The 144,179-nt window shown below is 34.5% G+C and overlaps 1 protein-coding gene and 1 long non-coding RNA gene across 5 annotated transcripts in view; both read right to left on the bottom strand.

Annotated features, from left to right (window-relative positions):
- LOC124094600 (uncharacterized) overlaps nucleotides 1-13,682 on the bottom strand; it is a 14,003-nt gene extending 321 nt beyond the window's left edge. Inside the window, exons 1-2 of the long non-coding RNA XR_006852288.2 lie at nucleotides 13,314-13,682; nucleotides 536-674 (exon numbers count right to left, since the gene is read on the bottom strand). This is a non-coding gene — a long non-coding RNA (uncharacterized LOC124094600). The remainder of the gene's footprint in view (nucleotides 1-535; nucleotides 675-13,313) is intronic.
- A 34,438-nt stretch (nucleotides 13,683-48,120) lies between these two features.
- On the bottom strand, nucleotides 48,121-135,060 carry Ube2e3 (ubiquitin conjugating enzyme E2 E3). Of its 4 annotated transcripts, none has more exons than XM_046447524.2 (6): nucleotides 134,934-135,060; nucleotides 133,258-133,476; nucleotides 131,461-131,511; nucleotides 54,035-54,167; nucleotides 50,196-50,343; nucleotides 48,121-48,757 (listed from the first exon to the last, which is right to left on the bottom strand). In XM_046447524.2, the coding sequence occupies exons 2-6, from the start codon at nucleotides 133,449-133,451 to the stop codon at nucleotides 48,660-48,662; spliced, it is 624 nt and encodes a 207-aa protein (XP_046303480.1). In that variant the 5' UTR covers nucleotides 133,452-133,476; nucleotides 134,934-135,060; the 3' UTR covers nucleotides 48,121-48,659. The 4 variants fall into 4 exon arrangements, with proteins under 4 accessions (XP_046303480.1, XP_046303478.1, XP_046303479.1 ...); XM_046447522.2 differs by lacking the exon at nucleotides 134,934-135,060 and adding an exon at nucleotides 134,504-134,841; XM_046447523.2 differs by lacking the exon at nucleotides 134,934-135,060 and adding an exon at nucleotides 134,093-134,246.
- Between the last annotated feature and the right edge of the window lie 9,119 nt (nucleotides 135,061-144,179).

Below are 144,179 nucleotides of genomic sequence, written 5' to 3'. Positions count from 1 at the left end.
CATAGAAGAGACATTAATTCCACCTCAAGTTTAAAACTCCTAATGGAGAAAATAATAAATAAAAGCCAACGGATACCTGCTATGTAATAAGGCACAAATTAAGTTTTAATTGCATCTCGGGGTTAAAAGAAGACTTTTTAAATTAAACAAAAAGAAAGAGGAGAAACACCTTTTAAAAGCCAAGCAGTCAATAAAATGTTAGTTATTCTCTCCAGCCATCATTTGGCTTTTAAAATTCTGATAACCTTCCCTAAAAAAAAAAAAAAAAAAAAAAAAAAAAAAAAAAAAGAAAGAAAAAAAAAAGCATTTCCTCTAGTCTAGACAACATAACCCGCTTCCATCTTAGATAGGGCACTTGGGAATGGGGATCTGTCTCATTTCACTCACACCATATATGATTCCACATAAACCAGGACAGTATGTCCCTCCACACCCCAAACAGGGATCCCTGTGAGGCAGTACTTCCTACTATGAGCCAAGGCCTTCAGCAAATTCTGTGTGAAAATACATTTGTTCCTGTTTTCTTTTCACTTACCTTGAAAAGTCTCATCCCCATGACACTGATGGTGGCTTTGGGTGTTGGCTCAAGAGAAAGCAAGCAGCAGAAGGAGGTGGTTTCCTGTGGAGCAGGCAACTTCAGACACCAAGTCCAGGTCCTCCCGTAAACACTAAAACTGAGAAGTCAACACCAGGGTAACATCAGGAAGCTAAGTGTTTCATTATACCTACGCACTGAGTAGTGAAGCATTCTGACCACTGAATTTTCTTTAGAGTTCTGCTTTTTTTTTTTTTTAATATGTTTTCAACTTAAAAAGTCTTTTATAAAAGCCTTTTATAACAGACTGTATTTTTGAAGAAAAAAAAAGCAAGCATTCTTTAAGATATATTTATTGCCTGGGAACCATTATTTGCACCCCTGATAACAGAATGGATTCTTCATTAAAAGGGCTAGAGTGTAATATGAGTATTTCTTGGTAGGGGCCCTTCAAATATACTGTGGTTCTTGCTATATAGCTAGCATCTGCCATACCAACAAGGAAAATGTGCCAGAAATAGGTGTGAACATTTTTTGGCTTTAACCTGTGTTTATGAACTAAATGAAGAAAAAGAAAGAATTCTCATTTGGCTTATTCAGATTAGAAAGATATGTTGAGCTTATAATTCCTAAAGCTCCTCCAATTCTTAAATTCTATGTGCTAAATTTGGAGCACCTGTGTTTTTATTTTCCTAGAACCACACTGAAAATCTAAACAAATAACTTTACCCTTTAGTCTCTTGTTTAATGAACTTGGTTTATTCCTGATAAAATATGGGAGGATGTGACATAGACTATGGTTTTCTGGATTGGTTTGGTGTCAGAACTAGAAGTCTGAGTGCATGTCTGTTAGAGAAAATTCATGTTATTCCCTTATGAACAATATATGTGGAGAATATGACCAAAAACATAATTAGTTCTATACTTAAGGTACATTATAGGTGAAATAAATTTTACCTAGTCAAACTTAGGACAAATCTGTTCCCATTTCAGTTCATTAGATTGGAAATTTACATACAAAGTTTGAAAATATTAAATTATAAATAAACATTTGAAATGATATCTGTTCATACACTAGAGACTGTTTGTAGCTATGTTTTACCTAGTCAAATCAATTTTCTTGAACTTATGTGTCTAAATAGAATGTGGTCATACATTTTAGTGTACCTATAGTCTTATTTTGATTGGTCCCATAAGAAGGAAGAGAATTTGATTATCATCACTTTGCAATTTCTTTGCAAAACCTCTTTATTTCCTTAGGAAGAAATAACCATGGACAGCTCTTAATAAAAATTTCATTTCTTTACATGAAAACTTTAAACCTTGAAGTGTTCTTCAAAGTTTAAGCTTTAGTTATTCATTTGAATTTAAGTAAAACTTGCTCACTGATCAGTTAAACTAAATTATACTGAAAACAAATAATAATGCATTTTAAAAAACAGTTGAGTATCTTGCTCTCACCTACAATCGAATCTTAACTAAAAAGATGGTATGAATATCTGCTACTGTGTCTTTCTATATAGAAATATAATGATAAAGATCTTATTTTAATTCAGGAAACTTATTAACCACAAATTACATGTAAAAACATGAACCACTCCTATATGAAAGACCCAACTGAGTTTGAAATAGAGAAGGTGTTTTTTAGTTTGTTTGTTTTTGCTGTTCTCTGTCAACCTTTATGACTCACTCACTGTGGTTTATCTGGTGTCTTTACACACTATTTAGAGACAACCTCAGCAAGAAAAAAAAATGGATTTAACTTGTCAGAGCAAAAAAAATCAAGGAAACATTATAGCAGTGACATGTATAAAACAAAAGAGATCATTTGAAGTGAGACAGATAAGGACTCAAATCAAATTAAACAAGTTAATTATCCTAAGCCACAAGGTCTTCATCTGTAAAATAATGCTTGCCCCAGGATTGTTTTTAGCCAGCACATGGAGGTATTACCATGCTGGTTAGTGAAGAGTGAAGTATTTCCATACATTCGTAAAGAGCTGCTCCCCAAAACACCAGTCCCCTTGTCCCATTTTATATCAGGATCCTCCAGTCCTCATCAAATTCAGTAACCCCTCAACAATTGGAGAAGCTTCTGAAATTCTCCTTCAATGCTACATTCTGATTGGTCAGTGCCCTTGTCCTACTAGTATTAAATATTTTTAATATCTCCATATCTGTCTTATGAAGTATTTTAAGAATTTAGTGAGATAATGATACCTAGCATTTAATAAGCATTGTGCTCAGTATTATAAATTGTCTAATGTGCCCAATCTCACAAGGCTGGGTGTGTCTTCTGTGGCTTATCAGGAAAATCCCTCATTTGATAAGGTCATAGAACCCTTTCTTCCCCCATTAATTTCTTCCTTTCTAAGGTCATTGGCAATGCTGACTACACGTCATTAGTATATACGTGTTCAGCAATCTTAAAAAGCAAGAAAATAAAAACCATTTCTAAACTAGATCAAAATGTGTTCATTAGCACACTGAGATTGAATTTCAAGATGACTTTTTAAATTTTCATGTCAATCTGTTTAATTAATGGAAGTCTGTACATTGTTTCTGTTTGCATGTTTGTATCATTTATTGACGGATATAATCATTGTTAACAACACATAATTTGAAAGGAGAAAAAGATGTATGGCTCAGTTTATAAAGTATTAACCCAAATGTTTAAGGCAAAGAAAGGTTTAGTTCTCAAAAGACAGCATAAAATAAATTCTCTTTCTCCAAGTTGATGGTTTAAGAAAATAGCTAATTCAGAAATACAAAAATCTAGAATATACATATACATATATATATATATATATATATATATATATATATATATATTTAACTTTGAAAAGTAATTTCAAAGCAAATATATATAAAAAGTAATTAAGCAAATAGATGAACTGCACAGACATTTGCTTCTTTCCCAGATTGACTGCTATTCTCTGTTAGTATGGAATGATGATGAGAGTGTACATCCCAATGCATTTCTACTCATAACTGGCCTGTGTGTGAGAGATTAGAAGCACTTCTGTTCCCTCACTATTCCTGCTGGCTTGATGGGGCATAATTAGTGTAGAATATTAGGTAAGACCGAGAGCAGGTAGCTTGCCAATCAGATTTACTATCGAAACCCATGGGTGTTGCCACTTTCAGCCATTTCTGACTGTACTGCTAGGAATTAAATCAGGGCATTAGCTGAGCACTCTTTGGCTATGGAAACCTAGTAGGTCATCAGTTTATGCCCCCACCCTCTAGACAAGTGGCAGGTGGAGCACACTAGCTACTGCTAATGCCATGAGCTGGAGGCTCTGGCTAGTAGATGAGAGTTTACAGGGTTTTGTTTTTTTTAATTCATCAGGCCATATGCTGCCAGGCTCTCATGCAAATAGATGAAATTGCAAATAATAAAAAAGAACCAACTGTTTTAGCGGTTGGCTGTTTTTTCTCATCATTGCCATCTATGTGAGAGGCCAGTTAATGAAAGAGGGGTCTTGGACTCCCAGTGACATCAACCTAGAGGGATAGATACTTCAAAATCCAGGCTTCATTCAAACCTCTGCCCTAGGGTAACTTGGTGCCAAGCATCTATTTGGCTGGAAAGTAGGGAAGCCTGGCCTTCCAGCTGGCCTGGAGATTGGGCAAGCTTCTCGAAAGCTCCCTGCAGCTGAGGCCCATTGTCCACTGATGTGAGAACAGAGAAAGGTTAAGTTTCGTTTAGGTTGGGTTAAGTTGGGGCTCATGGGTTTATCAGCTTCAGACACACTTTGAATGAGCAGCTTTAGAAATAGAAAGGATTAGTCAATGCTGTTTTCTATTTTAAAACCATAAGAACATTAGCATTTATAGGCTTTTTGAAAAGCACTAACTCTTTAATATCAAAGACTGTAGGAAATTGTCTCCAAGCAGATTTTAAACTCTTCCCCAGAATACTTACATTTAAAATTAAAATGTTGCTAAACTTTTGTATAATTTCTGCTATTGCTCTATTCATAATTATTAAGTTTCCAGTCAGTACAAATGGAGAATTTCACACCCTTGATAGAATTCACACATTTATTTCCCATTTTAAGGCAATAAACCTCCAACCAAAAAATGAAGTAGACCGACTCTGAATTCATGTCTATGTGCATATATTTTAAATAATTCTGTTTTTGAAATGTTGTGCTAACGTTCATTTGCACCTCTCTCAGGTCACTTTGAAACCATAATTTGCACCTTTTTAAAGACAATTCAAAACCAGTTGTACACAATTAATATGCAATGTATTGCAGTTCAAGAATTGTAAAAATAAACATATCACAGAAATGTATATAGCTACATGTGTGATACTGGGAGAAGTCTGTGATGAGTCTCTCATTCAACTCTTGCTGCACAGCAAGGGTGTACTGAAGAGTATTTGGCCCACAGGAGCCAAGGCACAACAAACATCTTACAGGCAACCAGAAGCAAATTCTTTCCCTCTAGTTTTCCTACCACATCACTAAAACTGGTGTTCTTACTGTCTTACTGGCTTTTCTTTGCCCTTTAGTTAACTGTAACCTAACCTAACCTAACTATAAAACACAAATGGGCTTAGCTCTACTATTCAGGAATGGTTCCTGGATCTGCTAGGGAACAAATCACAATAAAAGGCTGCAAAGTTTGCCTCCAGCAGACCATGATAGACACACTTCATGCAGCTTCTCGGTGAAATAAAAAAAAAAATGGTAAGTTCATAGAGGAAATTAACATTTTTGGAAAAACTAGCTCATGTTACATATAAACAATAAAGACAACAAATGATAATATGCACTTGAATTTTTCAAGAGAATGCTATTAGAAAGTCCTGGAACAGGGAATAACGGGCTCTATAGTCACTAATATTCATGATCCTGTATTCCAAATCAATTTGATTTTTTTTTCCCTAATGCCAAAGTGTTGACTTCACTGGGAGCAAGATCTATTGGTGAAACTCACTGTGTAATGTCTTCAAGAAAAGGGCTATCTTCCTAACAAATTTAAAACTGGGAAAGTTACGCCTAGATCAACCTTAACTTGAATATGTATGTTGAAGCAAGAAATGACTTAGTTCACAAAAGGTAAATGCCAAGACCTGAAGACATTTCCATGTTATAGGAAAGCATGCATGTAAGGTATGGAAGAATAATATTCTACTCTCTCAGTAGGAAATTTAAAGATATATTACTTTTCACAATGAATTTTAAAATTTAAAATTTATATTTAATGGTGATAAACTCTTCTATCATAGGAAAATGATGCAAATAATAAAAATATAAGATATTTACAAGATATAAAATTAGATATAAAATAAGATATAAAATTACTTAGGCATTATTATGTACTCAAGTATGAAAACCAATCATAAATTTTCAGAACAAAATTATTAATTAGATTTAAGTGATAAAAAGAGCAAGTACCTAAAGAACTTATTGATGAAAATTCTACGATTAATTAGGTGAAGTACTGACATCATAAAAAAGTATAGATGGTTCTCATACATAGGAAGCAAATATTTAATAATTTCCTCTATTCTGTCTTTAGCACTAGAATTATTGCTTTAATTTTTTAATTTAAATTTGTTTTTTGTTGATCATTAAAAACATAAAAATTATATATACTAATGGGGTAATGTGATATTTTAATACATGTATCCATTGTATAATGTTTAAATCAGGTTAAACCATCTTCTCAAACATTTATCATTTCTTTATGGTGAAAACTTTCAAAATCCTTTCTCCTGGCCTTTTGAAATGTACAATACATTACTGTTATCTGCAGCACACCAGAACTTCTTACTCATATCTAACTGTAACTTAATGCCAATTAATTAGCCTTTCCTCCTCCTTCCCTCCCTCCTGATCTCCCCAGCCTCTAGTAACCACCATTCTACACCCAACTTCTATGAGATCAACTTTTGTAGATTCCATATATGATGAGGTCATGCAGCAATACTTATCTTTCTGTGCCTGGCTTTCTTCACATAACAACCTCAAGTTCCATCCACGCTGTTGCAAATGGTAGGACTTCATTATTTTTTTTTTATGGATAAATAGTTCCCTGTTGTGTATATATAATACCCTGTTGTATTTCCTTTATCCATACACCAGTTGATGGATACTTGGGTTGTTTGCATCTCTTGGTTTTAATGAACAGTGCTGCAACAGACATGGAAGTGCAGATGTGTCTTCAACAGGCTGATTTCATTTCCTTTGAGTATATGCCTAATATTGATATTGCTGGATCTTATGATAGTTCTATTTTTAATTTTTTAAGGAAACTCCATATTTTTTCTCTATTGATTCATTTACGTATATGGTAGATTCAACCTACTGGACTCCTAGTGAAGTTATTTCAAAGAATAAAGAGGCTGCCTTCAGGAGATAGCTGAATTCCTTCCTTCCCTTCTTCCTTCCCTCTCTCCCCCAACAAATATTCATTAAACTCCCCATTATGTGCCAGTCACTCACTGTTCTAGGCACTAGTCACCTATCTGTGATCAAGACAGACTCCGATCTCGTAGAACATCAAACCCTTAACCAGGAAAATAAATAAATTAACACGATAGAGGCTATGATAAGAGATATAAGAATAAGTGAATAGGCAAATATAAGAATAACTGGCTCACAGGAGCAGAGGCATTTTAGATATCTGAATGTGATACTTTTTCCGGTGTGGAAAGCACAGTATAATTTACTTAGGAAATACTCCTAGACACACAAAATCTTTTCAGAACTACATAAAGCACTAGAAATCATTCAGTGTCACTGCTCCCTTTAAATGATAAAGCTGAAGTGGATTGACTGGCTTACCCCATGTCCCATGGCCAACTGAACAATTAGCAAAATGTGGATGTGTAACCAATGTGATTCTGCAATCTGTATTTGGGGTAAAATTGGGAGTTCATAACCAACTTGAATCTAATGTAAGAAATATGATATGTCAAGAGCTTTATAATGTTTTGAACAACCAATTAAAAAAAATTAAAAAAAAGTAAAGGAGAGAGCGTTATTGTATGTATTCACTAATAGTCCATGACCCTAATACCTGTATTTAAATGGCAGAGCTAAAGCTGATTATCAATCCAGTTACAAAGGGAAGAAGCTATGTAAATAATGGTCTTCATCTTATTAGATGGTTTCATCACTCTTACATGGCATATGGACCTGGTTTTGATATCAAATTCTAACTCTCATTCCTTTATAATAATAATTAATTTTTAAGAATGATCTAAGAAGTTAACATTGCTTGGATACTACATACATATGCAAATGCACAGAAAACATTAGCATCAAAATGTTCTCCTGAACTCTGTAAGAAGTATCATCATAATATTTAAAATCTACAGGACTAGATCATATCTTAAAGTTTATTTAATTAACAATACAAGAGTGACAAAACCACTGAACATCTATAAAGCATGTTATCACTATTTCCATAATCCAATTTGATCTTCAAATAGAGTGGTATAATGTAGAAAAGATTTTCTAATTCTTTTGGAGGTAAGAAACAAATTCAGAGAGGACTTCCCTAAAGTCACACAGCTAGCAAACATCAAAGAGAAATAAAACCCAGGCTTCTCATCCCAATCTTTATGCATTTTTACTAAAACACCTACCTCTCCATAAACATGTATAACAGGGTCCCTGGGTACTTCACATAGTGCCAAGATCCAGGGAAGCTATGAAGGAAGAAACAAGTCCTTTGCCTATTACAAGTTCATAGTAAAAATTTATCACTCATTCACATGTGTGTGCATACACACACAGGTCAGTTTACTTGAAGAATGAAAGAAATAATCTCCCCCAGCAGTCAGGTCTTTCAGCACATTATCTCATTTACAAACATCTCTCTCCTAAAGATATCCCATTAGAACATTCTGAGGCTTCTATCTGGCTAACTTGTCTTCTTGCTTTCTAAGAATACACCAAAGAAGAATACATCAAAGAAGCACATGGGAGTAGTTATAACAGATTAATTTGCATCCACCATTAAAAACCTAAATGCAGTATATTTAAAGGACCATGTACAAACAAAGGCAATATGAGACAGAGAAGTGCCCCAGGCATCAAAACAACTGGAAATTTGTCCTACTCTGCTAAAGAAACCCACTACTGAGAGATAGATTATCCTATCCATCTGGATAGATTATCCCATATAGCCAATGTTGCTATTATGTGAATCCAGCTCAGTATAACATTCCTAAATACAGAGAAGTTTGCCTTGGGATAACCAACTCCTTGCTCAGGGACTTGTATATGAAGCTCTAACACAGCCCATTAAATCAGGTGGTTCAGAGGCATTTCACAATTCTGACTTCTAGAACAAGCATAGATAATTAAAAAGGCTGACAGACCCCATTATTTTTACACTCAAGTGCATCACATTGAATTAACAGACAAAGGCCACATGATGTGTGACATTTTTTTTTCCACTGATAATCATTTATGTGGTGCCACTTTTGCTACCATATTCTTCTTGTCCATGGGCTAGACTCCAATATACAGTCACTAAGCAGTCATTCAATCAGCTCTCAGTATTTTATTTGTTTTTCTCTAACTGGGAAAGCTATTTTGAGACATTCTCACTGATGGTAATGTGATATGGTGGGAAAGAAGCTTAAATGTAAATACGATATTAGTAGAAAGAGAGAAAAAATATATAACTGATATTACTTGAGTCTAGGGTTGTCCAATGTATTGAGAAAAAAATATGACCTTGAATTTTTTTTTTGTAGCCACACAGGTCAGACACTGCTGTTTAATGACTAAAACCCATCACACATATCTCAAGACAAGAGTCTAGGATACACACACATGATTACACATAATTTCCCATAAGGGTGGACATTTGCAGTGTTCAAATCTACAGACACTGAAGGAGCTAGAAAGTTCCATTTAGTGGTTGGTCACTAAAAGCCCATTGTCCTTGACTGACAGCTCTTTGGAGGAACTAAAGCCTTAGAAGAGAAGGCTGCCCTCACTGTAGACCCTTCCATCCATACCTGAGCCAAAGAAGGATACACCAAATGCATTTGGGGCAAATAGCAAGGAACTGTTTGCAGGGAACAAAGAAGTATAATCTGGTCCTATCTAAGTAAACTCCCTCCACAAACACCCTGCCTTGCCCCCAGGCCCTGTCTCTGGAGGGGACTAGCCCCCCCAGGCTTGGCCATTCCTGAAACCCTCATGGCAGTCATTCTAAAACAGAGAAGGTTAGACCTTCCTCCAGACCAGCTGGGCCAGCCTTTCTGAGATGGGTCTGTGAAGTCCACATCTCAGCCCTGGACTGGACAATGATTAGGTTCAGGAATCCTGAACAGTTTCCTTTGCCTCTTCTCACCCAAGAAGGGGGAGGGAGTGAGGTTACTGCTATTGTTGAGCTGAAAGTTTTTTTTGTTTGTTTTTTGTTTTTTTAAGCAATCCTGCAATGGGCTACTTCATCCAGGAATCTACAAAGCTAAGAAAACACATACACACACATGAACATACATGCACACACACACATACACAGGCCCTCAGAGCTCAAGGATCCACAAGTCCAGCAGGTTGTAGGAGCTAGGACCTGAAGACCATCAGCATCTGGAAGGGATACTAGGTTCCCAGGGACAGCCATGGCAGCTCTTTGCCCATAGAAGTGAGGAGGTGTAAGCTGCTAGTCACAGGCGGCTGTGCTGCTTCCCAGAAGACCTACAGGGCTATGGAGGCACAGGGAAATTGGGCCAGGGTGTAGGATACAGAGGTGATAGGTGCCAGCACCTTCCCAGGTAGACTACAGTGGGCACCATGTGGTCCAGGAAGAAGATGAGGAAGTTACATCCAGGCAATAAAAGGATCAGGCCCCAGGAAAGTGTAGATGAGGCCCAGAAAGACATAGATGGTTTCCATGTCAATCTGGTAGGCTCTGAGACAATGCTCCACGTAAGCGTCACTCCAGCAATACTGGAGGCCCATGTCTCAGGGCATCTTCAGGGCTGGCAAAAGCCTTCTTCTGCAGCCTCACTGGCCTGTGATAACTACCACCTTGTCCATCTTGATGACCAGCAGTGTGATGCAGAGAAGGAAGGCTGGGAGAGACTGTCCATTCACCGTTGCCAGGCTAGGGGAGGCATCATGGCCAGCTGGCGGGAGCTCCAACTTGGGACAGCATGACTATGGGTATGAACATCCCCAATATCACCTTGATTTTAAGGTCAGAAAAATAATTTTTTATGTTACCTTCATATTTTCATAAATGGTATTTTTGACCCTAATGAATATGGTCATAAAACACAACTATCCTTTGAGAAATAAAGGAAAATATTCCTACCTGATTTCTCTCTACTTTCTAATTATTTGATTTGCTGTTTTATAAATTCTCAATTTCATATATAGAAAAAATCACGCTTATAATGTCTACTATCAGTAATGTTATAATTAGTATAATTGTATATACATTGTGGTTTTCATTACTGAAATAATGATTGAAAAGTGACAGCTTAGATTAAGTAATTCATAAACATGAGATCTGACTGCAATACAATGAAACCTAGGGACAAACATACTAGAACCTGCATATGCAAATATTTGCTGCCATCACAAAATTGTTTTAGAAGGAGTCATAAAGCAAATGCTATTGGCATTTGGAATTTAAAGAGAGAATTTCAATTTATAAATGAATAAAAATTATCCTTACTTCATTGTTAAATGGTCTTTCCTTCCTTCAATATATTCTTCTTTCCATCTTTTTTTTTGACCCAAAATAGTATGTCCAGAAATTGACCATTTGATTAATTTACCATACATGACTCCAGATAAATCTGGAAATCTACCTTTAAATTTTTTGGAAATTCGCCATCAGTGAAATAGTCACCTACCACATGACTCACCTGTAATGCAACACCTTTACCTACAGAACTCAAAATAGAGAAGAGTATCATCCTTTAAACACTGTACATTAACTAGTGTGTAATACAAGTATTAATTCATTTCATGAGAGGACATTTCTGTGGCTACGTAGAAAAGGTATGTCCCAAATATGGTCTGTCTACATTACAACAAAAGAATTTAGTTTTGAAAATACCATCCAACTTTTTAGATTAATTAGCCCTCTATGTCTGCTACAAAGCTTTCACCTACAGATCCTATCTCCACCTTGAAAATTGTTCTCCCAAACCCCTAGAGCTCCACTTACTTATCCAGCTACCTTATACCTAATGACAAAGAAAATTAAATCCTAGATTTATCAATTACCTTATTTCAAAACACTCTATTCAGAAAAAAGAATAACATCCCACTATTATGTTGATATATTTGAAACAGCAAATTGAAATTTTCTGATGGTGTTGTGGGATCTTTGTGAGGTGGACTTTTTCCAAGACACCGCTCTAGGCTCTATGTCTTACTGATTAACTCTGTCATTTAATGCAGGCTGCAGGCTTCTCCCTGTCAGCTCAGGTTTGTGTGCAGATAAGTCATGTGCTTAAAGTGCACTGAAAACCACCCTAACAGATGTCCATAAAACTTAAGATATGGATGTCAATTTTAAAGCATCTCAGAGATGAAATCGTTCGCTGAGGCAGTCTTGAGGGCCTAGTAAGCAAACAAAAATGTCTTATGACTGTCACAGGCTGCCTGGGATACACAGAATTGACTTCCAAATTCTTTCAAACCTGTGAGTGGAGATATCCCTATGTAAAGAATTGACTTCACAAGAGGACAGAAACCACTTGACATAGTCATTCAAAAAGGGACACCTAAGAAGGCCACCAGTTGACCAACATTACCCTTATGGACTTAAGACACAATGGTGTCTTTAGCAAAAACTGCAGAGGATGACAGGAAAGGAACTGGGATATGAAGGTGCCTCAGGTGAGCCTCACATCCTCAAAGTCTTATGGGGACCTTCCATGACAGTAGACACAACTCTGTAGGTATGGATGTGAGCATCCTTTTCTCCCCAAATAACATTCTCTATTAATTTGAAGCAAGATTACTGATACAGATTACCTGATAACTCCTGTCTTATCATATCTAAGGTCTAATAAATTTGATGTGGTAGGAAAATTTGGTGAATCACATTATCCCCCAATTGGTACTTATTAACTTGTTGACATTCACTATCATTTTAGAATTCAAATATTATGTCCTGAAATGTTATAATTACTTGGAGACTATGTTTTATCTCCACATGCCTGGTGTAAGAAACTCTGGTCTCCAATTGCTATACCACCGATGGCATCCCATCCTGTCACCGCTTTTAGTCTAGTATCTAGACCCTTCTCTTTCTTCCCAACTTTGAATTTGTATTAACATATTTAATCAACTACTAGTCCTCCCTGTGGAGCATCAACCATATTTCCAAATGTTTCCTCATCCTGTTTTTGAGGAATCATTTCCAACTGGCTTCCAAAACTTCATATCCTGAATCAGATTTCAGATTACATCCATTTCCCTCTTTAACCTGCCTAAATTGCCTTTCTTCCCTCTTATGAAAACTTAATGAGGCCAGGCACGGTGGTGCATGCCTGTAATCCCAGCAGCTTTGTAGGCTGAGGCAGAAAGATTGCAAGTTCAAAGCCAGCCTCAGCAACAGTGAGATGCGAAGCAACTCAGTGAGACCCTGTCTCTAAATAAAAATACAAAATAGAGCTAGGGGTGTGTCAAGTGTCAGTGGTCAAGTGTCCTGAGTTCAATCCCTAGTACCAGAAAAAAAAAAAAAAAAAAAAACATCAAAACTTAATGATCCCTATTTATTTCTTCCATAAAGCATTCCATGGTTCTTCTAGCCCAATGTTTTTCAAACTTACTTTGCATCACTCTGGTATGTTGTTGAAATGCAGTTTCTGATTCAGGAGATCTGGATGGGACCTGAAATAAGCATGATACCCACGTTATTGGTCCTTAGATGCACTTTGAGTAACAAGATTCTAGCCTACCATAGTTTCTACTTCCTCTAAATCATCTAGGACAGGCACTATGCATGATTTATTCATGTTTATATCTTCAGTGATCCACAGAGTGCTTGACACATCAAAACACTCAACAAATGTTTGGTGGATAAATGATTAAATTAATAAATGTGTCACATTCACCCTGGCACTTAGAAAATTCTATTTAAAATAGAATATTTTTATATGTACTTTTTTCTTTAACTGAAATCTAGTTGAGGGCAGGTATCAAATTCTATACTTGTCTCTTTAAAGAGTTATATGTGTCCACTGTGTCCTCAGAAAACAGGCACTTGGTATAAATTCTGATTGAACAGTTACATAAAAGGGTTTATTGAATAAGTCACTGGAAGAGGAAGGGTATCATGTTTAGCTTACACATCAGGTACTAGAAGATAAGAGTCATTAACAAGCTGGCATACTTGTAGATAGAAAGCCCCAAGTCCTGCAAAGGCACACAGAGGGCAGAAATATTAAAATCAGTAACCAGGAAAATAGGCCTTTTGTAGACACAGGCGCACTCTAATGAGAAAAGTGCTTCAGTTCGTTGAAATGCCAAGCCAGTGGTTGATATGCTTGGGAATAAAACCAAGCATTATTACAGGGGTAGGCAGATGGCACATTTTTTTTTCTTAATTCAAAGCTTCACTTTTGTAAATAACAATGGAAATTGAACAACTGGCACATACCAAGTTTTGCAGACTATATTAAGAGTTTTCAAAAATGAATTTCCTCAAGAATTTCTGCCTTTGGAGTATTTGACTATATACTGATTTGCAGTATTATTTATTCAATATTTCACACCTGCATTATCTTCTCAACCAGACTATAGCCAGAGATAGGGACTTTGTCTATATGAGATGGTGGGCACATGGCGATGTTTTTTAAATAAGCATAATATTTAGAAGAACCTGGATGACCCACAATTACAGACATGGATCTGCTATTAAGCAGAGAAGGATGGCCAATAAAAAGGTGAGGTGTATAATGAGTGGATTCCCAGACTAAAGAGGGAAACTCCACATACAGTGGATATGTATTTGTATTTCATTCTCTCTTTCTCTTTCTTTTGCTATCTCTTTCTTTCTCATAACCATAACAGATAAACTAGCCTTGAATTCTGCCAATGACTGGATCATTGAAAATATCACGTCATGTAAATAGATGAAAACCATGGTGCCCCTGAAGCTTTCAGAATCACTTCATCAAACATTGACTTTGCTATCAGATTACAAGTAAGCCAGATGCAAATAATTTATCATTAGGGGAAATAAGCTATTATCTTCTGACTACATTGTATTTGTCAGAGAAGTAACGTATTGATTCTCAGAAAGACAGGTATATATATATATATATATATATATATATATATATATACACACACACACACACACATACATAACACATATATGGGTTCATACCTGTGTGGTTCAAAGTGAACCTATGATACATCTGGTTCATGTTTTAATCTATTACCTATTATATATTTACTTAGACAATTATACTTTGATTCTGTTCAAAAGAATGATTTTTGCAGGAACATAGGAGCTTCTTATGCACAAAGTATTTAAAATAGAACAAAATTAGCAATCTGTAACTGAAAATTATACATAACATTTAGCTTCATTTAAAATTAGAGCACTAGAAGCAGCAGATTTCCATGGCATTTTCATTATGCAGAGAGGTAAACAACAAATAAATAAGCCATACATGAATATGAAATTAACAGCGCGATAATTGCTTTACTCCTACAGTGTGTGTAATATTAAATCCTCAAATAAACACTTACTTAACCTCATTCTCACATATGCCTATTGCTTTTATCAAAAACAGTGTACCTGGAACACTCAAGCTAAGACAACTTCCAAAGGAGGCACAAAGTCTAAGGAAATCACTGCCATTTCCTGAAAATTCAGAGTGACTTCTTTACAAGTTTTAGTATTAGCAGTATGTCTTGAGAGCCAGGGGACACGAGAGGAAATCTGGAAACCAAGAAAACATGCATTTCACATGTGATCGTTTTGCACATTATATCATATTTAACTCCTCTGCTCATTCTTGAAGAGCCTCCTCATCTAGCTCCTCAGCACAGCCATTCCAGGGGACTGCTACCTTCCTACATAATTTCTGCTGACTTGTTTACCACGTTTATGCAGGAAACAAATTCCTGCTGAATTGTTCCTTTTCTGCAGAAGGCAGATATTCTTTTCGTATTTTTCTTATGGCTCCAAACAATGGCTACCTTCTTTCTGTTTTAGGCTCTGGGGCCCAAGTTTGCCCTGAATTTAACCCCAAGTAATGGTTTCTCTATCTTACTCACAGTCTGAAACTGACTCATTTATGAAGAGGCTGCCAGTATGACTGGAGTTTTCCAGTAGGTAAGGGTTCAAAGGTCAGTAATAATGTCATCTCCATCTTTAGGAGTACACCAATGGTAGAATTCAGTTATTTGGAGATAACCTGTCAAAACTGTATCATCATTTCCTGCTATATTCTCAACGGTAAGGTTTTAGAAGGGATGTACGATTTGTGTATGGGAGAAAACATCTTTCCTTGGAGGAGACATCAACCACTTCATCAGAAGTCAGTGACCACAGAATGGAATCATTCAATTAAAAAATTTTAAAATAGAAATAAAATAATTATGAGGTCCAAAGGAAGGAAAACTTCATCAACCCAAGTAAGCACCTTTAAAATTATCAAGTCTTATTGTCTTTCTGATGAAATTGCTATGTCTTTTTTGATCTCAACTTAAATTTGACTCAATGGGTAAATTTAAGCCTGAGGCTTTTATGCCATTATCAGAGGCTCTGTCAGTGAGTGCTTTAACCTAATTACATTTGATGCAGCAAATCAACAAAACCACTGCTGGTTATGACCTCTGCCAAGAGCACTAGTGAGCTAGACAAATGGAGCTTAAGATGTTATTAGTTGTTCTGTTGCAAAGTTCCAGATACAGCCCGACAGGAGGCTGCTGCCTGACTTGGGCGTGCACCCTCCAGATGGCATTCTGCATTGGCTTGTGGCAAAGCTCACAGGGATACTGGCACATTTTCTCCGTCAAAATGAAAGTTTTCCAATTACAAGGAGATAATGTGAGGAGATGCAAACTTAATCTCTTGAACAAAAGGTTGCAAGCTGTGTAATAGCCATTTCAGGGGAGAGATTTCACTATAGTTCAATTGATTTAAACGTTGCAGATCACAAAATGGGCTATCTTTCCTAATAAAACCAAGAAATCAGTTGCAGTTGATTCTATTTTCTGGGACAGTTTTGCAATGGGATGCTTCTTTTAACTTGGTTTTCTTCCACTGAACTGAAGTCAGTGATTATTTTTTCCTAAAGTGTGAACAGATACAAAGAAGCTATTTTCCTTTTAGTTAAAATAGAAAATGCCTTAAATGAAGACTTCGGGTGTAGTATTTGGATGTCAGAGCACAGAGTTTCATTAGGACATGTGAAATGGTAAGAAAGCCCTTTTACCATCAAAACTTGTAACACAATGTCACTAAAATGCTAGTACTCATTTTCTAACTCAGGAAATCCTAGTACAAATGAGGTGGACAGCTATCAATAGCTATGGAAATGAGGTGACTTGCCTCAACACTTCTCCCAAAATAACTGACTCATCAGAGCAAGACAGCAGGTATTTCATTGTAAGGTTACTTCTCAGGAAGCTATGCATTTGCCACTTGACATGAACATGTGACAAATCAGGAAAGCCACTGTATATCCATTTCTAAAAAGCCAACAGGGACACTGAGTAAGATGAGAATGTGTGCGTGCCAGCTCTGAGCAGAATGTTTTACAGAATAACTATAACCATAGCCCTTACTAAAATGCATAAAATAGCATTTTAGCAGAGTTTAAATGTGGAAATGATCTACAGTTCTAATATAAGCAAAGATCTTTCAATATTAGTACTAAGTGCCTTCCTTTTGTGATTTAAGGAAAATTAACTGATCCAAAATTTCTAGGCACAGATTCAGAATTTTAAGAGACACAATGTATAGTTCCAACAGTTAATTATGGTAATTCACATACAGAAAAAAAAATAATTCTACATCAAATTCCAAAACATTTAAAAAATGTATTAAAGCTGTTTAGATGAAGATCAATGTTGCAGATTTGTGCAAAACACTGAATTGCAGTTGATGGAGTAAAAACCAGAGATAACAGATGCCTTTTGTCGTTTCCATAGGAAGTAGCTAGGAAACTGTCCTTTCTTTACTGAAAATTCAGTCAGCTAAGTAAAGCAGGATTATAAATTCTAAGTAGTCACAACTGCAACATTGTAAGATCTGTAAATCCATCAGAAATATAAGCAAGCCCTTCAAATCACTCAGAAAACCTAACAGATTCCTACTGAAGACTTACCATTTTCAAGCAATGAACATTTTTAAAAAGTCTCAACATCAACATAAAGTGGTCTATAACAGCTGCTGTAAAGCTCAACATCAATTTTATGTTGGCTCAACTACTAAACAGCAATCACAATGACATCCCTTAGGAGGCATTTAAGGGCCCAAGCGAATAGCAATTTAAAAACTGAGCAGGAAATCAAAACTAATTCCTCCTCTGTTTACGAAAACACTTCTCCCTGTGTTCTTGTACCACCACCTAGTGGTTATATAGCTCTCAATCTGACCATCAGTAGAAACCAGATACAGAAGAGGGAAGGAAGAGAGGGAGGAAGAGGGAAGAACAGAAGGAAGAGAGAGAGAGAGAGAGAGAGAGAGAGAGAGAGAGAGAGAGAGAGAGAGAGAGGGGAGAGAGGGGGGGAGGGAGGGAGGGAGGGGAGAGAGAGAGAGAGAGAGGGAGGGATGGACAGAGGGGAAAATAAAACAAAACAAAAACACAAACAATTTCCAGGTCTTAAGACCTATGCAATAAAACTCAATACTATGTTATTGATTTTGAAACTAAACATTATTTAAAGTTATTTTGCTTTGTGCATTTACAAGGACATGGAGATTCTATAGTTGATACAAAAATACCTGTTTTAAAATTTGTGGTTGAATTTCTAGGGATTTATTCTACTCCGTAGAACCTATATATATATATATATATATATATATATATATATATGTTGCTAGTGTGTGAACTGATATGAGTACAAGATTCTACCATTATCTGAAATAGCTTCAATGTTATCAGTTGAGTTGCTTTCATAAGTTAGGGGACATCCATAAAATAAAGAATGAAGTCCATCTTCATATCTTGTTATGGAACAATGCCTAAAATATTCAGTTAAATGCTGGTGTGGGGGTGGGATAAAGAACAATGTGTTTTGTTCTTTATCATTTGTATTAAAATATCTTTCTTTTATATGCGTACAGTATTTCTCTGGAAGAGACAAGACGCTGGAAACATTGCCTCCACTGAGGAGAACAGGATGATTGGAAGCCAGGTGGGAAGGGCATTTTGTAGTTTAAGTCACGTGAATGTATTATCTCCTCAAAGCCAAATAAATTAAATCTAAAAGTAGCTCCTGACTCAATAAACCATTACCGGTGGCTTTTTCAAATTCACAAAACCTCCCCTGATGTTTTCCATTTGAAGAAAAACTTGTCATATTTAATGTGAATGTGAATTTATTGTAAATATGAAAGACATTGAAGCTTTGCTTTTTTGCTATGAAGAGACATATAATAGTCCAAAGAGAAAAAAAAAATGGTTTGTAAAAGGCATGAAGGTAAAGTGAAGAAATTCTAAAACCACTTACACTATCACATGCTCTGCAGACCTGGGTGGGGAAAGACCCTTGTCAGGAAAGACATAGTGTCTTATGCCCTCATGCTCTGGGCTGAACTGCTCAGAACTGCAGGAAAGGACACTGGAAACAGCACTAGTTGCTAAGATAATCAAATACCTTAAAGTGGAAAAGTTGAGACTATTAGAAAATGAAAAGAAGTAGGAAGGTAGAAAGGGTGGCTTCAATGGAGGAGGAATGAGATCAAGACCATCTGGATTCAGATTCAGCCTTCACATGGGACCCCCAGCCACTGATTCCCAAAGGCTACTGCACCCATTGCCACAGAAACACAGATCAGACTGGCAGAACAATAAGGACCACTGCAGATTTGTGTGTTAAAATGTTTGTTTTCACTTAGTAACATATACCATTATTTTTGTACTCCTAATTTTAGCCCATCTTTATTTATTATTAATCTGGGAGCCTCACAAAATGAGTGTCTCTGGAAAGTCCTAGAGAAGTCCCTGAGCATTCAGGCAAGGCTGGAGAGTAAGTGTGTTAAGGAGAAGACTCAACAGTTTGGGTTCCGAGGATCTGGGAAAATCAGTGTAATGAGACTGGAGAGGGCTCATGGGAACACCAAAGGGAGAAAGTCCCCATATGGGAGGCACGTCAGGCACTTCTAAGCTCCCTAATAAAAGAGAATGCATGGGAAAGCCTTGGTTTTATCCCATTACCTTGTACAAACTTTCTGCCACTGATGTGGATATTCTTCTTTTGCTGATATTCACACTCATACTATTCCCTATATTTTAAAGGTCAGTATAAACCACATGCTTTCTCAGATGCTAAATTCTACTAAAATATTCTTAGGTAAGTAAATATGTAAAATATTTCCTTACAAACTACAAAAAGAAAGTTGTTGGGAACTTGGCATGAAATCAATAGCATATCCTATAAAAGTTAAAAGATATCCTTAATTAACAAGTGCTATGAACTTAATATTGAAAAATAAATTGTGCAAGGCAGGTTTTCACTGTATTGCCAAGGCTGGCCTTAAACTCCTGGGCTCAAGTGATCCTCCTGCCTCAGCCTCTCAAGTACTAGTTGGGACTACAAGTGTGTAACATCATACCCAGCTCAATATTTGAAATATTAAAAAACATTATTGAAAACTTTAGAATATACAATAATCAAAAGTGAGTGGGTTCTCCTTGGGCAGAGACGTGAGGAAGAACACATGACTAAGAAGCAGTGAAACAAAATGGGATAGACCCATGGTGAGAAGGGGCTAGTGTGACAGCTTTTACATAAAACAGCACAAAATCTCTCTAGTATAAGCATTGACACTTGAAAACATTATAACAAACATTTCTGCATTAAACTTACATACTATTTTCAATAATATTTTAAAGATTTTTTCAATTGGCCTTTTGTATTTTGAAATAATTGCATATTAACATGTAGTTATTAAGAAATGATACAGAGGGACTGGGGTTGTGGCTCAGTGGTAGAGCACTTCCCTGGCATGTATGAGGCCCTGGGTTCAAATCTCAGCAACTCATATAAATAAATAAAATAAAGGTCCACTGATAACTAAAAATACAAAAAAAATTTTAAAGTAAATGATACAGAGAGATGCTGTATATCATTTACCCAGTTTCTCTTAAAAATAACAATTTACAGAAAAATAGTAGAATTTTTTAAAACTTAAAAATTATACTGTAATATCACAACCAGGACACTGACATACAGACAAGATACAGAAGGTTTCCATCATCATAAGTGTCATTCAAGTTGATAGCCACATCTAATTCCCTCTCTTCCCTCCTGTTACCTAACCACTAATCTTCTATTACTATAATTTTATCATTTCAGGAGTTTTATATAAATGTCATCATTAGTGTATAACCTTTGGGATTAGCTTTTAACTCAACATAAGCATAATTCTCTGGAGTCTTTCTCAAGCTACTGTCTGTACCAAAGATTCATTTCTTTTTACTAAGAAGTCATAATACTTTGCCATCATATGAAGCGTATGTATGTATCACACTTTGTTTCCCTGGTTTCTTGTTGCAGGATCTCTAGGTAGCTTCAATTTTGGAGTTATTACTAGTAAAACAGCTATAAGTATTTAGAACAGGTATTTGAATGAATGTAACTCTTCATTTTTCAGGAATAAATTCACAAGGGTTCAATTGATAAATTTATAGAGTAGTTGCATGACATTTTGCTTTTTCCAGAATGCAATATAGTTGAGATCATATAGTTTGGAGCCTTTCACATTGGCATCTTCCACTTAGTAATATGCATATAAGTTTCCTCCATGTCTTCTCATGGTTAACAGTTCATTTCTTTTTTAGGACTGAATAATATTCCACTGTCTGGATATACCACAGTTTATTCATCCTTTCACCTACTGAATGACATTTTTGTTGCTTCCAAGATTTGACGAATATGAATAAAGTTGTATAAACATCCACATGTGGGTTTTTGTGTAGACATTAAATTTTAAGCTCATTTGAGTAAATATCAAGAAGTGCAGTTGCTAGAACATTTGGTAAGAGTATGTTTAGTCTTTCAAGAATCTGCCAAACTGTTTTCCATAGAGACTATACCATTTACTATTTTTCCACAGGCAATGTGTTAATAATTCAGTTTCTCTGAATCCATCATTTGGTACTGTTACTATTTTTTAAATATTAGCTGTTCTAACTAATATACAGTAATATCTTTGGTCTTAATTTGCATTTTCTAAATGGCTTGAGTCTTGAATATCCTTTAATGTGCTGATTTGCTATCAGTATATCCTCTTCAGTGAAATGCCTCCTCATATCTTTTTTCCATTTTCTTATTTTTAATACTGATTTTGAGGGTTCTTCACATAGTCTACATATAAGTTCTTTGTCAGATCTTTGCAGATACTTTATCCAAATCTGTAACTTTTTAACAGCTTGTATTCTTCTTCTAGCTTATTAATACAGCTGACTACATTTAATGATTCCAATATTGGAGCTGCCTTGCATACCTGGAATGAAGCCCATTTGATAATGATGAATTTCTTTTTCATACTGCTGACTTCTAATTGTTAATATTTTGTTCAGTATTTTGGGGTCAACATTCAAGAGGGATATTTGTCTGCACTTTTTTATATCCTATCATTGGTCTGGGTATCAGGTTATTACTAGCTTTATATAAATAAATGAAGTACTATCTCTTTTCTAGAAGAGATTATGAAGAATTGGTGTTAACTCTTTTTTTTTTTTTTTTTTACATTTTTGATAGAGTTTTCTTGTGAAACTACCTGTATCTAAAGATTTCTCTTTTGGAAGGATTTTAATTATGAATTAATTTTCTTAATAGTCATAGGGCTAGTAAAATTATCTATTTCATATTGGGCAAACTGCGATAGTTCGTGTTTTTTGAGTTTGTCCATTTCATGTGTTGTCACATTTATGCATACAGTATTGCTAATGGTGTTCTTTGTCTTTTTATGTCTGTAGAGTCTGTAGTGATATCTCTTGCTTCATTCCTGGTATGAATATGCGTATCTTCTGTTTTTCTGCTTTGTCTGTATTGCTAAACATTTGTAAATGATACTGAATGTTTTAGGAAAACAGCTCTTTTTTTTTTAAATTTTCTCTACATTGTCTGTTTTCAATGTTATTAGTTTCTGCTTTTAATTTTATTATTTCCTCCTTTCTCCTTGCTTAGGGTTAATTTTCCATTTTTTTCTAGTTTTTTAGGTGAAAGTTTAGATTATTGACTTTGAGATTTTTCTTTCTTCTAGTATATTCCAATATAAATGTTTGTAGTATAAACTTTCCTTTTTGCCTCGCTTTAGCAGTGTACTCAATTTTCTGTTATATTTCATGTTTAAGTCCATTACAGTTTTTTCCTAAGATTTCCTCTTTGACCCTATGATTCATTTAGAACTTTGTGTTTACTTTCCACATATTTGGAAATGTTCTTGTTATCTCTGATATTGGTTTCTAGTTTGATAGTATTGTGACCATAGAATATGGACTATATGATTTCAATTTTTAAAAATTTGTTAAAGTTTGCTGTATAGTTTGAGTTTGCGGAGGATATAGTTTACTTTGGTATATAATTCATATGTCCTGTGGACACTTGAAACAACATGTACTTTGATGCTATTGGGTGGGGTGTTCTGCAACATTTGATTACATCCCATTTGTATACACTGTTAACTTCCCCCATATTTTTGATAATCTTCTATCCAGTTATATCAGTTAGTAAGAGGGAGTTTAGACCCCAACTCTGTGGATTTATTTATTTTTTCCCTTTAGCTTTATCAACTTTTGCTTCACATATTTTGCATATATCTCTTTTGGTGTATGCATATTTACAGTTTTTACTCTTTTTTTATGGAACTGATACTTTTATTCATTAAACAGTGTCCCTCTGTCTCTGGTTTTTATCTTCACTCCAGGTTGATTTATCCAATATTTTTATAATCACATCTACTTTTTTGTGCTGTTGAGATTAGCCAAATGTGGATTCTTCCATTCTTTTTCTCTCATCTTGCCTATATCATTGCATTTTAAGTGAGTTTCCTGTAGGCAGTAAATAGTTGAATCATATTTTTAATGTGCTCTATCAATGTTTATCCTTTACTTGGTGTGTTTGGAACCAATATTTAGTGTAATTATTGAATATATTAACCCATTAGTATGACATTAAATTTTGATTTCTTTTCATTTCTTTATTTTCCTTTTCTTGCGTGCCTGAGGATTACTTGAACATTTTTTAGAATTACATTTTGATTCATCTGTAGTATTTCTGAGGGTATCTCTCTGCATGTCTTTGTAGTGGTTGCTTTAGGAATCACATGCTATTTATACACAGGACTAATCAGTCCTGTGTTGAACTTTTGCCAGTTCAAGCCTTATCTCCTTTAGATCTCTGTATCTACCTTTATATAAAATGTAATTATCTTAAACATTTCCTCTACATGCATTTAAGACTACATCAGTCAATATTCTGTGTATCAAATGTCAAACATAATTTAGGATATTTGGGAAGTAAATCCTATTACTTATATTTTTGCCTATGGGCAGTTCCAGAACTGGAACTACCTGTTGCTGGAAGGAGTAGGTCATGGGCATGGGCTTCTAGGTCTCCCAACAAACCCTGCAAAACCTTCCATCATTTCTTATCTTATAGTTGTCACTGGAATGACAGCTAAGAAATGGTGAGACATCTATGAAAAATTTATTAAACAATTATTATTCCTGCAAAATAGCAGGAATATTCATGCCTTCCCCTCTCCCTATATTCTGTTCTCAAATTTTGGCAAGTAAGATTTTATTCTCAGGCTGAAAACTGAAGAGTCTTCTGGTTACTAAACTAAACCTGAAAAAAAAAATCCTATATGATCCTATACACACAGAACCTCCAATCAGCCATTTAGGGACTGACTCTGAAACCAAGGGCCTTCTGGCACTGAAAGAAATCTTCTGATGGGAAAGAAAGAAACCAAGGAAAACACACAGAAAAATTAAAATGTTAGAAGAATCTGGGACAACACACTAAAGTGAAGAGAAAGTAAAAGAGAAGATGCTGCATTCAGGAAGGAAGAGTACGATACCCTAAAAAAGGAACATTCAAAGAATAAGAAAGAGTTCTTGAAAATTAAAAACAAAACAAATAAAAGTCTAAATAACAAGTTGGGAGGTCAGGTTGCGGATGTTTCTTAGAAAGCAAACAAACAAAAACAGATACAGCATAAAAACAGGAGAAGAAAAAAAAAGGAGAAAACCAAATCAGAAGTTCCAACATCCATTAGTAAGAGTTCCAAAAAGCTATAGTATATAAAACAAAGAGAAGAAATTATTAAATAATAGAGCATGATTCAGGACAGGGCCCTGGAGGAGAAAGAAATGAAACTGACAGATTACCTATGTGCTCAGCTCTATTAATAGGAGTTTTAGAGATCTAGCAAACAGTTTGGAAACAAGTTAACAATGAGAACATAGAAAACAAGTTCACAAACAAAATTAGGCAACTTTTAGAGGGGAAAGTTGTATAAGAAAGAAAATGTAAATATGCTACAATATATGATGTTACTGTGGAAGACTTTTGTGCTGTCACAATAATATAGCACTGAATATATTTTTAACCCAAATGTGACATGATTTGAGGGGAATGGAGTGAGGGACAGTGGAAGATGGTATGGGCTGGGGTATAAACTTCCATCCTCTGGAGCAGAATCTCTTTATCAACAGATAATGCCACAAATGAGAAAAACAAGAAATAGCAGCATAAATTTGTTATTAGAAATATAGAATTAAAAATCAGAAAATAATATATAAAAGAGCCAAAATAATTGACATACCTAAAGAAAAAGGAGTCAGAGTATGGGAGAGTTGAACAGAGGCCAGTCTCATGAACTTAGGAGTACTATTTTAATTTAAATGCTGTTGTTATTTTACTTAAAAACTAATTTGAAAATACAAGTAACAGTGATAACAATGTATAATGAGGACATGTGAGCAATACAGAGAAATACGAAAACAATTAAGATTTAACCATAGTCTAGGGTGACATATTCCTATCTACAAAGATTCTAGTGTGTAACTTCCAGATATTTTTCTCTGAACCCAAAACAGACATAAAAGAAAAAGCAGTACCTCAGCACTAAGTAGCTGTGATTAGTTAATTTTAAGGTCAAATTGGCTAGGCCAAGGTAGCCCATTTGGTTAAATACTATGTTAGATGTTTCTGTGAAGCTATTTTTGGGATGCCATTAACATTTTAATCAGCAGACTGTGAATAAAGCAGAGTGCCCTATACAGTTTTTTCACTGCTGTGACAAAATGCTGAGAAAATTAACTTAAAGAAGGAAGGATTTGCTTTGGCTCATGGTTTCAATCCATAATTACCTGGCTTCATCACTGTGGGCCTGGGTGAGGCAAAATATCATGGACCACATGGTAGAGCAAAACTCCTCACATCATGATGATCAAGAAGCAGAAAGGGAGGGGGGAGGGTAAGGGAAAGGTCCACAATCAACACATATCCTTCAAAGACACACCTCCACTGACCCTCTTCCAAGTAGGCCTCACTTTCTAAAGTTTCTACCACCTCCCAATAATGTGACCACCTGGGAACCAAGTCTTCAACATACGAGGCTTTGGAGGACATTCCAGATCCAAATTATAAAGCCCAACATATATACATGAGCCTCATTCAATCACTTGAAGGCCTTAAGAGTAGATAAACCGAGGTCCTCCCAAGAGAAACAGAATTCTATCTCCAAACTATCTTCAAATTCCAAGAGTAACTCTTCTTTGAGTCTGCAGCCAGTCAGCTTATGCTGCAGATTTTGGACCTGCCTATTCCCATAATCATGTATGTCAATTCTGTAAAAGCTGTCTCTCTCTTCATTTGGTATGATTCTTTCTGGAATGGTGTTTAAGTAGTAGTGTTTAAAGACACACAGAAAATGGACTTGACTGAGAGAAATGAGTTTGAACTAAGTAATATGGAATATTCTCTAAATGGGAAGATTAACTGGTTAGGTGGTTTCCATGACTGAAGCACACAGAGAAAGGCATAATAAGCCTCATTAATATGAGACATATTAGTAGAGAGATTTAAATTTTACTACTTTAAGAGATGACATTCTGCTGGTAATTCTCACTTTAATATAGCTGCAATTATTTTAGTCAAGCCAAAGACTAAGGAAAATTTTTGAAAAAAAATAGTAACAAGTAGAAAGGCATAAGACTGACTCACTTTGAAATCCCTGAAGATAGAGTTGGTTTCAATTCCCCACTGTCTTGAATTTGCTGTATTGTCCTGGACAGGTTATTTCATTTTCTAATCTTGTGTTCCCACATCTATCAAAATAGGGATAATTATACCTCTCATATGGCTGTGAAGATAATTAAATAAGAGGATGTATGTGAATATAAAATCCACATTATGTTGGACAAGAAGTCGTTAAAGAATAATGAATATTAGTTGCTTCTAGGGAGCAGTTTAAAGGATATCAGTTCTTAAAATGACTCTTCCTGACAAAGAGAGTTTAATATCTCTCTCTCTCTCTCTCTCTCTCTCTCTCTCTCTCTCTCTCTCTCTCTATCACAGGGGAGGGAGAGGGTAGAAAGGAAAGAGAAGATGGGGAATAAAGAGCACTAATCACCCCAAAACCAAATAACAAACAAGGAGAAACAGAATGTAGGTGGAATATTCTCAATGGGGAGGCACAGAACTCCAGCTACAGGAACAAGAAAGGAGAAACTGAAACATTGTTGTCTGTCCTTGTATAGGTGACCCAGGTTAAAATATTAGGATTTAAATGCATCAGAATTTCTCTTAGGTATAGAACTGTCTTTTTGTTCAGGAAAATACCTTGATTGGTCATTTTTTCCCAGTGTGATGCATACTACAGGTATTAGCAGGAAATAAAACTATCATTGGAGGCTCTGCAGAAGGGAGAGTTTTCTCATTTGCTTGTTTTTTCCTCTTTGGATAAAAGGAGAGGAAATGAGTAAAGGTCAGAGAAAAGGAGGAAAGGAGAAACCAGCAAGGTAAGAAAAACACTTATGGGGAGGTAAGATGAAGAATAAGTGAGCCTTCAGGTAGGAGAGTAGACAAAGAACATGAAACCTAGTGTGCTGAGCTTTGTAAGCTGAAGAAGCTAATGGATGCTAAAGGTTCTCATCTGTTCATTGGCATGTTTATCCTCAGGAACATACATTTTGAAGTTCCTAGCATGCAAGGTGTTGTCTGGATCCCTTAAGTCCCAAGGAACCCACAGGTTTCCAATGAATTACTTTTCCAAACTTATTTCTTGTCAACACACATATTTTCCTACAACTATTTTTAAGCACCTCATCAACCAAATGCACTCTTCCATTATCATCAGAGGTATTTCTACTATTTTACCCTATCTTCTGCTCCTTAATTACACCCTATATAAGGTTCAGTTCAATGGCCTCTTCTTTCAGGAAGTCTTCTTAATTACTGTAGTCCAGAGCTACTTTCCTACCCAACCCCCAAATTTTAATGGCTTTAGGATATAGTATGTACTTAATTTGATAACACTTTCAGATGCATGAGTTTTATCTATAAAAAACACTCTTTAAACTACTTCAGGGAAGTGGCTGGTATATTTAGTAAAAGTTACTGAAAACATCAGAGTGTCACAGCTTAATGTTCTAGAGACAAATGACAAGGAGGCTGCCTGAGTTTTTCAACTTTTTGGCTCTATGTTTAAACAGCTATGTGTTTTAAGTAGAACTACTTCATGTTTCATAATGTGCAATTTGGTTATCACATCTTTGAAAATTTATACTAATGTTGGGGCACAATGGCTAATAAGTATTTATTATTAATTGATTTTCATCATAAGCTACAAAATATTTAATTTTGGAAGGCCAGGACTCAAGCTGACCAGTAAGTAAAGCATATCTGTTGTGCTTGCTTTTCAAAAGCTTTATAAATTCTTTAAAGAATTCCCTATTAGCTCTGTGTCCTGGGCACAACACATTTTTGACAGAAGTCTCCAATCAACAATGGAATAAAATTATTTTGTTGGTCTCTATAAATGTAAAAACAACAGAATTTTGGACCCACCAAGTCATGCCCAAAAACATTTTGCTCTGCTTTTTCTTGGCCAGTTCTTGTTTCATATAATATGTTTAAGAAATCAGGTTGATTTGGGAAAAATATGCTCCCTATAGAACATATTTTGGCTCCCTGTTTCATTGAAGAGGATTGTACTGGGGCAACACTGCCCAGCACTCCCAGCATTACTTGGGAGAAAAATATTTCTAACTCCATAAAGAGAAAAATAAAATTAAATCACTCAAGATTGTCACTTAATAATAATAATAATAATAATACTTCCATAAAAATTGAACCTCAGCATTTTGTGACACATGAAGTACCCTTCTCAACTTCTAACCAGTAAAAGCATCCTTTTAGCGGGCTGTCCCTTTAATACAGGTGTTAAATGCAACACTAATGCTTAGCAAATAAAAATGATGACTTTCTTCTTTCTGTGCCCCATCTCAAAATACACAGAAGAAAAATGAACAACAAATGGTTGTAGAGAAACTATTTCTAGGGACCTGTTTTTGCCTATTATCCTGGGAGAAATCTCTCTGCTGTTGAATAGCACCTTATTTTAACAATGGGCTGTCTATATCTTGACTAGTCATTTTAAATGCTATTGTGTATGAAAATCACATTGTATGTTTCTCAAAATGCAGATTTTTGGACTGCTATGCAATAATTTGTGTCATAGATTTGAAGCAATGCTCAGGCACCTATGTATTAACATGATGAGTTTCTGGATCTTGTACTATGTAGGTTCTATGTTCTTTATAATAGGAAATGGGAATAATGCTGAAGTGAATCTCAGGAAAATTAGTCACAATAAAAAATCTCCTATATTGGGATTTTTAAAAAGGGATCAAAGAAACCACATCCAGGGATGGGCTGGCTGGCACAGTAATAGTTCAGTTCTCTTTCCTGCTCTCCCTCCCTTTCCAGTAATCCTTCCTTTCTTGAGTGCTGTACAAGTCACCTGAACTAGAAGATTAAGGGTCATTTTTAAAAATCCCACCCTCCTCTCCTCTTTACTGCTTATCTAAATAGTCATAAGATCTGTCTGCTCTGCTCCTAAAACTGTCTTGACTGCCATCCACCATGTCAGGTCTCTACTTAATCCACCCTTCCATTAGAATGTCACTCCCCATCTATTTCCCCACAGACCAGACAGAAATATCTCCTGCTTTCACAATATCACAAAGCCTCTGATTATTCAAAGTGTCACAGGCTTCTCCAGGGTTATAAGGCAGCTGAGTGACACACAGTGCTAGGCAAGACTGTGACCCTGTGCTTCTTGGTTACTCCCTGTGGCTGTGTTCCTTTCTCCCTGGACGACTGAGGGAAGGAGTATAATCAATACCCAGCCCTGCCCTCTCAGATGCCCACTAAAGCCATCTGTACAAAAGAAAAAAAAAAAAAAAACTAGAAAGCCCACTGCCAGCTCATCCCTCAGGAAAGATAAATAATCAACCTTTCACAGATATTATAGACCAGATAAAGTAAATTCATTGTTTTAGTCTGTTTAAGGGAATCAAGATGTAAATGATTTGAAATGTAACTTAATAAGAAATGAGGATGCCTAGAAAAACAGAATCAAAGACAATTTCATAGAAAAAAAATTCTCTAAAACAGAAAATAATTCAATTATTTATTTAAGGATATGTTAACATTTCAAATGATTTACCTTAAAGAGTAGCCACTCTACTTTCTTACCTTGGTTAATCCAAATAATTTCCAAAAGCTCAACAAGGACTATGTACTATGAAACTAGTAACATTCATTAAACGAATGACTTTCAGAAATCAGCATGCATGTTGTGATGGACCTATATATTAAAGAGCACAATTAGACAAACTATAAAGTGATGATCAAAAATCAAGGAAAATTTTGCCACTTCTTCTTGATGCTGCCAATTCTAAGAACTAAGAGTTGAAGCTTTGATGTTGACTATTGAGAGTGCAGTTATAAAGTTCACAGTGACAAACACAGAACTAGTGGCAAAGGAAAAGCAAAGTGCTGAGGCCCAGAAACAGGATCCCCGCACATGGTCCAAACCCTGTCCTCAGAAGCATTAAACACAGTTAGGACTTATGAGTGATTAACAGATTTATTCGGACATGTGCCAAATACAAGGTAGTTTCATGAGGTTATTAAAAAACATGCTCTGGGATTTACACAGAGCCATGGTTCTAAAGAACAAGGTTTTTCATGATGCACATTTCCTGACTGCTTGACTCTTTCATCTTCCATAGCGTTTTGCTTACACTGATCTATAGTTAGAAATGCTTATGCCAAATAAAGAAATAAGCCAGTGGTGATGAGCTGAGAGAGTTTCAGTTAATCATGAGATTTCAGCAAGAAAAAGAACTAGTCAGATTGTTAAAGAGGGTTCCTTTTCTGAAAATAGAGGCTTTAAGTAGCTGTTTAACCATTATCCCATTTGATTTTTAAAACCACCACATAAGTATTATTTTTATTTGCATTCTACAGATGAAATATTTAATCCTCAGAAAAGTTAAGCCATGAACCTAAAGCTTAAACAATCAGACGTGAATGGAGAGCTCATGCTATTAACAACCACCCTATATGCCAAAACTCACAATAGCAGCTTCACTTAAGCAAAAGTTGTCTACTTCTCACAAACTGGAACAAATAAAATCTTAAAAGGTAGAAGATAACTATCAGATCATTCTTCTCTCTACTTAAATAAAACTTAAGAATGAATCCAGTTAAGTGGATTACACTTGAAAAAAATATATCATACGAATTAGATAAAAAACACAATGGGGAAGAACAGTGTTCTTAAGATCTAACATAAAGTTGTACTTTTTAAAACCAATAAGACTGAAACTGTTCAGATGGTTAATATGAATATAAGACCTGGTTAACATTATCTTTTTACTTTAAATTTACAAACTGTTAGTTTTATATCTACACTCCCACCCCCCCCCCAAATAGTAACACTAAATGTAGAAATGAATTTGATGACAAATATTTGTTATATATACCCTCAATGTCACATTTTCATATATTAATTAATCCTTATGTAGTCAAAAATTCCCCTTCCTGCTCCCACAGGAAATGCTATTGGGGAGTGACAGACACCAAGTTAACCAGCAGAGGATACAAACATGGTGAGGTAGCACCAGGGGAGACAGAATCCTGAGGCTGGGCTGGGAACAGGAAGAAGCAGCTGGAGGACACCTTCAGAAGCAGCAGGAACAGTGGGTCTAGATGACCCCTTTGTGATGGGCTCTGTGGGGTTCAAGTTTACTAGAAGGAATGAAACTGAAAATCTCGAACTCCTGGCACAGAAACAAAAGCAACCTTGTGTCTGAGGAACCTACTTGGGATCCAGGATAAGAGGCACTCAAGATCTTCAATAGTTCCTAGCTGGGGTAGCGGGTGGGGTGGGGGTTACAAACTTGCACGGAAGGAAGCAGAAAGTGTGGTTCCTGTGAAGATCTAATGGTGCATGGGTGGGGCTCTGGGTGTGTGGCAGTCTCTTCACCTGCTTCTGGAGTTCTCAAGGCCACAGATGGGAAGTCAGACATTGTAAAGTGAGGAAGATGGTAGCTGGAAGATTTCTAAGCAATCATCCTTCCTTTATTTAAATAAGGGGGAGAAATTTTGAGGAACTTTGGTACAAAATAACTGTTAATGCACTTTCTGACTGGATCCCAAAGCTGACAGCCTAGGAAAATACTACCTATTACATGAGTGTAGAAAATCCTTAATAGCAAATAACTAATAAACATTTATTGAGGTACTACGAAGTTATACCTTACGTGGGGCTCTAGGGATGTAATATAGAGTAAAAAGCCTTGGTTCTTGCACTTATGTGCTTCAGAAGTCCAGGCAGGGAAAAAAAATGCAATCAAATAGTCACACAAATGAGGAAATAGTAAGATACAGACCCAGGTGACTTCTACTAGGGAGTCTGATTATAGAAAAGAACTTGGCCAAAGTGGGTTGGGGGGAGGGCATGGAGGAGATTTCCCATTTAGAATTCTTTCACATGGTGACAGTCTGACTTGTAACTGAACTACCAAAATTGAAAGTAGTAACTAAAGAGGTTTCTATAGGAGAAAATAAAGAGAGATGCTTTAGATAGATCTGTTGAGAATAGTACTGCTAAGTAGACCAGCCACTCACAAGCAACATTTGGTGAATATTACTATAGTTTTATGTAGCACATATTCTTATACTGTTATGAACCTGTGGTTGCTGAGTTATTGCCAATTCTAATACCCAGCTGTGGCATGGGGGTACTTTATTAGTTGTTTTTCACATCTCTAGTGAGGGAAGCTAATTTTCTTAAATGCATACCTACTAAGAGAAATTTTACAAATCACAGAATACTACAGCTCAAATGGGATGGCTATATATTATAATGAAAGACATAAAATTGCTTTTTAAAATGAAAAAGAATATGTAATCTCCACACTTAATGTGTTAAAATATATCTGCAAACAAAATATTCTACATAATTAATCTTCAAGACAAATTTAATTTTGTTAATCCATAAACCAAAGTGATTATCATACTGCTACCTGAAGGTCAAGAAAATGTAACCGTATTTTTTTTTCTCAAAGTAACAGTAATAATAATAATACATTCAAAGACATTAAGAAAGAGAGAGAACTGATTACTATAGAAAGGAAACCTGGAGATAAAATTCTAAGTTTTGTATTTTAAGCTATTATAAAAATAAGACTGAAAATTTCTTTTCATGCTAACTTATTTGACAATAAAATATTTAGCCCCATCTTTATCATTTAACTTAACAAGAATGAAATAATCATTGCTTTGAAGAGATAAGAACTTTTAAGACATTTCCCCTAGTTGCTTTTGGATGCTTTTTCAATACACTTCCAGGTTCTCAAAATATTTCTAAGTTTTTAAAAGAGTCTTTCAAGAAAAGCCTGCAACATTTGAAACAGTATCACTATCATCTTTCACTGAATGCCCTTATGCAAGTTGTGGATTTTAAACAATTTAACCCACCACACTCGGAAATTGATTTAAATAATTTTGAAGCCCAGAGCCTACTGAAGATCTTTTCTTTCTCCTCCTGATAGGAGAGCCACCAGTACATCTTGATTTCCTTCATGTGACTAAGCTTACAAAGACAAGAAAGACAACATCATGACAGCTTGAATGAGTTGTCCTATTATTTCTAGCAAAATAAAAATGCTGGCTCACTCCTCAAACAATAGTTGGAGTATTTGAGATTTCTATTCACTCTCCTTCAAAATCACCACTTACTCAACAATTTGCTTCAAACAGGGTATAGGTATTTTTTATGAGCTAAGTTACAGTCACTGATAAAAGTGTTATTGATTCTTGTAATATCAACATTAAAAAGATTTCTGGAGATGACTATATTTTAAGCCAAAGAATGAATCTCTAATGGTAAAATTCTAAGGTGAGTGAGAATCTAGAAAACAAAGGTTTTGTTGGGATGTAGTATTGAATACTTTACAAATCATATATGAATTAGGCTGGTCTGGTCTTGGTTTTTCCATCTGAATTCTTTCCCTTAGTTTTAACAAGAATTGAACAAAGAATTCAAAGCCACTGACCTACCATTTAGATTTGCTTCAATGATGTAACTCCAGACTAGTGTGAGCTCAGTATTTTAGGGATTTTAGCCAAGTAACATTTTAGTGGCTCTGGGTATCTAAGGATTAACTTTTGAGTCTTTGCCTGGTGGTGGTTGGTTGATTTGGAGGATTATATATGCACCAGATTTGGAGGATTATATATGCTCTACTTTAGAGCACCCTGAAAACTCCTGGAATTATAGAACTCTTATTAAATCTCCTCCATCCACCCCTCATGAGTCTGGAAGTCCAGATTCTCAAATATAATCACATGATGGAGACAGTGGCAGGGAACACACATGATTTAAAAAAAATATATATCTATACAATTTTAACACACATGCCTGACTTCCCCAGCTGGTAATCACTAATCAAGTGAACAAGTTTTATTGCTTATTAAATTTGCACACATAAAATCCAACAGTGGCTATATTGTCATTATTTGAATGAAAAATATCATAAAAGTACAAGTTTTGTTTTATACACAGAAAACGTTATGATTTTATAACTCAATTCAATTCATGCATGATTTGCCATACACATTTCAAATTAAAATATAGATCTAAGCATCCAAAAGTCAAGTTACTATAATTTTGATAATCCCTTTAACTTTGCTGGTAATTCAAACTTAACACCATTTAAAATGACATAAAATGAGGACAGCTACATTTTAAACACTTCAACATTAACTTCACACCAACAATATACCAAATGCTATATAGCAAATAGCCTTCTTGGATTAAGACAATAATTTATTTCATTTAAAACTTAAAGTTTGAAAATATGATTCTGACCCTGTGCTTCTGCTAGATTAGCCTTGATCTTTATGATTTAACTGAAACACTAGTAAACAAAACAACCATTAAATTCATCTTCTTGAGTTACAGTTGTTTTCAACATACTGAATAAAAATAATCCCTTCTAAAACTGAGATTTGTGGCAAATTTTCACAATGGGGACAGTAAAAAAGAAAATATTGTTTCTTTTACAATATTGCTGTATCAAGGAGAAAATAAATTTACCCATAATTCCATACCTTAATTTCTTGTCTGTATTTTTTTAAAAAAATTTATCAACATACACTTTTTACATTGTTATAACATTTGCATACAATTTAGGGGAAATCACTACTTAAATCCTAACATACAGAATTATATATAAACTTCTGAGGCTATAGTGTAAAATCTGCAACATGTGATATATACCATAATCCCCAAATATCTAAGAATTTCAAACTTCCATACCAAATCACAATTTCCTTTCCTTCTCCCCTTGACTAAATAAACAAAGATGGGGTTCATGTGAATCTGATTTCACCATCTACAAAGCAATACACACAGAAAATTGTAACTGTCTTGGTTGTTTGGCAGTCTCTGTGCAATCATTGTAAAATTAAAGTCCCCACCCCCTTTGGTATAAATATCCCCATATCAACAAGCAATTATCTCAAAGGTTCTTAATTATATCTACTCTTATTGAACTTGTTTTGTAGGAAAGGTAGGTAGTTCAGATGACAGACTTCTCCAAAATGGAAAATGCACCTAAATATACTACAGCTACCAAAGGATGAGGGTAGAATATCTTGTACTTGTAGAAATATCAATCTTCATGCTACTACAGTAAGCTTGGGCCAGTCACTGTGTCTCTGCAATTCTGGCTACTGTAATATAAATACCATATTTATATTCTCTCTTTGGGGGATATTATAACAAAAAAAACTAGATTATATATAATAATTTTGAAATCTTCAGATGAATAGTACTATATTTTTTAAAAATATTCATTTCTAATATCCATTAGGACAAATAGCACTTATTACTAACCAGCACCACTGGTTAGAAATTGATAATGAATTTACCTTTCCAACAGGTTTGAAGAACAGTTCTGGAGAGCATACTGAACTGGTTTCATTTAGTAACACACTGACATCTAGTGGAGATTTATAGTGTGCTATGGATTACCTTACACCCCAAACCAACCACAGTTCTGATGCGGGCAGAAAAAAAAATAAAAGCACCTTTTGGTCTTTATGCAAAGCATAAAGAACAAGATACAAAACAAACAAACAAACAAACAAACAAACAACAACAAAAAAAAAACGAAGAAGCTTAAGTTTTTCTTGTTTAATTAGAAACACTGGACAATTCACCAGACATAATCAAAATGGGGTGGTAGAGATGGGAAAGGTGAAGCATTACTTAGTGTTATGATTAAAGTGGTCCCCCAAACTTCCCCCAAACTCAGAATTTCAAGGGACCAATATATAACTATGTGCTTACCTGTTATTATACTTCAACAGTGAATGCAAGCAAAGGTGGGGGGTAGGGAAAAGGAAAGGAGGAATACTGAGAAGGGGCAGTGGGAAGCAAGTCTTACAGGATTCCCACTACATCCCTTGAATTCATTTCTATATCTCTTTGAGGTTAGAATTTTGTTAATTCCGGAAGAAAAGTTCCTTTAAGCAATGACTGTATAAGCTTTTTGGCATGTCACTAAGCATTTATCTAAACCTACTTATTTAATACACAGCATTTCCTCTGGAATAAGTATGTTCCTCTGTAAATAGTATGTTTCCACTACCCTCTACCTGAGCTTCCAAAATGTCTATCACCATCAGTGAAAACATGACTTCTTTCTATCCCATCCAAAGGTTACAAGAAATAAATACTAACTGGCCCCAGGAAGAAGGCAACTTAACACTTATATACCAAATATTTATTAAGACTGTTACAATCATGATATCTGCTACAGTTCAAATTAAACCATGCTCCCTCCTCCCCCTATAGTGAACCTGACAAGAACTCAAGAGTGAGATGATCTATTTGATCTACACCAGCCTACTTCCTTATTTTCTACTGAGATTCAAATACTGGATGGAGGGAGCTTCTTTACACGACTGTGTAATAGCTTCATTATTCCATTGAACAAGAAAGGGTGAGGAGGAGAAGTTCTGGAGTTGGAATAAAGAATTTTTTTTTTTTTTAAATATGTACATACAGCTGTGTGCGTTAGTCTCTGGTTCTGGCAGACCCTTTTCCACCACCTCTCTTCTGAGGGGGCAAAAAAAAAAAAAAAAAGGAAGAAAAAAAAGAAGTGAAAACACCTTATTGTTGGTCTCCAAGAAACATGGAACAAAAAGAAATCCTCAAAGATTAGGAATGTGCGATTTTTCTCATGAAGAATGTATGAGTTTGTTCCCAGCACATGGTTGTAGAAATTTTTAACTCCTTCACTCTTTCATTGATGTCTGGGAATCAGAAGAATCACCTAGAAATGATTGGGCCAGACCAACTCCCAAGCTCAAAGTCCTAGAGGAATCTTAAAAGACAGCCACATTGCTTAGTTACAAACAAAACATGCTTAATAACAGCCTTAAATAAATACGTATACATTGTTGGTGCTGTTAAACTTTAAAAGAGAAATATACTCACTTTGATCTTCTTGGGAATTAATAGTAAACTTCAATCTTCAGAGCCCAGAGACAAAAAACGGACAAACAAAACAACAACAACAAAAAGATGGGACACAACCTATTAGCAAAAGCAAAAACAATGTTCTAACAGTGAAGTTTCACGCTGCACTCACTCAAATGTATTATTATCCATATTTATTGTATTTTACTGCTTAAAAAGCCTTTCCAAATATTTTATGCTGCCTGCTTTGCCACTAAATAATTCCCTCACTAAATTTCAACAGTTGCTTTTAGTTCAATGATATAATTGAGAAAATTCAAGCCTAGAAGTAGAAAAATAATTCCTAGTTGCAAAAAAAGCAAATAAGAGATTTAAAAGCTTACATATGATGCTGATTAAATTAAATAATTTGACACTAGAGTTTAGCATACTAAAGATCAAAAATCCACAATTGAAATATCAGTTACATATAGTTTATTTATAAGTAAATCAATGATCCCTAAATATTCTAAAAAAACAAATGAAATTTAAAACTTATCCCCTCTCTGTTTGTTTTAACAGGAAGTATCAAAAAAAAAAAAAAATGACAAGGCAACCCTTGGTAATTAGTTTTCACATATGTATCATATATATCTTATTGAAGATAAGCTATAAAATAAATAAAACCTAGGTATTTATGGGAAGGCCCTCAATTTTGGCACTAAGGCTACTATCCCTACTGTGAAAAATAAACAAATTTTTTTCAGAGCAGTCGTCAGTCATTTTGGAGAGTGTGTGTATGTGTAACGTGTTGTACTAAATCAGTCTTCTAGTTTCATTCTCCGAGGATGTGCAGCTATGTTTTAGACAGGAACTGAATTTTCCAGGCATGTTCACATCTGCGGATGCTAAAGAAGAGGTGCCTCTTAAAAGATTAACCATGATACACTATATAAAATGAATCCAGAAATGTGGTCAGAGTGCTTGTGTACAATGTTTAATCTCAAAAAGAGAATTTACAATAACACCACAGAATCAATACCAAAATTTCTACAACCAGAATCCACTGCTTCCTATGCTCTTGGCTTCCCTGGAATGTTAAGAAAATAGAAACAAGATCAATTTACAGAATCTGGGTAAACTTTATTGATCTCTTTATCCTTTCAACATTACGAGAACAAGCAAGACAATATTTTTAATGCAGGTTCAAAGGAGTAAATCTTTTTCCATACAGTATAATCTTCTCCCACAAATCAACCCTCCTCCTCCATCACTTTAACAACCACAACTCAAGAGTACAGAATAGGAAGAACTTTGGCTGTTTCTCTTCAGGAGTTCTCACTGGAGTGTCTTGTCTTCTTGTGGCTTTTGGCATCCTATATTTAATACTCAGTGTTCCCAAAATGATAACCAGAATTATAAAAGCCTACTTGGAAAATAAATGAAGAGAAAAAAATACATTTCTAGTTAATCACTGAGGGTTCTAACAAGATCTCAGTAAAAATGAATACAAAACAATTTCTAATTTTAGTTAATAAAATATTTAAGAGATGTTAAAGGACTTTAGAGATGCTGTACTCTAGATACCATTTGAGATACTAGTCTTGTAATCTTTGTCAGCTTTAAATAAAGAAATGCTATTCAAGCAAAGTGCCTGAGAAGAGGTATTAACCAAGGGAATGAAATGACCATTGTGTGATTTATAATCCTCCGTTCCTTTAAATTCACTTCAGTTTGAAAGAAATACAAGGGGGAGAAATGAAGGTCAGTAGAGGGGGTAGAGAGAGAAGAGGGGTGGGGAGGGGAGGGGAGGGGGGATAGTAGAGGATAGGAAAGGCAGCAGAACATGACAGTCACTAGTATGGCAATATGTAAATCAATGGATGTGTAATTGATGTGATTCTGCAATCTGTATATGGGCTAAAAATGGGAGTTCATAACCCACTTGAAGCAAAGTGTGAAAGATGATATATCAAGAACTATGTAATGTTTTGAACAACCAACAATAAAAAAAAAATAAAAATCAATCATTGAACACACACACACACACAAAAAAGAACTCCCTTTTGAGCTTAGCTAACAATCAACTTTAAATTCAGATTGTTTTATGCCCATGTTTAAACATGGCTGAATACTTATCAGTCTTAATGGAAACATCACTATAATGAAAATAATTTAGCTTAACTTTAACTATACCAAAGCACCTTCATAAAATGAAACATACATTAAACTGAAAAATACATGTCTATGCCTGTAGTACCATTTTATGAAGGTGCTTTGGTATAGTTAAAGTTAAGCTAAAAAACATCTCCAAATACTCAAATCCAGGGAAAAAAAAAAATTGAAGTATAAAGTTGCCCACTCATCACTGAATTATTTTGGACTGAACAGAAGGCTCAATTTCAGCACTGCCAAATGCTCTTAGGCATAGAAGCAATGCACCATCTGTCTTGAAGCACAAGAGCCTTGGTTCACATTTAAAATACTGGTGTGCCTAGCAAAGTATCTTAAGCAATCCATTTTCTGATGCTTGACTACATGGCCAGCAATAAGGTTACATGAACCAATATTTTGAACTATTGGTAGTAAAATAAATTACAAAAATGCTGGTGCATCAGAGACTTGTAGTCCTTAAAGAAGTCAGTGGTTTAAGGAGTGTTTGTGAGTCACTATTGCTATTTTTCTGAGGAAATATTTTTAAATGATTGATGCAACTGCTGCCGTTGGCAGAGTGACTCTAGTATGTCACTACAAAACAAGTGTATCTGAAATTGCGATTTTCATAGATGTTGCTTCGTCATGTAGCACACTACAGTGATGTAGTGAAAGAAAGCCAGGTTTTTAAGAAATCAGGACTTGAATTGGGTAAAGAATGGGCAACCACTGACTTCTGTGAGCAGACTGTCCTGACAGAGCTTACTATGGGAAGATGAATGTAATAGTAGTGTGAAGAATGGGTTTTAAACAGTTCCTATAGATAAGGGATATCCAAGCACCTGGATAAAATAGCAGGACCGGAAGAAAACAAAATCAAGACCCAGATGCCCTTTACAAATTAGGCAAAATTAAAGCAACTACCACCTGTCACTGTGTGAAATATTCTGAAGAATACTGTAATGATCAATTAAACTTAAGAAAGAAGAGCCATATTCTGTAAGTCGAGGGAAAAAAGTTTAGAGTCTACTTGGGCTTACATGTGCAATAATCACAGAAAAATACTGCCTCAAATTTCTTTCCTTCAGTGTCATCTCCAATCAAGCTTGGATCTCATCACTCCCCAAAAAAGTGTGCCCATACAAGTCACCAACTATCACTCCTAAACTGCTAAGTAACATGGTTATTCAGGCCCTCATCTTATTTACCAGTAGCACTAGATGCAGATCATTCCTACTTCCCTGAAACTTTTCACTTCCATCCCAGGTCCTCACACTCCTGGCTTTTCTTTTACTTTTTCACTGTTCTTTCCTGGGGTTCTTTGCTGATTTCCTCCTCTCAGTATGGCAATGCTAAGACCTCTTTCTTTTCTAACGGCATTCATTCCCCTGATGAGCCTATATACTCTCAAAGCTATACATCTATTTACTTGAGTCCCAAATTTACAGAACTTATTCCTGAATCACAGATTTGTATGTTCATTGTCCTGACACCTCCATTTCCAGGTCTAATAGGCATAAAAAAAAAAACCAAACCTAACTTCTCCCAATCCTATTCTCAGCTTATGAAAACTATACCCTTCAATTTGCTCAAGTCCTACATGCTTCATTCCTTTTTCATGCCCACCCCCACCCCACCCCAAAGTCAAAGTATCACAAAATCTTGTTAGCTCTATCTTCAACTGTAACTTTATCATTTCGTATTACCTATATCACTGCCACCCAGGTTGAAGTCATCATTCTCTCTTCCCAGGATTACTGCATTAGTCCCGTGATTGCCTTATTCCTAATTCCCCACCTTAACACCAACCCAAGTCTCTTCCCTAACAGTAATCTAATTTCAAGTACACCTAAGTCATATCCTGTCACTTTTTGGCTAAAAACACCTTCTGGTGGTTTCCCATCTTATTTTGAATACCAGCCATATGCCTTACAATGTAAGACCCTACATGATCTGTGCATCTACAGCCATCCTGCCCTAGCCTTCTACTCCTGTCCTTGTTGCTTACCTTTTCTTTTTGGAATGTGTTAAGCTTGTTCTTCCCATGGAATGCAGCCTTTTCACTTGCTATTCCCTCTGCCTGGAATACTTTTCCCCTATTTGGTATATCCTTTACCCTTAATTCGTTCTTGACTACCCTTTTTATAAGTGAATAGCAACCTCCCCTTTCTCTCACCCAGCACATATTCCATGTTTCTATTTCCCTTCCCTGCATTAGTTTTCTCCATACCATCTAACACACACATACATAAAATTTAACAATATTTTTTGGGTAGTCTGTCTGTACTTGAAAGTAAACTCTACAAGAGCAGGGATTTTTGTGAGCTCTATTCATTGCTAATCCTGTAAAATAATATTTGCCAGAGTATACAACTAGTAACTTGTTGAATGAAATGAACTGATCCTTTTTTCCTAGGACTCATAATAAATTAAGGAGACTATACACATAAAAAATACTTTTAAAAAATGTGTCATTTGTCATTTTTAAAAACTAAGAGAAGAAAAAGTGCCTCACATACATATGTAAAATGACCTTCATATTCCAATGGACTTGAGTTTGCTTAGCTGGTTTTAACATGAGTGAGAAAAGAGACTAGTTAGAATTATACTTTTGGTACCAGAGAGCTTTTACCCAGTCACCTTTCAATTATATCTACTGGCACAATGAAGACATTAGGTAACACAAAAGTGACCCTTTAATTTTTTTGTCTTATTCCATTTCTCTTTCATTTCAGAAGCTAGTAGTGGAGTGGGGGACTCGGATGATAGTTTAATAAATGACTTTCAACACTTAAGGACAGCCCTCTCCATCTATCATATAATATGCTAGTTTTCTCTTCCCCTAAAGAATTTCTTAGAATTTCAATTTTCATTTTTCCTGTTTCCCTAAAAGCGTACCATAAGCAGACAGAGTCATGTGCTGCTTAACAATCGGGATACATTCTAAGAAAAGTGTTGCTCATCAATTTCATTGTGATGAAAACATCAGAGTGTACTTGCACAAAGACGGCCACACTAGGCAATGTAATCTGATGGGAACATAGTGATCTATGTGGTCCACTGATCAAAATGTCATTACGCAGTGTGTGAACATACATATATTTTCTTTTTTACCAACAAATGGGAATAGGAGACATGGATCAATTAAGAGGATACTAACAATAATGGGAAATTATGTCAACTTTGTAGAACAGGAGCATTCTGGTGTATTTACAGACTTAAATTATAAGATTCATTTTCCATTTTAAATAAGCAGACATTAAGTAGGTTATATGAATAAACTATTGCTAATTTTCCATATTTCAGTTTAGCAGGAATATAAGCAACACTGACCACATACAGGGCACTCAATCAGGATGATGGGGAATTAAAAAGGCATGTCTGATAAGCTTCACATAGTGTCTGGATAGCCTTAAAAAGGCTTATTCCCATGACTTAATAAACATTTAGCAAATACACAACATATTAGACACTGGGGTAGGTACTGAAATACAGAAATGAAAAGTATAGGTATTACCTTACCAAAGCTCATTATCCAGAAATAGTGAAAAGGTGCTAAAATGAATATAATAGTGTTAAAATGCAAGCTAAGAGACATTGGGTACTAAAAGTAATTTGAAAGACAGAGTAATTATTTCAAAAGCGTCAACTAGTGTTAAGCATGTTTAGTATTATAATGATTGGGTAAACTTACCAAACATTATACTAATATTTTCATTGCTAAATCAGCAAGGGCATATGTTCAATTTATTATTCAACATCCATTTGTAATGGATACACAATAGCAAAGATGTATTCTCTTCTGCTAGGAAGAGGGAAAAATCTATCAGGACACAAAAATGATGAACTAAAAGTATGTGAAAATGTACTCATATTTGTACAAACCATACTGCTTGAAAAAAATCTTTCAATTAGCACTTAAAATTTGTAGAATAAACTCACAATAAAGATCAGTTAAGGGATTATGCAGAATAAATGCAGTAGAACCCCCTTCTATTCTCCTACTACTTCCCTGAAAAAGAGGGAGGGAGGGAAAGAGATGGAAGGAAGGAGGGAGAGGGAGGGAAGGAAGGAAAGATGGATTGATTCTTGGCTTTAGAGTAAACATTATCAAGGAGGGCAACTGGCTTGTTGCTGGTACTGGGAAATATGCACATACTTGCTTGATTTCTTTTTATTATTTTTGATGTTTATGTAGGTGGCATCTTAGAAAAGACTGACAAACTAAAACGTAAATGAAAGCAGAACAAGAGGAAGGAAGGTATCATTTTGGAAGCAACCTTGAAATAAATCTTAGGGATCTGTGGCAAAAACACAGCTCTTAGAGACCTGTTATGTAGATTTGCATAATGGCTTTAGCTTTACCAGATTCAAAAAGATAACCTATAGAATTAGAAAATCTAAAGTGAATTTAAATTTATCTAAATACAAATTACTGACTAGAATAACTAGACTTGTCAATCCCTTTTATTATGTCATAGTTGTTTCTTGCAGAATAAATCTGAACTAACACGCTGTCCCCAGTTTCTGCTTCCTAATCATAAGTAATTATTTATGTGTATTTACATCAGCAACAAAAACTAATAAAGAATGCTTTAAACTGTCTTTGGGCCTGAATGTGGGTCACCAACTACTTAAAAACTTTCTCCTCCAAAGCTTGGTGTCTGTCAACACCCCCACCCTGCCTCTTTCCCCAATATGTTGGACATATCATTTTAAATCTTCCAGTCACCTGAACTACTGGAAACACACACAGCTGGCAGCACAAAAGGTGGCAAACCAAAGAAGAGAATGCTAGAATTCCAGAATAAATACAGAAGAAACAGAAAAGAGCAAAGTGAGGGTGGTATCCATTCGCCTTAGTTAGATATGAATAGACAGACCTTAGAGCATCATCCCTCAATTCTCATTTTAACAAGGTTGATGCTGTCTGACAATGATCAAGGCTTTAACATGATTCATTACTGTTGACAATACAGTTATATAAACCACTCTCAGCAATTCATTTTATGACTATCAGTCAACTGTGTAGAAACAGTCCATTACACACTGGATGGATACACATTTAAATCACCAAAGAACCTTATAAGAAAAAGCTGATAAAGTAGTTATTAGGGAAACAAAAATCTACGTTTCATTTCGAAAAATGTGTATCTACTAAAATGTAATTATAAAAGCTTATTTACTTGCTTAGGTATAAAAAAAGGAATTTGTATATTTACCTAAAATAAGAAAAATTAACTAAAATATAATCCCATAATGGAGTTACTGTACAATCACTCAAGTCTTTTAAAAAAATGTTTAATGGTTTGAGAAAAATAACAGATGTCTCAGGTCATGTTATAAGTTTGCCCAAAGAACAAAATATAAATGGTGACTAAAACTGTGTAAATGTACTGCACTAACAAGACTATAACAGGTTAGGATCTGAAATCATGGGGCTGAAATTGATTTAAAATTTTACTACATATTCTTGTACTGTTTTAAGAATATACTTATTAGTATTCTTATAAGATAGTGGGTTGATTCCAATTTCTTTAAATAAGCATCAGAAAACAACATCTCAGAGTTCTTGTTAGAAAAGCACACAGACAGGTGAAACTGTAATACGTACTGAATTTTACCTTATTAGTTAACATTACCTTGTTCTTAAAAAGCCAATATCTAGATAACTAAATCACCTTGTGGCTTTGAAAAATGCTTGATATATTTACCAATAAGCTTCCTGATGTGATTACACGTGATATGTGGTTAATTTGCCTCGTTTTCAAATTCAAAAAAAAAAGGAGGAGAAATTAGTGATATTATATCTATGACAAAAGGGAAAATATTAACAATCCTACCTCATGTTCACAGGAAACAAGTTTGTTAAGCTTCCATCTGAGACTAAAATAAGGATATAGTAAAATGTAAACTGTACTTCACTTTGTAAACTTCAGAAGTTATAATTAATTAATCTATGAATGTCCACTTTTGCAGGAAAGTGATAACTTGTGTATGTGTATTCAACAGTAAGCTATAATGTTATAAAAGACTCTTACCCTAGTGGTAGAACATGGGAACTGCATCTCTTAATGGGATTGGCTACATAATGTTAAGCAAGTTATTTAACCTGTCTGTATATCAGTTCCAACTCTGTTGAATGAGGACCATCAGTGTCTACTCTCCTAAAGCTCTTTAAGAGCATTAAACAAGATATAGCACATCAGCCTCTACAGCCTATAATTTGCATGCAGTAGTACATTACTGCCAAACTACTCCAAAGGCACGTGGTCATAGTGTGAACACTCCAAGTTCAACAGGATGCCTGGAGTCACTGTCTTTCTCAAGCACTTATAAAATTATATTTGGTCTTGTAAATTACAAATTTTGATTTTAATGGGTAAGAAAAAGTCTGGGTTTTGTTTGAAATATCACAATTTACATCTAGAGCAAATTTCATGAAGAAAATAATTTCTATGATAACCTATGTAATTACGAAGGAGATCTACAGTTTTTTTAGAAATAGAGAATGAGAAAAAAATCGAAACTTTGAGGTAACCTATGATAGGAAACCAAATGAAGTTTATTATTTCTTGAAAATATATCCTTTTGATTATCTTCTCTCAAACTTAGAAGAATGTATTCTCATTTTATAGGTAGGCTGACTCATTATAACACCTAGATACTATTAGCACCCATTTAAAAATGTTGACAGTTCCCTGAAAAGAGAAAGCAGAACAAGCAGAACAAAAATTTATGAGATTAGAATTACTGAGTTTGAGGGATAATAGAAAACAGGGAAATTAATTCAACTCTTATATTTCATATATGAATAAATTAAAACTCAAAGAAGTATCCTATTCAAGGCAACAAAGGTAGTTTGTGGGAGAGATGCAAATATTTTAAGTAACCAATTCCCTCAACTTTGTCCCAGGCCAACAAAGCAAAATAGGTTGGTGGTATTCATTAGATATATAGTAAGACCAGAAAATCCAATCATAGCGTCTATCTCCAAATATCCTATTATTGGGCATAATGAAAGATTTTCTAGCATCAAGAAAATATTTACTACTGTAGGACACAGAATGAACAATTTTGGTAATACAGAAAAACTACTTTTTAAAACTTCCCCAGTCTGATAAAAATTATTTTTGTTTACATAAAAGGTCTCCACTCTCACTGCACTGACTTGGACTCTATTAGATGTATTAGATTTTGCTTAAAATAGTCAAAGCTCAGAGGTTTTCAAACATAAGCCTCAAAATAGTACTATTTTGTTTGTTGTTTCTTTGTAATAGGATAATTTTGGGGTATGGGGGTACTTAACTGAAAAACAGATACATAAGTTTCATTTTACTCTAAGACTTCTATGACAAATACTCAAGTAGGAGTCCACTATTCATAGTGATGAAAATGCAACTATAATCATATTTTGCTTTATTATCTTATAGCATTGTATTTTTTAAGCTAATGATTCAACTCTAAAATTTTAAGATGGTAATCTATCACCATATTAAGGACTAAAGAAGATACTTGCTCCATAAACCACAACCTTGATTACATGACCAAAGATAATTATACCATCATGGGGAATGGGAGGAGCACATTAATCTGTTTACATACTCCAATAAGAAAAGCTTGATAATTATTATAATTAATAATTACGGCTAGAAAGAAATTAAGTTAAAACTGAGAAATAATACTATGTCTGCACAGTAACACAGTTCTTTTCTACCTTCAGGGCAGACAAGGGTTTTGTGTTCAACTCTGCCTCTGGCTATATTGGTTGGCCAAGTGTCACAGTAAGAAGGGTAAATGAATCATAAAAATTCAAGACCAGGATTAAAAGGAAAAGACACCACACAATAGCTATCAGATCAAAGTTATTATTTGACAATATTGCCCAATGCTGGAAAGAAATCACCAATTTAGAAGCAAAATGTTCTAAATAAGATATTTCCAGACACCTAAGTGAGTCATGGTTTTATTTTCTTTAGCTCAAATACCATATTATCAAAGTAAAACTTCATGGTTTAAAATTCAGTTTTGTATATTTCATTTCATTTTATTTTCTCATTAAGATTTAAAGGAAAAATCCTATACTTCAAGATTTTAAATGCTTTCAATTGAATAATTCATTCATTTGAACTAGTCCTTAGTAGCCCATCTTCATATTCACATCTTTATTTCATCAACAATCATCTCAGACACACCTTCTGACAAGACTGACTTCAAACATTACGACAGGAAACTATGCCTTCAGGAGCATGTTTATTGTGTTTGAGATGATACATCAGTGCTCTCTGAGCTACAAAGGGTAAAAGGAAATCCTCTCATTACAAACTGACAAAGGTAAAAGGTAGAACATTTTCACAACAGCATGAACCACGTACTCAGAAATAGGTCTGGGTTTAATACAAATGACATAATTCCTAGTCATCTACGGCTACTTTTATAACTTCATACAGATAATGAATTAGGCTAAAATGCACTATAATATTTGGTAGACTTCAGGACCAGTATCCTTAGTACATCACAAAATACATTTTGATATCCCAAAGAAGCAAGACTTGCAAGTAGGCGTTTTAAACATAACTAATCTACAGCTACAAAGTTCTACTCTTGATAGCATTTACCTTTTTGGGGAGTCTCCCAGTCTCCAAAGGATAAAAGCGGAGAGTAGAATCAGTATAACATATACACAGAAGTCCGTATTGTAAAGGCTATAAAGATTTGCAGCACAGTGAGAAGATGCCTTCTGCTCCTTCACACTGCATACAAATTATGTGAATTATGTTGCGTATCTCTTGGTCCACTGTCTGGCTATCCTGTCATGTTCTGCTCTGTTGGTCAAATACTGAGTGGCTATGCTTCCAACCAGAGGATCCGCTAGAAAAGTAGAAACAACATTAAGATATTATGTGGAGTCTTAATGGTACAAGTCTAACATTATTTTAAAGTAAAACATTTCAGCAGTATCTTTACATATCTTTATATACAATAGATTGATTTTGAAAGAAAAATGTTTAAGGTAGTATGTATGTCCATCTGAATATATTAATATTCAAATTAAGTATTCACTAAAAAATGAATGTTGAGTTAATAGATAGGATTTCTATAAAAGACATGCCTTTAGTATGCAAAAATTATTTTGTAGTCTTCACATTTTATTGAACAATAAAAATGCAGTAGGTGGTGTATTTCTGGTTTATTATAGATATTAAAAAATCACTCTTACATGGAACTCTGATCTAAGAATATAATGCTATTCAGAACGAAATTTTCCTTCATTCTATGCAATATGACTCTAATCACTATGTATGTCTCCATTTAAAAACATACTTGCCATTTTATTTTAAATAGAATTTTAAAATAGTTGTATCTACGATGTAAACTTTTAACTGATGGTTTGAATTACTTTTTAAAGTATACATAATATTTGAAGTGATCCAAATGATAGTAAAGAAAGTTTTAAAAACTGCCTTCCTGACTCCAACTACTCCAACTTCTCTCTCTCTGGCAAACAATTGTTACTCATTTAAAATATTTCTTTGCAGAGATTTTATATGTATTCAACAAGCATCTTAAAGACCTTCCCCTGTTGTTAGTTTACATAGAGGCGCTTGATTATTTTTAACAGCTGCATTCTTTATTAATGGACACTCAGCTTATTTCTGTCTTTTGCTTTAATAATGATATAAAAACTTCCATCTATTTATCCATCATATATATCTAACTGTTGAGCCTAAGGTAAAAATAATAGCTGTTAGTGAATTATAAAATATTTAGAAAGAATTAGCAATTTCTTTAAAAATGACTAAATAGTAAGATAAGTGAAAATCCAGATCTGTTTACCTTGGTAAACAAGTCAGTCACCCAGTTAGATATTTCTGAAAAAGTTACAAATTACATACTAATGATGCCAGAGTTTAAATAATCAAAATCTAGTACAGCTCTCATATCAGCTATCATTTTAATGTCCATTACTACTATATTTACTATAACTAACTTTAATCCAAAAAGGGAGAGAGAAGTCCTTCATTACTGAGTAGTTAAAACTCATAGAAGCAGGCAGCAGAGAAAAGAACGCACCAGAGTCAAAGACACTGCTTCCTTCCTGGCAGAAATGCACTCTATAGCTACATGTTTTAGAAAGAAGAGATTCTATGAATGATAGTGAAAAATATAATTGTAGAGTGGCATTCATAATTTCCTCACAAAATGTTTTATACTCATTTTTCTACACACAGCATTTATTTCTTTATGAACACTTAAGCTAACCAAGAAAATGCACTAGTTTTTGTTTATGCTTATAAAGATTGCTTACCAGGGTTGCAGTCTGTCAAAAGCGAACAAATAGACAGCAAAACCTTTGAAATAGTCAAAGCAGGACTCCAGTTGTCTTTAAGGATGTCCAGACAGATGACTCCCTGACTGTTGATGTTGCAGTGATAGATTCTCGTGCGGAAAGTAACCTAAATAGAGTAACATGAAAAACAAAGAAAATGAATGCACCATTATCAACTAATATTCCATGCTTCATTGTCCACTAAAATTCTCACCAGTAACACACCATGAATGATACTAAACAGCAAATAATTTAACTATAGGTAATCTTGGATTAAAACAATAACAAAGTTAAATAGTTTTGATTCATTTGAATATCTTTGTTTTCACTTGATATAAAAACAACTACACTGATTTTAAAAGAAAGTAACTGATCAATTAAATCTAAATGAATGATATGGGAATTCTATGAATGTATGCACATATTGAAAGTAAAGGAGAACATGTTGGGTGCCAAACTGTGAGAATCTGAAGAAGACTTTTCCTTAGCATAAAAGTTACATTAATTTCTTAGTAGAAATAATCACAATCCCACACATCAGAAAATAATGGAGAAGAATTGAGGGGAAGGTTGATAAAATCATCTATATTACTAGACTTTCTATTTTTCAGCCTTTGATTTTCACAATGGTTTATAGTCTAGTTAAGATTAAAACATTAAGATAAAATAAGCACAGTTTTCAGCTAATGGATAAAAGAAACTAATACTTCCCAACATGTGTGAGAAAAGAATATAAATCACAGAACAAATTACTGGCAAGTTTCAAAACAACACAAAAGATAATTAGGTGGTTAGTTCATAATCTGTAGTTGTAGAAAGAAAAAAATTTTCTCATAGAACTAGGAGTACTGTGAGCTTCAAAATAGAATCTGGGAAGAAAAGCTGTTGAAAAAATGAGGAAAAGGGCTGTTGTGGCTCAGCAGTAGAGCACTTGCATAGCACAGACGTGAGATGTGCTAGGTTTGATCCTCAGCACCACATAAAAATAAATGAATAAAATAAAGGTATTGTGTCCAACTTTAAAAAATATTTTTAAAAAAATGAGGGGAGAAAAAGAGACAAGACACAAACACAATCTCAAAAGACCAACTGTCTAGTGGAAGAAGAGTAGGAAGGAGACCAGCTCCTATAGAACTGCTCTAACACAATATATAGAAGTTATATGTGCATACAGAGATCTAAATTGTAGCTAGACAAATTAAGATGAGCTAAAAGTGTAAAACACATAGCATATTTAAAGACTTGGTACCAACAACAGAATGTAAAAGATCTTATTAATATTCTTATATTGGTTACATGCTACAATGTCAATATTTTTTATTTACTAGGTTAAATAAAATTATTATTAAAATTTACTGTTTATTTCTTTTTATTTTTTTCAATATGGCTACAAAAAATGAAAATTACACATACATCTCTGCATAATATTTTTATTAGTGTTGCTCTAAGATATGGGAATTATATTCATTCAGGTCATTAACAGCTGACTACTAAATAGATATGAAAGTAGTTTACAAATACAATTAATATTTTAATTCCTTTCTGTTATTAATAATGAATTAACAGAGTAATATTCATGAAAAAAGATAATTAAATTTTTATTATTTTTCATGAAGTTCAACACCTTATGTAAACTTCAAAAAGAACAAGTATAGTAGAAAAATAATTGTTCCTAACACTAATACTACAACCCTTATTTGTTTCACTTCCCTAACTACAGACCTCAAGAATGCTTAATACTATATATCACAGCAAAAAATGTATATATTAAAAAAATAGAAAATTAAAATATTGCAATTTCAACAAATATTATTAGCATACTAAATTTTATAAATAACCATTAGCCAAAACAATTATGACAAATTATGTATAAAACTACATTTTGAAATTCTTATGGACAATTTTTATTTTCCACTAAAAGATGCTAAAAAATGTAAACATTATTTTAATTCAGTTAATTTTGTCTACATAATAAAAGTTGTATAAAACACACCTTGCTAATAACTTTCCCCACTAATTTTGCTAACGTTTTAAACCAATTTCCAATATGAAAAATTAGATGTGGAAGTATCAACTATTTATAAATACAGTCATGAGGTTTGCCAAGTTGAATCACTGAATGCAAATTGAGCATCTAGTAGATATACTGATATTAAATAGGTCAACTAATTTGTATAGTTTGTGGTATTATCACCATGAGGGTTTTCACTTTTTATTTGACTGATTCAGCAAGATGGACTCTACAGACTTGGGTGCATTAAAAAAGACAACAATTTCAATATTGGTAGATTCTGATAGGATCACACAGTACAGCACTCAAAACACAGTCTTAACTGGGAGTTAAAGGGCCTTAGTATCTGCAATTTGGGGTAAACACCACTAGGTGGAACTATTATTACATTGTAAAATAATGCTTATTTTAAACAAACATTTTCACACACAGAAGTATTAATTCACTATATAAATGACAAAGAGTATAGGAAACATAAGGAATTATGTTGAAAAGAAAAACATTTCATCACAGACTTGATAACTTTCTCCTGGCATGTTGGACATCTCTGTAACAAGGGCAAAATTATGTTCAGGTTTAATTCTGGTGATTTTTATCCTTTGGCTTGATCATTCTAAATGAGCAATCAGGAAGAACCCATTCAAGTAACTGTTATATGTCTTAAGCTTTGTGAAATAACTGACAGTCATTACCAGGTTAGAACCCAGTCCTTCTCTGTTATTCATCCAATTTATATTTGAAATTAACTAATAGCCAACAAAAAGGAGGAACTTATCCTGCCAGATAAGTCCAAATTCCATTACCAGTCATACCCACAGAGGGCCCAAAATGAGTTTATTAAATATCGTTAGTATTCTGCTGCCTTTCCTATCCTCTACTCTCCTCCCTCCCCTCCCCTCCCATCTTCTCTCTCTACCCCATCTACTGTAATTCATTTCTCCCCCTTGTTTTTTTTTTTTTTCCTTAGAATACAACAGACACTAGTATGGCAATATGTAAATTAGTGGATGTGTAACCAATGTGATTCTGCAATCTGTATACGGGGTAAAAATGGGAGTTCATAACCCACTTGAATAAAAGTGTGAAATATGATATGTCAAGAACTATGTAATGTTTTGAACAACCAACAATAAAAATTAAAAAAAATATATTATTAGTTTTCCTTTCCTTTGTTAGGCTTTCTAGTTTTTGCTTACCTATATAGACAAAATTCACATTATTAAATCATTACTTCTGGAAACTGTCAAACAGGCTTCTTTTCTTTTCTTTTCTTTTTTTCTACAATCCTGGGAATTAAACCCAGGGATGCTGTACCACTGAGCTACATTCCCACCTCTTTTTATTTTATTTTGAGACAAGGACTTGCTAAGCTGCCCAGATGGCCTAAAACTTGGGATCCTCCTGCCTCAAGACTCCTGCTACACTGTGATTACAGTAATGTGTTGCTGCCCCACTTTATCCTAACATTTTCTTAAGGAAGGGTCATATATTATTTTTTCTTGCTCATATCATAAATTTAAAATTTATCACTTTTATTTTTGTACAAGGTATAGTTCTATTAGTATTAATAAAACTGCATAACCAACTGAAAAAAGGTATAGCTTTATTTATAATTAACAAATCCTCTGTTGAATAAGAAGTTGCTTGTGAAAGAAGTCAATTACTTTGAGTTTAAAAATCCTTGGTTCTGTGAGTTTCCATATCAACTCCTAAATAATAAAATTATTATATTAATATGCATTTGAATTCTATGATAACCAGTTTTGGAGAAAGATAAATATTAAAGAATTTATTTCTAGGTTCTTACCTTTGGTGGCTTAAATGGATAATCTGATGAAAATGTGATATCCAGAAAAAACACACCACCTTCATATACAGAACCTGGTGGACCAAGTATGGTTGATCTCCACTCATAAATGTTATCTCCTTTAGGCCCAGCACTACATAAAAGAAATTAAAATTTATCAATATGTTCATCTGTAAACAATGCATATTAACACCTTAAAACCAATAAAGTTTAAGTTAAATTAGCAATTGAGAAAAATGAGGGATATCATTTGTTTCTAAGCTATTTCAAAATAGCCCTTTTCATATAAATCTTCAGTGTTCATTTTCTAAAAACACTCTCCTACAAACCTCAACACAATACTTTAATCTACAATTTGCATTATGAAGTTGTCAACTATCTCAATAATCCTTTAAAATCTTTTTTTTTTTCCCCTCCAGACACAAAAAACAGTCTTGGTGCCAATTATATCCTGTCTTCAGTCTCCTCTAACATGGGTTCTCTTGGCCTTTCATTTTTGTAATTAACATTTTTTTGCAGAACATAAAAAAAACAAAAATATTCTTATAAAAACAAACAAAACTCATCACTTTGAGCTTGTCTGGTATTTCTTCATGATTAGATTCAAGTAATGTTTTCCTGGTCAGCAACACAAAAGTGTTGTGTCCTTCTTGGTGTATCACATCCAGAGGTACATGATATCCACCTGTTCCTCATGGGTAATGTTTCATCATGAAGACAAGGTGCTGTCCAATTTACCTACTATTTAATTGACTACTTTACCCCACAACCAGTAAGTAATCTTTGGTCAGATAGTTGAAGATCATGCAAATATCCTGCCCCTTATCAAAATTTCTTCCCTATGATTCACACCCACTTGTGGACTCTTTGAACTTTACTAAAATGGTGGCACAATCATGATTTTTCAATTTTAGTACTTTCTCCACACTTAATGATGCATTACTGGTGTGGACTCATGGATTTCTATTTTCTTCCAATGTTTTATTATTATTCACTACTGCTTTTTATTTATTTATTTTTTTATGCTCATATTTGGCCAGTGGGAACCGTTCACTGACTCCATCTAACATGCCACCATTAGTTTTTAAAGCACTTTTCTCCTTTCTGGCTCAATAAAACATTCCGGGCTCCCAGCACTAGAATCAGCTATTTTTTCAGGAAGACCTGGTTCTTTTTAGGTGAAAGTTGTTAGGAAAGTTCTAGGTGCTACTAAGTCATAGTTATATTTTGATACCACTGTAATTTCATTTAGAAAATACAAAGAGAGTTCAAACAAAATCTAAACTCAGAATTACTTGTGGAAAGGCAGCTCTAGTACTCCTTAAATTCTCTTCAAGTCTTATAGACCTCTGTTTTTCTCTAATCATTACATAACAAATTATCTTGGCTTCCTGAACATATGTATATATAAAGCTTTTCTTATTTTGAAGTACTTATCATTTTAGAAATCCAAGTTCTACATAAAACAAGCACAAACTACATTGATAAATCAACCATATTAATTAACAACAGAACATTAGTTAAAATGATTGAATTACATATTAATTCAGTAAAACATACTTTTATAAATTGTGAAACTTCAGGTAAGCCATATCATCAATTATCGAATGTATGCTCTGAGAAATGATTCATACCAAAAAATACACTAAGCTTGACACTATAATAAAAGTTACAGGTTGTTTCAATAATCTATATTTAAGGCAGATATATATGAACAATAAAACCTGACTATTGTGGCCTAAATATTTATTTGAAAATAACATTTTTATATGTTTTAAATATAAACAGCAACTACAACTAACCATAATAATGGCTCACTATTCTGTCGTTTGAGAATCATGTATACTTCCTACAAGTTAATACTCACTATAACAAAAAACATAAAACTGAGAACCAATTTTATGAAAGAAAGAAGTTTAACTTCACCAATAGCATGTCTTTTCCATATTAACTTTCCACTTGGTGATTCAGGTAATCATAATAAAATTAAATTATAGCATCAGAGCTTGTACCAGCTGCTCTAGTAAAATGTTTCTAAATGACACCTTTTACATACTAGGAATAGTATTAACAATGTCAGCAACAGTTTACCCCATCTTTACTATAAGTCAGGTATTGTTTAAAAGCACCATAGCACATAATTTAATTCTTTTACCAACCTTTGAAATGGGAAACAAGGCATAGAGTTAAATAACTTTCCATATAGCTCAGAGTTATAAAATGACACAGAATTTAAACAAACTATATGGACTAGTCTATATTTTCCTCTAAGGTTTTAATATATTTCCCAGAAGTACCTACCCAAAGGGAGCTGTTCTCAAAAAAAAAAAAAAACAAAAAAAAAACAGACTGTCTCAGAGAAATTTTTCTGTATTATCCTTCAGATGGCTGGACTTGACTGAAAAGCATGCAGTTGAGGACAAAATCCTCTCTTTAGACTTGAAGAATCTAACACAGAGAGTATAGGATCCATGTTAAATCCCCTCTGCTAGCTGGTGGAAGAGCTGGGATCCTCACACCAAACTCAGTTCTTCGACTTGTTTTCTTCCCACTTAAGATATACGCCACAGGACAAGAGGTACATTAAAATTACAGCAAGATATTCAATGTGACTTTTCCTGTTGTTCTGGAGTAAAATGAGTAGGATATAGCTATGCTACTACAAAGTAGTATCCAAAGATGCCTAGCCTAAGGGGAATGAGCCTTGTGTTGGCTACCTTGTCTGGAGTAAGGGGCCTGTACATAGTAAGGTACTATCTGCTACTCAAGGCCTGGGGAGGGTGGAGATGAGTAGGAAGCAATATGGGATAAGAGCAGCTGCAGGTCTGACTTCATTCTAATCCAAACAAAGCATTTTATAGGCTAACAGCTTAATTGCTACTGAGATCTCAAGTTTAGTAGAAAATGAGTGATAAAAATGCTGAACAGTTTCAAGACAAGCACTATTCATACCTTTTTACTACTTCCCATCTCTCTCTCTTCCCAAGTCTCTCTCTTCCACAAGAGCAGCATTCCTTTTGTCTCTGACCAACCACTTTTCCCTCTCTATGGAATAAATGTCCACAAGAGTCCAACAATGCCTTTCTCTAACATTTAATAACTATTCAAAAAAGCCCCTCTATTTCACTACCCCTTCCAGCTTCAATCTCAATTATCATCCTTTATAGCAAAACTCCCTCCAAGTATTATCTACTTGCTGTCTCCAACTTCTTTCTTCCTGTTTTTACTTGAAACCAATCCAAACAGGCTTTCCCTCCCTGTTCCTCCATCACAAAAGAGCTCTAATCCAAGGTCATTAATCTCATCACTCCAAAGATCATTTCTGAATCCACATCTTACTTGGTCCAGCAACATTTGATAAAATCAATCATTTCTTGCTTGAAAATTTCTGTTTTGTTGTTAGAATAACATAAATTAGTTTTCTACCTAAACTTCCTGGACTCCTCTCATTCTGTACTGCCATTCATTACTTCCCCAACGTCTAGATATTGCTAGTTCTTCAAGGCTCAATCCTTAGACCCTTCTATTTTCTATCTACATGTACTCTTTTGGTAATCCCACACAATTTTATTCCCTTTAAACATGCTAGTATCCTCTTAACTCCCAAATCTGTATGTACCAACTAGATTTTTATTCTGAATCTCCAATTATGCATCTAAATACTGTCTCTATTTTGAAATTGAATATTTAAATCTAGTAATTTTTAAAAGTACCTCACACTTACCACATCTCAAATGAAATTCCTAACATTCCAACTATAATCTTTCCTATTTTATCTAATGGCATGTTCACTTGTAAAACAAAGGAAACACTGCTTCAGCTAGTTATAATTTACCATTGCAGCCACCATCTTTTTCATCTCTTCCTTGTTCAACTGGCTGAAGCAATGCTGCTTTCTCCAATACACAATACACACTTCCACCTCATGACCTCCATATCACCAGTGTCTCCCTGCCTGGAAGGCTCTTCCCCAAGGTACCCACATGGTTTAATCCCTCATCATCTTCAGGTTTCAACTCAAAAGTCACAGTTTCAGCAGTCCTTGCCTGGTCATTCTGTCCAAAATGTCACACATACCTTCACACACACTTGTCCCCCTTTCCCCCAGAAGCATTTATCATTCTCTAACATATTTCTATCTTTCTTACTGTCTTTCTCAGTAAGTCACAAGCCCCAGGAGGATATAAGACATAAATGGGGCTCTTTATCTTTCAGCAGCCTGAACTTTTTATGCCCTGAAAGTGATACATTATTTCTTGGTAACAAGAAGTGAAAAGGGTGGTAGGATCTGCCTAATGAGACAGGAAAGGAAGATGTCACAGAGTCTACTAGCAGTGGTAACAAAAATAAATATATAGATAAACTGTTATATAGATAAAACTTTCTTAGTTTCATAAGAAAGGGTCAATTTGTTTAGTAATTTACTTCACTGGCATTGAAAAAGTAAATTTCATCCTAGCTTTGGATCAAACTGTGAAAAAGATGACGAAATAACATAGTTTGCTGAAACCTCACTATAAGCTAAGAGCGAGCTGGGGATATAGCTCAGTTGATAGAGTGCTTGCCTTGCATTTTTATTTTGAGACAGATAAAGTTTTCCAAGCTCCTCTTGAAGGCCCTGGGTTCAATCCCCAGCAACACACACACACACACACACACACACACACACACACACAGAGAACGGTCAATTACTAAAACGCATAACTCATTTTTTTTGTCTAAATATGATTCAGCTAATGAGAAATATCTTCATTCTACTATTTTTTCCTTGAAAACCATAATTTCCCCTTCAAACATGATGTTTACATAAATTATAATATCAAAACAAAATTTAAAAGTAGGTAGAAAGTATAGACAATTACAAACTGACACCCGGGACTATTCTGTTACCAGTGACTCTTACTGTTAACAAGTGATATTTCAAACATTACCATCATTAGGTCCAATACCTTACAAAATTCAGTTTTCCACTGTTTGAATGCTAATTTGGCAATTACTTTTCCAAAAGGAGTCATAAACACTATTATTCTACAGCATAGCAGTGATTTCCTGCAAGAACTTTGAAATACTTAAAAATGTGTTCATTTTTACAAATATACTTTTTCCCCTAACACAATGCTTTTTACGAGTCCAAGTTTTTAATCCTGTACTAAGCCAAATACAGAGGCATATCCTAAATACCATATGGTTGAATTTTTATCCCTAAGGCAAAGAGTCTAAGATGAGTTGAACCAATGCAAAGAGAACTAAGATGATATGTTGATGTAACTTTAATAGGCTTTATCAATCTAGATTAAATTTTAAGAAACTAAGTCTTCTGAAAATAAAAATAAAAGTAGTAAATAGCTATTAAATACATTTATGCATAAGAACTCGAATAAATATTTTCAAGGTGACAATTCTTCCAACTTCATCTATAGATTCAATGCAATTACAACAACAACAACAACAAAAAACCCAGGAAGTTATTTTGTGGATATCAAACTGATTGTAATGTTTATTTGGAAAAGAAAGCCTCAGAATAGCTAACTCAGGAAGAAGAGAATAAAAGAGAAATGATAGTACTCAACTTAATATAAAGCTACAAAAGTCAGTCTGGTACTGGTGAAAAGAAAGACCAAGACAACAGAATAGAAAGTATGAAAATAGACACACATAAGTAAAATTTACTTGCTTTTTGTTTGTATGTTTGTCTTTGCCATGATGGGGACTGAACCTAGGACCTTGCACATGCTAGGCAAATATTTTGCTTCTGAGCTTTTTTGAGACAGCTTAAGTTTTCCAGGCTAGTCTTGAAATTGCAATCCTTCTACCTCAGCCTCACAAATAGCTGGGATTATAGGCATCATCACCATATCTGGTTTCAATTAACTAATCTTTGACCAGGGAGCAAAGACAATACAATAGGGGAAAGACAGCTTTTCCAATAAATGGTGCAGGAATGATTAAACATTTTCCTACAAAGAAATGAATCTAAACACTGAACTTACACCCTTCACAAAAATTGACTCAACATGGGTCACAAATCTAAGTGAGAATGCAAAACTATAAAACTCCTAGAAAATAACATAAGCGAAAAATCTAGATGATCCTGGGCATGGTAATGACCCAAAGCACACAATCTATGAAAAAATTACTGGACTTCATTGAAACAAAAAAACTATTGATCTGCCAAGATAAATGTCAAAAGAATAAGACAAAGCATAGACTAAGAGAAGCTACATGCAGAAGAGAAAATGTATACAAAAATAATTTGATAAAGAACTGTTATCCAAAATATACAATGAACTCTTACAACTCAACAAGAAAATGAATAACTCAATTAAAAAATAAACAAAGACTTATACACCTCACCAAGAAGATATACAAATGCCACATAAGCACATGAAAAGATTTTCAATGTAGCATCATTAATACAGAATAACAAATTAAAACAACAATAACATACTAATGCATATCCATTAGAATGGCCAAAATCCAAAACCCTGACAACACTGAATGCTATGAGGATATAGAGGAAGAGGAACCCTCATCCACTGCTGGTAGGAATGCAAAATGTCTAAATTCATTTTTATGCATGTGAATATGCATTTTTTAAGACAGTTTGGCACTTTCTTACAAAGTTAAACCTATCTTACCAGATGATCCAGCAATTGCTGGTATTTATCTATGAACTGGATTTTTTTTTAAGCCCAATTTTTTTAAAAAAATTATTCTTTTTAGTTATACATGACAGTACAGTATATTTTGACATAGTTATACACACATGGAGTACATCTTATTCTAATTAGGATCCAAGTCTTGTGGTTGTATGTGATATGTAGATTCACTATGGTGTATAATTACATGTACATAGGAAAGTTATGTCAGATTCATTTCACTGTCTTTCCTATTTCGGTCCCCCTGCTTCCCTTCATCCATTTTGTCTAATCCACTAAACTAAACTATTCTTCCCCTTCCCACCCCTTGTTGTGTTTTAGCATCCACACATCAGAGAAAACATTTGGTCTCTGATTTTAGAGGGATTTGTTTATTTCTCTAAGCAAATAGTCCACAGATCCATCCGTTTACTGGCAAAAGTCATTCTTTTCTATGGCAGAGTAACATTTCATTGTGAATATATACCACATTTCCTTTATCCATTCATCTGTTGAAGGTTCCAGAGCTTGGATATTGTAAATTGAGCTGCTATAAATACTGATGTGGCCATGTCCCTGTAGTATGCTGATTTAAAGTCCTTTGGGAATATGCCAAGGAGTGGGATAATTGAGTCAAATGGTCAATGAATATATGGAAAAATGTTCAACAGATCTAACAATTAGAGAAATGCAAATTAAAACTACACTGAATGGCAGTTATCAAGAACACAAGCAATAATAAAGGTTGGCAAGGATGTGGGGAAAGGGGTATACTCATACACTGAAGGTGGGACTGCAAATTGGTGCAACCACCCTGGAAAGCAGTATGAAGATTCCTTAGAAAACTTGGAATGGAACCATTATTCATATTTCTTCTTCTGTGAAGTGTCTATTCGGTTCCTTTGTCCATTTGTTGATTGGGTGAAATGGTTTTTGGGTGTTATTCTTTATATATCCTGGAGATTTATGCTCGATCTGAGTTACAGTTGGCAAAGATTTTCTCCCATTCTGCAGGCTCTGTTCATGTTCTTTACTGTTTTCTTTGCTGTGAAGCCTTTTAGTTTGATACTGTTCCATTATTTATTTGACTTCTTGTGCTTTAGGAGTCTTGTTGAGGAAGGTGGTTCCTAAGCCAACATGATGGAATGTTGGGCCTACATTTTCTTCTTGTAGGTGTAGGTTTTCTGGTCTAATGCCTAGATCTTTGACCCACTTTGAGTTTTGTGCAGGGTGAGAGACGGGGTTTAAATTTCATTCTCCTACATATGGACTTCATATGTGTTCTCCTACATATGAACTACATGTTTTCCCAGCCCCATTTGTTGAAGAGGCTATCTTTTCTCTAATATGTCTATGGCACCTTTGTCTAGATGAGGTAACTGTATTTATGTGGGTTGTTTCTGTATCTTCTGTTCCATTGGTCTTCATGTCTTTTGGTACCAATACCATGCTGGTTTTCTTACTATAACTGTACAATAAAATTTAAGGTCTGATATTGTGATGCCTCCTGCTTTCCTTTTCTCACTAAGGATTGCTTTGGCTATTCTGGTTCTGTTATTTTTTTCAAATGAACTTCATGCCTGCTTTTTTTTTAAAATTTCTGTGAAAAACATCATTTAAATTTTAATAGGAATTGCATTAAATGTATATAGTGCTTTTGGTAGTATAGCCATTTTGATAGTATTAATTCTGCCTATCCAAGAACATGGGGGATCTTTCCATGATCTTTCTATGTCCACACACAAAGACCTGTACATGGATGCTTTATTCATAAAATGGAAAAACTTGAAAAGAACTGAGATGTCTGTTACAGTTTGGATATGAGGTAACCCCCAAAAGCTCTTGTTAATGCAGGAATATTCAGAGGTAAAATGATTAGATTGAGAGCTATAACTCAACAATTCCATCCTACTTTGGATGGATTAGGCAGTAACTATAGGTAGGTGAAAAGTGCTCTTTAGGAGGAGAAGCACAGAGCATGCCCTATAAAGGTATGCCCTGGAAGGCCTCTGCAGTCCTGCACCCCTTTTCTCTTTCTCCCCCTCTCTCTTCTTCCTTGCCTCCATGAGTGGAGCAGCTTCTCTCTGTCACACACTTCCCCAGTGATGTTCTGCCCAGAGATATGGAGTCAGCTACCTATCGACTGAGATCTCTGAAACCAGGAACCCTAAATAAACTTTTCTTCCTCTAAGTTGCACTTGTCAGGTGATTTGGTCAGTTTTGAAAAAGCTAACTACAACACTGTTCTTCAGTAGATGAACAGATATAGAAACTGTGGTACAACCGGATGATGAGATATTATTCAGTGTTAAAATAAAAGGGATATCAAGCCATGAAAAAAACTGGAGGGACTTTAAATGCAATATCACTAAATGAAAGAACATACTGTACAAGTACATAACACCCAGATCAGACAAAGCTATGGAAATGGTAAAAAGATTAGTGGTTGCCAGAAATTAGGGGAGAGGAAGGGATAAACAGGACCAGGACAGAGCACTGTTATGGCAGTGAACCTATTCTGTATGATGCAACAGTGGTAGATTTATATATCACTGTACATTTGTCAAAATCCAAAAATTATACAACACCAAAAGTGAATCCTAATGTAAACTAGGGAAATTTGGTGATAAGAATATGTGTCTAAGTAGGTTCATGGATTATAACAAATCTACCACTGTGATGTGGGATGATATCAGGGGAGGTTGTACATGTGCGGGACCAGAAAAGGGTAGTAGAAATTCTATATTTTGCACTCAATTTTGCTGTGAACTTAAAGTTGCTTAAAATAAGTAAATAAATCTTATTCTAAAGAAAACAAGTAAATATTTAGAACAAGTAAATATACATATATAAAAACAAGAAGCAGCAAATGTTTCTTTTAAGTGTGGGCTTATAAAAAAGCAGTTTCTAATTCACCAAGGGGTGTGTTCCTAATATTTGTCTTAAAACCAGGTATTTTGGACTTGGGATACATTCTTATCACAATAATATAAATAGTGATTTCATCCTGGCCCAAAAAAGTTTATTTAAACTATTTCCCCATAACATTGAGTTAATGCATACAACACTACAAATTTCAGAAAAAAAAAGATACTAAAAAAGCGATGTTTATTTATCATGGTATCAGAGACTGAACATTTAAAAAATACATAATCAACATTACCCTCAGCTGGACCTGTATGGCCTCAAATTCATTTAGTTTGTGGGCTTTTTTTTTTTTTTTTTGGCCTATTCTTTCAAACACAGCTTTATAAGCAAGGGGAAAAGAAGGAGAAAAGAAGGACAAAAAGTAAGATTCTGGTAACAAAGAGAGAGGTGAAAGAGAATAATTCTTGGAGAATTAGAGTGTGAAAATGATTGAAATATGGAAAATAGAGGGAACAGGATTTTAAAAGTGATGAATAGGTGTGCTCAAAAACACAGAAGTAAATGAACAGCCTATCAATCAGTTCAAGACAGGAATAAAGTCAAGATAAAAAGGAAAGCAAGGCAGAAAAGTGAATTGTAAGCATAAAAATAAAGAAAGGGGGATCTCCTGGGCCAGAGACAGGGTAAAGAAAATAAAGAAAGGGATGTCCCCTGGCCCAACAGATGAATGGATACCAACAGTGGGTATTCCCTTCAGCAGCAATGATGAAGACTAGGACTTAATGACTACAAGCAGAGATCTGGGAGGTAAACAAGGGAATTTCTGCAGCCGTCAGGAGACACATAAAAAGGACCAGTCAGTGTTAATGCTAGCATTCAAATAATATGTGAAAATCAAATGTTCTCAGTTACCTTAATAATTATTTTGCAATTTGGGCATTACATTCATTTTCTTGTAAAATGTGGTTGTGTCAGCTATCTTTATCACAGCTCAAGAAAGAAGACAATTCACTATCAATCAGTCACAATTAAGTAAAGTAACATAATTTTTACAATGAGACAAACTATATGGAGATGACTGATTAAAAAATATATCTATCTATAGATTATATGCAAAATATTTTATTTGGAAACTGTATGTTAACTTGGAAACAGATAAATGAACATTTTAGATTATCAATACTTTGAAAGAGTAGCAGAGAAAACAACAGCATTTTATAAAGCTAACTCATCTCTTCACTGTAAATACATTCAAAAGGAAATTCCTACATATAAAATGTTATTAACTCCATTAGACTGGATAACCACTGTGATAAGTTTTCAGAGTTGTACACATCATCTGTTGTAAAAGACACTTCAGAATTGGTTCATGACATTTAAAAATGAATAATAGTGGAAATCAAAATCAATCACTGTTAATATCACTAAAATAAGCAATACTTCTAACAATGATATACCTGTTCCTATAATGAATCTATCACTTTAGAATGCATATTATGGAAAGAGGGGATGAGAGACTGAAGAAGAAAGAAAAACCCATAAATTAAAATCAATCTTAGATTGGAATGAGTTAGGCAACTGAAAAATTTCACTATAAACCTTTTCAGGCCAGTAGCATACATTTCGGGATAAGGTTTAGTAAATACATTCTCCTAAGCTCTAAGACTATATTAAAAACATAAAGCTATTCAACCTAGTATAATTCATGGTAGTGCAAAACTACAATAATGTCCATTAATGAGAAATAAATGTATTTTTTAGCAATTAAAAAAAATGCTCCAATTTTTCTGCAAGAATTCCAAAAAGAATGAGTGAAAAAGATAAACTGTAGGATTAAGGATATTATATGCAAAATATTTTATTTGGAAACTGTATGTTTATCAGTTTTATCAGATAAATATACAGTTTATCAGATACCATTTATTGGATACCTTTTATCAAGTTTTTAAAACGTAAACAGATAATGCATATTCTTTACCACTACATCCATACATAAGCAGTAAAAATATATAAACTTAAACAGAAATTATGTACAAAAAACACAGGACTGTCTCTACCTGTGGGGAAGAAGGAAAAAGACTGGGAAGGAAACATAAAGAAGCTTCAACTACATAGTTTAATTTCCTTTAAAAAATGTATTTGAGGCTTCAAATATGTTAGGATTATCAGATTATTAGTCACATATTTATTTCTGTACTTACATTAAAACAAAAAAGCTTCAAAGTGCATCAGAGCTCTTTTTTACTATAAACATAAGTACATTAAGAAGAAACATTTTGTCGAGTGCTAGGGCCATGCCTATTTATCTGTGCAGAATTTTGTAGTTGAAAAAATGAGCCAAGAAGGTTAACTGACTTTCCCATGGATATATGTAGCTAAAATTCTCTTTTAAAATGTCTTCAAACTGGGTGCAGTGGTGCACAACTGTAATCCCAGTAACTCGGGAGACTGAGGCAGGAGGATCTTTAAGTATGAGGCCAACCTTGGCAATTTAGCAAGACCCTCTCTTGGGAAAAAAAAAAAAAAATTTAAGGGGGTTAGAGTGTAGCTAGTAGTGGAGCACCCTTGGGTTCAATATCCAGTACTACAATCAATCATTCAATCAATGTCTTCATCATAAATTTTAAAGCAATAAATCCAAATATTCTAATTATTCAGCTCCAGTCCCCATAAAAGTTAACAGAGTCAGAAATAAAAGTATCTGATGATCAACATTTAAAAATAACGTATTAAATCCTTCATATAATTCAGATTATTAACCTTTCTGTTCCATCTCTGTTTTAAATGTCTACTATAGTAATCCCTCCCCTATTTTAGGGGTTATGGCCCTGAAAGAACCCTGTTGAACAAAGCAGGTGGTAACAAGATGAATTCTAGTGTTTTTATACTTACAACTAGAATATGGAGAAGGAAGGAGAAATAATAAAATTGACAATAAATTCCATTTTTAAAAAAATAAGGGGAAAAATCCATAAGGCATCACCTTTAAAACAAATATAAGTCATCTGCATTAAAAATCTATAGTGGTATGTAACTCTCCTCTGAAACATCATTAATAATTTTCACTGAACTATGATCAGCATACTGTACTGGTAAAAAAGCGAATTGTTTTCTTAACATTTTTGTTAATCAGATTCCAACTCCTTTAAAAGAAAGTTTTAAAACCATCCCTTATCAGATTAACAACTTTTACATAAATGACTGCAAAATACTTCTGTAACCTATTAGTCCTTTTGTAAAATACAGTGACAATCTGTGAAAGTATGATTTTTGAGACCTAGTCTTCTTTTCATATATTGAGAGAGTAGCAAATAAAAAGATTTCCTCTTTCTGTCCATCCCTGATGAAGTTACCTCATGGTTTACAAAGATAGAAACAATATTTGTTTTCATGGTCTTTTAATTTAGACTGAATTAAAATTGGATTATACTGAACACACCCCTAAAAAGGCAGTGTGTGTATATCATATATATACACATAAATAACTTCACAGCTCACAAAACCATGTTTTATAGAAGAATTAAAGAACATTTCTAGCAGTTAGAAACAGATATATATATAAAAAGACTGATGAACTCAAAAAGTAATATCTAAATGGCTAAAGATATCTAATGCAAAGCTTTCTTGATTCAGTAATTACTAAATAGTCTTCTTTAAAACTATTACTATAAAGTTTGTGCCCTGTCTATATTAAGTTCTATTATGACATTCGTGATTCAAACGCAGTCAGGTTTATTGTGTATAATCATGGGAAAGACTTTACAAGTGAATTAAGAATGCTAGTTCAGACAATATTTATTGTGAAGTACACTTGTATAAATACAGGCGAAAACATTGCTAAAACGACAGACACAAGATGAAATATTTTTTTTAAACAACCAAACTCAGTTAGTTCAACATTATTTTGAATATCTAGCAGGAACCAGTCATAGTGAATTAAATACACACTGTGAGCCTCATGAAATTAAATAAATATCAATAAATACAACATCTTCAGCTAATACCCTGATCACAATCTTACACTTAAGTCCCTCATTTCTTATATTCACATTTACTGTGGAATGTAATATTAGACTTCACTAAAATACACTCAGAAAGCTGCACTGTCCAGCAGATCCCTAATTTCTTTTTTCTCTTTTTTTTTTTTTTTTTGAGAGAGAGAGAGAGAGAGAGTTTTTTAATATTTATTTTTTAGTTTTTGGTGGACACAACATCTTTATTTTATTTTTATGTGATGCTGAGGATCGAACCCAGCGCCCCACGCATGCCAGGCAAGCGTACTACCGCTTGAGCCACATCCCAGCCCCCCTAATTTCTACTAATGGAAGCATCAAAAATACCTTTCTTCTCCTAGTGTACTCAACTTTCCTCAGCTGACTACCTATGGAGTTCTACCTTTACGACACAAGAAGAGAGAAACAGGAAATTTAGTTACCAATGAGCTGTTCACTTAACAACAGTATCAACAGTGGTTGGGATTCTAAAACATCTCTAGCATATAGAACAATTTAATTACATTAAGCATACTAAGTACTACATAGACATGTTCAGTGAGTAAGGCTGGGAACCTAAGCAGTCTTTATAACATTTTTCTAAGGGAAACCCCTCTATTTCTATATTTTTCTCCTAAATTTCTAATAATTATTTTACATGTGAACAGTTATGATTCGTGAAGTGTCTTGGAAAAAGTCCCATTTCTCTAGGTTGGAAGTAAATTAGAAGTTCTTCATTCATACAGACAACTGGTGGCAGGGAGATAACAAGGAAAATAATAAAGGGAAATAACTAATAACTAAAAAAGGTATACCTAAACATCTGCTGGTAGTTCCCAATTATTTGATATTTCTATTCCTCTCCCCCAAAATGATCTCTCTTATAAATCTGTGAATTCTGATGAATACTACAACCAATCATGAAATGGTATTGCTTATTATTCCATACTGGGCCTAGTGAACATGAATTCACCTTGCATTAAAAGGGGTATCTGAACTTTTGCAATTTGCAGTACTTGTTAGATTCAAAGGAGAAAACAAATTTATTCATCAAAGATTTGTTCAATGTATTTTGTGATGGGCACCTGCTCTACAAATGATGCAATGGTCACTGCCTTTGAGAAGATTATACCCTATTTGAGGATACAGATGTTAATTAAATAAATTTACATAAAAATACATAAAATAGAAAAATGAGACAAATGTCACAAAGGAAAGATACGCCTTGTCCAGGAAATGTGACCTAGTTAGGGAGATCAGGGAAGATTCAGAGGAAGCAATACTTGATAATATATTTGAAACACCCAGTGGGAGTTAATTAGCAGACTGAGAGGAAAAAAAAAAAAAAAAAACTGTGAAAGACTGAACAGATGCAAACGCCCTTAGGCAGTAGGGAGCCAGGTGAATAGCAGTGCCTAGAAATAAGGACAATGTAGCAGAAGCAAAGAGAATATTAGGAAGTAATGCACAGGGAGATGGAAGTTATAAGGAAAGTAGTGACAAATGTCCCTATGGGACCTTGTCAGGACTGTATAAAAATATTTGTCTTTAATATAAAAACAACAAGGTTACTAGATATAACACCATACGGGAAGTCCTATGTAGTCATGTTATAATGAAATACCTGAGATAATAAACTTATAAAGAGAAAAAGTTTATTTTGGGAGTTTTGAAGTTTCCAGTACAAGATAGGGAAGGCCAATTGCTTTAGGTCTCAGGTAGAGGTGTCAGATGACAATGTCAGGGAGCATGTGGCAGGTTAAACTGCTCAAACCATGAGCCAGGGAGAAAAAGCCAGAAAAAGAAAAGAGACTAGAATCCCCACAAATCCCCTTTGAGGGCATGCATCCAATGACCTAAGAACCTTCCATAAGGCCCCACCTCGCAATGGATCCACCCTGGGGCCAAGATTTCAACACATGGACCTTTGGATTACATTTACACAAACCATAGGGGAAAGTTATCAAAAGGTTTTAAAGCAGAGGGAGTGCTCAGGCTATTATTAACATTTTGGAAAGCTTCCTCAGGTTGCTATGCAGAATTTGTTCTACATGCTAGCAATTATTGCAATAATCAAAGTGAGAGATGATGATAGGCTGTACTATAATGATAAGAAAAATGGAATATGGAGTTGAAAGATATTTAGAAGATTAAAAAAAAAAATCAACCAAACTTACATTTTGGAATATGGAAGGTCAGAGAGAAGAGAGTATCAAGAAGAGCTTGGGGGGGGGGGGGCGCTGGGGTTGTGTCTCAGCAGTAGAGAGCTCACCTAGCACATGTGAGGCCCTGGGTTCGATCCTCAGCACCACATAAAAATAAATAAAGATATTGTGTCCAACTACAACTAAAAAAATAAGTGTGTGTGTGTGTGTGTGTGTGTGTTTTAAAGAATAGCTTATGGGCTGGGATACAGCTCAGTTGGTAGAGTGTTTGCCTTACATACACAAGGCCCTGGGTTCAATCCCTAGCACCACCACCACCACCACACACACAAACACACACACACAAAATAGCTTGTAGTTCTGTGGACTACACAACTGCAATGATATATCATTCACTAACATATGGATGTGGAAGAAGACGGTTTTGAACGTGGTGGGATTCAGAAGTCTTTGAGATATCCAAGAAATCAAAATGTCAGAGAAACATACACACTTACATAAATAGGTATTATGTATCTGTGGGACCTGGGCTGTAAATATAAACTTATGAGACCCTGGTACATGGGTAGTACCAAGGTCTCATAAGTTTATAAGTTTATCTATATATGAGATGAACCAGGCTAGGGAAATAATGCAAAGTGAGAAGAGGAGATGATGTCTGGAACAAGAAAACTTTACATAAGACAAATATATATGGCAGACCTGTGACTGATATATAATAGAAGGACCCCCCCCCCAAAAAAAAAAAGAAAAAGGAAATTAGAGTAATTTGAGTAAAGTAGGGGAGCTATGGGAAGAAGAGCTGGGTTTGATAAGGGTGTAACAGACTAAGGAAGACTTCAACAATGATGCCAACTCACATGACAGGAAAAAAAAATCTTTTGGAATAACTTTCAAGACACAAAATAAGTAGGATGAAAAAAAAGGATCATATAGATCAGTAGATATAAGTGTTCCTGTTATTATAAGTATAAACTATAAAAGCTATCTGTATGTGTAAGCTGGCAATATGAACTTTTTTGGGGGGAAAAATATAAAAGGAAATGCTAATAGAGGTTATCTCAAGAGTCTGGCATTCTCCAGTGGAAAGAAAGTCTTTCCAATGTCAACTCTTTCTACTCTGAATTGTTTTCTATGTTTAAAAAAAAAGAGAGAAAATATTTTTCAATTTTTTTTTTAAAAAATGAGGGGAAAAAAACACTCAAGAGTGTTATGGAGGAATTGCAGGAGAAAATCTGAAAAATATTAAACAGAGTGAATTTCTATTACATGCTATTATAGCCTAAATCCTAAAACTGGAACTCCAACAATAGAGTCCCTCTAAAAATAACACATATTAATAGAAGAGTTTTTTAAAAGATATCTTACCTAGAATTATTTACACCATCTTAGGTAACTTCCTTCTCATTCTTTACACAGAAAGGTTTAAATAGGCTTATACAAAATTTAAATCATTTTGCCAATATCCTGTAACTCTATTTGACAGGATCTCAAATAGATCTACCTTTCATGTTAAGACAAATTCTAGTAAAATACAATTGATAAACATGTTAACTTCAAAGTTCAGTTTGTTACAAAGCCTAAACAAAACATGAATTCTAAAAGCACCTGTTTGTACATTAGTCTTTTCTTTAGTTGTTTTAGAGCTTGATACACGAGGAGCAGATATGGACACGTAACACATACCAGAACTATTTCTATTGCAGTGCTATATTTCTGTTCCAAATTTAATAATGTCTAAACAGAACTCATTCAATGCAAAAGATATTCAAAATTCAATAAATCTATTTTCCTGCTTAATCATCTGTTTTATGAAAGAACTTTTTTCCTTTGTGAGTAATAAAATTATAAAACTTCGTAATATAGATAGTGTACACAGATAATACCTAAGGTATTCCATTAAATATAGTGTTAATGATTCATTCTTGTGATAGCTACTGAGTACCTAACATGTACTGGGCATTGCTGGATACTGAAAACACAGTGATAAACAGAACAGACATAGTCTCTTCCCTCACAAAGATTATACAAATACTAATAACACAAAATTATTGATATAAAGTAATACGAGATAAATGCAAAGCCACTTACATAAATAGGATACCTCCAAGAGAATAATAAAGGAAAAATACTCCTTTAACAATGGTTCCTATGTATTTTTTTTCTCCAACGTATCCAAGGCAAGGCTATACTCACATCAATTAACATTGGTTCATTCAAATAAGAAGAAGAGAGTAAGAGAAGGAACACCATGGGGGCAATCCCCAAGTGATTCTAATAAGCAACTTCCTTTATTACTATTAAGAAATTGAATGGTGTTACTACATTTGAAACCATGGACCCCAATTGACTCCCAAGTAGAATCACTTATGTAGTTTTGTTGTTGTTGTTGTTGTTTTGGGGGGTACTGGGGATGGAGGGATGGAACTCAGCGACATTGGACCACTGAGCCATATCCCCAGCTCTATTTTGCATTTTATTTAGAGACAGGGTCTGAGTTGCTTAGTGCCTTGCTGAGGCTGGCTTTGAACTCAAGATTGTCCTGCCTCAGCCTCCAGAGCCACTGAGATAACAGGCATGTGCCACCAAGCCCGGCTCACATATGGATTTTTAAGAATTACTGAACCCTGGTCCACCCCTGCCCCAAGTTTCTTAATATTAAGACTGAGGTGTGTCTGAGCTTTCATAGAAGTTTAAAAGCTCATCAGATGATAAATGTACAGCCATGATTCAAAACTTACTTAGGGAAAGAGGAGAGCTAACATAGGGAAAGAATGGGAAATAAAAGAATGAAAACAAAGTATTTCTACTCCTCAGATACAACATAATTACCTAGTCTCTGAAACTGTTACTCCTCCTGGGCAGATAGATGTAACAAGTTATAATGTTTTGCCAAAACTCATTATCATCTTTGGATTGTAGTGAATTTATTAAGGTAATGCTACTCTGTTGGTCTTAGCCAGGGGCATGCCAGCCTCCTTGGAAAACTTCCCTATTACCACCTCAGAAAGCTCCAATGATTACTAGCCTAAAATCTTTTTAAATTAATTGATCAAATAAAAAAAAAAAAGCTTGACAACATTTTTACTCATAGATCACAAATAATTTTGCTTATATATTTGTAACTGAAAAGTAGAATAGCACGACAGTTTAAGGTCCTTGCTCTTCCGGCTTTATGCCTTCTTTTCTTCCCCTCTCTGCTTATATAGCAGAAGCATAAACAACAGATGTAACAATTAGAGACAGGCAAAATCTTAAATTTAGAATCTTACTGAAACATCTGCCTTTAAATTCTAATGTTAAGAAAATTCGATGTAATGGGAAGATATAATAAATTATATTTAATTCTAAAATATTAACCAGTACACAGCACTAGACATTATGAGTGTTGTTCTATAAAATACTTTTCAAAGTAAAACTTAACAATTTGAGACCTGTAACTCTGAAAGTCCTGTTTTTTAAAAACAAAAAAAAAAAAAACAAAAAAAACAGAAAACAGTGGACACTGAAGAATTTTAGCATACTGGTTCAGATAAAGAGCACTGAAGGATTTCATAATATGCTGTCATATACAAACAAATACAACAGAAAGTTCACTGAGATCAGAAATACATTAATCTATGTAACATAAAATACTTCTATTGGCATAATTGTGGAATTATGTCAGAAATTTTGAAATTATAAAGGTGGTTTACAACTTAAGCTAAATTGCCTATTCCTCAGGATGAAGTCTCATAAAACGCACAATGTCCTATTAATGTAAATCCATATCCTCTATTAACTCCAGTATTCTCTAGCACCACTACAGGTCTCTCCCAACCACCTTCATTTTTATTTCTTATGTCCTCGCTTTGTCTTTAAGGTCAGTTTTTAGCACCTTACCTCTTGCTATATATGATGTCATAAACATTATCACATACACTATATATAAATATCACTTTGAGATTTCATCCTGTTTCACATAAAGTACATAATGTCAGTTTCTAAGTCTTTAGTTGTACATTGTATATTTTGCCTTAGTCAGTCTGATTCAAGTACTTGCTTGACATTATACTTGTCCATACAACTGTGACCCAAACTCAACAAAATCAAAATAATTATTTAAATAAAACCTGGTCCTATAAAAGACCAACAATTGTAGTACTTAAGGACGACAAAAGTGTAGAGGTACAGGAATCTTCAAACACTACTGGTGAAAACAATGCAACTTCTTAAAGATTCCTAATCACATAAATCAAGAACTATTTGGTAAATTAATCCTATTTCCAAGAAGCAGTCCTAAAAGAATAAACAGGTGAATACAGAGTTTTGTACAAGGGGGCTCAAAGCAAAACAGCAAGAGTAAAATTCAAAAAAACTTAAAATTTCAACAAAATGGTAACTATTAAATAATTTCTGGTTTATGAATCAACATTGACATAGCTACTAAAAACCAAGATTTGAAGACTAATGATATGAGGAAATACTCATAACAGATTAAGGGGGAAAAAGAACCCACACAACTGTAAATACTAGTTATTTAATTGTGTAAATATGTAACCTATTTTAAAGATGGGGAGAAATATTAACAGTGGTTATCTCTACAGTGATATAGTTGATTTTTATTTTTCATTTAATTTTGCTTTTATGTCTTGTCAAACATTCTACAATTATTACATATTCATCAAGATTTTTTTTAAATGGTTCTTTGACTTGTTTCATTTGTATAGCCATAAAAATGAGTTTTAAGTCTTTCTCCATACCACCCAATAATTTTGCAAGTTCTTAAGAATAATCTTTCTTATGACACAGAAGAGAAGCAATAACTGTATTGGAAAAGCTTGGACATCACACAAGACCTAAAATCTGGTTACATTTACTAGATTTACGACAGGTAAATTACATAACTGTCCCCCTTTCTGTGTGTGCTGGCACCTAGCTTTATGGATGCAGTGAAAATGGCAACTTCACTTCCATTTCCCAAGTACTCGGGTATTTGACCTGGGACTGAATTATGGATGTTCAGAATTGAAAGGAAATTTAAAAATTATTTAGCACCAATTCTCTTGTTTTATAAACATGGAAACTGAGACTGGGACTTTCTCAAAGTCACAGAGATGGTATGTGGCAAAACCTGAATTCTAACTTGTTTCTTGACGCCAAGTTCAAAACTGTATTAACAGAATCCTTGGAAAATACCTTGATTCTTGGTAACTACATTTCTTTCTACCTCCCTGATCATTGCTGTCCTCTTTCAATATTCTTGATCTGAATTTAAGTAATAAATAGAAGGCCCTCCCCAATGCCAAACATGACTTTTTTTTTAAGTTACTTAGTACATTCTGATGTTTAGCTTTTTGGTAGGCCAGAATAATAACTTTAAGTTTCTCAACAGCCTTCAGTTAACAAGAAAAGACTGAGTGATATTATTCAGGATGTATTCTACTCCCTAAAATATGCAAACAGATTCAATTTCAGGTATTAGAAAGCTTAGAATATGACTGAAAATTTGGGGTTAGACCAAAGAGACATGACAATTAAATACAATATGGTATCCTATAAAAAAAGACATTAGTTTAAAAAAAACCTTAAAATTCGAATAAACCCAAGAATTTAGTAGTAATTTGCCAACACTGATTTCCTGGTTTTGATAAATGTAGCTAAAAGTTTCACAAATATTTCCTTACTTATACTTGCTTTCTGTCATCTAAAGGATGGGTGCCACTATGATGTTTACAGTCAATAAATCTGAGAAACTAAGGTTTGCCCAGATGACCCTCCACTTTGTATTGGTGGGGATAAGGTCTTCTGGCTAAATTCAAATGCTCTTCAAAACCACATGACCTTTCATCAACCTGGTTGTCATTCAAGTCACCAAGTGAAAGCATTGACCATTAATGTAATTCTTTTTTTTTTCTTATTATGCAATAAACATATTTGTAGAATTTATTTAATTAAATTCAAATCCTGAGTATATTCTTTACTTACAGATAACTAATTTGTTTTTTTCCCAACCAATCTTTTTTTAAAATTTCTTACAAACATCACATCAATGTAATTCTTGACGAAACTTTACTGCAATTTGTGGTATTAAAAATCCTGTGTCACACAGCACTCAAAAGGAAAAAAAGAAAAAGCAACTAACATCTACTCTAACAATTAGTATAAAGCTACACTGACAACCTATATAAAAAAAAATATAGCCAAAGCTTTTATTAATGTTCAATGCCTCTATGAGAAGATATAAGGGGCTTTGGTTCAAGACACTTCATATCTACTTTAAAAAGAAAAAAAGCCAGTCATTCTGTGAAGCAGTACTTTTCACTACATGTCTTTAGAGAAATGTGCTGAAGCATCAGAAGAAACTTCTAAGAGCCTACTTAAGAAAATTCAAGTCCTTTGCTCTTCTAAGGTAAAGAATTATTTCATTTACTACACAAACTCTTTTGACCAACAATACACGAGTAAGGGAGTAATGTTTTAAAAATCCCAAGACCTGTTTCTTAAATGACATTTTAAACTATGATTATTTTAAATATCATAGCTATTAAAGTGACTTTGTCATCAAACTGAAGAGTTTTTCCAATATTTTTAATCTATGATCTGTCTGAAAGCTCTGGTGATTACCCATTCTCATCCTTTGTATTTACATTAAAAAGAAATAACATTTTATTCTAACCCAAAAGTTTAGATATTCTATTATTTTTATATATTCCAAAGCAACTAGCATATTGCTTACCACAAAACAAGGTATTCAATAAATGTTTGCTAAATAAATGTCAAGCATATTGAAAATGTATTATGACACAAAATTGATTCTTGTATAAAAAGTATTTCCTATCCACTAATGTTTACTGTACGCACATAAGCTGGGCATTGTAGCTGTGGTATGAATAAAAAGAATAAGATGTAAGCTGATTAAATTTACAAATATGGAAAAAAAAGGCTAGATGCATTATAGTGTAACATATACAGAACTAGAGATTTCAATGTCCCATGAAAGAATGAAGAACTATGTATGCATCATTGATGCTCCACTGAATACACCAGAAAACTCTATGAATGTAATGCAGTCCTCAATTTTCCCAATAACAAGATTTAAAAAAAAGAAAAAAGAAAAAAGCACTCTCTCACACATTAAATGTCAGGGAAACAACATGAACTACATGGATGAGTCTAAAACCATTATGCTAAATAAAGAAACACTCACAAGTCTACACAATACATGCTTCAACTGATAGGACATCCTGGAAAAGGCAAAACCACAGTGCCAGAAAGCAGATCAGCGGGAGGGGCATGGGGAAAGGATATCGACCTGATCACAAAAAATATTTATTAGTTTAGCGGCAGATTATTTAATATCACCCAGTAAAATAATAAATCAATTTGTAACTAATGATTTTTCCACATTCCTGTTTCACCAAAATTACATTTCATTCTTTAAAATCAGTCTTTCATTATTACTTAGTGAGATACAGCATCTTTCTTTTTGCAACTGACATTGTTAATCAGAACTTTTATCAGTCCAAATTATAATTTGTACAACTGCTTCATTTGACCTAAAAGTTTATCTTATATTTTGAATGTAACCATTTACTGAACTCTTTTAAATCAGCTTCATTGTGGTTAATTTATAATAAAATTTGCCACTATGAAGTAAATAATTTGATAAGTTTTGACAAATGCACACAGTTCTGTAACATTACCACAATCACCATACAGAACATTTCTATGACCTTAACAAAGTTTCCTCCTGTTCCAATATAGTCAATCTCCCTCTCTCTACCCCTTACTCTTAGCAAGCAATCATCTACTTTCTAACACTATAAGTCTACCTTTTCTGGAATGTCCAATTTATAAAAATATACAGTGTGTAGACTTTTATGACTACAGCTCCATCTGAAATAATTATATATTACAGTTTACTTCTGGAATCTCTCTCAAAGGCTCCTTCCTGTGTTGAAGGTTTGCCCTCAGCTGTGGCACTACCTGGAGGTAGTAAAAGCTTTTAAGAGGTGAAGCTTAGAGGAAGTTGGTCACTGGAGGTATGTCCTTAAGGATGTATCTTGTCTTTTGCCCCTTCTTCCCTCTGCTTCCTGGGGTCCATGAGGTGAACTGCTCTGCTTGACCACCAGCTCTCCACCATGATGTTCTGCCTAACCAGAGACCCGAAGAGAATGGGGCCAAGTCAATGCGGACTGAAACCTCTAAAAAGGTGAGACAAAATAAATCTTTCTTCCTTTAAGGAGCTTTTCTGGGGTATTTTCTGGAGTATTTTGGTCACAGTGACAAAAAGCTAACATATCCTATTTCCAAATCAGATCACATTCTGAGGTACTAGGATTTAGGACCCAAACATACCATTTTGGGGGACATAGTTCAAACCATAATACTAAGTCACATGGTGTTTGTTTACAAAAAAAAACTGCCAAAATGCTACATAAAGTGGCTATACCATTTTTGCCTTTTTAATACATATATATGACAGTTTCAACTGAACCCAGGGGTATTTTACCACTCTTCCCCAACACTGAGTATGGTTTGGGATTTTTTTTGTGTGTGTTTATTTCTATTTTGAATTTTAACCATTATAGTCAATGTGTAGTTGTATCTCATTGTGGTTTTAAACTACATCTTCTAAATGAATAATGATGTTATGACTCCTTCACTGATGCCACGTCTATTCAAACTTTTTGCCCCACCTTTTTAAAAATTTATTTATTCTAATTTTTATATATGACAGCAGAATGCATTTCAATTCATGGTACACACATAGAGCACAATTTTTCATGTCTCTGGCTGTACACAAAGTAGAGTCACACCATTCGTGTCTTCATACATGTACTTGGGGTAATGATGTCCATCTCATTCCACTGTCTTTCCTACCCCTTTGACCCCTCCCTTCCCCTTTGCCCTATCTAAAGTTCCTCCATTTTTCCCAAAACCCCCATCCCCATTCCCATTACAGATCAGCATCCTCATATCAGAGAAAGCATTCGCATTTGGTTTTTGGGGATTGCCTTACTTCACTTAGCATAATATTCTCCAACTCCATCCATTTACTTGCAAATGCCATGATTTTATTCTCTTTTAATGCTGAGTAATATTCCATTGTGTGTGTATGTGTATATATGTATGTATGTGTGTGTGTATCAATCGTAGTTTCTTTATTCATTCATCTACTGAAGGGCATCTAGGATGGTTCCACTATTTAGCTATTGTGAATTGTTCTGCTATAAACAGTTTATAGCAGAACAATTCACAATAGTATGCTGTTTTTAAGTCCTTTAGGTATAAACCAAGGAGTAGGAAAGATAGCTGGGTCAAATGGTGGTTCCATTCCAATTTTTCCAAGGAATCTCCATAATGCTTTCCATATTGGTTGCACTAATTTCCTGTTCCCCCATTTGAACTGATTTTTCTCACAATTAAGATGTAAAAGTTAATATATGTTCTGGATACAAATTATTTCATCAGATACAGGTTTTACAAACATTTTCTCCCTTTCTGTGGTTCACCTTTTCATTTTATCAACAGTTTATTTTGATGAAGTCAATTTACCAATTACTTTCTTTTACTTTATGCTTAAAATATTTTTGCTTAATTCAAGGATATAAAAACTTGCTTTTGCTTTATTCTATAAGTTTTACAGCTTTAGCTCCTACATTTAGATCTATGATAAATTGTGAATATGACACAACAATCAAGGTCCAGTATTTTTCATATGAATACTCAGTTATTTTAGTACCATTTGTTGAAATCTTCTCCCTTCTGAATTAGCCTGGTACTTTCCTGAATACCATTTGTGTGTGGATCTTTCTCTGGGCTCTCTGTTCTGTTTCCCCTGATCGTTATATTCATCCATAGACCAATAACACACCATGATGATTACTATTGTTCGAGATAGTCCATCTCAGAATCAGGTAGTAAGTCCTCCAAATTCACCTCTCCCAAATTAGAATGTTTAAGATGTTTCCTGCTGTGATCCAATTCCTTCATCTTCTTTCAATCAGAAATTTGGTATTTCAAAAATAACATTCAAGAAAATCAGTACTTTTGTTGTTTGAAGAATGTACTGAGTCGACATCGGCTACCACATTGGAGGATTACTTTAATATATAGAGTCCAACATCACATAAAGTATATCTAGCTTTTAGCTACTGAAGGATAAAAAGTATTAAGAGATTATGTATTCATTACATAACCTTCTTCCCAGCCCCATGGTAAAAATCCTAGGAACATATATAATAAAACCATGGATTATACTAATAAAATATTAACATATTACTAGAATATATTTTAACATATTTAGCTAATATGAGTAATACACTATTACTAGTAAGAGTAATATTATTAGCACTTATAATTATTTAAAAAGTAACTCGTTGTTTGGAACATTTCCCCCCCAGTACTGGAGACTGAACCCAGGGGTATTTTACCACTGAGCTACATACATCCCCAGACCTTTTTATTTTTAATATTTTGAGAGATGGTCTTGCTTTAATTGCCAAGGCTGGCATTGAACTTGCAGTCCTCTTGCTTGTCTCTGGAATAGGGAAGACAGTTTCTTTTATCAACAAAATGATGATTATTTCCATGAAAACAAAAAACGCTGTGCTTAAGTTCAAAAAGGAAAATTAACAGTTGGAAGAAACACTGTAACCCCCAAAAGAATACTTGGGAAAAGGAATATACATGTATAGCCTGGCATTATACAAGTTGGAGGACAACAGGTACCTCAGAAATCTTTTACTTGTGAGTTTCACTCTTCACCATTGAAAATATTGCTGGTGCTTGAACACAGAATACAAATACTGAAACAAAATTATTTGGCTTATAATGTATGTGAATCAAAAATTTTAAATACCATAAAGCAACTACATAGTTTGAATGACTTATGATTTGTATTATCATATATAAGGGGATTTTGTCATTTATTTAGATAGATTTACCCAAAATATCAGTTCTCTTACTTTTCCCCTCTCTAACCTTTCGTAACTTACATTACAAACCAATTCTTCCTCAAAAGATGTTCTTATTACACCTTTTAAATATGTAAAATATGTAAACTTAAAAGTTTTTCCCATGAAAATTATAAAAACTGTGTTATGGTTTGGATATAAGGTATTCCCCCAAAAGCTTCTGTGTTAATGCAGGAAAGTTCAGTGGTGAAATGACTGGATTTCTGAGAGCTATAACCTAATCAGTCTATCCTAGTTTGAATGAACTAACAGGGTGGGGTAACTGTAAGTGGGTGGGGGTGTACCTGGGAAGGGTTCATCTTCCCTGTGGCCTCTTCTCCTGGCCACCATGCACAATTGAGCAGTGCTCCTCTACCATATCCTTTCACCATGATACTCTGCCTTGCCTTGAGCTCAGAGTAATGAAGATGATCCTCCATGGAGGAAACAGAGCACCAGGTTGCTTTGTTGGGTATTTTGGTTACAGTGATGAAAAGCTGACTAGCACAAATTGTCAAATTTTAATTTTTTTCTATTACTCACACCGTTTCATTGGTAAAAGTCACATTTTGTCCTCTCAATACTTTTTGAAACTTTAATATAAACAGTAATGAAACAAGTAAACATACATACTGAACTTTGAGTTGGGCATGAAATAGTATTTATTGTAACATTCTCATTTCAGGAAATTTTAGATAGTGTATAACCCCAAAATCTTATCAAGCGCTTGCCCATAAATTTCAGTGGTTCTGAATCAGCTGGAGAAAGGAGGATACATTTAAAATTTATATTCTGTTCATCTCTATTTTCTCTTCATGTCAAAATTATGGTGAATAAAAAAAATCTCCTTTCTGCTTTTGAAGACACTAAATTTTTCTTAGAAAAAAAATTATCAGTTAACTGAGCATAAAGGCACATTCCTATAATCTTAGCCACTCAAAAGACTGGGGCAGGAGGATTGACAAATTTAAGGCCAACCTCTCTAATTTAGTGAGACCCTGTGTTATGGTTTGGATGTGACATGTCCCCCAAGAAGTTTCAAAAAGGTATTGGGAGGAAAAAATGTAACTTTCACCAATGAAAGGTTCAGAGAAGAAATGACTGGGTTATGAAAGCCTTAACCCCAATCAGTGAATTAATCACCTGATGGGATTAACTGGGTGGTAACTGAAGGCAGGTAGGGTATGGCCAGGGGTGGAAGGGCATTAGGGACATGGCTTTGGGGTATATAGTTTTATCTGGCAAGTAGAGTGTGTGTGTGTGTGTGTGTCTCTCTCTCTCTCTCCTGTCTGATCATCATGTGAGTCTCTTCTTTCCATTACACTCTTCGGCCATGATGTTCTGCCTCACCTTGAGCCTCAAAGAATACAATACAACCTGTTGTCTATGGATTGAGACCTCTGAAACCATGAACCCTCAAATAAACTTTTCCTCCTCTACAATTGTGCTGGTTGGGTCTTTTAGTCAGCAAAAAAAGCTGACTAAAACACCCTGTCTCAAGATAAAAAATTTGCATAAGAAAGGATAAGAGATGTAGCTCCTCATTGGTAATTCATCCCTGGCTTCATCCCCTGTACCATAAGAAAAATACACACACACACACACACACACACACACACACATATTAAAAGAATATAAAGAGTTGATAATAAAGAAATGGAAAATGAGAAAGACCTAAGTTTCAAAAAAATAAACAAATACAATATCACTAAATGACTCATACTGTTTCTTTTAAACTTCATTATCTTATCTACATTATCTACCAGATTTTCTTCAACAGGACTTAGATGAATGAATAGCTTACTCAAATGATTTTCTGTAGTCTATGTATATAAAAGGACAGCATACATTTTTATCAGTTAGTAGAAGCCAACTTGTCAAAGAAATAAACTTCACAATTAAGAATTAATGTTAAATGTGTTATTTCATACTGTTGCTACCAGATGAGTAAAACGTATTCTGTTTTTTCTTTTCCTTTGAAATAATGATATTTGCTTATCAACAAAAAGTGCACTTTGTCAGATGTTAGACTTTTTCCAAGTCAAGCTGGATATAGAACCTGCTCAAAGAGGCATTTCTAGAAGCAGCTTCTTCAGGGAACTAAATCTTCAGAAGAATGATCATCAGCAGTTTTTGGTTTCCAGATTTTGCTAATACAGTACCTTCCTGAAGCTGCTTCCCATTTCAGAAAATAATTCTTGGAGGATAAGAACAGGTTACATCTCATCTCCACAAGGGCATTTGTGAGATCTTGCAAACTTCTGAGTTAGACAGAAACAATGGCATTTTAAAAGTTACTAACTTGGAAACATTTAAATCAGTAAAGTAGCTGATTAAGTTAAACTGTTATACAGTGCTTGGTGTTACATTAGAGGGAGTTAAGTGTACATTTTCCAAAACTGGAGCTAGAGGAAGAATGAAATTGAAAAAGCAGCATACACCAAAACTAATAAAGCAAAAACCTTCATCCATCAAAATGGGGAGAAAAGGGAACAGGAAAAAAGAAAAAAGGAAAAAGAAAGTACTAAATAGATAGTAAAAATGAGTCCCTATCTTCAGACTGTAAAGCTGAATAAAAACATATATATTAATAATAGTATTTTAAAAATACAAAAGTTACAAAGGTACTTGTTTCAATTTTTGAAAAATGATGTGAGTCATGCTTCATGTAACAGTTTCAAGACATATTACTACAGCAGAAATTAGGCAAGTGCCCACACATATTTTTAATCATCTTGTTTTACTTTTAAACAAATAAAGCTGGAAAAATTTAAGATATAAAATATCTGAACTACATAATTATTAAATTTGATGTGACAAAAACAGAGAAAACCTGTACAGAACAATTAAAAGATAGTTTTCTCAAGCACACTGGAAATATTTAAAAACCTAACAATAAACTATTTAAAAAAGCAAGTCTGATCTAATTTTTTGAAAATCAGTATCAACAGAATTTAACTTAGTCTGTACCTTTGGCTAATTTATGTTTTTCTAGAAGTTGGACATATAGCATGATTTTTGAATGTGTGTAAATCTAATTTTTGATTAATCTATAATTAATAAAAAATAAAATGAATTGGTTGATTTCTTCCTCTCCACCTCACCCTAAATACAAAAACATAACTTACAGAAGAGATTCATCAGATTTCAAGTTGAAGATTATCTGAACTCAAACTTTTCTCTGAAGTAAAAAATTTCTTCTCTGAACCAAAAGATTTCTTCTGAGACCAATATAAAATATAACCTTAATATTTTTAAAAAGCTATGAAAAAGTTAAAGGCCAATCTCACAGATGTAAAGTCTTATTGATAACAAAACACATCCAAGAGTTTATATTAAAAAAAATATATCATGACCAAGTTGAATATGCAAAATTAGCTTAACATTATAAAAATAATACAAATGCAAATCATTATATTAGCAGATCAAAGCAACATGACTATTTTTCTTTAGTAAACAAAGTATTTGTTAAACTTTAACACACTTAATGAAGATTTTACATATGACCACCACCAACAAAAACAACCAAAACACCTTGGAAAACTAGAAAAAGAAAGGGATTTATTTAATTGTAAACAGTCATCTTTCTAACATCTACACAAAATATCATTATTAAAGATGGAAAGGTTCTACCACACCATTTAATATTCAGAACAAGACAGGAAGTCCACTTATGACATGGTTTTGCTGGACAGTAGAATCCAATACGAAACAAAAATAAAAGAAAGTTTTTGTTGTTGTTTTTTTGACATTCTTCTGAAGACTGTTAGAGATTATCATCTCTAAATTGTATGTTAAAAAATGTCTAAGCAAATTATTAGAATTACTAACAGTATTTAGGCCATGTTTTAGATCCAGGACATCAATTAAAAATTAATCTCCATAGAGCAGAAATAAACAATTGTTACAAGATATGATTTACAACAGCATCAAAAAATACTAAATACCTAGAGATAAACCTAACAAAAGATGTATAATACTTACATAGAGAAAGTTATTTTTAAATAAGGGATGAAAGGCTATGTTCATGGACAAGGATAATAACCATTTTAAACAATTTTACAAATTTCAATTAAAACCACAAGAAGAGTTTCCAAGTTACTTGATTGATTCTCAAGTTATATGAATCAGTTAAGCAGCTACTGATGAAATACACAGATTACTTCCTCTACCAGATAACAAGACTCATTAGAATTATCATAATTAAAACCACCTCATATACTCTGTGTAGGGATAAGCAACTTAAAATACCAGAAGGGTCTACCATAGCCAAAATCACAGAAGTGGCATTCTCCAACCACTGGAAGGTATACTCAATGAACAGTAATAAAACAGTTATCTATTTGGAGAAAAAAGGCAGCCAGACCTTACAGAATCAATTCCAAATAGATTTAAAATAAATATGAAGGGCAAACCTTTAGAAACAAAATATAAACATTACCTTCAAGACCTCGGACTATGGGAAAGATGTACTAACCATAACATGAAAAGTGCTAATGAATAAATTTAGCTATATGAAAATTCAATTCTCTTCACCAAGATGACATTAAAAAATCATTAAAAAAAGAGAAACTATTTACAACACATATAATACCTGTGTCCATAATATACAAGAGAACACTTAAGAATAAGAAAAAGCCAACAAAACAGTGACGGTATGGCGGGGATAGATACACAAGCTAAGACAGAAATCTCACAGATGATAACAAGATACACATAAAAAAATGTTCAACCTTATTATTAGTCAGGAAATATAAATCAGGAGGATTCAAAATGTTCCACGAGAGCATTCTTCTGTTTTATGGGAAGTGAACTGAAGTTTAGTTGTTGCCTGGGGTTTATTCATTATTTTCTTAAATTAAAATTTTAAAAAATCTCAGATTACAAGAAAATGACACAACAATCTACAGAACATGAAATTTATATTCTAGTTTTTAAAAAATCCTGTTTCTATAAGAATACCTAAAGTATAAGCCCCCATCATTATTTTCAAATTGTGACTAGATCTTCTGAAAAGTTACCATGTGTGTTCTCAAAATTTCCTGCTTTTTTAATTAAAACTAAATATTAATCTAATACATCTGATCCTATAACAAAAGCTTCGTCAGTTCCATCATTTTATTAACTACTCTGTTGATCCTAAAGTTTACATGAAGTCAAATTGCTTCTTAGTTTTATTCAAAATTTAGCAGATTTTTGAAACAAAATTAGAAAATGTTTTACACATTTTAAGTAAAACACAGTTACATGTGATTTCCATAAATCAATTTCCTGCTCTTTAGAAAATTATTTACATATAAATTTGAACCATCTTAGGTAGTTTTAAAAACAAACAAAAAAAAATCATTAACGTTAGAATTGTTCTTATACAGGCCTAAGTATAAACTCAAATTTTTCTTTGTCTTTAAAGTCTATTAAATTGTCACTAAATGTTTCTTCACTGCTAATATATGAAGATGTGATCTGGGAGATTATTAATAGCCAGTAATAATTCAAATCCAGTGTTAACATAATAGCCACATATTTCCCTGTTCTGAAAAAAAACTTCAGTAACAGCATGGTGCTCACTTAAAAACACAAGTGATATGTGAAATTTAGCAACTATGATTAAAGGTACCTCAAACAACTTTTCTAAAAAATAATATCCTTAAATGACTTATCCCAGGCAATTATAGCTGCTTTCACAATAATTTCAGAGGGCAAATACAAAGCTAACTTTGCCTTACAAGGCAAAGTTACATCACCAATCAGGGAAATAATATGTTTAGTGACAACATCAATATTATAACACAGTGAAAACTATTTTTAATTACAAATAAAATATTGGTAATAAAATGAAAGCATTTTTAAAAAGCAAGCCAATTTCACTACCTTATGTATTATTAACAGCAGAGTTTTTGGTGGACTTAAGAGATTGTCTAGGTTAGTGAACACATTTAGAAATTCAAATACACTGGTCAGGGAGAGTATAGAAGTTATTTGATATTTTTAATTTTCTGAGAATACAGGTTGAATATCCGTTTTATAGGATGGTTTGGAAATAACTGTTTTGGATTTGAGATTTTGGAATATCTGCATACATAGATATAATGAAATATATCAGGGATTAGACCCAGGTATAAAAACAAAATTCATTTATAGTTTATATATACCTTATACACATATCCTGAAGGTAACCTATGCAATATTCTAATTCACCTATGTTATGACTGTAACCCATCATGTTAGGTATAAAATTTTCCTCTTATGGCATCATACAAACACTCAAAGATTTGGAAACATTTTGGATATTTAGATTAGGGATGCTCAACCTGTATTTTGAACTTTGGTCCCAGAATTTACCCACTTATGACTAACAACAGACATATGGCTATCCTACCAAATAAGATCATGAAAATTATTTTGCTATTGTTCTATTTTTATTAATAGAACTGATATGATATGAATATAATAATGCAAAGAGAAGCCTACTTTTGAAATTACTACATTTTAATCACTACAATTCAAGCAATATTACCTAAGCAAAAAAAAAAAAAAAATGAACAACCTTATTTCATATCTAGAACTCTGAAGAACTCTAGAGATCACATGCAAGGGACTGGAATGATGCATCCACATGTTCAAGAATGCCAAGGGCAGCCAGCAAACACCACAAGGTAGAAGAAGCAAGGAAGAAAATCTCTACATGTTTTAGAGGAAGCGTGCCCTGCAACACCTTACAATGGAGAACTTTTTTTGCCTATAGACTTGTAAAACAAAAAATTAATATTCAAAGTCATCCAGTTTTTGGTACTATTATGGCAGCACTAAGAAATGAATAAATATGTCAGCTTTCCCACATAAACTAACAGTATACAAACTAAAAAAGAAGAAAGAAAAGAAATCACTGGGACATTGTGCCCTTCAATGAAAACACATCTTTGATACAATTACAGATGAAGTTCACAACTCCTGACATTTCCATAGTTTCTATTATTTCTTCAAAATGAAAAATAAAATTAATTCTGTGCTTTCCATGTAACAACCTGAAACAATAAGTTAAAAATGCCAATGACATTTTTAAAGTTTGAAAGTTTATACTATGGGGGAAAGAGATTAATGCAAAGTTAATACAACTCTGAATGACATTTATGGGCAGCAAATTTTGAGCAACAGCTGAGTATATTCCAATGATATAATGTCTGCCAACTGAGAACTTCATGGACTCACATTCTCATAAATTTTAGAGCTGGAAAGGAAGTTAAAAGTTTTATTATTTCCAACTTGCTTATTTTTACAATGAAATATCTGAGACCGAGAACCTAGATCTCTCCTTACTCCCAGCCCAGATAATTGCTTATCAGAAAATAATTTTCTCTTATACAAAAAGCATGAGCCTTTCTAGACCCTCCAGACACTAAAGAAAACAAGTACATGGTAACTACTATACTCTATGGCCATTAACCCAGATGTTACCAACTGTATCAAACCACAATGCATGTACAGAGATATGAAAAATTGTGGTATATATGTGTAATAAGAATTGTAATACAAAAAAGTACATGTATATAAAGGCATGAATTGGCGTGAACATACTCTATATACAAAGATATGAAAAACTGTAATAAGAATTGTAATGCATTCCACTGTCATTTAAAAAATAAAATCAATAAAACTAAAACAACAACAAAAAAAAAACATAATGAAGAAGCCTGAACTCATCCGTACAACTAAAATGACTTTTCTGCTTTAAGTTCTTCAAAATTAGCTCATTAAAAGATCAAGTAAAAGAACAAGCATTAAACAATTAAATAAGAAATTAAACAATATCCAGGTGTCAGCAAACAAGGGCACATAGCTTTACCTCTACTCCTGAGTCCTTTGGCACAAAAGCTAATCAGGAATGGACCATCTGCTCTGAAATGCATTTCTGTGCATATATCAATATACATAAACAACACTCCTACAGATATACTGCATAGTATATACACTATGTCTTCCTACATCAAATATGTGTATAGATGAAAACATTAGTCACGTGTAAACAAAGGTGCATGTATGTTTATTATATGTTCACATACACATCACCAGAACAGATTATCCCAAATGGGACAGACTCTCCAAATATAATGATCTGTAGATTTTATTGGCATAAATTGTTGTGGTAGTACAATTTTTTTTTGGACTTTGAACATTTTAGAAGAAATGGCCAACAAAGTAGCAAGAGCAAACAAATGAACACTCAACAGTCATAAATAAAATAAAGGTACAATTAATTGTGTAGGTCTCACAATGTAAAAGTAAGTACAAACTAAAACATCAAAATTAACTAGCTGATCTTCTGAGTAGAAAAAAGAAAGTGGGAAGTAAAGGCAATGTGAAAAGGAAGGAAAAGTAAACCAAGCTCAGAAGACAGAGCAGGAAAATGATGGCTGTCATGAAGATAGGATTCCTTTAACTAGAAAATCTAGAGTAGCAGTATTCCAAATGAATTACACTCATTAAAAAAGCAGCCTGAGCTGCAGAGGCATAACCCTGTAATCTTATCAACTCGAGAGGCTGAGGCAGAAGAATCACAAGTTCAAAGCCAGCTTCAGCAATTTAGCAAGGCCCTAGCAACTTAGGGAGGCCCTAAGCAACTTGGTGAGACCCTGTCCCAAAATAAAAATGGGCTGGGGATGTGGCTCTGTCATGGTTAAGTGCCCCTGGGTTCAACCCTCCCACCCCATACACACAAATCAGCCTGAAGTTTCTGTCCAGTAGTTATCAAAGTGCCTTGTTTTAGTTGGGACCTAAAAGATAAGGCAAGCCAGAAGAGTACTCTAGACATAATTATTATTTTTTAAAAGAACTTTCACACTGTTAATGTACGACACAAGAATAAATAAACAACATATAACACTTCTACACGAAATAGATCAAGGGAGACTCCCAGAACTGAAAGGCAAAAAGAAAGCAAGTATAGAAAGTGCCACATTTCCTGAAAGGATGGTATGTATACTACTGCATGTACATGATATGATTTTAGACAATATATATATACAAACTTTTCATCCCTTGGAGAAAACTGCCAAGAATTACTGTATTTGTAGTCCAGTCTTAGAAGAAAAATTGTAGGCTTAATACACTACGGAGTCATGCTTGATTTCCCATTCCACACCCCCAATTCATCATCTACTGGTCCACCCTCACATGTACCACACCTAAGTTTTCCTTTAAATCCCATCACCCCCAGTGTGTGTGTGTGGGGGGGGGGGGGGACTTTCTTTTCAGGTTTTAATACCAGTTTTTTATTTAGTTTTGCTTTTAATTGTCAAACACTTTCCTTCTTAAATACGAGTACAAGAATAGAGATTTAAAGAAAAAGTTCAAGAAAATAACAGTAGTAGTGATACTTTGACAGGGCAACAGTTGCTGAAATGGCATAAAAATGAACAAACTATGGAACAAACAACTGATACTATAAAAAAAAAAAAGCATCATTTTGGGGTCATGAGGCTTCAGATGGAATTTTGCGTCCTTCAATTCAGGTAATCTGGTTTAATTACATAAACTATGGCAGTTCATAAGGTGATTACAATTTAAGTGTCAAAAATTAAGAAAATAACACATTTACATAGTTAGTGTTCAAAAAAGGTGAGTTTGATCATAGCTCTAACTCCAATTCCACCATTTTATTGATGAAGACAAAACATTACAAAGGAAATAAATGTTTTATGTGTCTTATCCTGGCTCTCAAAGCTAAATCAATGGCAGATTTAAGCTTAAAATTCCATCTCCCAAGAGAGTCCACTACCACTTATTTCAAAATCTGCCTTATAAATGCCACAGGTTGAATGTGGTTATTTACCTTTCTAAAATTCCTATAACTTTATAGAGCTAAGATAAATTTTAATCTTCATTAGTAATTACTCTGGTCTTATTCTCATAGCTCTAACACCATAGTATATTACAAAAATAACACTGGCTGGTGACAAGAGGACAATTTCTAGTTTAGGTTCTTACATACAGCAGTAAATTACTAGTGATTGAACCTGTGTGAAACTCATCTTTAGTATCTGAGAACAGAACCATGTGATCCTTTAAGCAATTATACTCTATTCCAGATGTCTATAAATTCCTTTAAGTACATCTCATTTTTCTGTTATCATTCAGCTTTGATGGGATTTGTAGCATCTCTTTTTAATATGTCTATTATTGCTTGAGGACTTCCTAAACCAATATTAGTTTTCTTCAATTTTTATCTGTTGATATAATTCAAAGTAAAAAAAAAAAATTGTCTTACCTATATCATATAATGAAAATTTTCCCCAGAATTCTGAAACTGTCTTTTAATACTGGCACTAGTTTACTTAGACAACGAATTGTTTCCTTGAGATTATAATCTATCATTTATTTTACAACACGGTCTCTTTTTAAAGCACAATCCTTCATTTTTGTTCATCTTTACAGCGAAAATTCATCACATTCTATCATCTATCCCTGCTTTGTCGCAATGAATCCTGCTGTGACAAATGTTCTAGTTTTATTAAAATGAAAAAAATTCAAGTCACTAACTCAGTTCACAAAGAACACAATCTACATAATCACTTTTTAATTTAAAAAATTAATTAAAAATTTTGATTTCTTATTTTGAGATGGGTTTTCCTAAGTTGCCAAGGATGGCCTAGAACTTGTGATCCTCTTGTCTCAGTCTCCAGAACTGCATGAATTATAGGCATGCACCACCATATCCAGCAAATATTTGCATTTTAAAATGGCCTCATTCGTTACATGTAGAAGTAGATTAATATATTGGGCTATAAATGTCGTTGTGACTTTTAAATAAACATGCTTTTCCGTGTCCTGAGTTTGTACCCAGGGTTCTGCCCTTATTAATATTTCCTGATCTTTAAATAAATATTTAAATATTCTGAGTCCTTTACAGTATGAAAGGCAAAAAAAAAATTTTTTTTAGTTAAAACGATGACTTTTTAAGCTGGGGTCTCATTAAGTTGCCAGTGTTAGGTGGGCAGGCTTCCATTCCCCTCCCCTTTCACATCGCGCGTCTGTGGGCAGGAAATTTCCACCTGGAGGAAATGGCCAATCAGAAGCTGACATGGCAACAGACCCCCAACCACCATGGATCCACCGGTGATGCAATCGCCCTATCAACTCACATCAGCCCTGACCAACCAGGGGCAGACATGAGCCCCTTAAACTCGGCTAGACCAACTGTTGTGGGGAGCTGCAATTTAGATGGCCTAGGCCCTCCCACCTCCAGTTTCCCTTATTAGCATTGTTCTTGCCTTTCTCGCCCACAGCACCCCCCAATCAACCTTCTTTTGGTGCCTCATTCTTTTGTTCTGTGATTCTTGATCTTGTGCGCCATTTCTGCTTTACACCCAGGTTGGCCTTAAACCCCTTGGCTCAAGTAATTCTCCTACCTCAGTCTCCCCAGTGGGTGAGGCCACACCCATGTGTCACCATGCCCCAACAATTCTTTACTTCAAATTTACTTGCAGCTATTGGCTTCAATCTCTCTCTTCCCCTCTCCTTAACCAAACATCTTGATTAAGTTCTTTACCAAGCATCTCTACTCTTTCCTTCCCACTCACTCCACCTTGTCTTTACTTCCACTTCTCTTAAAGAACAGCTCTGCTTGAAGAGTAAACGTAGGAAATCAGAAAACGGAAGATAAGAGTAAAGCTGCATTCCAAGTCACACAGTGGTTGGGTACCAAAGCAGTGGGTGTACAGCTTCTCAAGAGAGGTAGTGAAAGAGTGATTTCACCAAAATCTTTCAAAGTGACTTAGGGACTCAGAAATTTGGGTACAATAAAGTCAGAAATTTTGGTACGATAAAGAGAGAATATATTGGGGCTGACCCAGCTGCCCACCAATGCTGAAAAACAAGTGGTAGTGGTATAGATTCATCAAACAAGAAAGGAGAACACCGAGTTAGTAAAGAAAAATCTTAGATCAACAAAGCTGCCTAAATGTAACTGATCTAGAGGCTGCACTACACACTGGTGCTTGAAAAGCCTGCTTTGTATCTCAACTAGCAGCAGAGAGCTGAGGAAAGACCCATCTTGGGGCTATCCGCTGCAGCAGCTCTGGGAGACAGGAGATTAGAAGGAACTCTGTCACAGTATCCTGGCAGGCAACGATGGGTGCCCTAGGATGTGCCTGGCAGAAATGTGAGTGAAACAGGTGCGGAGAAGACTGTACCCAAGGAGATTCAAGTTGGAAAGGTAAAGGTAAGTCCAACTCTCTTAACCCTTAAGACTGGCTGCTCATGTGACCAGCTGAAGTCAACCAGAAGCCTGAGCAGGCAAGAATTCACTCAAGGACAAAACCCAAGAAATCTGCTGTGGCCAGCAATGAGTGGAGGATCAGATTCCGGCCCCACTACTGGAATTCTTGGGAGGATTTGAGACCCAGACCCACAACTGAGATCAGCTACTATCAAGCCCTAGGGGCAGGTCAATCTAATCTCTCCAAAGCATAGCCACTCAGTGAAAGCCCTCAGGCCTGATTAGACCTAAGTTCAACCAGCAAGAACTCCCCCCACAGATCTTGCATAAGCTTCACCCTTGGAGTGCAAGTAAAAGATTTGAATGAACAAAACACCCATTCAAAGTACTTCCTAACCCATCCTTACCTCACATTGGTGAAAAGGGAAGCTGAGTCTTATAACAAACAGCTTCAATCTTAGGCCATCCAACTGGCAGCTCAGAAAGCAACACAAAAACAGAAAGGGGTTAATAAACCAAAGAAAGATTGTTTGGACCACCACAGTAGTGATGGTAGTAATGGTTCCTTCATTAAGAATTTTTTTTTCTTTTCCTGCATGCACATCTGTGTGAATTCTGGCTGTGCTAATTGGTTCAATAACATACAGAAACACTTGTTTCTTTTTCTCTCATTTTTAACACTTTTTAAATGTAGCTAATTTTTCCTTGCGTATCTTTAGTGTTCTGGTTTTTGACTGTTACATTGTTGGTTTTTATTATTTTGTTTATTTATTTTTTCTTTCTTCTCTTCTCCTCAGAAATTCTACTGTTCTAGTTCCCAAATCTTTGATGCTTCTATTTTTCCCCTCCTACTATAAAATAGCACCTGCTACATCTCTTCTGCATTCTCTCTTCTCACTTTTTAAAACTGTACACACTTTTCTATCTTCCTAACGTATTTTCTTTTCCCCTAATAACTGTATTTGTACCATTTTCCAGAACTAAATGGCTTACATATAACTCCTGTTCCCACCATTAATGTTGATGCAATCATTACTGCTGTGGATGATATAGTTGGCACCCTCTGTTTGCTTTGAAGCCAAATCTAATTCATGGTTATTGTTTTTACTGTTGATAATTGCTGAACTGTTTCTGGTTTTGGGTGGTAATTAATGTTAAAGATGTCATAGTAGGAACTGGGTATTTAACTTTAATGCTGTGTACTGCTTGCAACTGTTGTTACAATTGTTTATTTCATCCTATTCTGTGATGTGCTGGGAACCTACAAGGACACTGAAAATTCAGGTCAGAGACTCTGCTGCTGAACCAAACTCAACAACAAGAAAGTACACCTTGCTCTTCACATAAATCAGTGACACTCCACCTTCAGCCATACTTTAATACAAAGAATAGAAGAGTCAAAAATCAAAACTAAGGATTAGACTATGTGATCCCCACCCCATCCATGTTAGAGTGATCATAAATACATAAATAGTACAGTAAATACCTACTGTCAAATTAGTGATCTAATTCACAATTTTTTAATTGCTGGTAATGTTCTTAAATGCTGGCCCCACCATTCCTATAGAGGTGACAAATAATATCACAGACATCAAAGAAGACACCAGACATTTAACATATTGTACACATTTGTTGCTGACATTAGTGCCAGTTCTGGCTCACCCTCCAAGAGGGGTCAGAAAGAGATCAGAGGGCTGGGGATGTGGCTCAAGCGGTAGCGCGCTCGCCTGGCATGCGTGCGGCCCGGGTTCGATCCTCAGCACCACATACAAACAAAGATGTTGTGTCCGCCTCCGCTGAGAACTAAAAAATAAATATTAAAATTCTCTCTCTCTCTCTCTCTTCCCCCTCCTCTCTCTTTAAAAGAGAGAGAGAGAGAGAGAGAGAGAGAGAGAGACAGATTGAGACACTTCAAGATAACAGAGTAGAGATTGTGCAATCATGAAATACTTACATCTCAACCAAACAACAGTGAATCTTAATTCACACACAATCTTCTATACCTGGGCCCTAAAATTACTCTAACTCAAAGAAGTAAGGCGACAAAAGCCCCGAATGAACAACAAGGGCCCAAGGAGGAGCAATGTAAGAGGAGCCCTGGGTCTCACAGGCTAACATCTACTCTTACATCAAAAACAGAGGGAAATTCCAGAAAAAATAAGATAATTACACACAAAGGACATACATAAAAAAGAGGTAGGGAAGTCCTCCTCAATTGATGCACAAGTCCAAGACCTCTGAAAACATAAGGAAACAGGCAAATAAGTCTCCCTCCAAAATCCACAATCCTCCAACAACAGATCCCACCAATAGCGAGGAGGAGGAAATCCCAAAGTTTATAAAAACTGAGTATTAAAATGTTCAATGAACTAAAAGAATATATAAGAAAGGAATTAAGATGGACGACCACTTTAAAAGAAATAGAAATAGTGAAAATAAATGATGCAGAACTCCTAGAAATAAAAGACAAAATCAATTAAATTAAAAATTCACTTGAAGGCCTCACTAACAGATTAGAATGCATAGAAAATAGAACCTCAGCCCTTGAAGATAAAACTTCAGGCCTGAAGACAAGAAGTATGATCTTCAGCACACAGAATGCAATAAAGGGAAAATAATTACAGAACATGACCAGAATATACAAGAATCCGGGACAAAGTTAAAAGACCAAACCTGAGAATCACTGGGATAGAAGAGAACATGGAGATACAAACAAAAGTCATAAAGAACATTTTCAATGAGATAGCTACAGAAACTTTTCCCACATCAAAATAGGATAGACATCCACATAAAGGAGGCTTACAGGACCCCAAACAGACCTATTCAAATGAGAAGGTCACCAAGACATATCAAAATCAAAATGCCTAGAATAGAAAATAAGAACATATTATCACTCCCAAATTTTTTAGTTTAGAACCTAAAATTAAAGAATACCTGTAATGAGATATTCTAAGAACTAAAAGAAAAAAATTGACAGCCAAGGTTACTAAATGCAGAAAAGCTCAGTTTCAAATTCAGGGGGAAATAAAAACTTTCCAGGACAAAAATAAACTAAAAAGAATTCATGAGCACCAAGTCAGTACTACAAGGAATACTAAAAGATAAACTGCACACAGAGGAACTAAAAAACAATTCCCAAAGCTTCCAAACAGAGGATGTTCAACAGAAGAATATCCCAATACATGAGAAACAAGACAGGATAAAATACAGCAAGAAAAAAAAAAGGCAGGAAACCACAAACACATATCCATACTAACACTAAACATTAGTACTCAACTCCCCAGTTAAAAAGACTAGAGGAATGAATCAAAAAAAAAAAAAAAAAAAAAGCCAACTATACACTGTGTACCAGAGGTTCATTTTATAGGGAAAGATATCCAATACTGGGTGATTTTGATATACCCTTATCACCAATAGATAGGTTATCAAAACAATAAAGATATCTCAATATAAATAACACTGTAAATAAAATGGTCTTAACAAGTATCTACAGAATATTTCACCCCAAAACAGCTAAATTTACTTTCTTCTCACCTGTGCATGGAACATTTTCAAAAATAGATCATACTCTAGGCCACAAAGCAAATCTCAGCAAATACAAAAAACAAAGAAAAATTATATAATCACATATATGTCACCAGATCATAATGGAATGAAACCACAAGAATCATCAGCAAGAAAAATCAGAGAAACCACATAAACACATTGAATACTACTTTCCTAAATGAAGAATGGATCTAAGAAGAAATGAGAATAGAAATCAAATTCTTAGAAATGAATGAGAACAGAGATAAAAAAAAATATTAAAATGTCTGGGACAGTGTGAAAGCAATTCTAAGAGAAAACTGATAGCATTGAATGCCTACATTAAAAAAAAAAAAAAAAATCACAGAGATCCCCAAAACAAGCTTTTGCTTCACCTTCTTTTTCAAGTCCTTAGAAAAAGAAGACCAAATTCCAAAACCAGTAAAAGACAGGAAATAATTATGATCAGAGCCAAAGTCAAAGAAATTAGGAAAAAAAAAGAAAATAATACACAGAATCAATGCAACAAAGAGTTAATTCTTTGAAAAGATAAATTAGATTGTCAAATGCTTAGCAAAACTAACCAAAAAATAAAAAAAGTGAAGAGCCAAATAAACAAGATCAGAGATGGAAAAAAAAGAGAGAGAGAGAGAGAAAGAGAGAGAGATAACCACAGACCCTTCTGAAATCCAGAGGATCATCAGAATCTAGTTTGAAAATGTATATACTCCAGGGCTGGGGTTGTAGCTCAGTGGTAGGATTGCCTAGCATGTGTGAGGCACTGGGTTCAATTCTCAGCACCACAAATATATAAATAAAATAAAGGTCTATTAACAACTAAAAAAGTATTAAAATATAAAAAGAAAGAAAGGAAGGAAGGAAGGAAGGGAGGGAGGGAAGGAGGGAATACTCCAATGAACTGGAAAATCTGGAAGACAGGGACAAATTTCTACACACATATGACCTGTCCAAACTGATTCAGGAAGATATAGAAAACCTTATGAGAACAAAATAAAGTAGTAAAATTAAAACAGCAATTAAAAACCTCACAAAAAAAAAAAAAAAAAAGCCCAGGACCAGGAGGATTCTCAGCTGAGTTCTACCACACCACCAGTCTTTCTCAAATTATTTGATGACACTGAAAGCAGTATAGCCCCATACCAAAACTAGACAAAGATGCATCAAGGAAACAAAACCACAAATCAATATACCTAGTGAACTTATATGTAAAATTCCTTAATAAAATATTAGTAAACTCCACTCTCATTACTCCTATTCAATGTAGTCTTTGAAACATTAAACAGAGCAATCATGTAAGAAAAGGAAACAAAAGGAATACAAAGGATTAATGTGACCAAGGAGTTAAATGAGCTCTACAATGAATAGTATAGAACACTAAAGAAACAAATTGAAGAAGACCTTAGGAGACAAGAAAGATATCCCATGTACTTGGAGAGACAAAATTCATATTGTCAAAATGGCTATACCAATGACATGCTTCACAGAATTAGGAAAAAACAATTCTTAAATTTATCTGGAAGAATAAGAGACCAAGAAGCCAAAGCAACATCAAGCAAGGAAAGCAAAAGCAGGAGGCATCACAATACGTGATCTAAAGCGATACTACAGAGCTGTAGTAACAAAAGCAGCAGGTTATTGGCATCAAAATAGATAGGAAGATCAATGGAAAAGAAGACACAGTGACAAAGTCATATACCTACAGTTATCTGGTATTTGACAAAGGTGCCAAAATATATTTTGGAGAAAAGATAGCCATTTTAACAAATGGTGCCAGGAACACTGGATAGTTATATGTAGAAAATTGAAACTAGACCCTTATCTTTCACCCTGCCCAACTCAAATTGAAATGAATCATAGAATTAAGAATTAGAGTAGAAACTTTACAACTACTACAAGAAATCATATGGTTCAAATGCCACCATAAAGGTACTGGCACCAACTTCCTTAACAAGACCTCCAAAGTACAAGAAATAAAACCAAACAAGCGGGATGCCATCAAACTAAACAGCTTCTGCACAGCAAAGGAAATGATTAAAAGCATGAAGAGAGAGCCTAAAGAATGGGAGAAATGATTTTGGAGGAAATGCTTTTTAGTTTTTCTCCGTTTAGTATGACATTAGCTTTGGGTTTGCCAATTGGTTTGCCAGCTAACTCCTCCAGTAGAGGGAGGAGTTATATATATTATATATATGGAACTAGAATATATAAGGAACTCAAAAAACTCAACACCAAAAAACAAGTAAGCCAATCAATAAATGGGCAAATGAACCAAACGAACTTCTCAAAAGAAGAAACACAAATGGCCAACAAATATATGAAAAAATGTTTGACATCTCTAGTCATCAAAATGCAAATCAAAACTACACTAAGATTTCATCTCATTCCAGTCAGAATGGCAATAATCAAGAATACAAATAATAAATACTGGTGTAGTTGAGGGGAGAAAGGAACACTTGTACACTGTAGGTGGGACTGCAGACTAGTATACCCACTCTCGAAAGCAGCATGGAGATTCGCTCTAAAACTAGGAATAAAACCACCATGTGACCCAGCTACCCACTCCTTGGTATTTCCCCAAAATATCTAAAATTGTCATTCTACAGCAATATAGTCACCTCAACGTTTATATTAGCACAATTCACAATACCTAAATTATGGAATCAAACCAGATACCTGTCAATATATGAAGAGATTATGAAATTGTGGTGTGTATACACAACGTGGTCCACTGAGCCATAAAAAAAGAGTGAAATTATGGCATTTGCTAGTAAATGGATGGAAATGGAGAATAACATATTAAGTGAAACAAGCTGAACTGAAAAACTCAAAGATCCCATGTTTTCTTTCATATGCGGAAGCTAGAGTAAAATAAAGGAAAGGGAGAGGGAAGGACAGGATAAAATAAAGGAAAGATCAATACTGGAGAAGAAGGAGATCAAGAGACAGACTGGATGGATGAGTAATAAATCCTTAAATGATCATGTTTTGTGCATTTGTAAATGTATGGCAGGGAAATCCACCTTTATAAAAAGGTAGAAAGAACCAATCAAATATAAATTAATAGATGAGCAAAAGGGGGTCTAGTAGAGTAAAGGAAGAACAATGGCAGAGAAAAGGGGAAGTCATGAACTATAATTGAATTCCGTGCATGTATGAGTTTGTCAGCTTTAACCAAACAACTAGGAATATAATTATAATGCTCTACAAAAAAAAAAAAAAAAAAAAAAAGTCAATGTAAATTCATAAGGTCACAATAAATGTTCTAAAGAATGGGGGAAAAAAACTTTGGTGAAGTCACCTCAAAGAGGCCAAACACGGTAAATGTTTAGTCCTCTGCTTGACCTTGATATACCCTTAAAATAATAGGTTTCTATAACATATAACTTCCTTGTTTTATTCCAAACTTAGGTCAGCCATTCTCAGTCTTGTTGCCAGTGTGGAAAATTCTATCCAAACAATTAAAAATTTACACTCCTCAAAGCTTTTTTTTCCTTTTTATTCATCTTCTCAGTTTACATTCACCAAATTGAGCTTTATTTGTACTTATTGCCATCTTTACATTGAAATTATGAATTATTTCCAATGCAGACAACTCCTCTGAGCTAGACTAGCAACCTTCCATTTCCACTGTGTGTCCCCTCAAGTAATTCATACTCATATATTGTCCAGAAATGAATGTTAATCTCCCACCCAGCCTACCACAATTCTAAACATTAGAAACAAAAACTTCCATTTCAATATCCCCTAGGATTTCCTACTCTAGAGTATGATACCACATTCACTTCATTACCCATATCAAAATCCTAAAGTCATCCCCCATACTTGCATTTTTTCACCACCCATATCTTTTAATCAATAGACTCTGTCCATCTTTCAGTATATCTTTTGTATTTATCCATATCTTTCCATCCTCACTTCCACCACCATCATGTTCCCAGAGTACTAGATGCATGTTAACTGATCTCTCAGCATCCCCTTCGGTTCTACCTTCTACAGAGACTGAATTTTTCCAAAAACGAACATATCAATAACTCTAGTCCAAAGGCTCTTTCAGAACCTTGCCAATCCCCACTAAGAGGCCTGATCTAGTTTTTCCTCCATTTGAATTTGTGTAGGACTTTGGACTCATTTGACAAACAAAATGCAGCAGCATAATGCTGTATGACTTCCAAAGCTAGGTTAGAAAAGGCAAAATGCAGCTTCCACCTCTCCCTCTCTCCTCACCAGATGCTTGCTCTTGAAATCAGACATCAAGTTTACAGAAGATCAGGCCACACAGAGAAAACTCCCTCCCTCCTAACCTCCCTCAGATCACTTATTGTGGGGGAAGTTAAATTTTAGTCTAATGTATGATGTCAATGAATGATCTTAAGTAACTCAATTTGAAATCCAGATTATAGTTACAAATATATGTTATTATGTATAACAATTATATAATAATAAATACAACATTAATATTACGTTAATATGTAATGATACATCAAAAGATACAGTAAATATGCATATCTACAACTATTGGCATGGACAGAATACAATGCACTCATTTAAAGTTTACATGGTGAGAATCTAAGACCCCCTGCCAACAACTGTGTGTGAGCAATCTTGAAGACAATCTAATTAAGTCTTCAGATAACTACAACTTGCTGATACCTTGAGTAATTTCACGAAGAACCTCAAACAGAACTACCCAGGTAATCCTCTCCCAAATTTCTGACTCACAGAACATAGAGAATAATAAAGTTTTCTAGTTTAAGCTTCTAAACAAGAGTAATCTATTAAGTAGCAACAGATAATTAACACAATTCCTATGGTCCCCTATCATAACAACCAATACTATTCTATTGTTACACTTAACATATTTCCAATTTTTAAAAATTAGTGTATATGTTTTCCTGATTCCTTTTAAGGAAGGACAAAAGCATCACTTGTTTACGGTTTTGTGTGTGTGTGTGTCTGTGTGTGTGTGTGTCTGTGTGTGTGTGTGTGTGTATGTTTATACCACTCTATAAGCACTCTACCACTGAGTTACAGCCCTAGCCCTGTCTAAAACAAGCAGAGGGATGAATGAGAAAAATCAACAATTGTCAGTATCTTTAAATTCATAATTATAAATGTGTTAGATAATAAAATTTAGTCTAATGTATAATGCCATCAAATGGTTTAATACCTGAATTCAAAACCTAGATTTTATTTATTTATTTATTTAGGAATGTATGTATGCATTTGTAGTTAGCAGTACAAGGAACTGAACCCAGGGATACTCTATGCACTAAACAATATCCCCAGCTCTACTTTGAGACAGTGTCTGTAGATGCCAAGCTAACCAACCTTTTGATCCTCCCGCTTCTGTCACTGAAAATTTCCGGGATTACAGGCCTGCACCACCATGCTCAGCCCAAACAGAGAGAGAGAAAAACAAACACATACTAGCATATGTGTGTCCATTTCTCAAACTATTGGCATACGCAGAGTACAGTGCCCTCATTTTACTAGTCAGACCTTCCAAATTGTCTTGAAACATAAATAGATTACTTTGAACTGAATGGAACAGAAAGGAAAGGAAGCTAAAAGTAAACATGTCGAAAAATAATCTTCAATACAGGATGAAACAAATATGAGATAGTATCATAACCAGGCCACACATTCCACAGCAATAAGAAGATCACTAGTTCAAGGCTATCCTGAGCAACAGAAAGACCCTCAAGCAATTTAGCAAGACCCTATCTCAAAATGAAAAGTAAAAATAACTGAGGAGGCAGTGCAGTGATGAAACACTCCTGGATTTGTTCACTCTCCCAATAATCCCCCCCCCAAAAAGAAATAGTATTATAGTAACATGTCATTAGCCTTATAATCAACTCTGACACTCATAAAATTTATTTCTCTGAATGAAAATCAGAACTGTATAAAGAAATGAGAGCTATACAGAAAAGCACAATTAATAAGGAAAGAGAACACAAAATATACATTGCTGTGTGTTAAAAGTTTGGTCATTAATAGTCCAAGATGCTACTGGGAATTGATAGAACTTTTCAGGAGGAGGAAGGGGAAGGAAGTTATAGCATGAGTATACCATGCTATAACTTGATAGTGTACCACTGAAGGTATTATGGAGAATCCAACCCCTTGCTTTCTCTCTTTCCTAGTCTCTACCAAATACTCCCCACCATGTTATTCTGCCATACCACAGGTCCAAAAAAAATGGAGGCAAGCAACCATGGACTGAAACTTTAAAACTGTAGGCAAAAATAAGTCTTTCCAGTCAGGTGTGCTGGTGAACGCCTATAATCTAAGCAGCTAGGAGGCTGAGGCAGGAGGATAGCAAGTTCAGAGCCAGCCTCAGCAATTTAGCGAGATCCTCAGTAACTCAGCTGGACATGGTGATGCAGGCTTGTAATCCCAGCAGCTCAGGAGAGACTCTGTGTCTAACTAAAATATAAAAAAAGGGCTGGGGACATGGCTCAGGGGTTAAGAGCCCCTAGGTTCAGTCCCTGGCATCAAAAGAAAGTCTTTCTTCCTTATAAGCTGATTAATACCAGGTATTTTGTTACAGCAACAGAAAGCTAACACAACCAATATTGAAGATATTAATACTATTAGACATTTATCTTACTCTGTTTCTAGATGGTAAAACAAAACTTCAATCAAGAATGGGTAAAAAAATAGACGAAACTGGAACCTGATTACACTTGGCCCCATAATCTGTATAGAACAGTTTTAAATAAAAGCATAAACAGGCCTGGTAAGGTGGCACATGCCTGTAATACCAGCAGCTCTGGAGTTCAAAGTCAGTCTCAGTAACAGCGAGGTGCTAAGCAACTCAGTGAGACTCTGTCTCTAAGTAAAACACAATATAGGGTCAAGGATGTGGTTCAGTGGTCAAGTGCCTTTGAGATCAATCCCAGGTTTAAAAAAAAAAAAGTATAAACAGTATTTACACTATGAAAATAAAAATATGCTTCAGAAGTCAGTTTACCAAGAAAAATGAGGATGCACATTTATGATTTTAAAAAGTAGCTCTTAGTCAGCAGATATAGGCCAGGAGAGAATGGAATTATATACTCAATGTCCTGAAAGAAAAATATGCCCAGAATACTATACCCAGAAAAGCCATTTTTTTCAGAAATGAAGAAGAAATAAACATATTTTAAGACAAAAACTGAGGAAATTGACCATTACCAGGGTGGATCTACAAGACATGCTTAAAGGAGACTTACATTAGAAGCAAAGGGATGAAAACACAAAAGTACAAAACAGAAGAGCAAATACATAAAAGAGAAAAAGAAGAAAATCAACCCTATTCATTACAGAAAACCACCAAACCATAAAGACGAATAGGAAGAGAAGAATATACAAAACAGAAAAAAAAATAAACAGAATGACAGGAGTATGCTTTTACTTATCATTAACAATCCTGAATATAAAGAGATAAAATTCCCTTACTAAAAGATACAGACTGGATTTAAAAACTAAACTGAACACTATGCTACCTTCAAAATCGTCATTTTATCAGTAAAGAGGCACATACTGAAAATGAATGGATGGAAAGAGATATACCAAGCAAACAAGAGCTAAAGGTGTGCAGAAGTTGCTATACTTAAATAAGAAAATAAAAGATCTGAAGTCAAAACTTTTAAAAGGAGGTTAAGAAGCTCACTATGCAATAATGATAAAGGAATCAATTCAACCAGAGGAAATAGTTATTAAGTAACACACATACATCCAATATTACAGCACTCAATTATACAAAGTAGATATTATTTAGATATAAAAAGGAAGATATAGACTCTAATATAGTAATAGTTGGGGACTCCAATACCCTATGTTCACACATAATGTCTAAACAAAAGTCAGCAAAGAAACAATAGCACTAAACAACACTGTAGACAAAAGGAACCTAATAGACATTTATAGAACTGCAGAATACATTATTTTTCTTCTCAGCACATGAAATACTGTCCAGGCTGGATCTACAAGATAGACTGTATGTTAAGCCAGAAAGTCCCAACAAATTAAAATTTTTTTTTGAAATTATAGCATATATCTTCTCTGTCTACCATGGAATAAAACTAGAAATCAACAAAAGAAATTTTAAAAGTTATATAAATATATGGCAACTAAACAACATGCTATTTAACTTTTAGAAACTATTCACTTTTAGAAACTAAAAGAGAAATAAAAAAATTTTCTTGGAACAAATGAAAGTACAACATACTAAGACCTATAGAATACAGGGAAACCATACGAGTGAAGCTTATACCAATAATCGCCTACATCAAAAAATAAAAATTTCAAATAACCTGATGATGCAATTCAGAACCAGAAGAACAAGAGCAAACCAAACCCAAAATTAGTAGAGGGAAAAGAAAAAAACAAAGATCAGATTAGAAATAAGTAAAACAGAGACTTTAAAAAACATAAAAATCAAATAAATGAAGAGTTGTTTTTTTAAAGACACAAAACTGACAAATCTTCCACTAGATAAACCAAGAAGGAAGAGAGAGAGAGAGAGAGAGAGAGAGAGAGAGAGAGAGAGAGAAACAGATGGGGGCAGGGGAGACCAAATAAAATCAGAGATGAAAAAAGTATATTACAATGGATACCAAAGATATACAAAGGATCATTAGGGACTATTATGAAGAACTATAAGTCAAGAAATAGGAAAAGGAAGAAGTGAATAAATCTCGACATATATACTCTTCCAAAAATCAATATGCGGCCCCTGAAAATCTATATACACCAAATACCAAATATTGAGATTGAGTTAGTTTTAAAAAGTCTCCCAACTAGTTCTTAAAGAAGAACTAGTGCCAATTCATCTCAAACTATTCTCCAGTATTGAAAGGGAGTTTCCAACCATTCCATGAGGCCAGAATTGCCCTAATACCAGAACCAGAGAAGGGCAAAACAAAAAAAGGAAACTGCAGACCAATATCAATGATGAAGACAAAATACCAACAAACTGAATTCAACAACAAAAAGAATTATATACCATGTTATGTGAAATTTATCCTAGGGATAAGGATGGTTCAATACATACAAATTGATAAGCATAACACATCACATCAACAGAATAAAGAATAAAAATCAGATGATCTTCAATATACTCTCAGAACTAGTGTTCAATAAAATTCAACATCTCTGCATGAAACGAAAGGAGAAAGTCAAATCATCCGTTTACAGATGATGATTTTATATATAGAAAAATCTTAAGGTTTTAACAACAAAACCACATAACCCTGTTAGAAATGATAAGTGAATTTGGTAAGTTTGCAGGATACAAAACCAACATACAAACCTAAATAGTTTTTTTTTTATTTTTTTAAATTCACCAGTAATAAAATTGCTTAAAAAAAAAAAGTCATCAGGAAAGCAAGCTCTATCACAATAGTTTAAAAAATAAAAATAAAACCAAAAACCTACGAATATATTTATTTATCCAAGGAAGTGATTAAGTTCTACAATGAAAATCACAAAACAATGATGTATGGAACTAAAGACACCACCACACACACACAAAAAAAGACATTCTGTGTTCACAGATTAGAAGAATTAATGTCATTAAAATGACCATACTACCCAAATGCAACCTACAGATTTAATGCAATTCCTATCAAAATATTAATGAAAATTTTCACAGAAACAGACAAAACAATAGCAAAATTTGTATAAAACCTCAAATAATCCCAAAAGGCCAAAGCAATCCTGAGTAAAAAGAACCAGGCCAGAGGCATACCCAACTTGAAAGCACACTATACAGAATGACAGTATCCAAAACAGCATAGTACTAGCATAAAAATGGACACAAAGACCAATGGAGCAGAATAGACAGTACAGAAATAAATCCACATATTTACAGTCAACTGATTTTCAAAAGGCAACAAGTACACACATGAGGGAAAAGAAAGTCTCTTCCATAAATGGTGCTGGGAAAAACTAGATAGTCATAAACAGAAGGAACTAGACCTCTGTATTTCACTACATACAAAAGTCAACTCAAAAAAGACTTGAATGTATGACATGAATCTATGAAAACTGTTAGAAGAAAACACAAGGAAAAAGTTTTAAGACACTGGTATGGGCAAAGATTTTTTCTGGAAAAGATCCTAAAAGCAGAACCAACTAAATTAAAATTGACAAATGTCATTATATCAAATTAATAAGCTGCTGTAAATCAAAGGAATCAATCAATGCAGTGAAGAAACAACCTACAAAATGAGACAAAATACCTGCAAATTATTCATCCAACAAGGGGTTAATATCCAGAACAAATAATGAACTGAAACAACTCAACACCAAGACAAAAAGAAACTTTCAATTAAGTCAATTAAAAAATGAGTGAATGATCTAAATACACTTTTCTCTACAAAAGCTGGCAAAAATGGGTATGAGAAAATGCTTGACATTACTTATCATGAGGGAAATACAAATCAAAATCACAAAAATATACCATTTCACACAGTAAGAATGACTATTATTAATAGGACAAAAAACAATAAATGCTAGTGAAAATGCAGAAAAAGAAGAATTCTCATATGCCATTGATGGGAATATAACTAATATAGCTACAGGGAAAACAGTATGAAGGTTCCATTTAAAAAAAAAAAAAAAAAAAAAAAGGACTACAAAGAGAACTACCATATGATCTGGCAATCCCACTAAAGAGTATATATCCAAAGAAACTGAAATTAGTATGTCCAGAGATACATGCACTAATATGTTTATTGTCCAAAATGTGGCATCAACTCAGGTGCCCACTGATCGATGAAAGGATAAGGAAAATGTGCTGTATATATACAACAGAATATTATTCAACCGTAAAAAAGAATAAAATTCTGCCATTTTCAGTAACATGGATGGAAACAGAAGACACTATGTTAAATGAAATATGTTAGTCACAAAAAGATAAATATTACATTTTCTCACTTATATGTGGAAGCTAAAAAATTGAACTCAAGGAAGCACAGAATAGAAAAATGGTTATCAGAGCCTATGAATGGTGTAGGAGAGGGATGGTTGGAGAGAAGATGGTAAGAGGGATGGTAATAGGAATGCAACTAGACAGGAGAAATAACTTCCACTGTTCTATAACACAGAGGATAATTATTGCTGACAATTATTAATTGAAATTTTCAAAATAGCTAAGTAGAAGATTTTAAATGTTCCCACCACAAAGAAATAATATATGTCTGAGGGGACAGATGTGCGAATTATCCTGATCTGATCATTATATACTGTACACATATACTGAAATTACTGTACCTCATAAATATGTGCAATTACTATTATCAAAAATAAAAATTCCAAGAAAAGCACATATAAAGTAAGTGCCAGTGTGCTTTTTATCACCTCTTTATAATTCTAGATACTAATAAACCTTAAATCCATACTCTTTACATTTCCTAAAGAAATTAATCTTAGCTTTGGAGTGCAGTAGTTAGAAGAAATGTTCACAACAATTTAGAAGATAAAAGAATTCTGAAAATAAACTTGTACTTGTTCACATTAAACAAAAGCAATAAGACAATTTAATAATTCAAAATTGGTGATATAAACAAATAGAGAAAAAAGTCCTTAGTTTTCAGTTATTTGTTTTATGACGTGCTCAATCTCTTAATATCAAAAATATTATATGCTTATTAAAAACACTACACTGGCATTACATTTACAATAACTGTGGAGGAAAATCAGGGGCTAGGCAGAAGAGTCAGAAGGAGTAGGACACAAGAAAAAAAAGTAGCTGGCTAAAAGAAATACATACAGCATCTATTGATGCTGCTTTAGAATAATTATCTTTAGCACTGTTACAAATATTTAATTGTAACATCAAGATCCAACATCTTTCATTCAACTAGTTTTACATTACCATTTGAAAAGAAAACTTGAAGAAAAAGTTCTGAGACTGAATGACTTTTTTAATGACAGCAAGGGAGAATCATGATCAGATACTTTGAAATACTTTGATAAAGTATTTCAAACTGAGCATCCAATAACCGTTGAATAATGTTCACCTGTACAAAGCCAACCTGACTTTAGCATGTCCAATGTTCTTGGATAGTCTTTGTTCCCAACCCAAAGCCAAGAGGGAATTCCTCCATCCTCGGCACCACTAGATATTCCACCATAAGCAGTCCCAATCCCTCATTCTGCTGTTACCTGGAGCTGCCCACTATGGTTTGAAGAAGAAACCTTCCTTTACAACATAATCAGGGATTCACTACAGATCCAGCTAGACCTCATCTGGAATAAGAACACATATTTCCCAAAGGTCAACTTCTACACTACAAATGAAATGTCTATGATAATTTTAAGAACAACTAAAAAGACCAGTGCAGTGCAGCAGTTAAGAATATGAACTTTGGAGCCAGGTGCCTGGTTTCAAACCTTGGTTCTAACTTTTATCAAATTCATGTTTCATGTGTTCATTTCTGTACCTCAGTAGTTTTTTCAAAAGTGAGGATAAACATTCATATAGCTGCTCTGAGACTTAGAATAATGCCTGGTACACAACTGTTCAGTTAACATTAGCAAAATTATCTGCAAAGCTTTACACCACATGTAGAAGACACACACACACACTCACACCCCCCCCCACACACACACACAAAAAAAAAAAAAACATGTGCAAAGTAACTGCCTGGTAAGTATCACTATCATATATGTCTAAACTGCAGAAACCCCATGTCACAACTGATAATCTTACCATAGGGGCCAAAGTTTAATTTGAATAAATCTCAATACCATTCAAGTCATATTTTAAAAAGCCAGACTGAACAGATAATTCAGAATAAAAAATGTTGTATTTTAGTTTTAGTGAATACTTGAAGAACAAGGATAAATTGACTACTTCACTGTTGTAAAAACTTTGGTGAAGGTTAAAGACTATATGATATGCTAGCCACTAGCCACATATGGCTATTTAAACTTACAATAATTAAAATTAAAGTATAAATACAGTTCCTTTTTCACACTAGCCATACCTGAAGTGCTCAGTTCCCACACGTCAGGTGCCAAATACATACTGCAGAAAGTTCTTTTGGACGGCACTGATTTAGACAGAATCCTGTAGCAGTATCTTCTCTGCTCTACTGCCTCTCTTCACTGTCCTAACTCCTAGTGAGTGGTGGCAAAAGGAATATGCTGATACAGTGCTCCTCCAGCAGTAGTATTAAAAAAAAAAAAGAGTGAAGCTTACTTAGTTGAATTTTTGAATTGAATTTTGAATTTTTTACTTAGTTGAATTTTACTTAGTTCCAAACTTCCTCTTTTCCCCAGTCCTGTCTACTCTATTAAACAACAAAAGTACTAACAAGTTTGATTAACAATGGAAAGCAAGAGCTAGGGTTGATTAAGTGTGTGAGAAATCAGTGGGTCATGCTTCTCCCCAAGCTGTCTGGATGAGGAAAAGGAGAAGGAAGCCAGCTATTCTAATTAGACTCAAAAACTCTGAAAATATGTAGGGTCACTTCTTTTTCTCATCTTATTCAAAAGGGTGGTATGCATACAGGATCTGACGTACACAAATTGTGATTCCACAGTTATGAAATCACCACAAACTACTAGAAAAGAGAAATATAACTCTCTTGCTAAATCTGGGTTAAAGGAGTTGAAAAGCACTCTGAAGGACTAGGGGATAAAAGAGATTGAGAAAACCTGGCTCAAAACATTACTTACTTAGAGATGCCTCAAGCTAAATTAGACCATGGTTTCCTAACATTTCCAGTACAGTACTGTGCTAGAAAGAAGATTAGATTGTTAGATGCTACAAATTCTACCTGTTTTTTAAAGTAATTTTATTTTGAAATTTTTAAAAATTGGAAGAATTTTAGTAGCACTTTACCTCAGATTATTGTTTCAAAAATTGGCTCTGAAGTATCAAGAAGACCCCAGAAGGTTTCTAAGTATTTCGTATTTGCAAAACACAAATGTCTAGGGATTGGGCTTATAAGAAAAGACTCAGAGAAGATTACCAAATAAAAACACAGGAAAATCTCTCTAAACAATTTCTTACAACTACATGTTAATCTATAATTCCATTAAAAAATTAAAGAAAAACACTGAATACCCAGTTAAACTTGAACTTCAGATAAGCAGAGAATATTCAGGATGCCCCTAATATTTAGTGTGTATAAATATGCCCCCATATATACTTGAGACATATTCACACAAATTACTCAATGTTAACTAGAAATCCTATATTTTATCATATTACCACCCCACACCTAGAAGTATTAGCCTTTGTGGAATACCGGGAAGGCAACAAAATCTGAAATCACAAAACAATATGGACAGATTAAATGTATACTGGCTAGAGAGGTACACCTATAAAACAAGTGAGGGCATGACTACGAGAATCTAATGCCTTTGAATCTAATGCCACAGAAAGAGAATCTTGTCAGAGTAATTTTTCCTACACTAGTGTTCAAATTCAGCTCTCTCTCTGTTCCAGCTATGGCAGCCTCCTTGTCCTCGGCCCAACCACTAATGTTTAGGTTGGTCCTCTCTTGGTTTAGTTGTAACTATATACATGAGCCCAAGTCAGCCTCAGGCCCTTCCAAAGCAGTTGAAGACTAGCTGAAGTTTAACCAATAAGTAAACTCATTATTGGTAAAGTCATCTGAAAAAAACTAAGCAAACCTTTCACAAATATCTTTGCCATTACACACTCAAAAAACTAATTCATAAAAATACTTAAGACATACATATCCAAATTATTAAAACTATAAAAATATATCTGTTAAATGGAACAGAAAAATATAACCATAACAAACTCTTCAACAGTTCTGAATATCAGGAAGCTATAAACCAGGTAATCAAACCAATGTCTCCAAGGTACAAAGCAGATAGTGTAAATCAGTTAAGTAAGTCATTCTAACAGGGAGAGATAAGGACTATAGTCAAACAGAATGCATGTTGATTTTGCTACTCAGCTACATTCACACTTAACTATGGTAAAGCGTTTCACATGTGCACCCCTTTTTATAGCCTATATGCTTACAGTGAAGTTAATGTCAACTCAATGTCAGTACAAACCAATGAGCTGAACTAAATGCCCATAATATTTTACTTTCACCGCCCTCACCCTCCTGTCATTGGTTCAGTGGATAAACTCAATGAGTGTTGATGAAATTAGACGTGATGAAAAAAATAGGGACAAAACTCACTCTGTTTAACACTACATCTCAAAATGAAGGATATAGTTGGGAGGTAATAGCAGTTTTAACCACAGAAGAAAGTATGTCTAAAAATGGAGTCAATTAAGAGGGAGGAGAGCTAGTAGATAAAAACAAATGCACTCTGAAACTGACAACACTGATGAAAATACAAGCAAGAGGACCATAATTACAGATTCTATACAAATAATGAGATTCTAAGTGTAAAATAGTTAGACAACAAATATGTCATTTTTGGAACAAACTATAATACAGTGGAACCACTTGGCAAAGTTCATCCATAGAAAAAAGAAAGAGTAGAGCCAATGTGTCTCAATCATAAATAATGGATACCTATGGCAGCTTCAGTGGTGGGGCGGATAAATACAATTGGTTAGTTTCAAAATATTCTATTTCTAGTAGAAGTAAAAAATGGTATTAGCCTTTGTTCACGCAAATAATTGGTGTGTGTATTGTAAACTTAAAAAATCTGTTAATACAAACAAGAAAGATCTCATAAATTTGTTGGATTTTAAAGGAGACATCTGTTTAGCATCCTAAAATGATGAATGAGAACCCATCAAAGGAATAAGTGTAATGCTCCTGGACCTACTACTGTCCAAAATTTATATCAGACTTGACATAAAAAGCCATATTATTCTCAAACAGCAAGAACATTGATGTCAAAGCAAGCCATGTTATACAAAACCAATAACACGTCATCAAAAATACAATAAATAATCCTTTGTTATAAGTGTTTTGCTCTCTGCCACCAAAATTAATTGCTGAATAGTCATAAAACTCACTTTTTTGTGTAATGTATAAAAAGATAATGAATTTTCCCAATTTCCCATTTATAATATAGTTTATATTTGCAAAAGAGACATATATTATCCCATTGCTCTATTTATAGGACAATCTGGATTTTCATTATTAATGATAATAACAGATATATAAACTCTAGATTATGAATTCCAGCCTATCTTAATGCACCTGTGTCCATTTCATTGCAATATCTGCAGAGCTTAAAACTTGCAACTCAATGGGTTAACATAATCCTATTGTTTAAGTTACAGCTAATTATGTAAAGTTTTTGTATATAAATGAGAGATTTAAAATATTAACATATTATTGAGTTTTCTAACTACTACACAGTACTACTGGCTTCAACTCTAACTTCAAAAGTGATTATTTTAAGTTCTTAAAAGATGTTTTAAGCCAATTAATTTCAAACTCTTGTATAATACAAAGGAAAGTGAAGAGAAAAGCAAAGTATTGTGCTAAACTAATTAACTTCACAGTTACTAAATTTTCCTTAACTCTCCATCCTAACCTCATAAACACAGTTCTCCACATACACATTTACATCTGACTCTATCACAACATTTCAGGCAATTTGATGAAGAGCCCGATCTTCCAATCAGACAGACCTGAGCAAGAATCCTACTTCCATCACTTTATCAGTGGCTTTAGACTTAGATATATAATTTCTCAAAGACTTATTTTTCTTTCTAAAATTATGATAATAATATCTTCCTGGGAGAATTGATAATATGAATTACCTATAAGAGTATCTAGCATGCTCAACAATAATCCACTTAAAATTTATATTCAAATGGATACCAACAGATAACAATTAACTTACTTGTCAAAATTAATCACACTTTAAAAAGTATATGGTTGGGCTGGGATTGTGGCTCAGCGGTAGAGCGCTCGCCTAGTGTGTGCGGGACCCAGGTTCGATTCTCAGCACCACATAAAAATAAAGGCATTGTGTTGTGTCCATGTGTCCATCTACAAAAAGATTCTCTCAAAAAAAAAAAGCATATGGTAATTAAAATGTACAACACTTGAGGCCTTGAAAAACAGAGTCTCGTTTGATTATATATAATGTACAAAACAGAAAAAATTTTACAAAAATTTTAATATTCAAATTTAGTGTTCAAAAACAGCAAAAATATTTATGACATTAGGATGCTAAATTAAATGCAATCCAAAAAAAAACAGAAACTAATCATATCTTTAGACTGTTAACTTTACCTCTAGCCAAGGATTGTTAATTTTCCTTATACAAACTGAGGTGTCCCAGTTCTTGAAATCTACACAATAAAAGAGGTAAGAGGAAATAATAAACCATGATAGGTGGAAGAACACAGGGCAAACATTCTAATACAGTAGCCACTGTTTTACCTCTGACTATTTTAAGCCTTAAAAACTGGCTATTCTGAACTGAAACGTGTTGCTGACTATAAATATACACTAGATTTCAAAGATATTTTGTACCAAAAAATAAAAATGTCACTAATTTTTATATTATTTGTTGAAAGCAGTCATTCTGAATATCTGACTTTAAAATATCAAAATTTATTTCACATTTATTTAATTTTTAATGAAAATTAAAATTGAAAGAAAATTGAAATTTACCTATGTGGCTTGCATTATATTTGCACTTTTCTAAATCATGGCATATAAATCTACAACCTTAGAGCATTTCCATCATTTGAAATCATTCCTAAATTAGTCTTAAAAAAGAAGTTCTGTGAATTGATAGATGCCTGACTTTTTAAAACGCCGTATTTGTTAACCTTTTCATATATTTTCATACAACTTCTTAAAATGTCTTGCTAACAGCAGTAGGCAATATAAACATTTATAAATATAAGTAATACTTGAATATAGGTCAGAAGACCAACAAATGATATGCATTTGCATTAAAACAAAAACTAATTTTTAAGTAAAGGGGTGACTGGTAGACACCAAGCATAAAGTCAACCTAATCCCTAAAACTTTCTTTACTAACCAGCAAATACATGCTAGATATGAAAGGTTACATGTATTTCCAGCTAATCCCAACAGAGCATCTATGATACTGTAATGTCTGACACGTTTAATATTTAAGACTTTGGATCCATGTGCAACAGCTAGAAAGGTACAGCTTAGTAAACTTCCATTACTAAATCATAAAGAGGCATACACTTTTTTTATAGTCACCAAATATTTAATAGGACAGCACTCTTATTAGAGGGGAAAAAATTTTAAATCGCCTCAACCAGATTTGAAAATACTATATTAACAGATTTGAAAGGTGATCTGCATCCAGATTGTCATCCTTCCTCAATCACCCATTTTTCAGTTACCCAAGTCTCTCTCAACCACCACAAGTCAAGTTATATATAAGATAACTTGTTACCTTCTAAATTAATTCTTCTTTTCAATACCTTGTAAAGATTTCCTATGGCCCTTCCTGACAGGATCTTTACTGTTAGTTTTAAGGGACCTCTTTAGTAGGTCACTTCAGATTTCTAATCTCCTTTATTTATTTTCCCCTCCACTTTTCTGCCTATTCCTCCCTTTGTGCTTTCTCCAAACTGTCTCTTCCATTGGATTTCTATTACTTGTTCTCCCACCCTACACATTCACTTTGAGGGAGAGGGATGACTTCTCTGACTCAAAACAAACCATAATATTTATTTTCCCCAGCCACATGGATTCTTAAAATTCTACTTTCAAAATCAAAACTCTCAACTTCATAGAGGCTTTGCTGGCATTTCTCTCCTACCTTTCTTACATAAGTGATATATTTTACCTTGCTTCATTTTCTCACACTAATTTATGTTAAATGTAATAATTCATACTTAGAAAACTCTACAGTATGAAAGGAATCTGTGGCCTCCAAAGCCAAAACTTTTAAGTATTTTTCTAAAGAGTTGGTTCAAAGCTTTCAATAAGGTTTTTTAAGTAGTCCAAGGAGTAAAATCCTTCCAAAGCTGTTTATAATTTTTGTAAGAGTTCCTGTGACTTTACTACCCTTCATCCAATCAGTAAATCCTGATTTTTTATTACAGATGAGTTAAATTCTTTATGCATAATACATATTCTTTGTAATGTTCATGTAAACATTTTTTTCTGTGTTTAAAATGTTGTTCTTTACAAAGCACAAAAGTTCTTACTTTACATACCAGAATTTCAATCATATCCTTCATAATGTGCTTTGGGATTCTGAAATACAGTTATTCTTCAGGGTTTAATCACAACTACCAAAATGCACAACTCCAGCAAGTACCATTCCCACTGCACTCTGCTCAACACAGCACAGAGCAAGGTGAATGGCACCCCCTGGAGTTGTACAACATGAATGTTTTGAAACCAACCAATAACACATAGTATCTCATATTTCCCTTTTTCTACATTGTCCAATAGCTTGACTTTTTATAATACAAAAGATTTTCATCCATCTGAGTTTACATTATAAAAGTTCTAATTAACAATGTCTTAGCTGGGGTTGTGGCTCAGTGGTAGAGCACTCACCTAGTACAGGTGAGGCCCTGGGTTCGATCCTGAGCACCACAAAAAATATAAATAAAATAAAGGCCTTGTGTCCAACTACAACTAAAAAATAATTTAAAAAAAAAAAACAATGTTTTAAATCACTACTCATTTATCTCAATTTTATTTAATAAATAATCTTAAACCTGTGTTTTAAAAATCTACTTTAATGGGTGTTTAACATGTATTCAGTAGGTGCTAGAAACTAGACTAAATGCTGAAAATAAAAAATGCAAAAGACAGCTACTAAACACAAAGGTTTTAAGTCTTACCAGAGAAACAGTTATAGTATCATGTGATATTTTTTATTCTGTCCTACTGATTACTGCTATTTGTGGGCCAGAACCACTTTTTAAAATAAAGCTTTGTATTATAATTGATTTTATCTATTTTTTAAACATTTTTTAGTTATACATGGACACAATGTTTATTTTGTTTATTTTTATGTGGTGCTGAGGATCTAACCCAGTGCCTTACATTTTCGAGGCAAGCACTCTGCCACAGAGCCACAACCCCAGCCCTGTAATTGGGTTTTAACACTTCATTTTTCATGTTCTTTCATAAACATTCCTATTTATTTTCCCATATCATAACTACTATTTAACATTATGTGTTGCATTTACCAGGTACGTACTATCTAATACACTTCAGAAAAGATGAAACAGGATTATTACCCACATTCCCGAGTGTCAGAAAAGATATATTTATTACTTGCTCAAGTTTTCAGTTATTCAATTGTGAAGCTGGACTTCAACTCAAATTCATCCAACTCCAAAGCCCTTTATCTGAGTCATTTGGATGTCCTGGATTTCAGAACAGTTTTATGTTCTAGAATTTTTTATTATGATTTTGGGGGATGAGGGGCTACCTTCACCTGTCTTTATCTTTCCTTTTTCAAACTCTGCATTATAATCAGTCATTGTGTAACCATATGGGGCATACCCACCTTTCCCCCAAAGAATTTAAAAGAACTATTCACATGTACTTTTAATACAAAGAACATTGGCTTTTGTTGTTGCTTCTGTTGTTGTTAAAGGGAAGCATAATTAGGAAAGAATTCCCTTCTATGTTTGAACTGTCAGTTAAAATACATGATGCTGAACATCTCTAGTTAATACTGGAATGCAAAATTAAAACCACAATGAGATGCAACTTCACACATAAGGATGACTATAATGAAAAACATGGAAAACAAAAAAGGCATGTTAAGGATGGAGACAACTGGAACCCTCCTACACTGTTGGCAGTAAATTAAAATGATGTAGCCTTTGTGAAAAGAAGTTCAGTGTTCATAAAGTTAAACAGAGTATTTACTGTCTGACATGGCAGTACCACTGCTAGGAACAGTAATGCTGGTTACCCCAAAGGGGTACTCAAACAAATGTTCATAACACTACTATTCACAGTAACCCAAGTATAAAAATAGCCCAAATGACAACAAATGATGAATGGATAAAATATCCATTTGATGGTTCTTTATGGTATTGTGATATTTGTTAAAATGCTCAACAATTTCTCTTCTTCAGCATATTGTTATCTCAGAATACTATAAACTATCATTCTTAGCAGTGTTACAACAAAACTTCCCTTTGTAGAGAGGGATTATTTTCTTATAATAAATGAATTCTATTTGTTTTACCATTTCAGTAGTCTTGTTCAGTGATATTAGATACTTGTAATTTTCCATTTTTTTAATGTTCTCAAATAAAACATAGGAAATATCTAACACTTTGAAGTTTAAGACATCCTAAATCTATGAGGAAAACTATTTAACATATCAACTATAAAATGAAAAAAAAAAGTGTTTTTTACAAATACTCTGATTCAAGTTTTCAAATACATCATCTCCAGATTATTTGAAGGAACAGCTATTAAGAGATTTGTGGTCAAAAACATGTTAGCGAGATTTAGGGGTAAATGGTGCTAAGTTCACTCATTTTTCCTCTAAAGTTGCATTATACTAAGTTTCAATTTACTTCTATTTTCAGTTGTTCACACTAAAATTTCATGGTCTCATTAAATCATTAAACACACATACAAGGATATACAACTTTAATGTTTAGCACAGGCTACATACACTACTACTACTACTGCCTCCACTACCACCAATAGCTTTCTGTGTTATGACCCAAGCAAGTACAGGAGGGTGCTTTGGTTAAGAAACAGCCATTAAAATCAGGAAAGAAACACAATCTTAACTGTTTTCTAGCTTTAGAGGATAAACAGTAAGTTCATTTGCCCATGCACCTTCTTCATTCTCCCCATGTCAACCAAGACTATAAGTCTCAGAGTACTATTTTTCAAAGAACAAGAGAAGCACTTGTACTTAAATCTTTAGATATCCTTCTTAAGGTGCACATTCTCAGGCCATACTTGGCCTACTAAATCATAATCTCTGGTTTGGATAATTGAGGATTGAAAGGATCTCTTGATTCACCAAGACCAATAAGAAAACCACCATTTTGGCATCAGAGAAAGGTGATCCAATAGTTATCATACAAACTGAGGTATATTTGAAAGTGGAAATAAATACTTTTAATATTTACATGAAATTAACAGATATAAAAGCAGGGTTCTTGGTGCCAGCCTCAACCAAGTTTTGACTTAAAGTATTTTCATATTTAACTCAAGGACATTATACTAAGAACTGAAAATATAAAGAATACGAGATCTACCCAGTTCTAGCACCTTGTTCAGTTGGGTAAAAAGAAAAGATGACCAGAAGTCCTAAGGACCTGAATTAAATGCACAAGTCTCTCAAGAGGTATATGAAGGAAAGTCTTTGCAACCAGATATAGGATAAAATAAGTCTTAAAGGATCACTCTGGTTTGAAAGATAAAAGCTATTCTAAGCAATGAGAGAAGAGAAACAAAGATGCACAGCCCAGAAAACCTAAGTTATACCCAGAGGGTGGTAAACTTTTAATAGAGCACAGTGCTTTTATACATAATGGAAGATAAAAAATAAGGGTTGTTAAGAGCAAAATGCAGAATATTTTGATAGATAACCACTGAGATTCTGAGGAAATTCTAAAATCAAAAGGCAGCTGTGATGCAAGGTGATGAGTACCAAGCAATAAGAAGAGATAAAAGACACAAGGATGGAGGGAAAAAAAAAAAAAAAACAGATACCATATATATAATAGTACCATATATAGGAGGAAACACTAAATACTAAAAAGTGAAGAGAAGAAAGAAGACATTTCTGGAACATCAAAAAAGAAGTTGAAGCTAAAGAGAAATAAGAAGGTGGGTTCCCAAAAGAAATTAAGATATGTCATATGAACGAAATATTGACAACAAAGATTGCCAAATGACCTTTCAGAATAAACAGATGAAGAAAAGCCAGATTATAAAAAGATGAGAGAAACAGAAGACAAAAAAGTGGAGAACTGATGAGATACATACATGCAAACATCTAAATAGACTAAAAGTAAATGGAAAGCCAAATAGGGGATAACAAGGGGAGAAGATAGGACAAAAATTAAACAGGCTTTAAAATACCTCTTAGAACATAGAAGAGGTTAAGAATCAGAGATTAGAAATAAAAGAAAAGGAAAACACAGTTGAGGTAATGAGCTAACATAAAAATCCTATCAAGAACGCATGCTTTCCTATAAAAAATAAAATAAAATTCACTAATAATAAGACCAAAGGAATATACAAAGTCACATTTTTTTTCTTGAGAATGTATTCATACATTCATGTTAAGCTCATGCACAAAGTTCAAACCTACTTTGAGATTTCAGAGTAAAGGGAGTTAGGCAAAAATGCTGGAGGGAAGGAAATGTACTTTTGCATTAATAGTAAAAAAAAAAAAAAAAAAAAAATAAGGAAAATTTGGCCATGATAGACTTCACATTAAAAATCTATTACAAGTTATCTTAGCTTTCTCAAAACAATGCAATACAAATTTAGTTTATCACAGCAATGTGGAATCTAGATCAGTAATTTTCAAATGTAATTTTCAAGTGTAAATTTCCCCATCCCAGATATTGATAAATTGGTGGGGTGACAGGGATTGGTAGCCACAACACATAGAGGCAGCAGGGTCCAAGGATATTCAGTATCTCCCAAAGCAAAGTAAAATCTAGCCTACAAAGCCTAAGGTACCCCACTATACTGAGCATACAAAGAAAGGTGCTTTCCTTATAGATAACAAGAGGGTGAACTTTTTAATTCAATTCTTGTGATAATTTGATTCTGCTAAAGTTTGCCCTCTACTTTAACCCACTGCCTCAGTTTAATTCAAACCCTAGTTCCAGTGAAGATATTTTAGGTATTCTAATGCTAAGAACTTAATTATTTCCCTACAAATGACAAAGAAATGGTTAGGAGTATGTCAAAAGTTAACAATAGCTTCAATAAATATTTAGTTTTTAAAATAATACCTAGGGCAATAGTTAAGTTGAACGCATTCATTTGCATTATTTTACCACTAAATGTATCCAGGCAATTTCTTTATATCTAAGGGTTCCCAAAGCAAAGTAATTTAACTTAAAGTGTATTCAAAATTAAGAAGTTACATAAGAGAAATAATGGCAATGAGCTCAAATACTACAACAGACTGAAATACAACAAATATGAGTTAATTCTGAAAAGGGATAAAAAAATCAACAAATTGTTTTCAAAAAGAAAAAAGTGTTAAGAAAAAGAATTAGACACTTATTCTGCCTTTTACTGTATAACTTATAGCCTTGAGTAACTGAACAGAAGATGAATGTAAGTTTCTCTTTAGAGATATATCCAATGACTGCTAACATCAAAACATGGCCAAGTTCTAGATGTCTCCTGACAGAAAAGCACAGTACCACCTATGAAGAAGTTTTGTCAAAATAAGAAAGAAAAAGTAGAAAACTCAGCCTGAATTTGATCAAGCCATTTGAGGTCTCAAATTTACAAGAAATACTGAGGACAAAAAAAGATATTATACCACAGGAATCCAAAAAGCAAAATAAAGCCTGTAGGAATCAGCCTAATTTCTTCAAAATACAAGTTAAAAAAAAAAGAAAAAGAAATTGAGAGGAAGCTTACAAATTAGTGGATATGAAAGTAATAGGAACCTATCACAACATATCTACTTTATTTGGGTCCTGATTCAATTAAGTTTAGGAGGAGAAAAGACACTCATTAGACATCTGCAAATTTCAACAATGACCAACTACAGTAAAATTTTCAAGTATGTTAATGACAATGTAGTTAAGTTAAAAGCAGTTTTTTACCTTTTGAAAATGTACACTGAAATATCTACATCTTTAAAAATACAGATGAAATAATGAGAACTGCTTCAATGTAATAGGGAAGGATGAAATGCATAGGGATACAAATGAAATGAGATTAGTCAAAGATTGGTAACTACCACAGGGTGAAGGCTACATGGGAATTCCTCCTACTAGTCTTTCTTCTTCTTATATATCCCAATTTCTCCATAATAAAAAAATAACTGAAAAATTTAATAAATTTCAGCAGGAAGGAAAAGTGATCATTTTGTAACGAGTTTATTTTAGGGTTTAAAAAAGAACAAAATGAATATTCTTGGCAAAGTCCTCTAACTGAAAGAGGGATATTAAGCATTTGGAAAGATAAAACAAAATATCTTTAAAAAATTTTTGAAGATGCTGGTGTAAATAAAATGAAGAAAAACTAAAAGTATTTTATTTATTTTTATTAGGTGCTGAGGATCAAACCCAGGGTCTCCAATGTGCTAGGCAAGTGCTCTACGCTGAGCCACAATCCCAGCCCAAAAACTAAAGGTATACTAGTTAAAATTGCCATCGAATTCCACATATATCATATGCCTTTAATTTTGTATTCAAAGTATTCAAATTCCAGAGTTTACCGCACCATGATTCCAGGTAAATTAAATTAAGTACAAGCATACACACACACACACACACACACACACACACACACACACATATATATATATATAAAATACAACAAATAACCCAATACCCTTAGAAACTAGTGTGAAGCAAGAATAAAATAATAAAGTCAATGCCTTTTGGTGCCCTCTGTATTTGTTGTTGCTATTGTTTAAATTGAGAAGACCACAGAAGGCAACAGGAAGCCATAAAAAATATGTAGCCACGATATTCTAAGATTCCTTCTCTTTGGGACTCTGAATAAATGGATTCTTGACTTACTAAAATTTGATGTAAAAAATGATCCATTTGTAAAGGACCTATAAGATTTTAAATGGAGAAACTACAAATAATCACCTTCAGAAAGGGAATGAATAGTGTTTATAAAAAGTGAGACACATGGACATAAAGGGAGGATCATCATGATGATTTATAAGTAAAAGAAAAGAAAAGAAAAAGGTAACAAAATTCATGTTTCCCTAGGTCTTTCATTCAGAGCAAAAGATGTGAAGCTATACTCCCAAAAGCAATTTCGGACTAGAGATGTCTTTATTTTTCCCCAGACAAGCTGGAAGTTAAACAGAATGACAAAGTATATTTGCTCTGGGACACTGAAACAGCAAAGAAACTTTGAATGACATGACATTGGTCAGAATCCCTCCAGAAGAGGCAGACTAAACCTCAGACGATAAATAAGCACTTCAATATCCTGATTCCTTTCAAAGTCCCAGTTGTTGCAAATAACCATAAAATTAAAACAATTATTATCTATGCCAAGAACCAAAGAGAAGGGAATAGGATTTTAAAAACTTTAATAACCCTAGAAATCTAACCCGCGTTAATGATATTACTCTTAAGGTTAATTACTACTTGCTATCAAATCCAAAAGAAATGGCAAAAATAAGTTTATACTGTTTACATACACACCCTTATAAAACTGATAAAATATAAAAAGAGACAAAAGTCTCAAGGCCTTAGAACTTAATTTTAATGTGGCATTTAAACACTATCCAAGGCACAGAATTGATTCATAAAACTCATGAGTTTTAACAATCTAAAATGAGCTATCTAAACATGACAGATCACCCTGAGAACATTGGGTAACTTTTGGTAAGAAATCCAGCTCCTCTCACAAAGAGACTTGTTAGGAAAAAAAAAAAAAATCCCAATATCTGGGTATAACCTGTTTATAAAATCACAAGATTAGCAAACACCAATATATAGACTATGAAACTATATAAAACAAGATAAAGTTAAAAGGGAGTAAATTTCTGCAAAAAGTCAGGTCAGTATTAAAAGATTTATTTAACACATGCACAAAGTTGCTGAGATTCCAACTTTTAAAATTCTCCTAAAATCCTGTGATTTTATGCTTTCCCTCATAAAGCACAGAAATTATTATCTGCAAAGTTTTTCCATCTTCAAAACTGACAGATATGGAAGGTTTCACAATTACCCAGAAAAAAAAAAATGGAGGTTAATTTTCTTGTGGGCTTTTGTTGCCCACAAGACAGCTATACACAAATAACTTCAAGTCAGAAAACAAAGATTTACTTTTTCCACTATAATCATGTTCAATCCCTTTCCTCTGTCCTTATAAGGAAAGAGAACAAGATAGCTAACAACTTGGGGAATGCCCCCGGAAAAAAAAATGCTTCTGAATAGGGGAAAAAAGTAAGAAGGGATACCACCCCAAAACCAGATAAGTATGCTCTCTTCTTTCCTCAACTCACTACTGGGCCATGCCAGATGCTAAAGCCATGGAACAGTATTTGGATGCTTCAAGATAAGCAAACAATGGGATATACTTAAACTAAGCATGTAACCACAGGCCTATAATTAATTCTGAATGCTTTTACCAGGTTTTTCAAACAGTACTGTATTAAAGCAAAAATGATTACTTTTATATCTAAAGTAAACCTAAATGTACGTCCTGCATCTCTCATATGTATGTACTATATAATGACATTTTGCAAGGTTTTGAACAACTCTCAGTTTCAGTTTTGAAATCTAAACAAAACTAAAGACATTTACTTCATACATTTGTTTTCAGAATTAAACAAAATATCATATTAACAGGTTGGTGTACTGTGGAACCTAGTACAGCGCCAGACTAGTACTCTATTACCCCCCTCCCTTTTTTTTTTTTTTTTTTGGTACCAGGGATTGAACCCAGGGGTGCTTAACCACTGAACCAATTTCCCAGCCTTTTTAAATTTTGAGACAGGGTCTCACTAAGTTGCTTTTAGGTCCTCGCTGAATTGCTGAGGTTGGCTTTGAACTTGTGATCCTCCTGCCTAAGCCTCCAGAGCCACTGGGATTACAGGTATACACCACCGTGTCCCAACATTTCCTTTTACTCTTAAAGTGAGAGTAAAAGTCACCTATTCATGAAACTATATATCCTTTGTGGCACAGAATTTTTTTTTTTAAGAGAGAGGGGGAGAGAGAGAGAGATAATTTTTAATATTTACTTTTTAGTTATCGGCGGACACAACATCTTTGTTTGTATGTGGTGCTGAGGATCGAACCCAGGCCACACGCATGCCAGAGTGCGCTACCGCTTGATCTCTCACTGAATACCCATATTCTCCCACACATTTTCAGCCACTTTTAGTTAATCTAGGCTGTGTGACTAATTCATGCCTTATTTCTAGACCAAAGCACTGAATTTGGCACATGACCCTCCAACTCTCTTGCCTGGAAACATGCTCCAAATGGCACAGCTTAGAGAAATTAAGCAGCATGGATCTGAGTTACTTTGTGGTAGAGTTACCCAGAGGACTCCCTGGATGCACAGTAGATTTCATATGAATCAGAAATGAACTTTTACATGTTGAGCCACTAGCCCTTCTAGGGTTATTTATAATCATAACACTAGCAAAATTTAACATCTCCTTTTAGAGTCTAATTGTACTTAAATGCTATCTGACAAAATACACACATAAAAATGACATGTTTTATGTTTAAGTGTTAAAGGATATCTTCCTTTCTGTTTAATTTTATATATCTAGAATGAACAGAACAAAAAACACAATTATTTCAAAAGCCAAGTAGAAAAGTAATCCAACATACACAGAACTTAAAGAAAAACTGATAGTTTCACCTTAACAGGAAAGAACTCTAAAACCCCAAGTCTAAAATTTGCTTTAATTAAGCATACAAGTTATTAAAAAAAAAAAAAAAGCAAAACAAAAAGCAATGATCTAAAAATAACAACGGAGAAACTGAAATCAGCTATTAGGAAACAGGTGAAAAGGAAAGCAAAGCAAGACTCTAAAATATCCTTTCACCATGAGTCATAGTTGCAGTCAATGATCGCTGTACAGAAATGGGAAGGGGCCATAAATACTTATCCATACAATGTTGAAATCCCAAAAGCTCTGAAAATCAGGTTTTGTTTTTTGTTTTTATTAAGGCTAGCACAAAATAAGTTGATAGCAAAACCAGTACAAACTAACCTGAAACTATCTATAGTTTCTATATGTCACACTTGGTATGAATATTCATAAATTTTTGATGAAGAAATATTAATGTTTGATTATGAAGTGCTTCGGGAGAAGATCTTACATAAAATAAAACAATCGCATTATAAGACCTTTCTAAAACCTGAAAATTTCTGCAACAGAACAATTCTGAAACACATCTGGCCTCCCAAGAGTTTGAAATAAAGACTGTGGATTTTTGAGTACAGAATGCAAGTAACCTCTGTATTGTCCTAGTGATGAAAATAAAAACCAAATGAAGAGCATGGCTTTATAACTAGTGTATAATTCAATGTAAGACTTGAATTTTGATTTTTCCAATGGTATTTCCCTTTGATGTTACTTCAATATTCCTAGTAGAACATAATAGAAACAATCAGCCTACAGCTAGATCACCCAGAGGTATTATTAAACTGGTAGAAGACCCGAAAACAATTAAAATGTTGTTATAATAATTTATGGTCTTAAAAAGCCATAAATGTAGCAGGTATTCATGTTAGCCATTCTTGTGGTTCTACATAAAAAATAACACATACCAGACAATAATGATATATGTAAAATATAACATGGGATACCAGCTCAAAGGAAGATATTGGTTAAAGTATTAAGCAGACAACATTAATAAAACAGGAAAAAAGTCAAAATCAGACTATTCAAAAATTCAGAGGGCAAAGTATAGGAACAAATTTCCAAAGCAGGGTTTTTCACCCTCAGCACTACTGACGTTCCTTTAGACAATTCTTTGTTGTGTACTAGGGTATGCAACAGCATCCCTGACTTTACTATATGGACTAGATCCCTTTCCCCAAGTTTTGAAAAGCAAAATGTCTCCAGGTATTGTCAACTATCTCCTAGACTATGAATGTTGGGGAAGAGGCAAAAACCATCCAGATGCAAAAGAAAGATTAAAAGTTTAAAGACATTCATCGTTTAAATTCTAATGAAATGCCCGACCATGATTCTTGTGGAAAGAAATATGGAAAGAAAGAAATCATCACTTTATATGCCTGCAGATCTACAAGTAGTTTTGTTATATCATATTTGTAGAAAAGAGGAGAAAAGAAAAAGTTTTCCCATTTCAATCTGAATGCCCTTGTACTCTAAGCAAGACTTGTTGATTTTCCTTATAACTAAACATCATCTATTTGCTATTACAGCAACACATTCAAGGAGAGAATAAGGTACCAATCATTTACTTGCAGAAAGGAAAATAACAATTTGCTACATGTAACTGTGAAATAGCCATTTAGCTTTTTAAAAAGAACCCAAGGTTTTCACCCACTTTCTCCTTACATTATCTGCACTGAACATAATAAACATCTAATAAAAATGTGACCTTTGGGTGGGGGAGATATTATTTTCAATCACTCCCCCCTTTGTAAAAATGTTTTAAGCCATCCAACGGTACTGAGTCCTACTGCTGCACTGGTACATATGGGAGAAATAATTAGGATTCCTCTAATTATCAATTATTTCTTATAAGCAAATAGAAACGATAGCTAAATAATCTCTGAATGAACAATATTAAATATCACAATTATGAAAAAAGTAAAGAATATGAGTTATTTGATAATTTTTTCTGATTCAAACTCACTGTTTTGCCTGGAATTACACATTATGTTGAAGTAACTAGCAAACTATACCATTATGAGTTTAAATTTTACAAATACTGATATTACTGCATTCTCAATAAAATCACAAACTCTTAAATTGGGACATTTAAAGGGGGGGAGACATTAACTAATACCACTATCTAAAAATTTTTATTATACTTTACTGGGTAGTCATAGTCACAGCATTCTTAAAAAAAATTTTTTGTAGTTGTAGATGGACAGAATGTATTTATTTTATTTGTTTTTTTATTTTTATGTGATGCTTAAGATCAAACCCAGTGCCTCACGCATGCTAGGCAAGCGCTCTATCACTGAGCTACAGCCCCAGCCCCATATCATTCTTTTTTAAGTATCAAGGGCTTACGCATATTTTTTGGAAGAGAAATAGTATTTGTTCATCTATGACCAACACTTTTAGGCCAATTTTCTGGTTTAACTCAAGTTTAAAAAAACCTGCTTTTTACTCACATTGAAAACAAACTGCTTGATATGTACTCAATAATTAGATGATGAATTAAGATGAAATTATTCCTACAGTAGGATGTTGATGCACTGGAGCAAATACCAGCAAGAGTGAGGGCATGCTGCTAAACTGCCTCGCCTACTTTTATCATGCTGTGTCTACTTTAGGGATCCAATTTATGCAGTTAACAAAACTTCAACATATTCATTTCATCCTCACAACAACTCTACATCGGGGAGATCATTTTAATCTTCATTTTACAACTGGGGAAACTGAAGGACAAAAATATTCCATAACTTATATAAAATGACATGCCAGAAGTGGCACAGTATGGCTCTGAACAGTCTTGCTTCAGAGGCAGGATTTTTCAAACTTTAATACACACACAATGCAGTTGGCAATCCTATTAAATTCAGATTCTGACTCAGTACTTCTGGTTAGAGGAAAGCTACATTCTGAGTTTTAACAATCACACCTGTGATGCAGATGCTGCTGGTCTGCAGATCACCCTTTAAGTAGCAAAGTTCTAATCTAAACTGGACAATGGTGAGACATGGCAACCTCAGAAACACGTACAGTTCATCCTCAGAAAATTAGTCTTACGTGCAAGTTAAGGATTGCCAACTTCTGTTTTAGAACTTATGCTTCTTCTTTGTCGTTTTTTTAAATCAAGTTAACAAAATTAGCAAGTATTATAGTACCTGATTTCATATTTTGCTAGTCTACATATTATTCATATAAACTTGAAACTGTAATATCCACCCCCCAATAAGGCCTTTCCCTCATCCAAAAACGATTTACAAATATCCCTGAATATCTTTTTTAAAATAGATTCAGTCCAAACCCATTAATATTTAGGAGTACATATTTGTACCCTCTCATACAGGAAAAGAAATTCAGGGTTAAGTTAGAAATCCAGCACCTTTCTAAACTTTTGCTATTTACACAAGTGCTGACTATAAGTGGACAAGGAAGGATACCCTTTGAGAAATAGAACATAAATGTCAACACATTACTAAACAATTCTTGTCTATAACTTTCTCTAAAATAAAGATAGGGAAATGTTCATAACAATTTCCCTTCACACTCACAGGTGAATTGATTTTTTTTATACCTTAATCTAAAATAAAGGATGTAAAGAGTATAAATTTAAACCAAAAACATATATTATATCCCTGTGTTTAAGACGCATTGGCCCACAGCCCTCTGATATTTAAAACATAAAATACCATCAAATCATTAGAAATGACATCTTTATCAACCTTTTTTTACTAAAAGAAATACTCCTATTGACATATAATCAAACATCTTTAAAGTCATACATTTAATCTGACAATGACATCTACCCAAAGACCACCCTGGATTTGTATATTAAACCTAATTATGTAACTAAAGAATACTTTATTGATTAAAACAAAGGAAGGGATTTAAGAAAAATATCCCTAGTACAAATAATTTTGGTTTTCCTGTATTTCATTCAACATTTTCCTGAATGTACCCAGATATACTTTACATTTCTTCCCTGAGGAAGAATTAACACTGTCACATACTTTGACAAGTTTATACACACACACACACACACACACACACACAAACATACCCAAAACCATAAGGGAATCTGATTAAATAACTACATATGAAAGTAGAAAGTATTAAGTTTCAAAGGTCTCAGGTAATATTAACCCACAAATCTTAAACGTATTTATGATTGTGGAAACCCATTTTTAATTATAGCATAAATTAACAAACCTAAATAATACAACTACAATAAAGCTAAAACTCTCATTTACACTGCTATGAATTAAAAGAATATAATACTACAATCTATTGCATTATCTGACACAAAAGAAAAACACAATATAAATTTAGGCTTTTCTATCAAAATTACAAGAACTAAACCTTCTACCCAAAAGAATCCAAAGACACACAAAAGCATCTAGATTATTTTACACATGAGGTATATGGAAAAAAGTCTCTCCCCAAAGTAGTAAGAAACAACTTCTAATTTCCTGAGAAACTTGTATTTTACATTTGTTTTTTCCTGTATCACTTACACATCCACAAAGAAACTCAGATATTAAAGAACTAGAGAACTTAATATATGTCATTTGCAATAGCCAACAGTCACCAAAGACCGTGACAGAGGAAAATAGAGATAAGTATTCTATGTTATTGTGCACAAAAAAGCCCAAGTTTCACTGCTTCACTAGTTAAATCACTAAATGTTAAGCATTATTTCATGAACTTAAATGAAATCTGGTATATAAAGAGAAAAATATACAATAAGTGAAAGTTAACTTTCTATTGCACAGAAAGATTCTATTCCTTCTAAAATAATCCTGTGACCTTGTGAAAACAGTCCTGGGTTAAACTCGTAAAGCAGATTTCTTCAGCAAATGCACCAGTACATTATTGCTCTGAGGGCATTCAATATGTCTACTGTGCTCTCTAGATGTATGCTCATACACTGGTTTAAGCCATTTGCAGAAAATCAAGAGAAACCTTTAAAAATGTTTGACCTTACATGCAATTTTAAGACATGTGAGTTTTAAATTGATAGATCTCTACATCTTTCATAATGGGAATTATCAGAATACACTCTGCAAGTTAAGTGATTCTTCCACAGAGCAAATTTAACTTGACCTCCTTAAATGGCTACAGATTTGACACTCCATTTAGAAGGCTAGAAGGAAATACTGATTTACTTCTTCTCTAAAGCAATAGTGTTCAGCAAAAATATAATGCAAGTAACTTTGAATTTTCTAATAACTATGCTAAAACGGTGAAAAATACAATTTTAAAAGCATTTATTAAATGTCAGATATTATCATTTCAATATGTAATAAATATTTCTAAAATATTTATTCTTTTACAACTTTTACTAAGTTTTCAAAATCCGGTATGCATTTCATATTTACAGCACACCCCATTTTCAACTAACCACAACAACCCCGTCAATAGTCAGACATGGCTAGTGGCTACATTATTGGACAGTATACCTCTTAAGTAATATTTTGAGATCTGACATACCACTCTGTTTATAATTAGTTCACACTCACGTCTCCTTTTTGAACTGAAATGGTTGTGACTACAAATATAAGCAAAACTGTTAATTCACTGGATAAATCAGGATCAGATCACCTTATCTGAGGATCTGGTTAACACACACAATAAGAAACAAATGGATTATGCCTTATTTTGTCTCAAGTAGACTTCGGAGATGGTTCTGATCAACAGGAGCAAATCACAATTTGTAGCAAAAACACAGCTTAGACACCAAAATATTTTTATATCAAACCACAACACTGCCTTAATTCTAGCATCCCTTCCCCTCTCATTCTTGAGCACATACTTCTATGCAAATTATTTATAATACTGCTTTCTAAATCTGATGAATTCTGTCAACCATACAGTCACCATTCAAACCATAAACAGAATACTATACATGAAGCAAATGAAAAAAATTGAGAAAAATTATCAACCAGCAACTTTTAATACAACTTATGCCAATCAATCTTAAATTATTCTGAGTTCCACTGAAAGTAATTCTTCCCACAATTCCAATTCATTTACTGCTTATTAAGAATTTTCCCAAGTCATTAGGACATTTGCTTAAAACGTAAATAATTCCAACAATGTGTTTTCTAGAAAATAACAACTAAAACCATTAGCTTAGCACATAAAATTTGTCCTTAAGGCAAGTTACTGAATAAATCAAACAGAAACAACTATACTCCTGTTTACTGCATTTACATTTTGTAACATCACATTCAGCAATTTCTAAATTTAGAAGGTCAGTTCAGATTGCACACAAGCAATAACTTTAAAGCTTGAAATTTTACAAGTTTCTACAAAATACTTGTGAATAAATACATCCCACAAAAATAAAACAGAGAAATCAGCACCATTCAAACTAATCTCAGCAAGAAGAACAAAATCAGTATATTCATAAGTCCAGAATGTATGATACATGCTAAAGAGTATTTTTCTCCCAATTTTATTTAATTCACCTAGGCAATTTTTGTTTAATGCACTTGCAAAGCTGTAAGGAAGCATAGCTAGCTAGCCTCTTCTGCTGCACATATATACAAGGACAATACATTCATCTCCTGATATCTTTCCACAATTTAGAAATCAAAACAACAAAACTTATTTCTTACCTGCAGTTAGGAGGAGGATCAAGGGTTATTTCAGCTAGCTCCTTCTGGATTCTGTTAGTGAAATGAGAACAGACAAAAAGGATTTGAGATAGTCTACAGAATAACCGGGGAATTACACTGCCCTCTACCACCATGCAGTTAAATGCAAGGCTGGCTTTGCCTTCAGTAATGCTAACATGGCTGCTTCCTCTTTGTTCTCAGAGGCATAACCCAAATCCCTTAACAGAAACTTTGCAGCTTTTTTTCTCACTTGCAACTGCAAATAGGTAAGTCATTTACACCTGATTTGAGAAAGTCCTCCACTACTACTCAGCAAAGGATATAAGATCTATTTTAAAACACTTTTTACCAAAGAAATTCTCTTTTCAAGCTTATATGCAAATGAGACAAAAAGGGAGGAGGGAAAGCACTAGAATATTTGACAATGACTTCAAGCCACTTTTACTGTGGTAAAAATTAGCAAGCTACTGCAAGAGCACATTAACAGTTTTGCCAATATTTTGTCTGTTTAAAAAAAGTTTAAAATTTACAAATATCTTTACCAATGAAAAACTTCCAAGGACTATTTTGGCAATCTTATTTAACCATTTGTTTTCTCTGATCTTAGGTACAGCACATAAATTTAATAATCTTGGAGGAAAGAGGATCAGATGTATAGCCGTGAGGTAAGGAGAAAAAGAGCATTTCTCTGATTTTCATGAAATTTAAAATGTTTTCAAAACTTGTTTAATGTTACTCTCCACAACATTACAACAAAGTGAGAAGAATTTTAAATTATTGCAAAGACTGCTGCAATTCAATATAATATTCTCAAGTTTATTAGTGTTTGATTAATGATAGAATGATGGTGAAAATCTATAGAAAAATAAGAACATATGTCACTATAAAATGCATAAATTGATCAGTTTATATTTTTTTCTTTAGTTGAGATCAATGAAAATCAACAAAATATCAACACTACGTAATGCTACAGATATATTTTATGTATGATTACAAGAGTTCTACTCAATACAACCACTATCACTGATGGAGTCACATTGATGGAATCCTTTTTTTTTTTTTTTCTATCACAGAAAACAGAAGTCAGCAAGAAACAAATAATCTTTCACTTACACCCAACAAAATGTTTTTCCTGCTGCTGAGTATATTACTATGTCAAGAACATCCACAAGTTTTAGAGTAAAGAGGTGCAAAGACAATGAAAGTTTTCAATGGCAAAGTGACACCTGAGATTGTTAATGGCTACTTTTCAGTTTTATTTGCCCTCCCAAGAACAAGGAGGGATAACTATAATTTAACTACAAAAAGTTATACCTGTTATGCAGGATTTAAAGCCTTGTTTGTGAAACTAAGCAAATTTAAAATAAGCTTTCAAAAACAGCCAAGGCCTGACATTTAAAATTTTTTTAGCAAATATAAACTTTTTTGATCATTTCCTTTCATGAAGAGTGACACTACTGATCTCTAAAAGCATCAATTTTACTCAAGAGTATAACTCACAAAAGGAAATATCCTCAATGTACCATCTAATTCAGTTTCCCCCAAATTTTCCTTGCCAACTCCTTAAACTGTCAGAATGAGAGTTCAATCGCTACTCTAGGACTCCTCCTGAAGTTATCAAAGTACAGAATAAGTTTGCTTAGAAGTATAATTTTAGTGAGGATATTTATATGCTCCCTAAAGGATGACAATTCATTCAAGTACAAATGAAACTGATCATGAAGTATTTCTGAAGTATTGCTCTTGATGTAAAAACACAAGCCTCCAACTGCTTGGAAGACAACCTGACTATGTTACCTTTTAGCACTAGTGGATAACTTAGCAGTGGTTTTGCTAGAGAGTTTGGTGTTCTTCTTCTGCTGGGTGGCAGAAGGTTTTCTTTCTTCTTGTTCTTCAGGCTCTGGAGCGGCCGGGTCTCGCTGGTCCGCATCTGAACTGCCACTGCTGGTGCTGGGGCTCTCATCATCGGACCTTTGCCTATCACTGGACATCTTGATGAAGTTATCGCTTGGAAAACTTTTAAAGAGAAAAGGGAAGAGGAGAGAAATGTTAATGTAAGAAATCAGTCAACAGCATTTTCTTGTCTTAATATTAACCTAAAATTGTATCTCAACAAAAAGGCTTCAAAAGTGTTCATACGGCAAGGTTACTGGGGAGAGGATGAATCTTACAACGCCAGCGTTCAGGGATTTACCGAACTCAAGTTAGAAAACCCACTCACATTTTTTTCCATTCCTTGGACAATCTATCAATTGTCTACTTTCTCAGAAGGCATGAAACAGATTTGCCAGGGAACTTAGGCAACCAGCATTAATAACATATGACACATTGTAAATAACAGATCTTGCTGAAAAATGTTAAAAAGTCACTAATAACGTCTCAATATTTACAGACTGACATTGGTCAGAGCTACCAAATTCCCTTTCCCAGAGGAAAACATACCCTGTTAATCGCCCATATGCTTATTTAAGGTGGAGATTCCTCCTCTATGCACGTAAAACCTTTAAACACAACACTCGGAAATTTAAAAATCAACTAACAAGCTGCCCTAGCCGTTTCCACGGCCAGCAGCGAAGATTCATCCGGCCAAGACCCAGCTGCCACCCTGGGAAAAGCAGAATCCAAACTGCACCTTCTGCAAAGCTCCCCATGCCACCAAGGTTCCTCGCTCAATTTTTACATCACGGACCGACATTTTGTCCAAAATAACGAAAAAGGGGGGAAAAGCCCGAGGAAAAACAAACAAACAAACAAAGCCCCAAGAAGTGCAACAAATTTCCGCGCCCGCGTAGGCGAGCCGCGGCCGGCGGCGGCGGCCACGCAGCTCCGCGGCCCTTTGTGGGGAGGGCCGCGCGGGGGCCGCGGGCAGCGCTCGCCGCGCCGGCCGCCAAGTGATGCGAGCAGCCGGCCGGCCCCGCCGCGGCTCGCGGACACCGGCGGCGCGGGCGCCCGGCGCGAACAAAGCTGCCGCCCCCGCCCCCTCCCCCACCGCCGCCGCCGCCCCGGCCGCCCCCCACGCGGCCCCCCGGCCCCGCCGCCTTACCTCGGCCGCCCGCCCGGCCCGCTCGCGCGCCGCTACGGTGTGGGGGAGGGAGAGAGAAAAAAACCCTTCCTTAAGGAAATGGAGGCAGCTGGGGGGGGGAAAGGGGGGGGAGGGAAAAAAAGAAGCCGAGGAGGCTCTGGCCGGGGAGTGTGGAACATTGAAAGTCGGAGGGGGTTGTGCAGTGCCGGGCTCCGGCCGGAGGGTGGCGCCGCCCAGCGCCTTCGGAAAAAAAAGGGGGGGGGGGAGCTCGGCTGGGCGAGGGCGCGAGCTCCCGGCGAGGCGGAGGGGACGCGGGAGACCCCCGCGCGCTGTGGCCTCCCGCCGCCGCCGCCGCCCGGCTCGGCTCCTCCCGGCCGCGCAGTCAGCAAGTTCCGAGGCGAGCGCGGGGGGAGGGGCGGGCGCGGCGGCGGCGCGCGTGCTCGCTGCTTGCCTGGCGGAGGGACGCGCGCCGCCGGCGCCCGGCGGGGGCGAGCTGCTCCCGCGCGCTCCCGCTCGCTCTCTCCGCGCCTCCTTTCACCCGGGGGGCGCACGCGTCCTCCCGCGCGCGGCCAGGACAAAGAGCGCGGCGGGGACCCGGCGGGCTGGCCCCTGCGCCCTTGGCCGCGGAGCCAGTGCAGAAGAAGGCGGGGGCGCGGGCGCCGTCTCGCGGGGCCGCTGTGCCGCGGGGTGGCTTCCGGCCTGGGCCCGCCTCCGGGGCGAGGCTGCCCATTGGACTACCCGCCCCCGAGGGCTGGCCGCATTCCCTCTGCCTGCGGTGGGGCGCCGTGCACCTCTGGGCCCGCACCGCTGGCAAGGGCCCTGGGCGTGTGGTTGGGAGTTCCTGGCTGTCCTGGGAGACTGAGGACTGATGGGTGTTGTTGAGGAAGCCAGGCACGCAAGCTGAGGAAAGCTACCCTTGACCCTTCATGTGAGCTAGAGGAAGGGGCAGGATGGGTCGTGGGCTTGAAGGAAGGTAAAAAGGATTTTGAGACTTGGGGACTGGCCTCTGCTTATCTTTACCTCACAGACTGCAACTGTCACTGCAAAGGGGACTGCCCTTCGGATGCTTTGAAACTTAAAGAATCCAGAACAACACTTTTTAAAATGTCCCGCCCAAGATTTTAAGAAGTGGAGGCGGAGAGTTTGGGGGGGGGCTATAGCCTGACACTTTTCAACAGGACAGTTCTGCCCTGCACGCGGAACATCAGGGTAGGCATGACGCTGGGTCACTACGTCCACAGAGAAAAGCTTTAATGCGGATAGGAAAGGTTAGTTTCGTTCAACTGTCATCCTTTTTGCAGACTCTTCAGGTGGGCTCCAAAGTTTTGGCCCCAGGCACAAAGTAGGTGGAAGTACAAAAACTTCCTGTTTGCCTCCCTGATCTCCAGCTACTGAGAACTTGTTCTAGTGATAGAGCCTCAGAGGAATTTGTGGATTCCTCTCCCACAAGTATCCAGGGGCAGTGGTGCTGGGAAAATGAGAAGTACACATAGAGGAAGTGAGAATGGCAGTCATGATAGATGAACCAGAGTTAAGGGAAAGAAGAAAAGACTGAGTGAGCCGACATACTATTTTTCCTCCAAATAGAAAAGTTTTGGTAAAGGGTTGCTCACAACTCTGAATAATAAGTTATATTTCTGTAACTTTCCAGAGGGAAAGTCATTCAGTGAAAATTACTGAGGGTATAGGCTGCTAAGTGCTAGACACACCAACTTCTTCATTCAGTTACTATGATCTAAAGCCAGATCTCTCCACTTCTGATTAGAACAGATTATTAAAGTTCACCAGGTTGATAAGAAGGAAGGATATTCCACTCCAGAATGAATAGGAAGAAAGCCTCTCCTCTCTCAAGAAAGAATATGGTCTGTGTGTGGCCAAACATTTTGATTTGGATGGATTAAAGAGTACTTTGTGGGACGACTTCAGTGGTAAAAACTAAGAAGAGAATTCCCCCAACTTTACACTATGTGATACCACAGCAACAGCCAGCTAATCTAGAGTTTGGGCATTGCTTTGTTTGGCATGGGAAACTGTTCTATATGGTATAAGTGATGTTTTAGTCAGCTTTTTCTCTGCTGTGACTAAAAGATCTGACCAGAACAATTTTAGGGGAGGAAAAGTTTATTTGGGCGCTCTTGGTTTCAGAAGTCTCAGTCCACAGAGAGCAGGCTCCACGCCTCAGAACTGGAGATGAGGCTCAACATCATGGCCCAGGGTGTGGTAGAGGGAAAAGGCTTACAAGGTGATCAGAAGGCAGAGAGAGCTCCACTGCCAGATGCAAAATATATATCCCATAGCTATGCTCCCAGTAAGACACTTCCTCCAGGCACATGCCTCCAGTTACCACTCAATTAATCCCATCAGGGATTAATTCACTGATTAGGTTAAGGCTATAACCCAATCATTTCTCCTCCAAACCTCCTCACATTGCCTCACCAGTGAGATTTTGGGGGACACCACATCTAAACCATAACAGGTGAGTTATTTTAGGAAATTTACTGTCACAGATTTAGCCTGAAGACCCGAAAGCCAATTGCTGGTAGAATTTGAGGGGGGCCAAGAGACTGGGAAATAAAAATATTTAGTTGTGTTTTAGTAGCATCTTTTATAGAAGAAACAGTATTAAAAAAAGTAAGGGAACTGGATTCTAATCCTCATTCTGACAAATTTATGTGACCTCATAAAAGATGTTCTAGCTTAATTTTTCTTGTATGCAAAAGGAAAACATATCAAAGGTTGCAAGTCTTGCTCAAAAATTCCATGAATGATTCTCTAGTGAGTTTGGAGTTACAAACTCCACTTCAACAGACATTTAGAAACTACTGAATGTTTAGGAAGTTGAAGTGAAATATGGCCCATGCTCTTACCAAGTTCAATCTGTAGTAGGGCAGCCAGAAAACAGACTGCAGAATGAGGTGTACTGCATTAAAAGACTAAACAGAATGAGTGGAGCATTATTAACTATCATTTAATAACTAGTAATAGAAATATTAATATAGCTTGGAGCTTTTGTCGTAGGGTTATGGATCAAAGAAGTTAACACTGGACTGGACCTGGAGGGATCAAGAGGCCCAGTGATAATGTAGATAATGTTTTTGGCAAAATATGTGGAACTTGTTCAATAAGTAATATTTTCCATATTGCTAAAGTTACCATAAAGAGAAAGAATAGACCCGTAAGGTTAGGGAAAATAGTGTTGTACCCCACAATATTAGTTGCTCAGCTACTTGCATTCAGGCGACTATAGGGGTTGTTCAAAAAATTCTTTCTAGTGCACAGCTCTCCTTTAAAGTAATATACTACCTTGAAGCAACTTGTAAGTTATAAATTGTGTCTAATGTGAAGTTCTTCCTCACAGGACACCTTGCTTTGTACTTATTTTATCTCTTATTTTAGCTGTTTATCCTGGAAATCAGGGATTATGTCCTACAGTCACTCCTGGGGCCATATAAATTTAACCTAATGCAAATTATTCCATAAAAATATATAATAAAATATTGTCCCAGAAGGCTGCTCAAAATAGTACCACAAAGCAGACCCTAGATACCACAAGAAAATTGGTTTTTCTCTATTTATTTTTTTCCCCTTGTTGGTATGGGGTACTGTCTGCCTCTGATTTACAACCCTGAGAGGACCCTGGACCTAATTGCAACCAATAGTACCATAAGTATCTCCTCTTTTTTTCCATCAAATGTTGTGACCAAGAGAGACCTTCCCTTAGTACAAGAATAGACAAGGTGGATCCGAGAACATTTTACACCTATCTAGTTTGGGAGATACTTCTTTCAGAGCATTTCTGTGGAAATGCTCATAGTTCGGGAGGGTGGGGGGTGGTAGAGGGTGTGTATAAATATATACACATATGTATATACATATATAGTGGTGTGTGTGTGTAAATACATACATATACATGAGTGTGTGTATATATATACACATACACATATGAATATATATTATCATATACATCATCATATATGATAAGCTGCTAAGGAATTTTCTCCATTGAGTGATTGTATAAGCTGGGATGAGGCTTACAGATCAAAACTCACCCACCATGGCCAGCAATATACTTTGCACATAATAGATGAACAATAAAAACATTATTTTATTAATTTTAGGGGTTTTGTTTGTTTCCTGCCATGTAATAACTTTACTCGGTGCCCCTTAATTTTATCCCTTACTTCTTTTTCTGGCTGTTGCTGATGCTCTCAAATTGCTTGTATCCTTCTATCCTCTGGCTATAAAGTTTCTCTTTCTACCCCTAAAAACTGGATTAGTTTAGTAGGAAAGCATTTCTTGTTCCAGCTTTAGTTTACAGAGCCAAAACTGCCATTGTTAGTTCCAGTGTCTTTGGACCCCCTAAGTCCAATGCACTGCATAATATCTCAGTGATCCTGCATGTGTCCTGGGTGAAAAACCCACTGGATGTCAAATCAGAGGCTATATTTTGGGGATGAAAAGATTCAAAAGCCTTGCTCTGACTTCAACTAACTCAGTGATAATTTCTGGGGTTGTGGCTCAGAGGTAGAATGCTCTCTTAACCTGCATGAGGCACTGGGTTCGATCCTCGGCACCACACAAAAATAAAATAAAGGTATTATGTCCATCTATAACTAAAAAATAAATATTTAAAAGAACAGACTATGATAAAATGTTAATGAGGGCAGAATTTTGTCTATTTTCTTTTGCTGTGAAATTGGAACCTAATAAGGCTGAAGCACAAAGTGAGTATTCAACAAATCTTGTCCAATGAGTATGCATTATATTTTTGCACCAACAAAGGAAAAGTATCTGAAAATACACCAACCCAGGCACAGTGGGTCATGCCTATAATCCTAGTGACTCAGAAGGCTGAGGCAGGAGTCTCAAAAGAATATAATAAAAGGGGTTGGGGATGTGTCTCAGTGGTTAAGTACCTCTTGGTTCAATCCTTAATACAAACAAACAAAAACCAAAAAGAAAAAAAAGAAACTCCAAAAGATTGAATATACTTCAATTTTAAAGTGACTCTGAACAACCTATTTTCTTCTATCTCAATATTTTTCTAGTTTTCTTTAATGAACAAGTACTACTTTTACAAAGAGTGGGGTGGGGGGAATAGGAATAAATGCAGAGGTATAGATTTAGTGAAAATAAATGCTGTTTTGTTCTAACAGGATTTTTTAAAATTAAGTTCTTTTATGAATTAAAAGAAAAGATGAAATTTCAAGCAAACTATTTTGAAGTTGTCAAAATGTTAAAGTTGATGCAAGAAAAAAAAATAGGGAAGACCATTCTTTAAATCCTGAAAAAAAAAATGTTGAGGAGATTCCACATTAACTAAAATAATAAGCTCTGGAAAATAAGTAACCAAGAATTAGATAATTTAATATATGACAAGTAACATTTACTCTAAAACACAGAAAAAATAAAGTTATACAATCAGTGATATTGAGGTAACTAGTTACCAGTGTGGGGAAAAGATCACTTAGAATTATACCTTTTATCATATATCAACATAAATTACAGATGAGTTAAGTTTTTAAAACATCAGTTCATAGGAAAATTGGAATAATTTGAGGACTTAATGTAAATAGAGAAGAGTTATGGTATGTTACGCTATAAAGCAATAGAAAAATTATCAAAGAAACAAGCCTGTATCTGATCAGGTACAAAAACTGAATCCTCAGTATGCCTTCCTATACACATAAATGCACCAAGTTGAAATGACAGACTTGAGAAAAGGGTTTATACTATGAAAGATAATTAGTACATATCACATGTAGTTCTAAATAGGCTTATGGTAATATCAAAACATCATAGATACTTAAAGGACATGTTAGAATTTGAGGTTATTAAACTGTATATAAAATACTCACCTTTGCCTTAAATTTTAATTAGTATATATTAAAATGAGGTAGAATATTTTTGCTCATAAAATTTACAAATTGAAAGATTTACAAATTTACAAATGCCAAATACCTGTGAGACTATTATGAGAAGGGCACTTTCCTATATTGCTGGTGGCACTGTAAATTGATAAAACCTTTTTGGAAAGCAATTTGGCACTGGGTTTCAAATGTCATAAAAATGTTTATACCCTTTAACCTAGTAATTCTACTTCTGGGAATATATCCTAAGGAAATAATCCAAAATATTTTAAAATGCCATATGCTTGACAATATTTATCTCAGTATAATTTATACTGTATAAAAATGTAAGCCGCTCAAACTGTCCAACATAAAGGCTGTGCTTTAGTAAATTATGATTCATTCACTTGATAGAATATGATACATGAATATAAAATGATGAGTACCATAACTACCATTTTTCATCAATTCCTCTTTGTTGGTAAATTCTTTTCTGTAAGATCAGCTCATGTCCTACTTGGTTAATGAGACTATCAAATGGTGTTATGCATCATTTTAAAATGATATTTTAACTTAATGTCACTTAAATTTTTCTGAGTTGCTTTAAGGTCTCATTTGTAAAATTGGGTTAATGTACACTTCTGTTTCTGAAAGCAAAATTGTAAATACAATGATTTTCTGGGAAAAAAACATAAAAGAGATTTGAAATAAATATTCTAATAATCATTTACTTGTGATCTTGGCTACCTCTTCTATACTGCTCAAATGGTTATCTCATTGGAAAATACTCGATAAGGAGCAATGTGGTTTTATTTGGGGCTGCAAATAAAGTAGTTAAATTTGACAAAATAAACAAATTTATATTTCAGTGAATGTCTTTATAACTAAGAACAACAACAACAAAAAAAAAAAAACCTAAATACTTTTAAAATGGTGATGTGTCTTTGTCAAGAGGATTACTTTTTTCAGGTTCATTCTAGAGATGCATCATAATTTATAAAAGCTCTCAAAGGGTTGTCTAGTAAAATGCCAACTTGAATATGATCTTAATTTGCCTGAATTGTAATATCCAAAAATAACTCAGAGAAAGTGAACGTCACAAGGTTGGTTAAAACAAAAGTGATAAATAATTCTCAGTAAGAATATACTCAGTGTGTGTGAGTTGCAGGTAAGGAAAAAAATCCAACTTGGGCTCACCATCTAATGATTATTTAGTTCTGAAACTTGTAAGCCAAAAAAGAATATTGAAGCACTAGACTATTTTAACCAAGGAAACTGAGGCTCTGAGACACTGAAAGACTGCCCTGAAGTTCTAACAGTAGCTCCAGCAGAACTTTGGACAGAATTTTGGAAGCCATTCCACCATACTGTCAACTCCACTGTGGTATACAGTCCAGGCTCCCAAGTCATCAGCTTCTGGAAAGATTGTCAAATTTGAATGATGTCAGAAAGTTCTTGGAATTCTTTACAGTCTTTTCTCTCTCTTGTCCAAAGTGTGGACAGATCATTTCTGATATGGTGGTAAAATCTGGTAATACTTTTATAATTATTTATAATACCTTATTTATTTTTGATTATATTTGTCACCATTTGTAAGTAAATACTTGAGTGATTATTTCTTTAATATTTTTCTCCTTTAACTAGAATGAAGAAAGGGTCCATATCTTATTTTTGTACTCAGGACAGTACATGGCATAAAGTATTTAGTAAATAATTCCTGATGATGACTGAGTTACCTTCACATTGAAAGCTAATAGAAGGAAAGGTTTCAAATAACAACAAGAAGAAAAAAATGGTCTTTTCTCACAGCCTAATATATTTATGGAACCAGTTTTCATGAAAGGTACTAAAGGCTAAGCATACAGGAATTGAAAGTATCTAGCGAAATTAAAGAACAGTAGGTTTGTACACTTGAATAAATTAAGGGTGTTTGGTATATTAAACTAATCTCTGAAATAAATGTCAAGAGAACAATGACCACATTTTCTCTCCACACTTCTAATACACCATGCTCAGAGAAGGAATATTGGACCACAAGCTTATGCTCTTTTCTAAATCTACAACGAGGCAACAAAAGTTTCGTAACCTACTTAATAAAATGTCTGCACAGATGAGACCAAGTTATATGATCTACAAGCTAAATGCTGGCAGTTAAGATTAAAATCAGTTAACTCCAATCTATCTCAGACTCATCAGAAGAAGAATTTAAAAGTATTGATGGAGAATAAAACCATTACTTATTTGAACCAACTTTCTCCACTGTCATCTTGGCTTCTAGTTCTAGTTATGATGCTTCAGTCTTCTTTCATCAGAAAATGAAGGAGTAGGAGGGCCTTTCCAATTCTAAAATTGGGATTTTATGTTTATTTTATTGAACATAAACAATTTATGTTCTTGTTTAAATGTACACTAATGAACAAACTAAATTGAGTAACATGGTTGGTAGGCTTTTTTTTTGCTTTTGCTTTTTTTTTTTTACTTTTTTTTAAACACTAATAGTGCTTAAAGGCCAGACTTATGCCAGCAATGATATAAGATCATATGTGTCCATAAGAGTAGCCTAACTATTAAAATTCAGCTTGGATTTACATTTTTGAATGTCTTTCTTCTATAAATGATACCATAATCAGCCATCCCCTTTCCCTCTGTTATTTTGGTTATTGAACATATCTCTGTCCAAACTAGCTATCAATTTAAATGGGAAAATGTATACCGTTAATTCTAGTTGTTTAGAATTTTGTAAAGAAAATAATTGATATCATTATTCATTTTTAATAAGGTTGTTTATATCAGGCAAGATTTCTACTTCCTAATCTGATTAATTCTAAACTTGACTTTTTTTCTTGTCCTTAAAAAATATTTTTAAAAAATCTGTGACTTACATTATGGCCGTTTCTTGCTTACACACACATGCACATACACACAATTGATTTAAGAAATATAATTATTCACATATCTAACACTTTGTTCATTTAAAAACCTAACAAATGCCTTTTAAGGTGCAATGCATGCTGCTAAAGGGATACATGCCCAACAAGATATACATCATCTCTCCTCTGAACAGCTAAAGAGGGAGAATAGCTAAAGAGGGAGGCCCTCATAATCCCAAAACATAGGCTTCCCACCTTAAAAAAAAAAAAAGAAGAAAGGCAGAATTTCATTTACCCATTCTTTATATAATAAGCAGCCCCTTAGAATTGTTTTGTACTGATCTTAAATACATTAGGGGGAAGGCCAGAAGATGTAAAAGGTAGATTTACATGCTTATTCAATAAACAAATTGAGTATCTATCCAAAAGAGAAAAAACTACTTTTGAACATAGGTGACATGTCTTCTCAAACACACATATACGTGCACACACGCGTATGTGCGCTCGCGAGCACACACACACACACACACACACAGAGCAGGCTCTGAAGAAGTAAGCACTGGTTGAGTAGACGGAAAACAGTTCTATCTTAGGATAATTATATGGTTAAAAAGCAGCAGTTGAATTATTTTTCGCATTGTGGTAAGCTATCCTTATTTTTAAAGGAGATTAGAATTCAGAAATCAACCTTCCAGCTGAGCTACGTCAGATGTTGGGCTCTCTCACCCACTCCCTGCCATCACAATCCCATCACCAGTGCCTCACACTCTGCTGGAATTCAATAAATATTTGTTGAATAAATTTACCAAACACTTCTGTAACACTTTTATTCTCTATTTTATATACATTGACTCACGTAATGCTCTCAAATTATAATGTTGTTACATATTCATGTTATAGAGGAGGAAACTGAGACAGAGAGAAAGCAACATGCCTAAGGTTGCTGGACTAGTAAATAATGGACTTTCTCCTTAGAAC

This window comes from Marmota monax, unplaced genomic scaffold (genome assembly GCF_021218885.2).
Source record: "Marmota monax isolate L192 unplaced genomic scaffold, Marmota_monax_Labrador192_F-V1.1 WCK01_AAM20220418_F8-fsc00007, whole genome shotgun sequence".
NCBI lineage: Eukaryota > Metazoa > Chordata > Mammalia > Rodentia > Sciuridae > Marmota > Marmota monax.
The sequence above is the reverse complement of the archived record's forward strand: the minus strand, read 5'-3'. Positions and strand labels throughout refer to the sequence as shown.

Bases quoted from the DNA above. Each gene is read 5' to 3' on its own strand.
- Ube2e3 (XM_046447524.2), bottom strand. From the start codon at position 133,451: ATGTCCAGTGATAGGCAAAGGTCCGATGATGAGAGCCCCAGCACCAGC. The intron at 54,168-131,460 runs GTAAGAAATAAG...TCTTTTATGTAG, and splicing joins GATCCTCCTCCTAACTGCAG to TGCTGGGCCTAAAGGAGATA. The intron at 50,344-54,034 runs GTAAGAACCTAG...TACTCTATTTAG, and splicing joins ATCCATTTAAGCCACCAAAG to GTTACTTTCCGCACGAGAAT.